Source organism: Chiloscyllium punctatum, chromosome 38 (genome assembly GCF_047496795.1).
Source record: "Chiloscyllium punctatum isolate Juve2018m chromosome 38, sChiPun1.3, whole genome shotgun sequence".
NCBI lineage: Eukaryota > Metazoa > Chordata > Chondrichthyes > Orectolobiformes > Hemiscylliidae > Chiloscyllium > Chiloscyllium punctatum.
This window is the reverse complement of record NC_092776.1, coordinates 54951261-55095439: the sequence shown is the minus strand read 5'-3', so window position 1 is coordinate 55095439 and position 144179 is coordinate 54951261. Positions and strand designations below refer to the sequence as shown.

Here is a 144179-nt window from a genome sequence, read left to right as displayed (position 1 = left end):
AGGTACCTCCCCAAAGAAGGAGAAAGTGAGGACTACCGATGCTGGAGATCAGAGCTTAAAAATGTGTTGCTGGAAAAGCGCAGCAGGTCAGGCAGCATCAAAGGAACAGGAGAATTGACGTTTCGGGCATAAGCCCTTCTTCAGGAATTTAGCAGAAAAATTCCTGAAGAAGGGCTTATGCCCAAAATGTCAATTCTCCTGTTCCTTTGATGCTGCCTGACCTGCTGCGCTTTTCCAGCAACACATTTTTAACCACCTCAAAGAATTCAAGACAAACACTCCAGGATTTGCCTGTTAGATTTCTTCCTTTTTGTATTCGCTATTGGGACATGGGTAACACTGTTTGGGCCAGCATTTTTTGCTAACTTCTGGAACCACTGCAATCCATGTGCTGCAGGTAGATCCACAATGCTCTTAGGGAGGGAATTCCAGGATTTTGATCCAGCGACACTGAAGGAATCATGATATATTTCCAAATCAGAATGGTGAGTGGCTTGGAGGGGAAGTTGCAGGTGGTGGTGTTCCCATGTATCTGCTGCCCTTGTCCTTCCAGTCATGGGTTTGGAAGGTGCTGTCTAAGGATCTTTGGTGAATTTCTGCAGTACATCTTGTAGATAGTACACACTGCTGCTTTTGAGGGAGTGGATATTTGTGGATGTGGTGCCAAGCAAGCTACTTTGTACTGGATGGTGTCAAACTTCTTGAGTGTTGTTGGAACTGCCTTCATCCAGGCAACTAGGAAGTATTTCTTTCACTATAGCCTTGTAGATGGTAGAGAGGCTTTGGGGAATCAGGAGATGAGATACTTGTTCAGGATTCCTGACCTCTGACCTTCCCTTGTAGCCACTGGATTTATATGGCAAGTCCAGTTAAGTTTCTGGTCAATAGTAAGCCCCCAGGATATTGATAGTGGGGGATTCAATGATGGTAACATCATTGAATGTCAAGGGATGGTGGTTAGATTGTCTTATTGGTGATGGTCATTGCCTGGCATTGGTGAGGTGTGAGTGTTACTAACCACTTTTCAGCCTAAGCCTGGATATTGCCCAGGTCTTGTTACATTCAAACATGGACTGCTTCATTTTCTGAGTAGTCACAAATGGTACTAAACTTTGTGCCGTAATTAGCAAACATCCCATCTTTTGACCTAAATGATGGAGGAAAATCATTGATGAAACAGCTGAAGATGGTTGGGCCGAGGATACCTCCATCATCTTGCTCTATGCCAACTATGACTTGAACCAGCAGAGAATTTTTGCCCTGATTTCCATTGATTCCAGTTTTGTTAGGGCTCTGTGATTCAACATCCAGTCAAACGTGGTCTCCATGCAAAGGGTCGTCACTCCCACCTTATGAGGAACCCCTGTCCTCCACCCACAGCTTGGTTAATCCCGATAATGACAGAATTAGACCATTAAATGACTAGTAATTACCCACTGAAGGTTCTGAATTGGTGGCAGGGAAGGAAGGCCAGTCTGTGGGCCTTTCCACCATAACCTAAATGGAGTGAAGATAGGAAGTGACAGCATCCCAAGGCAGAAGGATGTATGGATATGCCCTATTAAAGGTACAAGAGTGCGTAACCTAGGCTCTCCTCCAATTACACGCTGTGCTGGTAGAGGTGCTGCCTTGTGGATGCGATGTTAGACTGATGCTCCAACATCTTTCTCAGGTCACATAAAATATTCTTTGGCACTATTACAACAAAATGTTCTCCGAGTATCCGGAACATCATTTATCCAGCAACTAATGTTACTATAATAGATTACCTGGTCATTTAGCTGATTCTATTACAATTTGTGAGGCCTTGACATATGTACACTAGTGACCCATATTACAACTTCAAAGATCCTTTATTTGCTGCAAACTCTTTGGGAGCTTCTGATATTGTGAAGGATGCTACCAAAGTGCAAGGTCTTTGTTGTTGACAACAATTCTTAGATACTGAGTTGGGACAGGAAGCAATGAGAAGGTGACAATAGGTTTATTTTGATTAGTAGATGTTGACAGTTATGTAGCCTAGGGATCTATTCTGGGACCTCTTTGTTACAAGTGATTCGGACAGAGGGGAAAATAAGTATGATGATGCCAACATAAGGAACATGGTAAATTGAGATCAGAATGGGTAAGATTGATGAAGGGACACAAGCAAATATGTGAGGTAGGAATAAAACCAGAAAGTACTCTAAATCTTCAGCAGGCTTAGCAACGTCTGTGGAGGGAGAACAATTGAACATATCAAGTACAGTATGACTATTCTCCAGAACTTGATGGCACAGTGGTTCCCGCTGCTGCCTCACAGTGCCAGGGATCTGGGTTCAATTCCAGCCTTGGGTGACTGTCTGTGTGGAGTTTCCATGTTCTGTCTGTATCTGTGTGGGTTTCCTCCAGGTGCTCTGGTTTCCTCCAACAGTCCAAAGATGTGCAGGTTAGAGTTGATTGGCCAGGCTAAATTGCCCCGGGGCTGAGCAGGCTAGGTGGATTAGTGATGGGGTGGGATGGTCAGTGCAGGCTGAATGACCAGTGTCTGCACTGTAGGGATTCTATGATGCTGTTTGAACAGCTGAGTTTCTGCAGCAGTTTATGATTTTATTTTGGATTTCCAGCATCCACAGGATCCTGCTTTTATTTGAGGAGGTGTGACCACATGGCCAATGATTGAAGCAACTAGGCCCAACATAAAACTGGTTAGACAGTTTCTGCAAGCAAGGCCTGATGGAATGTAAAAAGATCAAGGTTACCACATGTCAAAAGACAATAGGGATCAGCCCAGGGTCAAAGAGTGTAGTGCTGGAAAAGCGCAGCAGGTCAGCGGCATCCGAGGAGCAGGAGAATCGATGTTTCAAGCATAAACTCTTCATCAGGGATGGTGGAGCAGATAGGTGGGAAGGAAGATGGGCAGGTAGAACAGTTGGGTGGTGCCAAGTTGGAGGGTTGGATCTGGGATAAGGTGGGGGGAGGGGAGATGTGGAAACTGGTTAAGTCCACATTGATGCCGTGTGGTTGGCAGGTCCCAAGGCAAAAGATGAGACTTTCTTCCTCCAGATGTCAGGTGGCTAGAGTTTGGCGATGGAGGAGGCCCAGGACTTGCATGTCCTTGGCAGTGGGAGGGGGAGTTAAAGTGTTCAACCATAGCACGGTGGGATTGTTTAGTGTGTGTCTCCCAGAGATGTTCCCTGAAACGATCCGCAAGTTGGCGTCCTGTACTCCCAATGTAGAGGACATCACATTGAGAGCAACAAAGACAGTAGATGACGTGTGTGGAAGAACAGGTCAGATGTGGAAGGGTCCTTTGGGGCCTTAGACCGAGGTGACGGCTGAGGTGTGGGCGCAGGTTTTGTACTTCCTGCAGTGGCAGGGGAAGGTGCCAGGAGTGGAGGGTGGATAGTGGGGGCTGTCAATCTAACAAGGGAATGGTCTCTCTGGAATGCAGATAGGGGTGGAGAGGGAAATATATCCATGGTGGAGGGGTCCATTTGTAGGTGGCGGAAATGGCAGAGGATGATGCAATGTATCTGGAGGTTGGTGGGGTGGAAGGTGAGGACTGCGGAGGGGGAGCGGTTCTGTCCTTGTTGCGTTGGAATGGGGTGGGGTTCAAGGAAGGAGGTGCAGGAAGTGGAGGAGATGCACTGGAGGCCAGACCAGTATTGTATATTCATAGTCATTATGGCCTGAAACTCATTAAGAGAACAATAGGGAGAGACATTACATTTGTGTATTCCTCAATTTTTGCCATACTCCTTGGTTCCATGGAATAACCATATCTCGAAAGGATACACCTAAGATGACTCGGTCTAACTTCATTGGGTGCTGTGACCCCTGTTCTGCATTCCGATTGGCTGAAGCTAGAGGACATTCCAGAAGGAGAGTGTAAGAAGGGAAACCTGGTGGCCATTCCCTCAGTGTAGACTTGGCCAATGAAGAATCTGTGTGAGACTCACCTTCTGTACCAAGAAGACCCTGAGTGCACTGGTTGACAGAGCTCAGTGAATCAAATCCAGCAGCCCAGTGCAGTTCACCACAGTGGGGTGTCATGTGTTTTTCAGGCAGCCAGCCTAATTTGGAGAAAAGTTCACTTCAACCTGTGAGTGTTTCAATAAAACCGTGAGTGTTTTCATGAACTGCAGTCCCTTGTTTGTCTCATACAGTAAGAGCACCTGGGTAAATGCATTTTATGAGCAGTAAACTGGTGGAAGCGTCTGTCCAGAATATTTCTCAGGCAACAGGGGAAAGACTAATGACAGTATTTTTTCTTCCACGTGCCTCCAGATTGGAAAGCTGATCAGATGATTAACTGTCAGTTAAATCAATCTTTTATCCATCTCCAAGTGTTCTTAAGGTTCTTTTTTGAAACGGTGTTTTTAGTTTTACACCTTTGCTTTTGCTTCTGGCTTGAGTGTAGTAATGCCCAGGAGATTAACCAGACACTCATGGAGATTCTGGGCTTATCCTGAAGGTTGGCAATCTATTTGGGTGAGGTTCAGATGGGCACTTAGCATTGCAAATACCACATCCCAACAAAGCCTTCATTTAGCACACAAAATACCCCAAAATGATACAAAAAGTGGTCCAATTTATCTGTATTGAAGTTTCTTCCACTTGCAGCAGAGTCACTTGGCTGAAATAAATAAACTTCAATATTTAAATTACTTCCAAGTTTTAATGGCACAGTTAGAGCTAATTCACTACAATGCCATCATTAAGTAGTCATAAACATGAACATAGACCCTTTGGACCAACCAGTCCATGTCGATCATAATCCCAAACTAAACTGCACTTGGCCCATTTCCCTCCAAATATTTCCTAATGATGAACTTTTCAAAATATGTTTTAAATGTTACTTTCCCCACATCCATCAATTCCTCAGGAAGTTCATTCCATACATGGAATCTTCCCTTTTTTTTTAATTCATCTTGTGTTTTTTTAAATCTTTCTCCCCACAGTCTTGAAATCTCCCCCACCCTAGAGAAAAGACACCCACCATTCACCTTATCTGTACCCTTCATTATTTTATAAACCTCAGTAAGGTCACCTCTCAACCTCCTATGCTCCAGTGAAAATTCCAGCCTATCCAGCGTCTCCTTACAATTCAAACCCTCCATTTCTGGCAACATCCTGGTAAATCTCTTCTGAACCCTCTCCAACTTAATAATATCCTTCCTAGAACAGTGAGACCAGAACTGGACTCAGTACTCTAGAGAGGCCTCACTTCAACAAATCTGAGGAAAGATACAATTCTACCAGCTTGGCTATTTTTATGACAGGCAGGGTTTCAAGGTGCTTGTGAATTTGCTTATTATTTTTCTTTTGCCAAACTTGTTTTATAGTTTGCTTCTCTTTTCGAATATATTGCAAACAATGTAGGGCACTCAAAAGGTAATCATATCATATGGAATGTTTGCAATGCCATAGTGATCAAATAGTTTTATCCCTGGTTTATTCAACTTTATCCAACCTTATAGAAAGGTTTCACTTCTAAAGGATTTTTCATCACCTCAGGTTGTTCCAAAACACCTTACAACCAATTAAGGGGCAGCACAGTGGCTCAGTGGTTAGCACTGCTGCCTCACAGCACCAGGGACCCGATTCCAGTCTCGGGTGACCATTTGTGAGAAGTTTGCACATTCTCCCTGTGTCTGTCTGGGTTTCCTCTGGGTACTCTGGTTTCCTCCCACAGTCCAGAGAACTGGTCAGGTGAATTGGCAATGCTAAATTGTCCACGGTGTTCAGGGATGTGTAGATTAGGTGCATTAGTCAGGGGTAAAATGTAGAATAATAGGAGAATGGGTGGGATACTCTTCACAGGGTAGGTATGGACTTGCTGGGCTGAAGGGCCTATTTCCACACTGTAGGGATTCTATAAAACAAAGTAGTCAGTCTTCTACCATAGGAAGTACTCTGTACATTGCCAAGGCGTACAAACAGCAACAAGATAACAACTAGGTGGTGATCTTCAGGGAGCTTATTTGAATGGTGCCATGGGATTTTTCCCCGTGCAGGGGACAGATAAGAGTATCAGTTGAATGAATACAGAATACTGGAGAAGCTCAGCAGTTTTGACAGCGTCAGTGGAGGGAAGACCAGAGTTAACGTTTTGAATCCAGTATGATCCTTCTTCTGATTAGTTGAACAGCTCACCTGAAAGCACATTTCCAGGACTGCTCTGCGTGAGTCAGTCTGGACGATGTCCTCAAGCTCAGAGAGTGGGACTTGAATCCATGCCAGAGCTATGAATGCTACCACCAAGGCAGGAAAGCTTTGGGAATAGCAATAATTAGTCACTAAAACCATAATAAGATTAGGGAGTAACAAAAGACCTTGCTCGTCAAACTGCAATCTCTACAGGAAGAATGAATGTGTAAACAACGCCAAATCGCAGTGTCCAAACCAACAGATGGAAAATGGTGACCTTAGAGGACTGAAATTGCTGAAGAATGAGGAACTGTAACCCTGCAGCCAACAAGCATGCCAACTGAGGAAACAAACAAAAGCTAATGAATTGCATCAAATTATAGCCCAAAAAGCGCTGACAGCTGCACACAGCCCTGGACATAAACATATGACTTGTGAAAGCAGATCGTTACAGGGAAATGTAGTGGAACATGAACTGTTCACTCAAACCTGTCGGAACACCCACTATTCTTTTAAAACAGGAAAGGGATACCGTTGTTAAAGGCAGCAGACCTGTTTTCTAAAGAAAGCAGGGTTTCGAGACATATTCAATCCAAAAAGTTGAAGTTTGAACATGTCATGTGATTCCTTTGCCAGTATTTCAGAATTTGCAAAAATGTCATTCCCCAAAATGGCAACTGTTCAAAACCAGCAGCTCTCACATTGAATCATAGAATTCAGGCTGTCACTGTAAGGGATAGAAAGGGATTCACATTTAAAAACACTTTTTAGTCTCTTCAAGACTGCCAATAAATTGTTTATGAAGTAGAATTCTATGATTCTATGTGGGAATTGCTAGTTTTGAACAATTGCCATTTTGGGGAATGAATAACTTTGCTTCATATTTTTAAAATTCCTTTCTTACAATACAACCAACGATTCATCAATGGGAAGAAAGAAATGATCATTTTTCGGGCATTGCCTCATCAAAGACCGGAAATTAACTCTGTTATAATACCATTGGACATCAAGGGGAGATGGTTCAATTCTGTCTTGTTGAAAACGACAAATGCCTGGCACTTGTGCGGTCTGAATGTTACTCACCAATTGTCAGCCCAAATCAGTATGTTGACCAGTTATTGGTGCAGATTGCTTCATTATTTGAGATGTTGGGAATGGAACTGAACATTGATGACAGCACAATGAGCATTCCCATTTATGACCGTATGATGGAAGAAAGGCCTATGAATTAGCTGAAGATGGATGAGCCTAACACAGTGTCCTGATTTATTCCTGCAGTGATGTCTGGGGGTTTGAGATGATCCATCTCTGACAATTACAGCCATTTTCCTTTATGCTACGTATGAATGGTCAGATCATCTACCTTGACGTTAGTTCATATTAACCTGGATGTAGACACTGCTGGCAAGGCCAGAATACATTGCTCAACTCGGCTTACGGCATGAACTGTTGAAGTCCATGGGATATATCTTGTAGCAGTTTGATACAACTGAGTGGCTTACTAGAGCACTTCATGGGCAGTTACAATCAATTCAGCCATGTTGCAGCAGAATTGGCATCACGTATGGGACAGAGCAGGTACAAATTTACTTCCTGAAATGACATGAGTGCACCAGTTGGGATAATCTGATAGATCATCACTGTTGCCAGTTTTTCATTTCCAGACTGTAAAAGAAAATGATTTTGATGTCTCAGAATTGAATTTGACTTCTGCGTTAGTAGTGTGGTAGGATAGAGCACATGACCATTCCCCCACAACAAAAGCTTGTATTTACATAGCGTCTCTAACCTCATGAAAGGTCCCAAGTTTCTTAACAGCAGCATGACGAAACAAAGCATGACACTAAGCCACAGACAGAGATATTAGGTCAGATAACCAGATGTTTGCATTTTATGGACCATTTAAAAGGACAAAAGTGAGGTGGAGAATGGGAGAGGTGTAGCATGGTATCCCAAGGCCTGAGGCCTTGGCATCTGAAGGCATAGTCACCAATGGTGGAGCAGCTATGATTGGAGATGTATAGAGGCCAGAATTACAGGAGGGCTGTGAGGCTGGAGAAGCTCAAAGATGTAGAAGGGGACAAAGCCACAGAAAGGATTTTCCAAACAAGGATGATAATTCTTCCATGTTATGAGTGGCATTGATCTCACATTATTAAGGATCAGGCTGTCACTGTAAAGGATAGAAAGGGATTTACATTTAACAGCACTTTTTAATCTCCTCAGGATTGCTACTAAATTGTTTATCAAGTAGAATCAGTTTTGACATTTGGACAGAGGCAGCAGTCAATGGGCACGTAGCAGGACTCAACAGCCAACAGTTAATATGTTTTGGCAATGTTGGCCAAGGGATAAATGTCGTTTTGTGCAGCAGAGAAATCCTTTTGCACTGCTTCAGTTTAACATTAGAGCCATTCAAACCAATTTAAATGGGCATATGAGGGATCATTATAACATCTCTTCTGAAAGACAACATCTCAGCCAATAGAATGTGCCCTTGTAACAGGACTGTAGTTTAACCCAGAGACAGGAGTTCTCTCACTGAGCCAAGGCCGAAATAATAAAAAGTAAAAACACACTCATTTTGTGCTTATTAACAAGTTGGGCCCGATTTTAATTCAAATAGGTTTCGAGCAAGTTAAAGCCTCACCAATGGTGTCAAATTTTAGCCTAAGTGACAGAATAGAAAACAGATGTCACTGGTGGATAGCTGGATTTATGCCTGCCTGACTTCAGTGGAGGGGAAAATTGGATAGGGTGCAATCATGGCATTGCACTTAATCCTGTCGGATTCCCAAACGATAGATTAGGTTTAAGTTGTTCCCAAGTTAAGACATTATATTCAAAAGTTCTACTCAACAGAGACTATTAGCTGCAGAATGTGCTGAATCACTACGGTAAGAGCAAAGGTAGGCCATTCAACCCATCAAATCTGGTCCATCATTCAATGGGATAATGACTGATCTGATAATCTTCAACTCCAGTCTTCTTCTTTATTCATATAACCCTTGATTACTATATTGATTAAAAATCTGTCTATCTCAACCATGAATATACTTACTGAACTAGGCTCCACAGCTGTCTGCAGTAAAGAGTTCCACAGATTCGCTAATCTATGAGAGAAGAAATTCCTCTTCAGCTCTAACTGGGTGACCCCATCACTTTGTGATCAGACCTTTGGTCCTACAATCTCTCATAAGGGGAAACAACCTCCCATTTATCCTGTCAAGCCCCCAAAGAAAGTTATATGTTTAAACAAATTCACCTCTAATTTCTCTAAACTTCATTGAGTACAGGCCCAATTTACTCTGCCAGAAAATTCCTCCATACTGGGAATCAACCCAGTAAACATTCCCCAGGTTCCCTCCAATGCAAATACATTTTTTCTATGATAAGGGGCCCAAACTGTTCATGGTATTCTTGGAGTGGTCTAACAAGTGCCTTGCATAATTTTAGCAAGACTTCCTTATTTTTATACTTCATTCCCTTTGAAAAAATGGCCAATATTCCATTTGTCTTCTCTATTGCCCATTGATCTTTGACCTAGTTTCCCGAGTATGTAGAACGTGTTGATATGTCGTGGTTCTGTTTGCCGAGCTGGGAATTTGTGTTGCAGACGTTTCGTCCCCTGTCTAGGTGACATCCTCAGTGCTTGAGAGCCTCCTGTGAAGCGCTTCTGTGATGTTTCCTCCGGCATTTATAGTGGTTTGAATCTGCCGCTTCCGGTTGTCAGTTCCAGCTGTCCGTTGCAGTGGTCGGTATATTGGGTCCAGGTCGATGTGCTTATTGATTGAATCTGTGAATGAGTGCCATGCCTCTAGGAATTCCTTGGCTGTTCTCTGTTTGGCTTGTCCTATAATAGTAGTGTTGTCCCAGTCGAATTCATGTTGCTTGTCATCTGCGTGTGTGGCTACTAAGGATAGCTGGTCGTGTCGTTTCGTGGCTAGTTGGTGTTCGTGGATGCGGATCGTTAGCTGTCTTCCTGTTTGTCCTATGTAGCGTTTTGTGCAGTCCTTGCATGGGATTTTGTACACTACATTGGTTTTGCTGATACTGGGTATCAGGTCCTTCGTTCTGGTAAGAACGTTCTCACCAGAACGAAGGACCAGATACCCAGCATGAGCAAAACCAATGTAGTGTACAAAATCCCATGGAAGGACTGCACAAAACACTACATAGGACAAACAGGAAGACAGCTAACGATCCGTATACATGAACACCAACTAGCCACGAAACGACATGACCAGCTATCCTTAGTAGCCACACACGCAGATGACAAGCAACATGAATTCGACTGGGACAACACTACTATTATAGGACAAGCCAAACAGAGAACAGCCAAGGAATTCCAAGAGGCATGGCACTCATCCACAGATTCAATCAATAAGCACATCGACCTGGACCCAATATACCGACCACTGCAACGGACAGCTGGAACTGACAACCGGAAGCGGCAGATTCAAACCACTATAAATGCCGGAGGAAACATCACAGAAGCGCTTCACAGGAGGCTCCCAAGCACTGAGGATGTCACCTAGACAGGGGACGAAACGTCTGCAACACAAATTCCCAGCTCGGCAAACAGAACCACAACAACGAGCACCCGAGCTACAAATCTTCTCACAAACTTTGAACGTGTTGATATTCTAGGGCTTGTCGATATGAGAAGGAGGAGGTATTGGATGTTTTTCAAGGCAAGGTAGACAAGTCCCAAGGCCTTTCTAGGATCCATTCCAGGGAACTGAGGGAGGGAAAGGAGAAGATTGCTGGGGCCTTGTCAGAGATCCTTGCATCCTCTTTAGCCACAGACAAGGTCCTAGAAGACTGGAGAATAGCCAACGTTGTCAGTGTTCAACTGATTTGTGACCATAACAGCACATTGGATCATAGAATTTTGCAGTACAGATGTGACACTGTATCAAATGCTTTCTGAAAGGCCAAATACACAACACCCATGGCAGTACCCTCATCCACTGCCTGTGTCACCTGGTCAAAGAACTCAATCACATTTCTCAGACATGACCTACTCTTGACAAAGCCATGTTGATTGTCTAGTATTCACTTTTTCTCAAAGTGCATATTTACATTATCCAGTATTATGATCTCCATCAGTTTTCCCTCTACTGATGTCAAGATGATAGGCCTCTAGTTTTCTGGGTTATCCTTTGTCCATTTCTTAAACCTCAGCATCATGTTTGCTATCTTCCAGTCCCCACAGACGAATTCTGTGTTCAGAGAGTCTGGGAAAATTTCTGTCAATGGCTGGACAGTTTGCTCCCTTCTCTCTCTCACTAATTCAGAATGCATCCTATCCCAAACTGATGACTTCACACGTTGGTGATGTATTTTAGATATTCAAGGAGATGCCACAACCTTATGTATCAGAGCGCCGAGAGGTACCAGTGTCTTTCCTAGACCCTTGACCTACATCACGATCATTGCTTGTAGATAAATACCACCTCCTCCAGGCTGTGAGCCAAACCTGGCTCATGTCCCATCTAAGAAATCCTCAGTCTGATGCAGAACAAAAGTATGGTGTTGGCCATGATTCAACAAGGGCCATTGTGAAACCAATCATAGGCTACCTAGGAATGAGAGTCCAATGCCTGGATGGGTCAGTTGACGCCATGCAGTACAATTCAGACAGGGTATCCCAGACAATTATTATGTGCTGCCACCCCACGCTCCCCCCCATCCCACCCCCCAACAATCTGAGTCATCAAAAAGTGGTTCTGTTGAATGAGGATGAAATGGAGGAGTGACAGGAACCCTCTAAGGAGGAATATGAGGGTAAGTATTCTGAGGAGAATCAATGAATGGAAGACAGAGCAATGGCCTGGAGAGGCTGCACCACCTAATAGCCAGCTGTTTCCAGGACCTCTGAATAAAAGCAAAATACTGGGTAACTCACCCTGGTTATTGACGGACTATTTGCCATTCACACGTTTGCTGGCATTCTTTAATCTCAGGTTGAAAAGCTTAACCCCTTATGTTTGAGTGATTGAGTTTGTTGCATCTCTGCCCAGCAGGTGGATTTAAAGATTAGGTTTCTCCAGAAAAACAGTATCCCAAAATTAGTCAATCCAGAATATTCATAGTTTGCTTGCTGCTTTTAGATATCCTGAGATCCAATTCACAGATTCATCAAATGTTGTAAGGGAAACAGCCATAGAAATGCTGCATCTACAATTTTCTAACCCAATAATGTTTTAAAAGGTTTTGTGTAGATCGCAGTGATATTGAAAAGAAGAAACTGTAAATTCTGAAAATGGCGTTTAATCTATACAGACAGAAAGCGTTCTGATGTTGGCCGAATTTCCTCAAATTAGATTACAGAAAGAAGCATTCAACTGATTGTGATTTTTAAAGAACCAACTGCACTCTTGCATGCCTTTTACTCTCATGAATGATCTGGCTACAAAACGTACAGCTAGTCTTGCAGATGTCCTTGGAATAATCAAAGGGCTGCACATATCATTGCAGTCAATTACTCAGCCACTGATGACATATGCAGTGACAGATTCAACCTCCTGTCTGGCCTCACTGCCAATGATTTTTGTCCCATCTTCTCACATTTCCAATTCCTTTCTCAAGTACTGTAGTGACATATTGTAATTACTACTGGCAGACAAGATACTACATAAGAACATCAGAGCAAGGGCCTGTTTCCACACTGTGGAGAATCTAAATCTAAATCTAAATCTAAACTCAGTCCCTTGAACCTGCTCCTCCATTTGATACAATCACATCTGATCTCACCTTGGCCTCAATTCCTGCCTGTTCTTCATTACCTTTCAACCTATTATTAGTTACAAATCTGTCTATCTCCTCCTTAAATGTGTTCAATTTCCCACCATCCACCACAGTTTGGGGCATGAACTCCACAGATTCATGACATGCCAATAAGTATTTATTAGATAAGGGTTGGGAGGGAAAGAGGGACTGAGGATGAGGGCATCAGCAGGAGGAACATTTGAATTTTCCAGAGCTGGCAATGTTCACCGAGTTTCCGGTAAGGAGAGAGGCTGGGAATGGTAGCTGTGGGTAAGGACTGACGGCAGGAGCAGATGCCTTTGGTAGACGGGCGTGTGAACAGGCAGACCAGGGAACAGGAAGTTCAATTGCTGCCCGGTAGTGCACAATTTGAGTGAAAAAAAAATGGTGCATTTGTCAGAACTTTTCATCTTGATCTCATCAGGACAAATTGTAAGAATAGCAAATGAAGGGGAAAACCAAAGTGTATAAACTCTGACATTTAATTTGACAGGCCTTCCCTAAGAGGCGATGCAGGGCTCTCACTAGTAAGGGAGACCCCATCCCTGACCAACACCCCTCCCCTGCTACCTCTTTTAAAAACTATGTAAATTAACTATTTCCTTCTTTCCTCTGGTCTGGGAGTTGGGATCTTAAACATTAGATGGAGACAATTCACGATTTAATTACGGAAGGTGATGGAATTCTTGAACTTGTTCCCTCAAAGAACACTGAAGGGTGGGGTTAATTGGAGCTTTTGAGAAGCAAATTGATATTGAACATGCAGTAAAGGTATTGAGGAATACAGATTGAGGAATATGGATCATAAGAGACAGTAAGGTTCAGATCAATTACTCTTCAATGCAATAGCAGACCAGCTTCAATGTTTTCTGTGCTTGTTGATAGAATTTGTGTATACCAGGAGAAAGTGAGGACTGCAGAAACTGGAGAATCAGAGTTGATAAAGTGTGGTGGAAGGGTTATGCCTGAAACATTGCCTCTCTCGCTCCTCAGATGCTGCCTGCCATGCTTTATCAACACCATCTGTGTATTGCCAATGTACTAGGATTACATATAGTTGGGTAACTTTATTTTCTTCTGCTTTGGTAAACTATAGAAAACAGTGTTCACAAAAAACTATGTGCATTTCTTGACCAAAAGGCATCTGAAAGGATAATGTGGGGAATATGTTGTCCAGGAATAAATATATTTATTCTTAATTAGTATCCAATGAAATTGCAGACTATTTCTTGTGAATCTCTTTTAATAATTCCTATAGTGCAAAAGAATTGACAAAAATCTATGTCTCCATTGTGTATACACTAATTGTTTTTAATGTTTTGATTATCAGTTAGCATACACTTATATTAGAACTGATACAACAGTGAGCTTTACTACGTTAATAGCACCAAATGCCATCAATCATCAGTTTCGGTTACGGATATTGACGGAAAAAAGATTACCCACCAAAATAAAATCATGCTACAAAACTCCCATCTGAATTTTATAACCCCTGAGATTGTGATAATCTAATCCCAGAATGGTACTCATTGGTAAATTAAGCCATTGCACCATTTTTCCCCTATTTTCCAATCACTGGTTATAAAGAAAATAACTTAGTAGAATCATGAATCATGTGACATTATTAAAATCTGGAGCACACAGCCTCCAAGGGTGATGGAAGTAAATTCCATAGTCACTTTTCCACTGGGCCATATGATACAGGAGCAAAGTAGGTCATTCAGCCCATTCAGTCTAATCTGCCATTCAATGAGATCATGGTTGATATGAATCCTCAACTCCACTTTCTTGCCTTTTCCCATTGATTCCTTGACTGATTAAAAATTTAGCTCAGCCTTAAACACACTTAACAAACCAACTTTTACAGCCCTCTGCAGTAGAGAATTTCACAGAATCACTACTCCCTGGAGATGAAATTACACCTTACCTCTGTATTAAATAGGTCACCTTTTACTTTGAGGTAATACCCTTTCAGAAAGAAATTGGATAAGTAATCAAAAAGGAGGACTACTGGGGAGTGGTAATAATTCGATAGCATAGGTAAAATGGACACAGCTATGCTTTGCCATGCTATGGTCATTAACATTAATGTTGATCTCTATAACTTATGAGAAATTGTTAGTGCAACATGCATCCTGCAAAGGGGCATTTATCATATCAGGTTGGTAGAAGCTGAAATTATCATACTGACTGGAAGAAAACAGATTGTTTTGACCCATGTGCACAAGAATAATTTATATTGCTGTAGGTTGATGAAAAGATGAACGAACCCCTTCAGAAACAGAACGTGGTAAGTATGTTTTTGTCTGTGTTATTTGTGGCTGGAACTGCACTAAACTATTTTTATACTTGTCATTTAATAAAAATGTAGCAATAAATGGAGATTATCATAATGAATGATGGTGACAGTTTTATTTAAAGCGTTCTTGCCTGCATGAAAAGGTGTTTGATAAGTCCTTTGTTTATTAAACTCTTTGCATTTATTTCGAACCTTTAGAATGGTTAAGCATCCCAAGACCCTTGACAGGCATCTAATCAGATAAATTTAACACATGCCAAAAAATGTGATTTTAGGACAGACAGTCAGGAAATTCACAGACAGAGATTTGTAAGACAGTCTTAAAGGAGGAGGCCGAACCAGAAGGGCAGAGAGATTTAGGCTTGAATTCTCCCCACCTGCTATCGGAAAGATATTATTTAGAGAGAGTTCAGAAAAGATATACCAGGATGTTGCTGGGAGTAGAGGGTTTGAGTTATTAAAATTAGGCTGGATAGGCCGAGACTTTTATCGCTGGAGTGGAGGAGGTTGAAGGTTGACCTAATAGATGTTTATAACATCATGAGGGGCGTGGATAATATGAACAGCAAGGGTCTTTTCCCATGGGTTGGTAAGTTCAAAACTAGAGGGCATATTTTTAAGGTGAGAAGAAAAAGGTTTAAAATAGACAAATGGGACAAGAATTTTACACAGAGAATGGTTCATGTGTGGAATGAACTGTCAGAGGAAGTAGCGGATGCAGGTACAGTCCCAATGTTTAAAAGACGTTTGGATAAGTATATGAATTAGAAAGGTTTGGAGCGATATAGGTTGAACGCAGGCAAGTGGGACTAGTTTGGAAAGTTATTGGCGTGGACGAGTTGGATCAAAGGGTCTGTTTCCATGCTACATGATGCTATGACTGTGTCTCATTCATGCCACACCATGCCTTTTCTCCTGTACTATAAAGAATTGCAATCATTTGAAATTTGGCATTCTTGTGTTTGTACTGAGATGTCCAAGGTCAAAGGCTTTGACAAAACACCTTTTCTTTCAGCAATATTCACACTCTGGTAATACCAAGTGACAATTTCAAAACTGTGATCTTGTGCACTGGGAGACAATGACTTCTACCAATATATTTATACAGAATGTGAATAGGCAAATTGCAACAAAGTACACCATCAGAGTTTTGCTTGACCCTGCTGTGTTGGAAATGCTTTTCTTGTCTTTTCTCTCTGCCATTGAACAAAGCTAAAAAAAAATCTTGCCAAATACCTCCTTAAAATCACACAAAACGTTCTACTGTACGAAAGAAAACAATTCAAGATTTTACGACTGAACAGGTTAATAATAATCTTTCACAGACTCATGGAAAGTATTAAAAAATTGCCAAGTAAGTATTGATTTCATGCCAAATTCTGGAATGCAGAATACAAAGGATATTCTCTGCCAGTCATCAGCTATCTTGGTGTAATCATGCAGAACGTTAAGCACTGTTTTAAGTACTGCATGTGCATATTTGCAGTCAAGGTCCACTGTTGCTTGTTTTATCTTGTAGAGTGTTTAGAAATGATTAGGCTAATCAAACCCAAAGGTCATGAAAGAATAAAAAGACTCCCAAGGCGTATAGAATAAGCTGTAAAGCCTAAAGCTGAGGTACCTATTTTCGGTTTGACATTTTTCTCCCCGCACTTTTATTCCTGACTGATTCAGAGGCTCTTTTTACCCACTCTGATACAGCTGAGTGCTTAAGATGTTATTAAATATGCCCTCTGGGGTGCTGTTGCTCTGCTGCAAATGTATTCACCTACAGGTTAATAGACCTGGGCACCATGGTTGTTGCATCCAGAGAAAACTTTCTCATAGCCAGTGGAAACCTCGAAAGGTGAATCAAAATGTTTTTCTTCATGGGATAAAGATGGTCAGCAATGCTCTAAAGGATAGTTGGGGGAGACGGTGAAAATGATAATGCAGTCATTCAGAGGCCCAGGTTTATGCTTTGGGGATATGGGTTCAAATCCTGCTGAGGGGAGTCCTGAGATTTACTAAGCCATGCCCAGAGCTCAAGGAATGAGAGGAAAGTCGATCACATTGCAGTTTTGAATACAGGGTCTGTTGTATCATGAAATATATTCCAAACCAGACAGGTTTTTACTCTTAAGAAGCTCATGTCTGGGATCAAGTTCTGCCTGCTCTAGCAGTGTGTTACATGGTATCACGATAGCTGATGTTCAGGTATAAAAGTACCTGTTATTTTCCCTGTGTCATAGAGTCAATGTAACGCCTTCAATCAGTCAGCTACGGGTGTGCAATATGCAGTAATATCTGTAAGTACAGCACCTAGATTATATGAGCAAGTCCGTCAAATTATAGCTGCGTAAATAATTAATGTTTACAAACTTGAAGATATCTCACTCAACAAGAACCCAACTTTATGTGATTTATGTTCTTGGAAATCACAAATCAGGATGTGTTTAAATTTTTTTTCCAGACTCCCCATATCCATTATACCACCTGAATGGTAGAGAAACAGTGGAGGTGGTAGGATTATTGGTGGCGGTGGTGGGAGGAAGGGCAAAAACATGGAGCGGGGAAGGGTTGAGTTGGGCATGGCTTTGGGATTAGTGATCATGATGAGATGTTGGGGTGGGGGATTATGATTTGATGGTTCAATGATTGTCAGGGGTGATGTGATAGCTGATGTAGAGTGTCATGGGACAATTTGTAAGTGGTGGGTTTCCACCAAGAAAGAGCACAGTGACATTGGGATATGAGGAGCACATTCACTGCTCTGATCCCACAATCCACATTGTGTAAGTACCTACTTCTCACCTCCTTTTAGCTATTAGATTTCCTGAGGCTTGTGAGACCCAAGTGATATGTGTGAAAAATAACACACGCACTTGAAAGTATTCAGAAAAGATTTACAAGGATGTTGCCAGGATTGGAGGGTTTGAGCTACAGGGAGAGGCTGAATAGACTGGGGCTGCTTTTCCCTGGAGCATCAGAGGTTGAGGAGTGATTTATAAAATCATGGAGATTTATAAAATCATGAAGGGCATGGATAGGGTGAATAGCCAAGGGTAATGGAGTCCAAAACTGGAGGGCATGGGTTTAGGGTGAGAGGGGAAAGATTTAAAAGGGACCTGAGGGGCAACCTTTTCACATAGAGAGTGTTGCGTGTTTGGAATGAGTTGCCAGAGGAAGTGGTGGAAGTTGATACAATCATAATATTTAAAATGCATCTGCATAGCTAAAAGATTTGGAATGGTTTAGAGAGATTTTGGCCAAATGCTAGCAAATGGGACTAGATTAATTTAGGATATCTGATTGGCATTGACAAGTTGGACCAAAGGGTCTGTTCCCGTGCTGTACATATCAATGATTCTAAATAGAAGATATGGTGTTACACACAGAAATATTAAGTGTCTTGATTGAGTGTGGTGTGAGCATTTAGCACCCGACCCCTTCCCATTTCTGCTAAGGTCAGAAATGGACTGGTTCACTGTGGATTGGTTGAGGTTCAGAAATTAATTTTCCAATCAACCCAAAACTACTCTCTTTTGGGCATTAAAATGATCCCCTTAAAGGCACAGAAACCTATGTTAAATGCATATTAATCATTGATTTGGTCTCAACTGCAGTGTTGCATCCAATATTGGATACTTTAGGAAGGTTTTAGAAAGATTACAGCAGGGATTTCCTGGAGAAAGTTTTCAGCTTTGTGGAGAGGAGAGACAAACAGGAATGTTTTTCTATGAGCAAAAACGATTATGATGTCGAGAAGATTTGATGGAGGTCTTATAAAGTATTTAGAGAAATGTTGTTCATACTGACAGAAAATAGGTAAGTGAACCAGGAAGGAGATAATGTTATTTTTTCCCGTTATGATCATAATACATTGCCCAATAGAAGTGGATTCAAAAGTAACATTACAGGAATTGGATAAATATTTGAAATGGAAAGTAGGAGAAATTGAAGAGCTTATACAATGCATTGGAACAGGCACAAAGGGCAAAATGGCCTCCCCCTGTCCTGTATCATGTGACAATCCCATTTACCATGCTTCCATTTTTTAAGTGCCAGCCTTCAGAGTCCAAGTCATCAGAAGATCACACACAGTTGAGATACCAGATCTTGTCAGGACTCCAGAAATAACCATGTGATATTCCCAAGGTGTCACATGCTTTGCCTTCATTTTTCTGCCATCGCAGAGTATTATGGGTAAGTGAAAAAATGGAGTTAAGGCCGCAAACAGGTCATGCACAATCTTATTGAATGGCTCCTAATTTGTATGTTTTTTTCCAGTTCTGCTCTCCTGTTTCCTCCCTACTCTACTATTCTAAGGTTTTGCCAAAGAGATTGTAAATCAGAGAATTGGCATGACAATGTGGTGGTACCATTCTGGTCGGAATGACCCTTCTTAGCAAGCTATAGCACAAAGGTCATTGAAGTCAAGCAATGTCTTTGGCATAAAATGTTTCGTTGCTCTTTATGAAACAAGTGGGTGGGACACCTGACAGGAATTGGGAACAATGTTTAAAAAATGGAATGTAAGATTGAAGAGGTCCACTTTGAAGTGACTCTTGATGCTGGGATGGGACGTAGTTTGGAGCAAAATTCCAGACTACAGAAATTGAAGGGACAACACAGAGGAGACTGATGAATTAGATAATGAATAATGCAAAGACCTGTGACTATACTTATGGAGGCTATAGCAGGATTTGCAATTGAGCAGCAGAATTTTGCAACTGACAAGCTGGGGGAAGAGGAATAAGTGAACATCTGCAGGGATACGGGTTAAGTGAGTACAGGGGAGGGTGTAGAAAATGAAGCTCTGTATGAGATGGGCACTGATGAAAGATAAGAGAGATGTGTGCAGCTATTGAAGTAGGGAACAGATGATGCTCAAATATGAGGATTGGGTGTTTGTTGGGGAAAAGTTAACCAGTAAAGTCAAACTTAAGTCGAACCTCTTGGGATTGAGGATTTGGTAAGTACTGGAGCTGTAATGCAATTGGTCACCAGGATTTCACTGAAATTTAGGCAATTTCCCACCCATTTTCCTTCCTTGTGTCTCGGGGGCAGCTGAGCAATAAGACAAGGAATTCACATCTATGGAAACTTGCTGTTTAAAATCTGTCTTATCTTTCAATGACAATGTGGTGGTATCATTCTGGTCTGAATGACCCGTATTGCATGTTGGCAATATACCATCTGTCTTTCTGTTGTGTTTTTGTCCTAGGGCAAGTCCTCACTCAAATCTAGAGCCCGGTGGCCAATAGTGGAACCCAAACAACATCAATCGGCAGATTATTGCAAAGTAAGTGCTGCTTTATCGCCCTGACAACACCTTTTATCACATTGCTAATGATTAAGAGCAGGCAGGCTAATGGGGCTATAATTGACTGGGTTGGATTTACTCTGCTTTTTTGTGGTCAGAACATACCTGGTCAATTGCTGGGTTGATATGAACATACATGTGAATCCATGAATTAGGAGCAGAAGTAGCCCATTTGGCCTCTCAACTCTGGTCTGCTATTCAATAGCATTGTGGCTGATTTGATTACTATACATTACTGCCTAACTCTGGTAACCTTTCACTACCTGACTAATCATAATGTGGTGAAAGTGAGGACTGCAGCTGCTGGAGATTACAGTCGAGAGTATGGTGCTGGAAAAGCACAGCAGGTAAGGCAGCATCCGAGGAGCAGGAAAATTGATGTTTCGGGCAAAAGCTCTTTAAAAAATTCTACCTTCGTTTGAGAGAGTTCTTAAGACCCATAACTCTTTGTGAGAAAATAATTTCTCCTCCCCCGCCTTAAATCCCTTATTTTCAAACAATGATCCCTAGATCAATGATCTCTCAGAAGAAGAAACATGGATTTCACTTCCACCCTGTCAAGACCCTTTCAGAATCTTATAGGTTTCAAACAAGTCACCTCTTCCTCTCCTAAACTATTGAGGAAAAAAGCTGACCCTTGTCCAACCTTTCCTCAAGTGACAATCCACTCATTCCTTGAGTCACTTTTCTAGCTGGACTTGAGTAGAGATATGGCTAGTTCTGGAGCACATGTCTTCATTACAGCCAGAGCCTTTGTCGTTATCCAGTGTGTTGTTCAATGATTTCTTCATATCATGTGTAAAAAAATTGAAATAGTGGGAGATTGGCATTTGATGATGCTAGTAGCCCTCAGACAGAGGCTGAGATGAATTATCCACTCAGCACTTTTGGCTTGTACATACTTCAGCCTTGACATTTGTATGAATGTACTGAGCATCCTACTGACAGAGGTCCTTCTGTTGATGTTAGGTGAGGGTGCGTTCATTATCAGACCCTCCTAGTGCCTCAAATACATGTCAATATAGTTTTGTACAAGTAAGAGATGGCTTTGTTTGTTTTGTAGGATAGACTCAAATGCCAATGTTTGTTTATTTTGTCATATGCTACTGAAAAGAACTGAACTGCATTTGTGACTATGTGTATATATAAACAGTGTTTTTAATAAAATAAAAAATATCAATGATGATGACCTACTCCTTGTAGCTCAGTAGGACATTGGTTAGGCCACTTTTGGAATATTGTGTGTAATTCTGGTTTCATGGCTATAGGAAGGATGTTGTGAAATTTAAAAGGGTTTAGAAAAGATTTACAAGGATGTTGCCGGGGTTGGACAGTTTGAACTATAGGAAGAGGCTGAATACACTGGGCTGTTCTCCCTGGAGTGTCAGAGGCTGAGCGGTGACCTTGAAGAGGTTTAAGAAATCATGACGGGCATGTACAGGCTAAAGAGACTTGGTCTTTTCCGTGGGGTGGAGGAGCCCAGAAGTGGAGGGCATAGGTTTAATGCGAGAGGGGAAAGATTGAAAAGTGACCTATTGGGTAACGTTTTCATGCAGAGGGTAGTGAGGGGAATGAGCTGCCAGAGGAAGTGGTGGAAGCTGGTACAATTACAACATTTAAAAGGCATCTGGATGGGTATATAAATAGGAAGGGTGAGGAGGGATAAAGGCCAAGTGCTGACAAATGGGACTAGATTAATTTAGGGTATCTAGTGGCACAGACAAGTTGGACCAAAGGCTCTGTGTCCGTGCTGTATATCTCTATGATTCTATATTGGAGATCCTTGTCCTATGTTAATTGTTTAACAATTCAAAACTGGCTGTGGCAGGACACCACATCTATGATTGGGATCACTCAGTTCAATCCATAGTACGCTGTTCCTAGTTAGTATGCATGCCATTAGCACAGTGGTAGTGCTACTAAATATGATGGAGAGTGTCCTCAGTGTGAAGATAGGACTTTGCCTCCATTCCATGTAGTTGTCTCTCCTACCAATACGTTCATGGACAGATGCATTTGCAAAGGTCAATTGGTGAGGATGAGATCAAGTACGTTTTTGCTCTTCTTGACTTCCTCACCATTCGCCTTAGGCAATGCTACTCAGATATGTTCTTCAGCACTCAGCCAAATTGGTCAGACATGATGCAACTGAGCCACGCTTGGTGAAGGATGGTGAAGGTCCCTCACCTAGACTACATTCCATGCACTTTCAAGTGGTATCAGACATAGAGGAGCATTAATCAAGTGATTGAGGGAGGAAGGTCGACAGAAATCAGCACAAGGTTTCCTTGTACATTTAGACATGTTGCCGGGAGTCTTCATAGGGTCAAGAGTCAATGTTAAAGACTTCCAGAGCCACTCCATCCTGACTGTATACCACTCAGCTCCAAGCTCCAATCAGTTTGTCCTGATGGTGGGATGGGACAATCCAGGGATGCTGATGACAGAATCTGTCATCAAAGAGTCCCTACAGTGTGGAAGTAGGCTATTTGGCCCATCCAGTCCATATTGGCCCTCTGAAGAATGAGCCACTCAGACCCACCGAACCCCACCCTCTCTCTATAACCCTGCATTTACCACAGCCAATTCATCCAACCTGCACATCTTTGCACTGTGGGAGGAAACTGGAGTACCCAAAGGAAACTCAGGAGTGTAATGTGCCAAACACCCGAGGATGGAATCTTACCTGGGTCCTCGGCCCTGTGAGGCAGCAGTGCAAAACCACTGAGCTACTAGGCTGCCCATGATGTTGATTTTAAGGTACGATTTGGTAAGTATGACTGTTACAGGCTGTTGCTTGGCTAGTCTGTCGGACAGCTCTTGCAAAGCTGTAAGGAGAGGATTTCAAAGCAGGCAGTAATTTTGCCATTCCTGTGCTAATAGCCTTTGCCACCTGGTCTCTTAAGCTAGTTGGGAATGGTTTGACACAGTGGGAGGCTGGCTAGGCCATTTCACAGGTAGCTAAGTGTTAACCACATTGATGTGAGTCTGGTGTCACATGTAGGTCAGACCAGGTAAGGATGGCAGACTCAAACTCAAAAGCCAAATACTGCAGATGGAAATATGAAATCGAACAGACAATGCAGGAAATACACAACATGATTGGCAGCATCTGTGAAGAGTTAGTGTATCAGGTTAGTGACCTTTCATCACGATAGATTTCCTTCCTTGAAGGAAAAGAGCAAACAGGACAGGTTTTCACAAGAATTCAGCAGTTTCATGACCATCAATACTGAATCTAGATTTTTATTCCACACTTATTAATTGGCTGTGCTGGTGGAATTTCAACTTGTGCCTTTGGAGTACTATCCCAGGCCTCTGCATTGCTGGTCCAGTAACAATCCCATTGTCCTACCATTCCTACCTGGAAAGGGACTATGGTAAGGTGAGGTGGTGTAGCTCACCTACTAGTGGATCTAGATTTGTTGCTATGCCATTACTGTGCTTAGTTCAGAGGATAACAGAACACTGCAAACAGTGCAAAGCTCACAGAAGATCTTTGAAATACCCACTAATGGATCTAAGATGGCAGCGATCCGAGAAGATTGCACTGCAGAGCTTTGCATCGCAGCAGGAACGGGACGGTCCTTTAACCCACCCAACCCAGGTCATCGTGGAGTCCCAAGAAATGTTTTAAAATTAACTTACCTTTATTTTCAGCCGTCCAGAGATGACACAAAAAGGAGGAGGAGCATCTGAGGCCGGGTCTGCAGCTCAGCCTGCAGCAGCCTCGGAGCCAATTACTCTCCAGGACCTGGTGAACCAGCTCTCGAAGACTCGTGAGATGCTGGGGAAACGGATTGAAGAAAAGTTGGCTCCAATCTCTCTTATGCTGCAGAAGCATGAACAGCAGCTGGGAGACCTGGAAAAGAGGACGGATGAGGAGGAGCACAGGGTCACAGTGGTGGAAGCTGATGCCAGTTCATCCAAGGGTGAGATCCAAGCCCTGAAGACGCAGGTTTGTAATTTGCATGACCAAGTGGATGATCTTGAAAACAGGGGCAGGAGAAAAAACATTTGGATTATCAGTCTGCCTGAGGGTAAGGAAGGTGAGCGGCCTGCGGAATTTGTTGAGGATTGACTTCCGAAATTCCTTGACTTGGAGACTGGCATGAGAGGATTGAAGATAGAGAGGGCTCACCGGGTCATGGCATGGAGATCAGCTCTGGGTTAACATCCTCGTCCTCTGCTGGTGTGGTTCCATCATTACCGGGATAAGGAGAGAGTCATGGAGCCTTCCAGAGTCCAGGGGAAGGATCTGAAGGCCCTAATTTACAAGGGCTCGAAGATCATGTTTTTTCAGGACTTTTCAGCGGCGGTGATCCAGAAACGAAAATCTTACGACGGTGTCAAGAGGAGACTGAGGCAGCTTGGGATTCAGTACTCCGTAAGATATCCAGCAGTGCTTCGGATCACCTTAGATGGGTCTATACATCTCTTTGACACATTGGAGAAGACAAGAGACTTTGTGGACAAACTAACCTAATTTGAACAATTGTAGTATGTATAAATAGTGTTGTTTGGGTATGTGTTTATCATTCTGTCAAAGAAATGGAGGAAATCTGGTTGGAGCTTTATTTTCTCTTTTTTTTCCCCTCTATTGATAATAATTTGGTTTAAACTATGTCTGGCGATGGTTAAGATATACATTTTCAATTTCTAAGTTAGGGTATACCAAGGGATGGGTGGGGTATTTATTTCCCCCTTCTTTTTATATATAAAAGAATGTTTATTTATTCATATCAATATTCTATGGGGTGTTTATTCTTTTCAGCTAGTGTTTGTGGTGCGGCTCTCGCTGGGAGAAGTAAAGATGGTTGGGATGGTTAGATGCCTATTTATGGGCAGTTCGAGATAGATAGTTGCCCCCTCCGGGCAGGGGGTGAGTTCCCCTACTCAGCACTGTTGGCACTTCATATGTTAGTCTATTTATTGTTTTTTGTTGTTTTTTATTTTGAATAATTTTGTAGGTTTGTTAAATGTAGTAGTTTTAGTTTATGTAGTTGTTATACTTGGTGGATCATGTGACATTAAGGCTCAGCAGTTTGTGGTTCGGGTTTCTCCTCTCTGGAATTTAAATGTAATTGCAGAAGATTATGGCCAATGATTTAATTAAATGGTGTACCTGGAATATCAAGGGAAGTCACTCACCAATTAAGAGGAAGAAAGTACTCTTGAGTCTTAGAAAGGAGAAGGTGGATATTGCTTTGTTATCAGAGACACATTTGGATGACAAGGAGCATCTGAAATTACAGCAGAATGGCTTTGACCAAGTTTATTTTTCATCAATTAATACCAGAAGTAGAGGAGTGGCTATATTGGTTAGGAAATATTTCCCATTTAAATTGTTGGAATGTTGTTGTGGTTCTGTTCGCCAAGCTGGGAATTTGTCTTGCAAACGTTTCGTCCCCTGTCTAGGTGACATCCTCAGTGCTTGGGAGCCTCCTGTGAAGCGCTTCACAGGAGGCTCCCAAGCACTGAGGATATCACCTAGACAGGGGACGAAATGTTTGCAAGACAAATTCCCAGCTCGGCGAACAGAACCACAACAATGAGTACCCGAGCTACAAATCTTCTCCCAAACTTTGTTGGAATGTGTTAAAGACATATCTGGGAGGTTTGTAATTCTTAAAGCCTTGATAAATGGGGAAGAATACTGTGTTTTAAATGTTTATTATCCCCCAGCTCATCCCCTTAAATTCTTGATAGATGCTTTCTCTAAATTGATAAGTCTTGAGTCCCAGCACATCATTATAGGAAGAGATTTTAACTGTCTCATGGGTCCCACAATAAACAGATTGCCCAAAGGTCCCTCGATACCCTCTGTGCAACTAATCAGTTAGTGGGTCTGTGTGGGGAATTAGGGTTGGTGGACGTCTGGAGGCGTCTCCACCCTATAGGTAGGGATTTCATGTTTTTCTCCAATCCACACAGATATCACACGAAGATTGATTTTTTTTCTGACCCCTGCAGTAACCCTGGATCTGGTGGCATCTTGTATGATTGGTAATATTACCATCTCTGATCATGTTCCAGTGTACCTTATGGTTAAGACAAAGGACATTACAGTGGATTCAAGGTACTGTCAAACGGATCCCTTTATCCTCATGGATAGTTAGTTTGTGGAATATTTCTCTAGGAAATTTCGGGCGTTCCTAGATATTAACATAGGCTCAGTTGATAGCTCATCCCTTCTCTGGGAAACTGCCAAAGCCTATGCTAGCAGGTTAGTTATTTCATATTCGACCAGTAGGAAGTGGCAGAAGGGTGAGCAGCAAGGTCTCCTTGAAGCACGGTTGAAGGAAGCCATGAAGGCTTACTTTGACAGACCCTCTTTGGTCAAACTACAGAGGATTACGCCACTGTGGTCTACACTAAATTCCGTGCTCACGCAGACAGGAAAGAAGGAGCTGGCCTTTGCAAAGCAAAGGTTATACGAGCATGGTGACAAGTCAGGCAAATACTTAGCACACCTTGCCAGGAAGAGGAGTGCCCTACAAACCATTACGGCAATTAGGGAGGGGGTCTGGGAACCTAACATGTGATTCTAAAAAGATTAATGTGGCATTCCAGAGATTTTACTCTAAGTTATACCAATCTGAGGATTGTGAGGAGGAACAGGCTAAAATGAAATCCATTTTTAGAGATCTGAAGCTCCCAGGTGTGACTCCTGATAATGCCCCATTATCAGAGTAAGAAGTGCAGGAAGCTGTGAGGTAGCTTCAGAATGGAAAGGCGCCCTGTCCTGATGGACTTCCCTGTGAATTCTATAAGGAATTTATAAATATACTGTCGGGCCCGATGCTGAATATCTTTAATGACTGTCATGACTGTCACTCACCATCTCCGAGAGAGGCCAATATTTCACTTATCCTTAAAAAAGGGAAGGACACGGAAGTCTGTGTTTCATACAGGCCCATCTTGTTCTTAAATGTGGACTTTAAAATCGTCTCTTAGGCTCTTGCATTAAGGCTGGAGACTGTGTTGCCTTCTATTATTAAAGAGGATCAGACAGGCTTTATAACGGGTCGTAGATCCTCCAGAAACATTAGGAGGCTGCTTAACGTAATTCAAGCATGCCAACAGCAGTCAATACATTGATTGCTGATTTCTTTAGATGTGGAGAAGGCATTTGACCGAGTTGAGTGGCCGTATTTTTTCTATACTCTAGAGTGGTTTGGTTTGGGTGAAGTCTTCATAAGATGGGTAAAGGTCCTCTACGGTGTGCCCCTCGTGGCGGTGCTTACCAACGGGGTACGATCAAGCAATTTTAACATTTTTAGGGGCAGCCGGCAGGGCTGTTCCCTTTCACCACTGCTTTTTACATTGGTGATTGAACCGTTGGCAGAGGCAATTCGTGGGGATTCCAATATATCAGCTCCAGAAGTGGGGTCAAAATGACATAAGATCTAGTTGTACGCAGACGATGTCCTAATTTTTTTGACAAATCCAGCAGTTTCAGTACCTCGCCTGATACAATGCATTCACAGGTTTGGTACTTTTTCAGGGTATAAAATTAATTATCCTAAATCAGAGGCTATGCCAATGGGTGGTCTTATGAAGGAGCTGGCTCTTGAGATGCCCATTTATGTGGTCACAGGGGGGTTTTGTGTATTTGGGCATATTCATCACTCCAGTTCTGGATTGGCTGTTTAAAGCCAATTTTATTCAATTATTTGGAAAAATTAAATAAGATCTTCAAAGATGGGAGATACTTCCAGTCTCGTGATTGGGTCAGATAGCGCTTATTAAGATGAATATTCTCCCTCGTTTGCTGTACCCTATACGATGCTTCCCCTGATTTTCAATAAACAAACACTCAGGAGACTGAACTGTTGGTTCAGCTCCTTTGTTTGACATCGTAAGCAGCCCCTCATTAAATTAATCAAACTGCAGTTGCCTCACAGACTGAGGGAGTGGACCTTCCAGACATTAAAAATGACCAATTAAGCTTGCTTTTGACCTGCATGAGTGATTGGGTTTGTGGGGATCCCCTTTCAATATGGCTAGATATTGAAGCCTCCCAGACACGATGCCCCCTTACCAGTTTGCTGTTTTTAGACAAGGTGAGGACAGTTAGGGAATATTGCCATAACCCAATAGTCGTCAATACTCTTAAAGCTTGGAGGGCAATTTGGCAGAGGTAAGGCAATATTGGCAAAACATCTTTGTTTACACCTTTAGTGGATATGCCAGGTTTTCAACTGGGTATGACAGACTCAGGATTTAAACGTTGAGCAGTTAGGGGTGTGTCTTGCATGGGCAATTTATTTGTGGGAGATGTAATGATGTCCTTCCTTCAGTTAGTACAGAAGTACGAGCTATCTAATGGACACCTCTTTTGTTTTTTTCAAGTTCGGGATTTTATTTAAAAAAACACACTTTTGACTGATCCCTGCAAATCTGACATAGAGAGGGGGGTGCTAAGGGCTAAGAGTACACTCTCTGTCAGTACTCTGTTATCATCAATTGGGGGGGGGGTGCCACCTCAGATGAGTCTGATCGACTCTGCAAGATGTGGGAAAGAGAGCTGGATGTTGAAGTTTCTTCAGAGACATGGGAGGATATTTGGGAGAATGCAAGGAAGATATCAATTTGCAATAGGACCCATGCTTTGCAGCTGAAGATTCTCCACAGGGAGTATCAGTGGTATCTTCAGCATGTCCGAGGTGCACTCTTACCCATTGTCTTTGGTCTTGCGATAGGCTTCAAACATATTGGAGTGCTGTGGTGGGTGCAATGGAGAGGACTTTGGGTGTAAGGGTGGAGAAGGACCCTATCTCTCTCCTTTTAGGCCTGCCCACTGAAGGTCCTGCAGACGCGCATAAGAAAAACATTTTCAATATTCTAACGTTCTGTGCAAGAAAGAATATCTTGCTAGGTTGGATACCTGAAAAACCCCCAGGCCTGTCAGGTTGGTGGAAAATTGTTATGGAGCATATTCCCCTGGATTTTCTCACAAATATGGTACACCACAAAACTGAGAATTTTTACAAGACATGGCAGCCCTTCTTGGAATACTTGGACACAGATTTATCTGCCACACACTAACAAGGGCTTTTACACAGCTGAAACGATTGTGTTTCATGAGTCCAATATCCAGGGAGGAGGAATTGTGAATGTATGAGTGTTTTGTTTGGCTGGGCTGAGTTATTACTATTTATTTGTTTGTTGTTGGTTATTATTTTAATTAGTTAAATAGTTTAAGTTTTTAAATTTTTTTTATATTTTTCTATATATGTTTATACATTTGTACAGGAGGGTGGGTTGGGTTTTTTTATTATTTGGGTTTATTTTTGTACTGTTTTGAATTGCATTGTTTTGCACTTGTTGTAATAATTTAAAAATCTATTTTTTCTCAATAAAAATATATTATATAAACAAAGAAATACACCATTAACAACAATGCCTGGAGCTCATCAAAGGGTTGTGTCAGGTATCATTTTATCTTCATGGAATTAGGCATGATTGGATGTGAAACACTTTAGTATAGAGTGGCATGGTAGCTCAGTGGTTAGCAAGGCTGAGTCACAGTGCCAGGGACCTGGGTTTGATTCCACCCTTGGGTGACTGTCTGTGTGGAGTTTCCACTCCCTGTGACTGCATGGGTTTCCTCTGGGTGCTCTGGTTTCCTCCCACAGTCCGAAGATGTGCAAGTCAGGTGGATTGGCTGTGCCAACTTGCCCACAGTGTCCAGGGATGTATGGATTAACCATGGGAAATGCAGGATCTGGGTTGGATGCTCTTTAGAGGCTTGGTGTGGACTCAATGGGCTGAATGGCCTGCTTCGACATGGTAGTGATTCTATAATAATAATTAAGACTTGATAAATAGTGTAATTAATGTCCTTCTTTCTTTAAATGGAAACAACCTTAACATTTGCCTGTGCTGGGCAGAGCTACCAATACTGGAATGCTTTTTGTTTAGTGTGTACTCTGCAAGGTGAAAATGTCACCGAATCATACAGCACAGAAAGGAGACATTCAGCCCATTGAGTCTGTTTGAACTCTTTGAAAGAGCTCTTCAATTTGTTCCCTACTCTTTTGCCATGTTTCTGCAAAGCTTTCTTTTTCAACTACTTACCCAGTTGCTGTTTGAGAGTTATTATTGCTTTCAACACTCTCTTTGGCCTCTCAGTATAAAAAGAAAATTTCATCTTCCTCTTCACCATTGAAGATAAATCAATAGCAATGTCAAATCAATGAATGATCACATATTACAGTAGAGGAACAGATTCAGCAAGACAGTGTTGATGTGTCATCCTGTAATCCACTGAGTCTAATTCCAACCCCTTGATTGCTCTGCGCATGTTTTGATGTTTTTCTTGTCAACCACTTCCCATTTTCTAAAAGAAATGAATGCACACTCTTGAATGAATTTGTGGTGGAGAATCCCATATAACTGCTCTTTTTTATAAATAACTACTTTTGGTAACCTCCATTCAGACACAGAATAAATTGGGTGCACAGTTCAGCTTTCTTTGTTACAACAGTTATAGGTTTTCTGATTCAGTTTACTAAATGGTACCAGGTAAACCTAATCAGAAAAGTGGGCGGATGTCCATGATTCTGAAAGTCCAGCTGCTTTAGATCATGTACTAATTGCAGACAAACACAATACAGGGGGCAAGAAGCAATCTCATTGAAAAAGCAGGCACTTCAACTCATTACTAAAAATGTGGTTGGGCATCTTACCTGCGAGCCTGATATGCAGAATATGAGGAATAGGCAGAAGAGTATTAAGAAAACGCAGACTGTAAAAGCAATGCTTTGCTTCCGTTTAAATGCTTCAACATCATCAATGGCCAAATTGTGTTTTACAAAACAGAGAAAAGAATGCAGGGCTGTGGGGAAAAGGCAGAGAACAGAACTAAGTGGAATTACTGGACTTGAGTGTGATGGGCTGCATGACTTCCTTTGTGATCGCTTACCTGTCAACCGTGGATCAGTTGGTTGCACTGCTGCCTCTGAGTCAGAAGGTTGTAGATTCTAGTCCTCTTAGAGTCACAGAGGTGTACAGTATGGAAACAGACTCTTCGGGCCAACTCGTCCATGCTGTCCGGATATCCTAAATTAATCTAGTTCCATTTGCCAGCATTTGGCCCATATTCCTTTAACCCTTCCTATTCATGTACCCATCCAGATGCCTTTTGAATGTTGCAATTGTATCAGCCTCCATCACTTCTTCTGGCAGCTCACTCCATACATACACCACCTTCTGGGTGAAAAGGTTGCCCCTCAGGTCCCTTTTAAATCTTTCCACTCTTACCTTAAACCCTGGCTTTCTAGTTTTGGACTCACCTATTCTGGGGAAATGACCTTGGTTATTCACCCTATCCATGCCCTTACAAACCTGTGTAAGGTCACCTCTCAGCCTCAAATTGATATCCTAGCCCCAGGTCATCAGTACCCCCTAGTCCATCTCGATAAGATGCAAAGCATAGGAGGAGCTGCTGCCCTGGGTTTGAAAGAAGATTTTCCTTTGCCCTTTATTGGCCACTCAATGAACTGGGTTTATACAAGTGGGCAAAGCTCTTCTAAGCCAAGCACAAGAACAAGGTTAATATTCCAGCACAGTGTTGAGGGATTGTTGTATTGTCAGAGGTGCTATCTTTTGGATGAAACTGAGGGATTTCACTCAGTACAAATTGACTATTGCATATTCTATATTACAACACTGACCACATTTCAAAAATATTCCAGTGGCTTAAAAACAGTTTGAGACTTCCTGAGTTCATTAAAGGCCCTCAGAAGTTCAAGTGTTTCCCTCTGTATACTTCTGTAGTAGTGTTATCAAATAGAAAGAACTTCTATTCCTATGGAAACATGCTATAAATTGCTTAACAACATCTGATGCTGATTGTATGCAGGTCATTCTGCTATAAAGCGACAGTTGCGTTCCTCTGCAACCTGGCTCAACAGAAAATCGCACTATGGAAAACCACTACAGAAAATCACTCTGCCTGTTCCCCACAAAGTTTGCGTTATCCAAGCAGTGTCCACAATTCATCAATCATGTTATAGCCAACTTGCATTGATGAAAAATGCGTTATATTAGAACAACCCGTATTGTAGCTTCCACATCTATCTCCAAAGTTTTTGAATAGCATCATATGTGCTTGTAACCGTCAGGGTATCAATCTTCAAAGTCAGGTAGTATATTGACCACATCAGATATTTGCTCACTCTCTTTCAACACAACAAAAATCATGTATAATAGCCATAGTTACTTGTGCCTGCAAGCTACGTTTATCATGAAATGGTTATCAGACTTCAATTTAATAAGAAGTTGATGAAATTATAAAACACTTAATCTTCTGCAATTTCTAAGTTTGTTTACAAGAGATTTGTAACAATTTTTCCTTGATATAAAAAGGTCCTTGTCCCAAAGTACTGACTTTCTTTGCCTCACACCAGATGTTGTCTAACCTCCTGAGCATCCCCAGCATCTCCCATTTTAATTCATCCACCTCAGACATATTTAAAGTTATTTTTATATGCAATGAGTGACTCCTAAATAGTCAAGGCGCATTTTTTTCCACGAGAGGAACAATTGATAAATAATCCATTTTAATGGCCTGATCTTTATGCATGTGTGATCTCCATCACACGGGCAGACTGGCTATTCTGATTTGCAGTCTTTGCTGCAGTTATCAGATATAGCTATTGGGCCACCAAATGTAGGTCAGCACAACACTGTTATATCCCCTTGACTTAAGCAGTTATGCTTGCTAGCTGTACTAAATATACACTTGAACTACTTTTAGTTTCTTCTTTTATATGAACCATGACTTCCTCAAATATTTTACTTTGATCATTCAATATAGCCAACCATTTGTATTGCTTATTAGAAGTTTGTATTAAAAACTATTATTCCTTATTATAACTATGTTTTAAGCACAGTGCATGTTCTAATATTAGCATTCTAAGTGGTAGCACTTACTGCACTGAGTCTGTTTGTCATTTCCTATCCATTTTTGGGGAAAAAGTTGTTCTAAAGTGACAGAGTATACATGTACAATGTATTAAAATTTCCCACACTCCTAGCTATGCTGTGGGCATTCTATCTTTGTAAACATAGGTTCAGATGGTGGCACTTTCAGTCAGGAAGACGTGGGCTCAAGTCCCGCTTCAGTGGTTTGAGTGGAATACTCAAGGTTAATAATCTAGCACAGCTCTCAAGGAATGCTGCACTGCTGAGGTCCCATCTTTCTGCTACAATGTTAAACCAAGGCCTCATTTCCTTTTAGGAGAAAGTGAGGACTGCAGATGCTGGAGATCAGAGCTGAAAATGTGTTGCTGGAAAAGCACAGCAGGCCAGACAGCATTCAAGGAGCAGGAGAATCGACGTTTCGGGCATGAGCCCTTCTTCAGGATTCCTGAAGAAGGGCTCATGTCCGAAACATCAATTCTCCTGCTCCTTGGATGCTGCCTGACCTGCTGCGCTTTTCCAGCAACACATTTTCAGCCCATTTGCTTTTAGGTAAAGTCAAAGATCCAATGACACTATTTGAAGAGCAGGGGCGTTCTTCCACAGACCTGGCCAATATTTGTCTTGCAATCAACATTGCTAGAATATATTCCCTGTTCATTATCCCATTGTGGGAGCTTGCTATTTGCAAAGTCGCTGTTCCATTCCAACATTATTTCAGTGACTTTACTTCAAAAGTTCTTTGATGTTTGTGTAAATTATGCGAATGTAGTTCCCCAACTTTAAAAAAAGGAGAAAAGATGGACATGGGTCCACTGTTGATAAGGAACATCCTTGAGGGAATTATTAGAGGTGCAACATATGATTAACTTGATTAAGAAAACAAGAAATACATTCATGACAGTCATCATGGGCTGGAAGTTTTCAGCTCCACAAGCCAGGTTGGCAAGCAAGGATGGACCATAATGTTGGATGCTATGCCAGTGGGTGTTGTCCGGGCTACCTACCTGTCCATGCCAATAGCAACTTGTTACCAGCAGGGAAGGTGTCAAGCAGTCTGTCTAACTGTGAGCCAAGTGAGGGTCTTAAATGGTCAATAAATAAACATTGGCAGCCTTTTCACAACTTCACTAGGATTTTACCCATACCAGGGGGGGTCAGTCACCAGGTGGAAATTGGCACATTGGAGGTTGGTCAAAAAGAGAATGTCCCCTTGGCAGGACTCCTGTGCCCATTGGAGGCCCTCCCATCATTGGTGAGCCTTATGTCAGTGGTGAGTAAACTGTTGGAAGGGATTCTGAGGGACAAGATTTACATGCATTTGGAAAGGCAGGTACTGATTAGGGACAGGCAACATGGCTTTGTGCAGAGGAAATCATATCTCACTCACTTGGTTGAGTTTTTTGAAGACATGACAAAGAAGATTAATGAAGGCAGTTTGGTCTCTATGGACTTCAGCAAAATGTTCAACAAGGTTCCCCATGGTAAATTGATTTTTAAGGTTAAATCACATGAGATCCAGGGGGAGCTAGGCAATTGGATACACAGTTAGCTTGATGGTGGGTGATAGAGGGTGGTGGTAAAGGGTTGTTTTTTGGACTGGAGGCCAGTGACCTAGTGTATGCCATGAGAATCAGTGCAGGGTCCACTGCCTTTAGTATAAATGATTTGGACGTAAACGTAGGAGGTATGGTTAGAAGGTTGCAGATGGCACTAAAATAGGTAATGTAGTGAAGAGGATTATCTCAGAGCACAATGGAACCCTGATGAGATGGGCCAATGAGCCAAAGAGTGGCAAATTAATTTAATTAAGATAAATGTGAGGTGTTGCATTTTGATAAGGCAAACCGGGGCAGGTCTCACACAGTTAATGGTAGGGCCCTGGGGAGTGTTACCAAACAAAGAGACCTAGGAGTGTGGGTGCATAGTTCCATGAAAGTGGAGTCATGGGTAGGCAGGGTGGTGAAGAAGGCAGTTGGCACACTTGCCTTCATTGGTCAGAACATTGAATAGAGGAGTTGGGATGCCATGCTGTATATACTGGACATTGGTGAGACCATTTTTGGAATGCTTCTTACACTTCTGGTTGCCCTTCTATAGAAAGGACCTTGTTAAACTTGAGAGGGTGCAGAAAGGATTGACAAGGATGTTGTTGGGACTAGAGAGTTTGAGCTATAGGGAGAGGCTGAATAGGCTGGGGCTTTTTTTCCTGGAACATCAGAGTCTGAGGGCTGACCTTCTTGAGGTTTATAGACTCATGAGGGGCATGGATAGGGTAAATAGACAAGGTCTTTTCCTAGGATGGGGAGTCTAAACTAGGGGGTATAGGTTTAAGGTGAGAGGGGTAAAATTTGAAAAGGACCTGAGGACTAACACATTCATGCAGAGAGTGGTGCATGTATGGATTGAGCTGCCGGAGGAAGTAGTGGAGGTAGGTAAAATTACAAGACTTAAAAGGCATCTGGATAGGTGAATGAATAGGAAAGATTTAGAGGGATATGGTGCAAATGTGGCAAATGGGACTAGGTCAGATTAGGATATCTGACCGGCAAGGGTGATTTGGATCAAAGGGTTTGTTTCCATGAAGTATGATACTATACCACATGACCTTTGCTTCCATCCACCTCTGCTATTCCACGCCTTTAAACCCCTCAGCATAACCAGTTAGCTGTCTCAGCAACACCGCTAACTTCCCTGAAAATCCAAGTTTCCATTGCCATATGATTCCCTCTGGGGAGAACCTCAGTCCTAGCAAAGAACACTACCCTCAGTGATGCTACTGGAACCAGAGAGCAATTAGATATTAGATAGACTGGGAGCTCTTGGAGGTGACATTTTCTCCCCAGCAGGTGGGGATGCAGAAACCTGTCTCAAAAATGAAGCCCCGACTTTTATGCTAGAGCGTTCCTAAAGAGGAAATAATGTCTAACAAAACCACTTACAAAATAGAGATCTTGTAATCTCCTAAAAAGGTTTTGATTACCTAGGGAGTTTAGGAACTTCCCAGATTTTATTTTCACGAATTGGCTGGGGTTTTTATGCCTCTCTTGGAAAGACACATGATTTTTGGTGGGATGGTCAAGAAATCATAATTATGTTGGATGAGCAAGGATCATAAATACCCAGTGAGAGAAACAGATTTACGTGTATCATTATATGTATTCACCTTTTGCAATCTTGGGATGTCTAAAATATGATCAATAGAATAAGAACATACTAACAATGATAAACAAGAGAATATCCTTCCATCCAATCAATTTGCCCCAGAAGACTGTGATACCTTTGTACATTACTGCCAGTGTGTCGGTTGCCCATGCAACATGGAGCCATAAAACACAATGGGCATCAACACAGTCATGAAACCGTGACTCTATATGTCCACTCAAGTACCAACAACAAACTACACCAGCAAGGCATGGAAGAGAATGGCAAAGGTATCACATTGGATGTCTTCTATTAGCAATATCTATATTACATCCTGGGCATGAAAGGTCATTTAGGATTTGGGAGGGAGACAGCAACTATAAGCAGCAAGATGTTATGATTTCCCAAACAGAAATCTGAATGAGAGTTTACACTCAGATTAAGTAAACCAGATTTATATGAAGTTGAAAACGAGGCTGGAAATTAACTTAACTTGTGCTAGCAAAAAATCTTGGGGTGCGGGGGGGGGGGAGTGGGGGGGGTGGGGGGGGCAGGGAGGTGGTGGGGGGGAGAAGTCCTCACTATGAAAGATAGCTCTGAGATAAAATATTCCAATGACCAAAAAGAAAAATTGTAGAAGTAAACCCTTAGGAGCTAAGAATCCTGGAAAGTTCCAGAAGAATTGAATGCCTACTTAAAGGATCATGTAAAGTCTATTGGGCCAAACAAAAAAAGGGAAATGTTCTGTTTAATGGCTTTAAAGCGCAAGTTGCTTAAAACTAAGCTCTTTAGTTGGATACTTTTAGTCTTTTGTTACAGTAAAAATTTCAAAACATGAAAACTTGTTGCATCATTCTTACAGCTACTTACTTGGAGGTTCAAATCCATATTTTAAAGTTACCAGATTCTACAGAGATCCTAACACCCATTTGGCTCAAAACCAGATGATGTAGGTGAGGCAGCCTTTCCTCATTCTCACCTGTTGAGCTGCTATAAATCACTCTTAGAGACTCTTGAATGAATTAGTGCAAGGTAGGAGGGTAATGTAGGCTCACATCCAGTCTGTTAGAATTTTATTTGCCCATCACTATGTCTTCAAATGCATCGGCCTTGTAGCATCCTACACTTTTCTGTCTCTCTAATTAATTTGCTTCCTTTAAGTCAATCATTAGATCCGATCTTGTTGGCCAAACCTTTGTTCATCGGCCTTAATATTTTATTATGTATCTTGCTGTCATATTTAATAATCCCTCAGTGAAGTCCCTTGGTACATCTGATTAGATTAAAGGTGCTGTATAAAAACAAGTTGGTGTTGTTTTTATTCCAAATAACAGGGTTAATCCCTGAGGTAACAGCATTATCAAAGCAGATCCACAGCCCCACGTTGTAAACAGATTAGAATAATGTAGTAAGTTGCTTAGCAATATTGTTTCTATACTGCCTCATTGAGACATCCGGTGGAGGAAGTTGTCGCTGTGTTTTAGACTGAGAACAACTGATGGCTCTGCATTAAGATGACAGGTCACTTCCTAAGCAATTGGTTGTCTTTGTTTTGGTGCTTTCATAGTGGAAATTACCCAAAAATGGGTGGGGAGTCCAGAACTAGAAGGCATAGTTCTAAGGTGAGAGGGGAAAGACTTAAAACCTAAAGGCAACCTTTTCACACAGAGGATGATGCGTATGTGGAATGAGCTGCCAGAGAAAGTGGTGGAGGCTGGTACAACTACAACATTTAAAACATAGAATATAGAACAGTATAGCACAGTATAGGCCCTTTGACACTCAATGTTGTGCTGACCTTTTATCCCACTCTAAGATCAAGCTAGCCTACATTTTACTATCCTGAAGAAGGGCTGATGTTTGAAACGTCGATTCTCCTGTTCCTTGGATGCTGCCTGACCTGCTGCGCTTTTCCAGCAACACATTTTCAGCTCTGATCTCCAGCATCTGCAGTCCTCACTTTCTCCTCGTACATTTTACTATCATCCATTTAAGTGTCCCTAATGTATCAGACCCTATTCCCACTGCTGGCAGTGCATTCCATGCAGTCACTACTCTCTGTGTAAAGAGCATAACTCTGACATCCCCCCGAAACCTTCTTCCAATCACCTTAAAGTTATGCCCCCTCGTGACAGCCATTTCTGCCCTGGCAAAAGTCTCTGGCTATCCACTCTATCTGTATCTCTCATCATCTTGTACACCTCTATCAAGTCACGTCTCATCCTCTCCATTCCAATGAGAAAACCCTAGCTCCCTCAACTTTTCTTCATAAGACAAACTCTCCAGTCCAGGCAGCATCCTGTTGAATTTCCTCTGCAGCCTCTCTAAAGCTTCCACATCCTTCCTATAGTGAGGCAAACAGAACTGAACACAAGCCCAGGTGTGGTCGAACGGAGCTTTTTAGAGCTACAGCATAACCTCGCAGCTCTTAGACTCAATCCCCCTGCTAATGAAAGCCAACACACCCTATACCTTCTTCACAACCCTATCAACTTTGAGGGACCTATGGACGTGAACTACAAGATCCCTCTGTTCCTCCACACTGCCAAGATTCCTGCCTTTAACCCTGTAGTCTGCATTTAAATTCAACCTTCCAAAATGAATCACTTCACACTTTTCCATGTTGAACTCCATCTGCCACTCCTCAGCCCAGCTCGACATCCTATCAATGTCCTATTGCAACCTACACACTATCCACCACTCCACAAATCTTCCTGTCATCGGCAAACTTACTAACCTACCTGTCCAGTTCCTCATCCAAGTCATTTATAAAAATCACAAAGAGCAGAGATCCCAGAACACAAAGAGCAAAGGTCCCTGCAGAACACCACTACTCACTGAGCTCCAGGCTGAATACTTTCTATCCACTACCACCCTGTCTTCTATGGGCTAGCTAATTCTGTATCCAGACACCAAATTTCCCTGTATCCCATGCCTCCTTACTTTCTGAATGAGCCTCCCCTGGGGAAGCTTATCAAATGTCTTGCTAAAATCTGTGGACACCACATCTACTGCTCTACCTTCATCAATGTGTTTTGTCACATCCTCAAAGAATTCAATAAGGCACAAACCAAAGCTGACTATCTCTAATTGAAATATGCTTTTCCAAATAATCATAAATCCTGTCTCTCAGAATCCTCTCTAATAATTTGCCCACCACCGACATAAGACTGACTGGTCTGTGATTCCCAGGGTTATCCCTATTCCCTTTCTCAAATAAGAGGTTAACATTTGCCACCCTCCAATCATCTGGTACTACTCCAGTGGACAGTGAGGACATAAACATCATCGCCAGAGACACAGCAATCTCTTCCCTTGCTTTCCGTAATAGCCTTGGGTATATCCCGTCAGGCCAAGGCAGACTTAATATCCTCATGTTTTTCAAAATTTCCAGTACATCCTCCTTCTTAACAAGCATCTGGATGGGTATATGAATAGGAAAGATATGGGTCAAGTACTAGTAAATGGGACTACATTAATTTAGGATATCTGGTCAGCATGGACGAGTAGGACTGAAGGGTCTGCTTTCATGCTGTACATCTCTATGACTCTAAGAGATCAATGATCTGGAGTGTGGCTAGTTTGGTTAGGCATGCATACAGATCACTTGCCTGACAGGTCTTATCTCCCTCCTCTCCCCAGCTGCATACCTTTCTCCAAAGGCATTTATCACAAGGGAAAGTTAAAAGAAAAGAAACAAAACCCAACATTAAGGTGGAAAAACCTTTAGATGATTCCTCTGCATGGACTAGATATTCTCTTTTAGGATGCGTATCTCAATTTCAATCCCAGTCAACAATCAGTCCCATTCCCTCTGGAAGGCATATGTTGTCAGTGAAGCATAACCTCACAGTGCTCTTTCAGTGAGATGGCTGGAGCACTCCGAACCTACTGCCTTTTGTCCTGTTGTTGTGTTAATTGGGGGAGAGTCCAGACAGAAGTGCATCAAAAAAGCTGGAAGTGGGCTTGGTGAGATTTCTTGCTGGGGCTCTTGTCTGAGGAAGGAGTGGAATACTGCACCAAGACAAAAGAGGCAGAGGAATTCAATCCCAGTCTACTTTAATTGACAACAGAAAATGTTGGAGCCTTTCAGACACTGTTTTTGAAAGTAGCTAGGGCATCCTGAGAAAGAAACTGCAAGCTGGAGTAGTCCATATGGCCCCTTCATCCTGCTTTGCCTTTCAATATGATCATTATCTATATTATGCCTCAAGTCCAGTTTACAGCACATTTCTCATATCCATTGGTTTCCTGAAAGTCTAAAAGTCTGTCTATCCCAGCGTGAATACATTAATTTGTAGCCCACAATCCTTTGGGATAAAGAATTATAAAGATCTAAGTGATGAAATTTCTCCTAATCTCAGCCCTCAATGATTATGTCATTATCCTCATACTATACTTCTCTGTTGTATATTCTCCAATGTTTATCCATGCTGACAAACGTTTTCTAAAGTAGAGAACAGGACAAGTGCAGCAGCGCTCTATACTTTTCATTACCTAGGCTGTGGACCTGCACTAAATATATAACCATGGTCTAGATACCAAAGGCTTTCTTTAAATTGTTCATGGGAAGTGACCATTGCTGCAGTGTTTATCATTCATACTTATTGCCCAGAGGTCAATTAAGAATCAAACACATTGCTGATTTAACTTTGATATCTATTTTATCCTGAGCTGAACTTCTAACTCCATATCTTATTTCTAAGAAAGACTGTCTTCCTCCACTTTCATGACACCACCCATCTTCATCCCTGTCTCATGTGCTTGTGCCTCATTCATGTTTTTGACACTTCCAGGCTTGATTATTTTAATGACTTTCCAGCTCACCTTCTATCCTCTGTAAAATTCAGCTCATCCTAAACTCTCCTGCACATATCTGAATGTGTGTTAAGTATCACTCACTCTCACCCCTGTGCTCACTGACCTATATGAGATCCTAGTGGTGTGATGTTTTTGGAATTCACCCTCTATACCCTCACCGACTCTCTCCTCCTTTGACAGTCCTTGCTTCTTTGTTTGACAGTATATCAATTTTTGCTTGGTTGTACTGTGCAAAGCGACTTGGACATGTTTTGTTTTGTAGATTAGCCAATGGGCTGAGGAGTGGCAGATAAAGGCAAATCAGGCAGGACTTATATACTTAATGCTAAGGTCCTAGAGGGTGTTGCTGAACAAAGGAACCTTGGAGCACAGGTTCATAGCTCCTTGAAAGTGGAGTCGTAGGTAGAGAGGGTAGTGAAAAAGGCATTTGGTACATTCACCTTTATTGTTCAGTGCATTGAGTATAGGAGTTGGAAGGTCATGTTGCAACTGTACAGGACATTGATTATGCCACTTTTGGAATACTGGACTCATTTCTGGTCTCCCTGCTATAGGAAAGTTGTTGTTAAACTTGACAGGATGTTGCCAGAGTTGGAAGGTTTGAGTTGAATAGGCTGGGGCTATTTTCCCCGGAACATCCGAGCTGAGTGGTGACCTTATAGAGATTTATAAAATCATGAGGGGCATGGATAGGGTGAATAGCTAAGATGAAAGTGAGTACTGCAGATGCTGGAGATTAGAGCCAAGAGTGTGGTGCTGGCAGCATCTGAGGAACAGGAAAATTGAGTTTCGGGCAGAAGCCATTAATCAGGAATGAGGCTGGGAGCCTTGGGGGTGGAGAGATAAATGGGAGAGGGGTGGGGCTGGGGGCAAGGTAGCTAAGAGTGCAATAGGTGGATGGAGGTGGGGGTAAAGTTGATAGGTCAGAGCGGAGAGTGGTGCAGATAGGTGGGAAGGAAGATGGACAGATGGGACAGGCCACGAGGATGGTGCTGAGCTGGAATGTTGGAACTGGGGTGAGGTGGGGGAAGGGGAAATGAAGAAACTGGTGAAATCCACATTGATGCCATGGGGTGGGGGGATCCTGAGGCAGTGTACTGGTTGTCCTGTTCAGATCCAAATTGTGTCAGTCTGAATATGGTTCGGAATCCATGTGGGATATACTGGTACAAATCCAAATTATTACTAGTTGTACAGGACCCTCCAATCTTACCCCCTAGCTCCACCCCTATCTCTTCACTCCCGAGGCTCCCAGCCCTATTCCTGGTTAGTGGCTTTTGCCCGTAACATTAATTTTCCTGTTCCTTGGATGTTGCCTGACTGGCTTTGCTTTTCCAACACACACCTCTGAATTGCTAAGGTGTTTTCTCCAGAGTAGGGGTATCCACAACTAGAGGGCATAGGTTTAAGGTGAGAGGGGAAAGATTTAAAAGGAACCTAAGGGGCAACGTTTTCATGCAAAGGGTAGTGCGTGTATGGAATGTGCAAACAGAGGAAATAGCAGAGGCTGGTGCAATTACAACATTTCAAAGGCACTTCCTATTTGAATAGGAAGTGTTCTGGGGGAAATGGGCCAAATGCTGCCAAATGGGACTAGATTAATTTAGGATATCTAGTTGGCATGGACGAGTTGGATTGAAAGGTCTGTTTCTGTTCTGTACATGTCTGTGACTTTATTAAGGACATTTTATAATGCCAGTTGTTGTTGCGAATCAGCTTTCCCAGATCAATGAGTAAATAAGACTGTCCATTAATAGAACTGGACCATTGTCCTAACATGAGATTAGAAGGGCAATGTGTTTCATGAAGAAGAGGTTTCAGCTGGTTGAAAGTTGCACAACAGAATTCATGATGTTAATTATAAACAGATATTGTGTTGAACTTATTACTGAACCAAGATATTCAGTCTCTTGCTGCTAACTACTTTGCAAGAGTGAAACAAAACAGTGTTTGAATGTTGTATTTTTAAACTGTGTTTGCTCTGATCTCTGGCTAATGCTATGACCCTGTTATATTCTTATCTTCATTAATATTCCACTTCAAAGTGCATCACACAACCAGACAAATATTGTACAGCCACAATTATAATCGTCATTAAATTGACACAACGACTTTTCGACAGTTTAGTCCAACCTTTTATGAAACGCTTTTTTATTTGTAATTAATTATTTTTCCATCTCTAATGTCATTATTGTAAGGTGATGGTCATTTGAAATATCTTCCTTGTGACCCTAAAGTCGAGCAAGCGATTCAAACAAAAAAAAATAGGCAGGTTACATCTTTTATTGCTGACAGTCAGAAATTCGGCTGTATCAATTGTAACCATATCCAGCTCAAGGACAGTAAAGGTAAGGCAGGCGAAATATGACTGTTCTGCAGCAACACTGATACAAAACAGCCGCTCACTTGATCTTCACTTTTATGAGAACGTCATGCAGGAGTGCAGTAATCGCTGAAGTCTAAAATCTGAGGTGGAGATTTTGTTTTGTTTTTGCAAGAAACTGACTGGAGTCACGCGCAGAATCACCAACTTTTCAGAAGGGCGTTGCAAATAACGTAACCCAAACTGACAGCATCAAAACTGTTCCAAAAAAAAGGCAGAAAGCTTTAATCGGGGCCCGTTCGTTTACAGTCAGCAGAGACGAGCTATTGACGTCACCAGAGGAACTGATGTTGACCAAGACCACATGTGGAGCTTATGTCCTCAGCTTCAGAGGAGAAATTACAGCATGGAACAGGCTGCACTTAACACAAGATGTTTATCGGGGAGCAAAAAAGGCCTTCTGACATATTTCAGGTCTGTTTGGGATGGATTACTTCCTTTGGAAATGGGATGAAATTGACAGAAATGGCCCGAACGTGCAGAGAGCACTTGCATATCGATCCCGCAGTATATTTATAGCTCAGCCTGTTTATGTTGCCAGTATATTTATCTCTTGGTGTGTGTTACTGTATTGTTCATAAAGTGTACAATACCAAAGGTAATTGAAAACTGCACTTAGAATTATATGGAAAAGTAAACATACTGTTTGCTAGCGGTATCAATTGTAAGTGCACTGAAGCAGTTGTACGAAGGTTTATCTACATGGGACCATGGTTAGACACTGAAAAATCGCTGGGGCAATTTGGAGGGACGCTAATTTGTTCTTTTCCGTCTGAGTTTAATTCACAGGACTATTTCCAGAGCCCTTCACGTTTAAATACTTAAGGCTGGGTCGCGTGGAACTTGTAAAAGTTCAGAGAACGATATAATTCTTCCAGAATCACAAAACAGGCATGCTCAAGTGAGAGAAATGTATTTTTTAACAAAATAAAAGAGGTCGATTCGTATACTCTGGGAGCCGCCCCAGTCCCATCGGGTTTCCTTCCTCAAGTGTGAGATGAGACTGGAAGCTGTTCAGATCTCGTCGGGAAAAGGGGTTGAACGAGCCTTTGGCAAATAGGGAGGGCTGGGGGCATGGGGAGGGAAGACCAGGCTGATTCTCGCTTTTCTGAAAACCGAACCTGTTTGAAGGTACTCTACAGTGCGCTGATCTACAATAGTAGCATCACTCTCAAACTCTTGACTATTTCTGATCGATTAATATCTTGGTAGTAGATTGTCGCGAACAGAAAAATAGCTCCACTCATCTGAGGTGACGATATTAGTAGGACAATAAACACAATGTCTAAATAACCCCAAACACACTTAATTCTAAATGATCCATGTCAATTATTTATGCTGTGGTGCTCACAGGTCTCTGGTTGCCTCTATCTTGTCCGCACTTGCACTCACTACATGTTCACCTCAGCAGGGTCAATTGGACATGGATAAGAATGAGGCAGCAAGAATGACCGTGCCTTTATTCTGTGAATGAGCTGAAAACGTGTTGCTGGAAAAGCGCAGCAGGTCAGGCAGCATCCAAGGAGCAGGAGAATCGACGTTTCGGGCATAAGCCCTTCTTCAGGAATGAGGAAAGTGTGTCCAGCAGGCTAAGATAAAAGGTAGGGAGGAGGGACTTGGGGGAGGGGCGTTGGAAATGGATAGGTGGAGGGAGGTCAGGGTGAAGGTGATAGGCTGGAGTGGGGTGGGGGTGGAGAGGTCAGGAAGAAGATTGCAGGTTAGGAAGGCGGTGCTGAGTTCAAGGGATTTGACTTAGACAAGGTGGGGGGAGGGGAAATGAAGAAACTGGAGAAATCTGAGTTCTTCCCTTGTGGTTGGAGGGTTCCTAGGCGGAAGATGAGGTGCTCTTCCTCCAACCGTCGTGTTGCTATGGTCTGGCGATGGAGGAGTCCAAGGACCTGCATGTCCTTGGTGGAGTTGAAGTGTTGAGCTATGGGGTGGTTGGGTTGGTTGGTCCGGGTGTCCCAGAGGTGTTCTCTGAAACGTTCCACAAGTAGGCGGCCTGTGAATGACTATGTTAGCCAGCCTGGAACTATGTCCACGCAAAGATCATCGAGTTGCCCTTGCCCACTCCATTCTGTATGGTTAAGGTCTGTGATGCTGAAATTCATCCAAAAGTTGATTTCTTATTAAAAGCATAATCCCACCCTATTCATGAAAGTGGAGCAGAATTCTTCAATGCACTAAGAATGTAAATAGACCAGTATTTCATGCGAGAACATACTTTGTGCAATATATGTTAGTACCTCTCATTTCCAACAAATTGGATTTGTGCAATGTTAATTCTTTATGTCACTTCACAAATGCTGCCAGACCTTCCAATTTTTTTCCAGCTGTTCTTTTTTTAATTTCAGACCTCCAGCATCTGCAATATTTTGCTTTTATTATAATATTGCACTGTTGTAACTTTTATTAATGCTTTTGGCACCCTTTGGTGTGGTTTACACTTGCATTGATAGAGGAAGCAATTTGGAGCTATGCCGTTATATGCACATTTTTTTCTGTTCGGAAAAAATGGAGCTTTATGCATTCAGACTGAAAAACATGCATAGAACTTCCTCTTCTATGTTTGACATGTCTTATAATTGGAAGAAAGCGGGGGGGAGGTGGTAGGGGGTGCAATCAACTTTTCCTCAGCCTCATCAATGGAGCTTTTAAAAAGATCAGATTCTGGTTGCAGTTGGAATTAGTTGATTTGATTTTAATTTGCATTGTGTATAAATACTGGATACAATGGAAACTTACACTGAAATATAAAATGTGTAGAATAACTGACCTATAATTAAGGTGCAAATAGGAGAGAGTTGGCATTGTGATAATATCATGAATTAATAATCCAGAGGGGGCTGTGGGTTCAACTCCCGCCATGGCAGCAAGTGGATTTAAATTCAATTAAATAAACATGAAATTGAGAGCTTTGCCTAAGAATGGTGACCATGACAACTATTATCAGCTGTTTAAAATCCCGTTGGGTTCACTAATGTCCTATCAGGAAGGAAATCTGCTATCCTTTCAGAGACTGGCTTACATGTGATTCCAGATTCAATTAATATGGCTGTTTCTTAACTGCCCTCTAAAATAGCCCAGTAAACCACTTAGTTCAAGAGTCACAACAGATAGGCAACAAATGTGGGCCTAGGCAGTGATGCTCACATTCCTTGAAAGAATAAATGAGGTAAAGGTACAGCTATTCCATTATAATTACCACCTAATATTTACTTTCATTTTCTTCAATTATCAAAAATACTTACGACTTTCATAGAACAAATATCCAAAGATACTTTAAAGGAGATCAGGAAATTTGGAGAGAAATGACAAGAAGTAACTGAAGATGCTTTTGAAGATACTGAGGATGAGGAATATTTTTAGGATTGGGAAATGTGTCAAGATGGAGGTCTTGAAGAAGAGTTATCCAGTGTATTAGGGCATGCTGACAGCTTGATGCATAGATTAGAAGTTGGGATAGAGAGGGTGTTAAGTGGACCAGAGAGATGGAACAGTAGGTGTATACTGAGTTTAATACTGGAAAAGTTAACCAGTGTAAGGTAGATCAGGGCTAAAAAGGCAACTAAAACTTGAATAGGCTTTCAAACCTGATGCAATGGAGAGTGGGAACTGGACTTCAGTGAGTACTGAGTTGATAGATGTGTTGGCATTGCATATCGGGAGCAGAGTTCTGGAGAATTTAATTGTTTGGTTTGGATTTAACTGTCTGTCATCTGAACCTGTCCATTTTTCTGTACAACCACACCTTTGATCATTCACCTTTAATGTCTATTTTCACATCTCAGCATTATATAAATAGAACTTGTTGCCAGTGTAAGATAGAAATTGGGAGAATAATATGTCAGAAATCAAGAGAAACTACTTCTCATACCTTCTCTGATACTGTATTGCCTGGTGTTTTCCAATGTCCTTCAAAATGATTTGGTGGATTTGCTTTGCAGCAGATGCAATGATGTGTCAATGAGACTTTCAGTAGTACTGAGGTTAAACTGAAATACAGAGGTGATATGAATAGGTGGAATTAGATTATCTTGATGATGTATTCAAGAGTTAGAGTTGAAGCTCAGTTCAGAGTTGAACTATATTTTAAAGTTGCATATGGTCTCTGTGTAGCCATCAATTCCTTTACTCCAATACAGGGAGTCATGATTTTGGTTACCTGGGCCCTAAATCTGAAATTCCCTTCCTAAACTTCTCCATCTCTTTACATCTCTCTCCTTCTTTAAGACTTCTCTCATACTTCTTTAAGAATTCTCTCATACTTCTTTGACCAAGCTTTTGATTGTCTGATCAGCTGTCTTCATGTAGTTCAGTGTCAATTTTTGTCTGATAACGTTCATATATAGTGCTTTGAGATGTTAAATATTACAAAGGCACCATATAAATACAAGTTGTTACTGAATACATTGTCAGGTTAAGTTGAATGAGCAGTCAAGAATCAGCATTGGAAACACATTTGTCTCATAAGGGCTGAATAGAGTACTTCCATATTTTCAAAAATGCTAAAGAGTTATTTATACTGTATGTATAGTATGGGTTTTATTGTTAATATTCTTCAGAAAGATTCCATCAATGATCTTTATGAGGAGATCTGCCTTGGGCTTAGTTCCATAAAATTTTTCAGATTAGTGTTGGCCATCAATCATCATATTTTCAAACAATTATGACAGGGCAATATATTGGTTTTATTAGGTCTGGAAGTGTTTAGTTCCAAATACTGTAACCTCAGTACATTATTTTAACTGTCATTTAAATGTAAATTATTTCCATCTGTTCATTTACATTTGATATTTTCAGTTCAGTCCATAAGGACTATACTCAGAGCTGGGTCTTCTTACAAGCAGACTTTGGAAAGCTTTGATGGAGTTATTTAAAATAAAAGGACCATCTTACGATTGCCTTTCACAACCTCAGGATGTTTCAAACTTTTTACAAAAAACAAAGTACAATGTTTTCTTAAAGTGTGGCTATTGTAATGTAGAAAATATGGCAATAATTTTTTACACAACAGAGTTCTACAACGGACTGAGATATGTGACCAAATAGTTAGAAATACTGGCTGATGGATAAGTACTGTATTGACTGAAGCACCAGGAATGGAAAAAAATTAAGAAATAGAAGAAGCCAGCATTTTGGCTGCTTGAGCCTGCTCTGCCATTCAATAGGATAATGGCTGATCTGATTGTGGCCTTAACTCCAACTTCCTGCCTGTTTTTTAACCTTTGACTCCCTTGCAGGAGTACTCCTTACTCCTCCTTGAAGTAGTACAGTGGGTTATTTATTTCCACCTGAGAAGAAAAAGAAGACTTTAATTTAATATCTTGTTTAAATTCAGCACCTTGACAGTGCAAAACACTGTATTATAAAGTGGACTGTCAGCCCTGGAATATAAGCTTAAATCTCTGGAGTGGGACTTAAACTGACAATGTTCCAGACTATTCACGCCTGAACGATTAACATGAAATGACTTGACCTGAAAATATTTCTCTTTTTTTAGAATGAACCAACAAGGGAGATGAGATACTAAGCAAACTAGTCATTACAATAAATCAGAATCATTCTACAAACCAAACATTAAAGCTATTTATCAGGTATAATTATTTGCAGAAAACTATTAGCAGGCTGTGTGGAAACAGTATCAGTCCTGCATCTTTTTTGTTAACACAACAGAATTAAGGGGAGAGGAGGAATCAGGCCACTGCTCAAATATTTAAGCAGTTTATAAATAAAAAATACATTTAGTTTGACGAATGGTTGATTAGACTGTGTCACATAATCTTTGTGAACCTCTACAGTTCGATGAAATATGTTTGCATTCTGTGACCCCTTTTGATGACTGTCATTTGATAATTACATTAAGATTTAATGTTTTGCCCTGGGATGCTGATAGCTTTTTTTTGGTTTGCAATTATTTTTCTATAACTAGAGGCAGCTGGTACACATACCAGTCTTTTGCAAGGTAATTTTAAAACTGGATGAAATCCCATTCACAAAAAGTCTAATCTTCAAAGGTGGTGACAATACAATGAAAGAGATAACAATTAGTGGTACCTGAAACCTTTTCTCGTCTTTCAGTGTAGTCCAGACTGTAAGACTTAACTGAGGAAGCAATAATCCTTTAATGCCTGTGGGTGACAGACGTACTTCTGTGAGTCTAGTCCATGGCTGCAGACAGAATTTTGCCTCTTAATGAAATTTGACAGCTACAGCCTTTGGTGATAAGGGTGTCTTGTAAGTGACTGAAAAAGTGGGTCAGCGATTGCACAGGCATAGTTTAGCCATTGTTAATGGAATGTAGCGGTGTGTATCTTGCAATCGCATTGTCCTCTTCCACAAATAAAACATTCGCAATTTGTTTCCTTTTGGACACTGGATTTCGCGTAATTGCCCTTGGGAGCGGTGATCATCCGAAGAAATATCGATTTTCAAATTGGTTAAATTCTCCTCCAAATTGGCAAATGACACAAATGATAAACATCGAGTAAAATGACAATCCTACGCAGCGTCCCTTCTGGACACACAAAGTCACTTCGTTTACTCAAAACTAACAGTCCTGCCAAGTTCATGATTGTTGGGCTAATGGTGGACTTAAACAGAATGCGTTTGCAACATGTGCAGAAAGTAGGTAAGGAATTTGACTTTTAAAAGTTTTAAGTATACCTTTGTTAAGCAAAGAAAACCCCAATAACGATATATTTGCACCAGATATGTATGGATGTTAATGTTACTTTGCTTTTCAGGATAAGCAAAGCCGGACAAGATAAACACGAATTTTCCCTGATGTGTACACTTGCTCTCGTGAATTACTCAGTGCACGATGCTATTGCTTATGTTGGACGCGATAACTGGACGAACATGCGACACAACGACGTCCGATACTACTCAGAGGAAACAGAATATTCTGTGAGGCTCAGGGAGGCATGGAGCTGTCTCACAAACCTTGCCGGTTAAAAGTGAGCTGCATGTTAAAGGCAAGCAGTGCACAAATGTATCAGCAGGGGTGTTGTGGGCTTGTATTGTCCAGCACCGGCTAAATAAAAAGCAAGAAGGATAGGTTTCGCCTGGGTCTGGCGCGAACAAGACTTGTGACATTCTTGCCCGCTCACAAAGCCATTCAGCAAGAGCTACACAAGCGCGCACGCTTTTCATGAATGGGGCCGGGTGGCAGGCGCTGACGTCACAAAGAGTCGCGCGCTGGCTCGCGCCCGGCTCTGAGTGGACGGTGGAGGCCGCGTGCGCCCGGTCGCGCCCCCCCCCCGTCATTCAGCCGGTGGTGGCTGAAACTCATGCCATCACTGTCCCTTGTCCACTTTGACAACGGCTGTGAGGGGAGTGAAGGGGTGGGGCGAAGGAGAACAAGTCCGAGCCCAAGCAGCAAACGGAGGCAGAATGAACCGCGAACTCTGACTGGATGCCCCCCCATTATCTTGCTGGTGGTCAGAAGGTCGTGGGGGGTGGGGGGGTGTGTGTGGGTGGCCGGCGAAGAGAAAGGGGCATCGCGGGCTCTTCTTGAGGAGACGACGGTAAGAATGGGAGCCAGATTAAATCCTCGGGGAGTAGTCACTCAGCTTCGTGGAGGTGTGTTTTTAAAGCTGCTGAAAGTTTGTGCCATCGTTGTCGGAGCGGTGACCGGGGCGCTCAGGTTTGTCAGGGGTAAACTTGTTGTTGTATGGGGTTGAAGGGGAACTGCTGTTCAGAGGCCCGCGCCCCTCCCTTCCCCCTTCCCCATTGGTCCCTGGGGGCAACGGGCAGCGGCGCGCGCTCTGTTATGCGTTACTGTGGTAACCGCTGCTGGGCAGCGGCCAACATCTGTCCTGGCAACGCTGCAGCCTTGGACCACAACTCCAGAGTGATGAAAGGATGGATGGGGGTGCATCGGAAACACTGCCCCTCCCAGCTTGACCGTGCCTGAGGCGGGCTGTCAACCTCCGTAAAAAGATCGCGATCGTCCAGTCTACCCTTGATGGGCAAGCCCGGGGTAAATTCCCCCCACCCCATCCCCACCTCTAGGAGTCAGGTGCAAATAGCTTTTGTTTTAAAAAGTATTGTGCCCTAGTTTGCAGGTTAAACTACTTGCTAAATCTTTCAACTTTGGCGCGCTGTTTTTTTTTAGATAAATATTTATTGTAGTTATAAAGTTTGTCATCGGAAATAATTTGTTATTTCAGTAATTTCGCATACGTGCTAATTATGTTAAACCCTCATGTGTTTTCCTTTATCGAACACTCCTATCTTCGTTACATAATCTGCGCAAAATATCTGGCATACATTGTTCTGATCCTAACGCTTTCTGGATGTGGGAGCATCTTTCGAGAAGCGAATAGAACGAGTTAATTACATTCGTCAACTCGTGGTGGGATCGTCCATGAAATTATCAAGAATTAAATTAAACTGTAGTGAATCTTAAAGTTGCGTTCCCTCGTGGCCTCAATGTGGTGATCCACAATAAAGCGGCGAGAGATAGAAGTCATCCTGCAAGGCAGTGTGTTTACAAAAAGTTATTTCAAATCAAATGCTGAACTGTTACGAAATGTATTGCTCTGAGGACTAAGTAAACACTTTAAGTGCACTTGGCAAATACCTGTAGTAAAGTTGAATATGTGAAGAATCTCACTGTCTATTTGTAGGAATTAAAGTTCAGTTTGACTTGTCTGTGATAGATACACGTGATATTAGTCAAACCATAGTTTACTTTAGAAATTAAATTTAATATCTTGGCCTTGACAGTACTGTGGGATGATCCAGTATGTTTGAAAGTCCTTGTTCTATTTCAAGTGGCACTGATCCATTTGTTTTCATTGAGTTAATGTGTCTCCGCGGTGTGGTGGGGGAGATTCGGAGGAATATTTTGAGTGTCTGTACCAGTTGCCCAACAATATAATTTAGAAGTTTTGTATAGCATCAAAGAAATGGTTTGCTATAGGAGGAGGCCATTCTGTCCATCAATTACATGTTTTTTGCAGTTGCAACTCTCCTAATTCCAGTCCGAAAGAATATGGAGCTGGAAAAACACAGCTGGTCAGGCAGTATCCAAGGTGCAGGAGAATTGATGTTTTGAGTGTAAGCCCTTCAACTTGTGCTCAAAATGTTGATTCTCCTGCACCCCGGATGCTGCCTGGCCGGCTGTGCTTTTCCAGCTCCACACTCTTTGATCTCCAGCATCTGCAGTCCTCACTCTCTCCTAATTCTCGTCCCAGCCCCTCTTCCCTTAGCATTGCAAGTCTTTCTTATCAACAGCTGTTTTTTTTTATCTGCTATAGAATAGAGAGTGAATGTCAGATGTTGAAATGCAAGATCCATGCTTCCATAATATTTTGCATCTTATATCATTTATCTTTTATCACTTTCAAAAACAAGAGGTTGATGGAAAATCAGCAGAGCCAAGAATAATTAATGTTCGTGAGGAACAAAACAAGGAATTACCGTTGGCATTAAGTGTGACACCTGTGCAACTGTTAAGTTATTGAGCAATAAACTTGGGACTCTTGTTTACCACATACTTCAACCTGTTTTATTTCTGCCAGCTTGCTCTTCAGGGAAAACACTTCATGTACAAGAGTTCCATTAGGGTAATTAATTGTTAACACCAGTGATAATGTTTAAAATGGAAAGCAAGTCTTGCTCAACTACTGATGCATTGTTGACCACCATTCTTGATGTTGCAGATAATGTAGTCAGTAGTTTATTTGACCGATTATGGAAAAGTGAGTTCAATCTATCTATCTATCTATTGAATGCAATACGATTTTGTTTAATTGCTCCACTAGCACTGCAACTATTGAAATAAGAATAGATAATGACTGTGTCTGATGTCAGGGCTAACCAAGGTACAGAGACCAGGCTCAGGGCAGCTGGGTGAAATGCAATGTCAAATGAGGCTGCTAATTATTGTTATAGTCACAATAACTACAACAATGTTTGTGTCGGCTGCACTAAGGATATCTGCATTGTATCTAGTTTGTTGTCCACAGAGCATCTGGGATGTAATATATGCACTATTCAGTTTGGCCACCAACCCCTCCACTATCATCATTTGAGAATAACAAATACACTTCTTCAAGTCTGTCTCATGTTTGATCAGGGGTGGCACAGTGGCTCAGTGGTTAGCAGTGCTGCCTCACAGCACCAGGTCCCAGGTTCAATTCCAGCCTTGGATTAGTGTATGTGTGGAGTTTTCATATTGTCCCCGTGTCAGCGTGGATTTCCTCTGGGTGCTCCAGTTTCCTCCCACAATCCAAAGATGTGCAGGTCAGGTGAATTGGCCATGCTTGATTGCCCATAGTGTTAGGTGCATTGGTCAGAGGGAAATGGGTCTGGGTGCGTTACTCTTCGGAGGATTGGTGTGGACTTGTTGGGTTGAAGGGCCTGTTTCCACACTGTAGAGAATCTAATCTAATCATAAATTGTGCTCATGTTTCCTTTGTTGTGTATTAACTAAAGAACTGTCTATGGATTTACAAAACCGATAGCATGTCATGTAGCAGCTCTTCAAAATCTTTTAGTTAAAGGAGTTTGAAGAGTGGAAGTTTGGCTTGACTACTTTCTTCAGCTGTAGCTTAAAATGTTTACATCTACTGTACAACAACAATGGTGTATATACATGTATAAAGAAGTTGATTATTGAGCATGTGATAGGGTCTTAAAGTAGAAACTAGGTTATCTAGACTGAGGAGGACTGTTGGTTAGCTAGTTGACTAGGTTGTGATGCAGGGTTAAAGCAACAGCATGGGTAAAGTTCCTGCAATGGCAGAGGTTACTTTCTGAACCTGTCCCCTTGTCTGAGATATGGTGACCCTCGGGTTAAACCACCACAACAGTCTCTCAAATGGAAGAGTTGCCCTATGGTCCTATGGCAACTTTACTTTTACCCCACAATACAAACTTCCAGGGTCATAACAGATTGCCATCTGTTATTTACTCCATTAAATGCAAATCCTCATCTTGCATGTCAATGAACAAGAAGTAAAACTAAGATAGAGGAAGAGTATTGATGAGCAGGAATTAGCCACTGAACCAGCAATATTGCAAGAAAGTCAGAATTGCTTTTCAATTTGTGCCAGAACTACTGTATTTGTTTAAATTTTCAAATAATAATTGCAAGATACCCAAAACATCACTTGCAGTACTTATTTGTTAGTCCTCATATTATCCTTTTTCTACTGTTTTTTAGGCTCCTATTTTCTTTTCAAGAGTGTTGCTGGAAAAGCACAACAGGACAGGCAGCATTCGAGGAGCAGGAGAATCGATGTTTTGGGCCGGAGCCCTTCATCAGGGAGGGCATAAAATGTTGATTTAAAAAAATTTTTTTTTGTTTTGTTTTTCCTGCTCCTCGGATGCTCCTGACCTGCTGTGCTTTTCCAGCAACACACTCTCGACTCTGATCTCCAGTGCCTGCAGACCTCACTTTCTCCTATTTTATTTTAACCAGTGACACACATGCACACATTCAGCATGGTGTTATAATTGCTTATTGCTCTCATCCATTGGGTGGTGTGCTAATAGAGTTAACAAGATTTTCAATCACATGTCCCCTTTGCTGCTTGTGCTTGCTTTATATGTATAATCTGAGCACTGTCTTGTAAAACATCCTTTTTTTTTGCAGATGATATTGTGATGGGGATCTGGTGTGCTCTACACACTACCTTCAGTGAGGGACTGTTCAGTGGCATATGGTCTCTGGACCCTGGAGTGCTTTTTGTTTCCAGTATACTCCCAATTGACTGAAGGGAATCTTCAACTTAATTAATTGTAAAATTCAAAGGGTACTAATTCTAATTGAATTCTAGTGGATGCCAGTGCCAGCCTGGACATGGTCTACTGGGATTTAGGCAGCACTGGAGTGAAAGCCACTCTTACATTTCCTTCAGTAATGGGAAAGTTTGGTTGCATATTGTGTTCAGACTTTTCTCCTTAAGGTTCACGACTTGTAAGGATTCACCAAACGAGCCTGTGAATGAGATCCAGGATCAAAGGTTTTGGAGGGTTGGGGAAGGAAGTCTGTTTGAGGATGGAGGTTACTTGGCATGAACTAACCTTTTACCAAATATTCTTGACATGGAGAGTAACCAAAGTTTCTCCTAAAGCCCTGTGCTAAGCAATTAGGCTGGTATGAAACATTACAGTGGCACTCCAAGACCATGTATGTGACAAAAAGCAGATTGTCTGGAGATAGCTGTCTTATCATTAAATCAAAGAAGAAATTCTGAAACTTGGGGCAAAAGCTGTGTGAAGTTGCCAATTAGGAGGGCAATTGAACTGTGGTTCAGGCTTCTGATCAAATGGTGATGCAATTTTACAAACCAATTACTTTATAAGTGTACGCAGATTTTGAAAATGAATAAGTACCAAGCAACTGAAATGGTTAAGGAATCAGTAAGACCCTATTTTACAGGCTGTCTGAATTTTTTAATTAAGCGTACCTTTAGAGGTGGAGGATCAGAATGTTAGTAACTTTTAAAGTGCAGCAAAACAGCAGCAACTATTATTGTGTTTGGCATTCATGCAGTAACTCTTTTCTCTTTACCAAAGTGATAGGAAGATTATGATATAGGGTCATGGCCCATGTAATGAATGGTCTTCTGGCTGAATAGGGGTTGAAAAGCAGTTGGAGAGGACAGTGTTGCAGAAACTGAAGAGTGCTCCTATCAGATGGGCCATGCTCAGGTATATTCTTCATTCTGGAAGAAGGTCCTCCAATTTGAGGGAGGGGGGAACCTGAGAAGAACGGAGGTGTGTGCATTTTGGTCAGCTCAGCAGCAATTTGCGAGGGCATCCTTCTGGGGAATGGATCATGAACAGAGACTTGTGTGGAGATGACTCCACTAGTTGCCAGGATCTACTGATCTACTCATTACTTTTGAGATGTGAGAGTAGCAATATTACTGAAGATTGAACTGGCTCTGAGAGATCATTGTTGATTTGTGAAACATGATGGAGGAGAATTTGAGCTTTGCTTCAATTGGTTGTTATTGGATTTTGGTAACTGTCATGTTTAATGAAATTCTGTGTCTTGGTTCAGCGCAGACATGTACAGCATCTCCCAATCAATTGCACATCATCACATCATTATAGTGATACGTGGGCCAATGTGGATCCATTTCTGAATGAATGTGGATGGTCAGGCTGAGAGGGTCAGAGGTTAAAGTACCATTTCTCACTTCTCCATTTGCAAGGTCTCATAGACTATGTATATGACTATCAATACTCCCCAGGCTAGCCAGCAGCCTTTGTTAATCAGAAGGATTTTGTTCCTCCATTGTCTGTGTATCAGATTTCCTCAAAATCCAACTTGTTTGTGAAGGATCAAAATAAATCTTTAACTGGAGGTTTTTTTTTGATATTTTCTCGAGGGTTACTTATTTTTAAGCAGCTCAAATTTTATTCTCACTAACTCCCTTTATTAAGTGATGTATTAACATAGTAACATTATCTTAAGTATATATGTGAAGTTTTTCCAGGTTTTTTTGATAGACAAGACGTGAAAAGGCTTACAGTATGTAACAGCTTGACCAATTTCAAGTGAAGGGTTTGTCAAATCAAAATAATATGCTAACAATATATCATTGCTAGATTTAAAACACTTTTTCAAAGTAACAATTTTATTTGGCATCACATAGTTTTGAACCACTTGCATAAACCAAAGGGAGTATCTGTGCATTGTCTAAATAGAAAATCAGAATTTACCAAATCAAAATAATAATAGATTAACCTCAACTTCCAACCATTCGATTCAATAGATCAATCAGACAGGCTCAAGTACTTTAGGGAAGTTAGTGCAAAACCAAAAGAAGGGTTGCTTATTTCTCATCTTGCTACTTCTCCAGTCCAAAAACAACACCACGATCTAAAATTAAAACATAATGTTCTCTGCAGACTGCTGCTGTTGTTCTGTGTACCTTCCCCTTGCTCCTCTGGGCCTGCTTTTATGGTTTCTGTGTTTCTAGCCAATCCTGCTTGGTGTTTTCCGGTTTTTCTTCTCTTCAACCTCATCCTGGTCATGGAGGATCCTGAATGTTCTGGTCAAAGTGGGTTATTGCCTAGAATCATTACTTCAGCTCCTCTATTGACAGGTTATCTACCCCAGTTCTTCTTACCTTATTTTCTGTCTGTCTGGATGAGCAGCAAAAATACAGGACTATGGACACCTGTTACGGAAGCAGCAGGGAGGAAGAGACACAATCTGCATCTGGAGGAGCAAGTACTCACTGATACCAAGCTTGATAACATTCAGGACTCAGCAACATTCTTCATTAACACTCCATCAGCATTCACTTCCTTCACCACCAAGGCACTAGTGGCAGCACTATTTACTATGTGCAACATGCACTACAGTAACTCACCAAGGCTTTTCTGATGATACAGATAGGAGCAAATTACTGCAGATGCTGGAATCTGTACTGAAACACAAAAAAAAGATAGAGACCACATATGGGTGTCAAGCAGCATCCATGGAGACAAAGCAAGCTAAAGTTTTGAGTCCAGATGACCCTTCATCAGAATTGAAGTAAAATGTGGAGGGGTTAGAATTTATGCAGGAGTTCGGGGAGGGGGGAGTTGGGTGAGATTTGGAGTCCTGGGGAAGAAAGGATGTTGATGGCTCAGATTAAGTGCTGAGAAAGGAAACAAGACTGTGAAAGAGTGTTTTGGCAAACATCTTGTCGATACCAGCAGTGAAATGGAAAGCAACGAAGATGTGCATGGTAAAAGAGACAGCCCATTTGAAACTCCCAAGGTAGCCTCTCAACTATACAAACAAAGGCACCAGGTGTTTGGGTATGCCCCTACATCTCAAGTTCTCCTTCAGAGATTTCACTCAATAATAAAGTCCGAAAACTATATATAGACATTTCTATCGTAAGGCTTCTGCTAGTAACTTCTCTATTGCCATGATTTCTTCGAATTATCGGAACAAGGTCAACATCAAAGATGAAATAATTACCATAAGCAGAATGTATTGCTGTATTAAAATTCCTGGCACTTCTTCCCCACAAGCATTGTGGGTGTACCTTCAGAAGGTGGACTGTAATGATTCAAAAGTGCAGCTTGCCATCACTTTTTCAAAAGCATTTGGAGATGGGTAATAAACACTGGTTTAACCAGCAATGCTAATATCAATGTGGAATGTAAAGCATCTTTAGGCAAGGAGGAAATGGAAGAGGATCACTCTCCGTATCTTCCAGGCACAAGAAACTGCTTGAAGGGCACCAAACTTTAGGCACGTGGGAAGCTCAGAAGGTATTTTAAAATCATGTGTTTCTCCTTACCCTTACCACTTCAGCCATATACAATAGAGAGCCACAATCCAAGTATGCACACAAACCACTCATTTCTGCTGGAATCCCAGACCCCAGCCACCCATTAACACCTGATACATTTGCAATTTACAAATAATGAGTACACAAGCCTTTGTCACCCAGCCAGCCCTTGAGTCATGCATAAACATCCCTTACAGTGCCAGAGAATAACTAAGATTGAATAGAAATTTTCATAAACAAAATCAAACATTTTATTACATTGCATTACATGCAAGCCCCAAACCATTAATTGTCTAATCACATGTCAAGCCCAAGTGAACCTAGTATATTTTCTAAATTCTCTTATGTGGACTTCTACATGGTGCTCCCTCTTTGCTGCTGGCTGCGGTGGGGGTGGGCTGCTGACCTCATTTTCCTATGGCCTGGGATGAGCTAGAGCAGCTGTCCTGTGCAGCCTGAGGTTTGTTGGGCCCTATCATGCTGAGGGACTCCTCTATCTTGATATTGCAAATAGCTGAGGCTATGATATCAATGAGAAGCCCCTATCCATGCTGAGTCCTGAGGAGGAGCGTGCTATAGCAGAAGGCAGTTGTTTCTTCTCTTGAAAGGCAGATCTTCCTTGCTGACCTGAGAGGCTTGAGGACCTAGTGGAGACTTTGGGTGCCTCATTCACTTTTTGCCTTCCTAATACTCCCTGCTGTTTGGGGACAAGGTTCTGGCATGCAGGTCTTTGTGCATCTCTGATAGCCAGTGACTAGTCTGTTTCATCTAGGACCATCTGGAGAATTTGGCTGCAATGAGTTATGGAATTATACAGCATAGAAATTGGTCTTTCAGTCCAACTTGCACATGCTGAACCAAATTTCCCAAACTAAATTAGTCCCGTTTGCCTCATGTCTCTGTAAACCTTTCCTATTCGTGTACCAGTCCAAATATCTTTTAAATGTTGTAATTGTACCTGCATCTGCCACTTCCTCTGGCAGTGCATTCCATATATAAACCTCTGAGTGAAAAGGTTGCCCTCAGTTCTGTTTTCTATCTTGCCCCCTTCCTAAAAAATATAATGTCTAGTTTTGAACTCACCTACCCTAGGGAAAAAATCTTTTGCGATTCGTCTTATCTACATCCCTCATGACTTTATAAATCTCTGTAACCCCCTTAAGCTCTTATGCTTCAGTTTGAAGAGGTGACAAAAAAAGATTGAAGGCAGAGAAGTAGATATTATCTGTATGGACTTCAACAAGGTGTTCAACAAGATTCCACATGGTTGATCAAGGTTGGATCACATGGGATTCAAGGGTGCCAGTCAATTGAAAACAAAAAGAGGAGACATTGGCGGTAGAGGAGGTGGGTAGAATGGTTAGAAGAAAATTAGGCAGCTAGGAATGTGGAAACAGTTTGTAAGAGCTTTTCTAAATACTGTATATAAAAGGAGAGTAGCTAAACTAAACACTGCTTCCTTGGTCAAATCAGGCAAAATAGTCATCGTTGATGAAGAAGTGATCAGAGACTAGAAACTAATGGATTGCCAGGTCTAATGGCCTATGTCCTGGTGTTCTTTTTTAAAAAAAAGGTAGCTTCAGACAGTGGATGCATTGATTAGATTATGGAAAATTTCCTAGGTTCCAACCAGTACCAGAAAAGTGGATGTCAGCAAATGTAATACAGCTACTCAAGAAAGGAGAGAGAGAATCAAACTACAAGAAAGTTACATTGACATTCGTCATTGCAAAATTGCTGGAATCTATTATTAAAGAAGTCTTAATGCATTTTTCTATTCACTCATGGGATGTGGGTGTTGCTGGCTGGACATGCATTTATTATCTACCCTTATTTGCACTTGGAAGGTGGGGTGAGCTGTCGTCTTGAACTGCTGCAGTCCATTTGCAACTCCTAGTGAGATCAGACAGTGTCAGCAAAATCTGAGTGTTTGACAGTTAGAAGATGATAATAGTACATAGCTACAAGGATCAGCCATTCATAATTACTCAGTCTCTTCATCTAAATAATTAATATATCTTTAAATTTGCTGATGATAAAATCATGTGGACATACAGGCTATGAGGAAGGGCACAAATAGGTTGCAGAAAGATACAAGTAGATTGAGTGGGCAGTGAGGTGGAGTATGTTATGGGGAAATCACTCACGCTGGTAGCAAGATTAAGAAGCAGCATAGTTTAAGAAGCATGAAATGTTAAATGTACTCTTAGAGGGAACATAAAATTGGTATGCAGATTCAGCAAGCAATGAGATAGGCAGATGAAGTTGCTGATCTTTAATGCAATACCATAATGAGGAAGTTGTGCAACAATTGTATAGGATGTTAGTAAAATCCCACTATGTGATCAAAGAAAGGTTATACTTGCATCAAAATTGGTAATGATCATGGCTGTTAGTTTGGTTCCTGGATACCAGACTGAGTAAACTGACCCTATCCTCTCTGGAATTTGAAAGATTGAGAGGTGATCTAATTGAAACATACATGATCTGAGAGAGCTTGACAGGGTAGACTCGGTTGTTTCCCCTGACCGGGGTATCTTAAATAGGGAGCTGCAGTCTTAGGGTAAAGGTTCAATCATTTAAAACTAAGATGGGATGAAATTCTTCACTAATGCTGATGTGAATCTTTGGAATTCTTTGCTGATGAGCAGGATGTAGTTATTTCATCACTGAATATAGTTACGGCTGCGAAGAGGCACTTTTCATCTTTCTTGAATTCAAAATATATAGGGAGCAGATAAGAAACTGGAATTGAGGCAGACGCTAAGCCCTGATTGTATTCAATGGCTGAACAACCTTGATGGAGCCACATAATCAATTTATGCTTTTTCTTATTTTCTAATGCTATTTGTTATGTTTGTCACGACATGTTAACTTGGCCTTCCATGTATAAGTATCCAAGCACCGTTAACATAATTGCTCATTGATTTTAAAAATCTGCTTTCCTTTCTTTCTTCCAAAGTGCATAGCATCACATTGCTCCACATTATTCTATTTGCATGTTCTTGTTCAGCTATTAACCTGTCTGTGTCCCATGCTATGTATCCCATTTCAGATGCTATATCCTCCCCACAACTTAATTCTCCACCTAGTTGTGTATTGTCAGAAAACTTGGGTGTGCTTAAATTCAGTTCCTTTATCTAAATCATTAATATAGATTGACCTTCCTGTCATCTCCTTTCATGTAGAATGTGTCAGACATTTGGTGCTTTATTAGAAGAGTAGGGTGAGGAATGGCAGAAAATTGATATTAATTCCATAAAGCACATCTCATCAATTCCTTCCAGTAATGTTCACAGCACATTTTTTTTCGTACACGTGACACTCCTTACTCTAAGCTGTTCCATTCTGTACTATTATTGCATTTTAAAGCACCAGCCTGGGCATTATTGCAACCATTAATGGCACATAATTGTGCCTCACAGCTGATTTGTCACGTAGTCAGTTTAAGCACTTCATTGGATGGCTACAGTCAGCTGTTAAAATGCTGCTTTAATTTTGTTTTAGAATTATTTTAGAATAGAACTGTAATCTTTGTTCAAAATGATAATGCGCTATAGTTATTTTGCAAGTGCAACATGAATCTGGAGTCAAGCCCCAACCTGACAAATGTGTGAAGCACAATATGACTTGCAAGGCTGGGGCTCACTCCATTATATTCAATTTCCAGCTCAGGTTTTAATAACAGATTTTTGTTGCATATGTTTAGTGTCTGTGTGAAGCCATTACTTGTAGTGTCAATGAATTCAAAAATACCATTCACATAACAGGTCATTTCTATTCTTAGGAAACCTGGAAATTAGTAAGTGATATTGCACTTACGAGATTCTTTTCACTGGAGCTTTAATGGAGGTTGTAACTGATTTACTTTAAATCCATCAATACCTCTTAAAATAGAGGAAGTTCATTGAACAGCATCTTTCCTAACTTGCACTTTTTATGTTATTTAAATTGAAAATAAGCCTCTTATAATGCTAATAGAATGTTCGTGCTTTGGTAACTACTGAGTCTAAATCGTGCAATTTACATCAAAGTATTTCTAATTTGTGTACTGTAAATCTGTAACAATATCTCCAACCTTAGTTTATTCTTCATGTAACATGATCATATTAAACTTGGAATTGTTTTCAAAGATGACCTGTCAATTATTAACAATGCAGATTATGCTGATGTAGATGTGCTGCATGACCTAGTCAGAAATAGCTTTCATCAGAGAGAATTTTCCAGAAACCATTTGGTGAGTACAAATGCACAGATGAACATTATATGATGTGAAATGTTTAAATTGTCAAAGAACTTTGCTCAAGGCAATATGCTGCCCTATGCTAACTGAATCTAACAGCAATGCATTTGAGCACAGCACTAAGCTGATGTCTTTATTTAGGGCATATAATCTACTTTATGTAGTAATACTCAGAGAAAGATTTTGGGGCAGTGGGAATTAAATGAGACTTCAGATGTGTGAAACAAATTCTACCTGAATAGGTCATGATTAAGACTGTGAATCAGTTTGTTGTTTGTAGGAAAAAGGTCTTTGCAAGTTATAAAATATATTGGCAGCCATTCTTGTTAAAGTATAATAACATTATTGTGCCAAACTCATTGTTTGGGAGGAGCCATAATGGTGGAGCAGCCACACGCTTGTATTCCTTTGAACCAAGGTTGAGTAAATTAATAGAACCCAGCGAGTTCTTATTTACTTAAGACACTGAGTAGTTTCATTCATTTTATGTGAGTTCTGCCCACAGACAGGTCTTTGACTCTGTCTGCTGACGCTTCATCCTGAGCTAGTTTCTTGATAGTTTGTGATTGCCTCCAACTTTCAGGGACAAGATGTGGAGGCAGGTTCCAGACAGAACAGGATTCAGACTTGCAATGCAAGTTATTCTGAACAACACAGTAGCCATCTAGCTAATTGGTTCTAGATTGATTAATCATAGAATCATACCATTGGAGAAGACTCCCTTTGGCCTGTTGAGTCTGCATAGAGAAAAACTACTCTAAATTTATACTAGTCCCACTTTTCAGCATTTGGCCTATAGCCTTGCTATTTCAAGTCCAAATCCAAAGGGAAGGGGGTTGAGAGAAAAATAGGAATGGAATGCAGCTGTGTGTGGGGGGGGGGGTGGTAACTTGGAAGGCAATAGTTGTATGCAGATGGTGGGGTGATGGTGATATGTCAGAGCAGACGATGCAACGGACATGTGAGAAAGAAAACTGGTGAAATCAATGTTGATGCTGTGCGTTGGAGGGTCCCAAGGTGGAAGATGAGGCGTTCTTCCTCCAGATGTTGGGTGGTTGGATGTGGTGGTGGAGGAGGCCCAGGACTTCCTGCATGTCCTTGATGGGGGAGGGGGAGTTGAAGTGGTCGGCCACAGGGCAATGGGGTTATTTAGTGTGTGTGTGTGTGTGTGTGTCACAAAGATGTTCTCTGAAACTTTCCGCGAGTTGGTGTCCTGCCTCCCCAATGCAGAGGAGACCACCTCGGGAGCAATAGTCACGGTAGAGGAGGTGTTTGGATGTGCAGGAAAATGTCTGCCAGATGTGGAAGGATCCTTTCGGGCCTTGGATGGAGGTAAGGAGAGAGGTGTGGGCGCAGGTTTTACACCACCTGCGGCAAAGGAAGGTGCTGAGAGTGGAGGGTGGTTGCTGGGGGACATGGTCCTAATGAGGGAGCTGCAAAATGAATGGTCTCTGTGAAATGCTGATAGAGGTGGGGAGGGAAGTATATCTCTGGTGAGGTGTGACTGTTGGTAGTGAAAATGATGGAGGATGATGTTTTGTACCTAGAGATTGGTGGGGTGGAAGGTGAGGACCTGGGGTTCTATTCTTGTTGCGATTGGAGGGGTGGGGTTCAAAGGTGGAGGTCCTGAAAATGGAGGAGATGTGCTGGTAGGGCATTGTTGACCATGTGGAAAGGGAAATTGTGGTCCTTGAAGTAGAAGGCCATCTGAGATGTTCTGGAGTGGAATTGCTTCCTCAGGGAGCAGATTCAGCAGGGATGGAGGAATTGGGAGTAAGGGATAGCGTTTTTACAGAGAGGGGCTGGAAGGAGATGTCATCCGGTAGCGGTGGGTTTGACTTAGATGTCTGTGTTGAAGCAGTTGCAGGAAATGGAGACTGAGTGGTGCAGGAACCGCAGGGAGGATTGAAAGGAGAAATTGTTTAGGGTGAGGACCAGTTCAGCCGATCAAATTAGTGTGTTGGTGGACGGCTAATAGTTGGGTCAGTGGGAGAAGAAGAAATTGAGGACTTGGAGGCCTTAGCCACGGCGGATGGACATGTACAGGCACAGGATGTCCATGGTGAAGATGAGGTGTTGGGGGCCGGGGAAACCAAAATCATGGAGGAGGTGGTGGGTGTGGGCGGTGTCCCGAATGTATGTGAGGAGATCCTGGACCAAGGAGGACAACAAGGTTTCAAGGTATGAGGAGATAAGTTTGGGGCAGGAGCAGGCCTGCTTCTCAGATGCTGCCTGACCTGCTGTGCTTTTCCAGTGCCACACGTTTTGACTCTGATCTCCAGCATCTGCAGTCTTCACTTTCTCCTACAGTGTAGTATCCACTAATAACCCTAATAAAATTAGTTTTAGCAGAATAATGTGATTTTTAATCAGGTACTATTCTTATAGTGTTGTAAATTGAATCAAATATTATTTGTAGTTTTTATTTTGCAAAGTTTTTCATTCTTTTTGTGATTGGTGATGGATCCAGGGATTAAAGCTTTATGTTGCCCTTGAGACAGAAAATGTATTCCATGAAAATCCTTGGAATTGAGACCCATAATGACAGTTCCTAGTAAAACACATCATGATCCTACTTTCAATTACCTTATAAATGCTAATTCTGTTGACAAAAAAGAGGGAATTATTTTCTGTTGGCATTGGCTATGGCACTGTCAGGTTTCATATTCACACAGACTTAAAAATAGCATTTTTAGTGACCTGTGCCACACGCAAATAAGTCATATTTTGTCCTGGGATGTCTTACCAGTGTTCTCTTCCCTCTTCTGCTAAAGTTCAGGAATTCTGTAGCAGTTGTTTTCTGGCTACTACAACCCCAGTGGTACCAAATTGAAGGAATGTAACTGTGTCTGCATGTTGGTTAATTATAGCTGCAAAACAGCCAAGCTTGATCCTGTCCTTTGAAAAGTCTGTGTTTTTACCCCTAGCCAAATGATCTGCACCAATCAGTAATGCTTGAGCTGAATTTACCTGAATCAGCAGCGATCTTATCTATCAAAGTGCCATGCTGTGGAATATGTTCATCCACTGAACTTTTGGCTTTTATTTGCACTACCCCTGCCAACTTCTTTCTGCTGGAGCTATAACTAGACTGCTTGTCCACACTTAAAGGCACTTCTGAAAATGGGTAAAAACAAGGAGTGCAGGTGCTGGAAACCAGATTCTAGATTAGAGTGGTGCTGGAAAAGCACAGCAGTTCAGGCAGCATCTGAGGAGCAGTAAAATCAACGTTTCGGGCAAATGAGAGAGCCTGAAGGGTGGAGAAATAAATGAGAAAATGGAAGAGGTCAATCATGGACATTTTGGATATTTTGTTAAACAATTTAAGGAAAAACTTTGGGATAGCCAAACAGGACAATAATAGTGCCCCTTTCTTTCTCCTATTGTTGGCATTAAGATATTAGTCTCTTCACTGCTGCAGTTGGAGCACAATTTCTGTTCAGTTTTCTTCTACATTGCACATCTTTCAAAATAATTGTATCACCAATGACCAGGAGGTGGGGGAAAGTTGGTAGTAAGCTTGCCAGTTCCTAGAAATTGTATCAGTCTTAGCTTAGTGGTTGTAATCTTGCACCTGATTCAGAAGATTTTGGATTTAAGTTCCATTCCAAAGTTTTGAGCACGCACCTAGACAGACTGTCCAGCACTGCAATCAGAGGAACTGTCTCTTTGTGAATTAAAAAGAGGCCTGTCCTTCAGGTAGCTGTCACCATTTGAAGGGTGCAGGAGTCCTTCTGATATCCGAATATCATTGTTGTGTGCAAATTGGATGTTGCCTGCATTATTGCAGTAACTCTGCTTCAAAAGCACTTCAGTAGTTGTGGAACACTTTGAGACATTCCAGGAATGTGATTGTAGATCTTCCTCTTTAGACTGGATCTAACATACTATTTTAACCAATTATATGCCTGCAAAAGGCTACCTCACTTCTTATTGGCAAATTATTGAAATCTATAATTAAGAGCAGAGTAACTGAACACTTCAAGAAATTTAAGTTGGCTAAAGAGAACCAACGTGAATTTGGGAAGTGTATATGTTTAACAAATCTGATTGAATGTTTTGAGGAAGTAATTCAAGTAGTAAATGGGAATGTCTATCAATGAAGTTTAATAAGTTTAATAAACTTCCTGAAAGCTTTTAGAAGGTTCTACATCAAGAGACTAAGATAACATGGAAGGCATGGAATTGAAGGCAAGCTATTGACTTGGATAAGGCAGTAGACTATTTTGAATGATGGATCCACCCAGGAATTTGAAGTAATGACTAGAGGTCTTCTGCAAGGATCTTTTTTCATCCTCAAACTATGCACTGTATTAATGATTGTAAAGCACATTACCCAAGCCATATATCCATATATGAAAGAAGACCAGGTTTGGTGGCAAGATAACTAGTATAGATAAGAGCATAAAAGTATAATGAGACATTGACGGATTAATTAGCTAGGCAAAACTGGCAGATGTATTTCTCTGCAGGTATGGATAAGTTCATCAACTTTTCATCAAACCAAGATAGACATAATTATGATTTAAATCTGAAAAGTTAGGCAAATTGGATACACAGTTGGCCTAATGGTAGGAACCAGAGGGTAATAGTGGAAGGATGCTTGTTGGACTGGAGGCCTTTGACTAATGGAGTGTCTCAGGTCAGTGTCGGGCCCATTGCTGCTTGTTATCTATATGAATGATTTGAATGAGAGTGTACAAGACATAATTAGTAAGTTTGCAGATAACACTAAAATAGAAGGTATCATGGACAGTGAGGAAGATTATCAGAAATTGCAGTGGGACCTTGATAGCTGGGGAAATGGGTCAAGAAATGGCAAATGGAGTTTATTATAGGTAAGTGTGAGGTCTTGCATTTTGGAAAGTCAAAACAAAGTAGGAGTTTCATGGTGAATAATAGAGTCTTAAGGTGTGTAGTGGAACAGAGGGACCACGGTGTTCAGTTGCACGGTTCATTGAAAGTGGAGTCCTGGGTAGGCAGGCAGTGAAGAAGGCTTTTGGCACATTAGCCTTCAACAGACAGGGCATTGAGTATAAAAATTGGGAAGTTGTGTTGCAGTTGTAAAGGACGTGATGAGGCCGCACTTGGAATGTTATGTTCAATTTTGGTCATTTTGCTATGGGAAAGATGTTATTAAACTGGAAAGAGTACAGGAGAAATTTACAAAGATGTTGTCAAGGTCTGGGTTATAGGGAGAGTTTGGACAAACTAGGACTTTTTTTTTGGAACGTAGTAGACTGAGGGGGGGTTCTCTAATAGAACTGTCTAAGGTCATGAGAGGCATGGATAGGGAGAATGCACTCAGTCTTTTTTCCCAGGGTTGGGGAATCAAAGGCTAGAGGGCATCAGTTTAAGGTTAGAGGGGAAAGAATAGAAGGGGACCCAAGGGTCAGCTTTTTCTAGTACAGAGGTTGGTACGCATGTGGAATGAACTGCCAGTGGCAGTGGTTAAAATGGGTACATTAGCACCATTTATGAGGCATTTGGACAAACACGTGGATAGGAAAGGTTTAGAAGGATATGGACCAAGTGCAGGGAAATGGGGTTAGCATAGATGGACATTTTGGTCAGCGTGGGCCAGTTCGGGCCGACAGGAGTGTCTCCATGCTGTAGGACTCTGACTGTATGATCACATTTTGTGTATGTGCTATTCTAGGAAGGCATCTTCAGAAACAGTGTATTGTTTGAGTACAATGCAGATTATTTGGAATGTTACCAAGGTGCCAATGGCTACACTATGTGGATAAATTGTATTAAATGTGTTCATATTTCCTCAGATATTGCAAGATAAAGACTGCTTTGATTATGGTGTTTATGATTTTGAATGGAATTGAAATGGTAGACAGAGACCATTTCCATTTTGGGGATGGCTCAGTCAAGAGGACCCAACCTTAAAATCAGACAAGCCATCCAAGAAAGTCCATCTGTGTGCATGGATTGTAGAGAGATTCTCCACAGCACCCTCCCTACCCCCAAGAAAGCCAAAAATCTGCAAAAGCTAGAGCAAGGAATAATTTTAAATCTGAGGAGGATGATTTTCACTGTCTTCGGGTATAAAAGAAAATTGCAGAAAAATTATATTGAGACAAATCTGGCATGGTGCTTTGAATTAATCATTGTGTAACTGCTATGAGTAATTACTGACCAATTAATTACTTACCTGTTTTTACTACAAGAACAAAGTTATCACTTAATCTCCTCCAAATCACCCTTGCTTGCAATTGAAAGTACTGAATCATAGAATCTATACAGTGTAGAAGCAGGCCATTTGGCCCATCGAGTCCACACTGACCCTCCGAAGAGCATCCTACTCAAACCCACTGCCTTACCCTATCCCTGTAACCCTGTGTTTCTCGTGGCTAATCCACTTTGTTCAGTGTCTAAGGATATGCAAGCTATTTGGCATAGCCAGTCCAGCTAAGCTGCACATCTGTGAATTGTGGGAGGAAGCCAGAGCACCTGGAAGAAACCCACGCAGATGCAGGCAGAATGCGCAAACTCAACACACAGTCACCCGAGGATGGAATTGAACCTGGGTCCCTGCTGCTATGAAGCAACAATGCCACTTATACCATCTAACTTTGCACCCAATCTTTAATTCATAATTCCTTCCAATGACCATTTGGTACTGGGAGTCGAGCTGAGTAAAGTCTACCCCTATCAAGAGGTATTGGCATTGAAGCTCTTTTTTTAATAGCAAGGGTTTTGCAATTGTCTTTGTCTATAGTGAAACCAGTAACTGCTTGCCAGTTTACAATTAAGTCTTTGTGGTCTATTTAAAATGTAGTGCTGTGTGTATCATGAGCCAATGGCTTTCATTAAACCACTCAAAGGATTATATAATAAAACTCTGTTGTTGCCCAGATTAATTATTTGATGAACTGTGCATAGTTTCTATTCTGCTTCCAGTCAAGTTCCTTATTTATACCACACACACAACTGTTGTTTGTTTTTTTTGTACTTTTCAAGGTGAGGTTGTTCGGCACTTTTTCCATTGACTCTGAGTTCATACGACTTTCATACTTGTGATTGCCTCTCCCATCAGTGTGGGGAGGTAAATGGGCAAAGATGGTATTTTTATTCTATGCTTACCAGTATAACTCAGCTACTCGTGATGACCTGTTTGCCCTCGAACTGTTGGAATAGGTAGTTTTGTTTAGGTTTTCTCCTACTTTAGCATCTTAAAACTCACACTCTGGTGATGTGATGAATCTGGTTGTTGCCACTGGAATGGAACGAAGCGTTGTTATAGTTGAAGAAATTGTGCATGAAGTGCACACTCCACATGCTGCCTCAAACTAGCTGTTGGCTCCCATTACATAAATTATTTGAAATTACAATAACATCAAGCTTAATTGATCAATTCATATAATACTTAATGACTTTCATAATGGAGGAAATAGTTTTAATGGGTCATTTTTGGAAGTTATTTGAATTTCAGCACTTCTGACTGCCTCTCCTTGACTTGTCAGTTGCCTCTTGTACATATGCATTAAGGAAGTACTTTGCCACCTTTTTAAGTGTTGCATTTACCATGTTTAAATTTAGCATTGCACATGCATCTGAACTATACTCAAAAGTAGCAACAAATACCAACTGTGGTAGACAGCAGACCAATTGGATGTGAGAAAATAGATGAATTTCCAACAAAAACATTACAGAAGTATCAGTAACAGACTGACAAAACTTCCCTGTTCTTTAAAAAAGAGAATCTAGGAAATATCTACTTTTCTTGAAATCTTTGGCTGTCTTGTTTCTCAATTAAAGATTTACTATTTTAATATAATGAGGATGTAAAAATGAGAAGTTAGAAGAAAATGATTTGAAATGCCCTTTCTGTTCTTTTAAATGCTTCTTTTCATTTTATTTCAGGGGCCTATTCACATTTTCAATTTATAGTTATTTTAGTTTGCCAAAACAATTCCCCTCAGCTGAAAAGAAGCAAGCTACTGCTCTCAACATGCAGTTGTGTTTAAGACATCTTGTTTTATTTTTAAGCAGGATTCTATCAGTAAGACTACCATTTCCAAGCATGATAAATTTCTAGTTTTTAATCCACCTCTCATCACTTCCCACATCTGTTTCAAAGGAATGCAATATTACTGCTAATACAAAGAAAAATACAAATCATAATTTTGGAACTTTTGAAAGAAAAAGTAAATTTGGTTTCTTTAGTACAAAAGTATCAGCATGTTGAGAAACATGAGCATTATGAAAGTAAGTTTTTGATAGAAAAGAATGAACGTTCATTCATGCAATTCTCACTTCCTTGGTTACAGTGAATTATCAACAGTAAAGGAAGTGGTTACTTTCAGGCTCTTCCTCCTCTTCGTCTGTATACTTCTCCCTTTAAACATCATCTGCAAGTATCAAGTTAGCTTCAACGTGTATCTTAGTACTTGTAAGCTACACCACTGCACTGCTTCTGTGGTGTCACACTGCTTCTGATGCCGAGTCATTTGATGTGGCTTAACCTCCTTCTGCTAAACCTTGGGAAGACTGAAACCATTGTCTTTGCTATTACAGGCTCAATTATCATATTTGCCCATCAATGAAGGTTTAATTAGAACTGAGCTAAGTTCGACTCCCAATGCAATCACTGAGACAGCCTTCTTTCATTTCCATCATACCCACCTCTGTCCCTATCTCAGGAATTCTGCTGTTGAAACACTTGGATTGAAGAAAATATGGCAGATGTTGCTGCCTAAATCAAAATTTATTGCCTATCCCTAAATAACCTATAGAAAGTAGCGGTGAGTTGTCTTATCGAACTTCTGCAGTCCATGTGATGTTGGGTACATAGAATATTGTAATTGAAGGAGTTTTAGCATTTTGACTCCGTGACACTGAAGGAATGACAGTATAGTTTCAAGTCAGGACTTATGTGTGGCTTAGAGGGGAACATCCCTGAAGTGGTGATCTCGTTCATCTGCTTTCCTTGGCCTTTTAAGTCGTATAGATCAATAATTTGGAAGGTGCTGTTGCAGGAGCCTTGGTAAGTCACAGTAGGACACTTTCTGCATAGCGGCATAGGAAGTGGAGGAGTGAATATTGAATGTATTAAATGGGATCCAATCAAGCTGATTTAGAGTCATAGAGATGTACAGCATGGAAACAGACCCTTCGGTCCAACTTGTCCATGCCGACCAGATATCCCAACCCAATCTAGTCCCATCTGCCAGCACCTGGCCCATATCCTTCCAAACCCTTCCTATTCGTATACCCATCCAAATGCCTCTTCAATGTTGCAATTGTACCAGCCTCCACCACTTCCTCTGGCAGCTCATTCCATACCTGTACCACCCTCTGTGTGAAAAGGTTGCCCCTGAGGTCTCTTCTATATCTTTCCCCTCTCACCCTAAACCTATGCCCTCTAGCTCTGGACTCCCCCGACCCAAGGAAAAATACTTTGTCAATTTAACCTATCCATGCCCCTCATAATTTTGTAAACCTTTATAAGGTCACCCCTCAGCCTCCGACGCTCCAGGGAAAACAGCCCCAGCCTGCTCAGCTTCTCCCTGTAGCTCAAATCCTCCAATCCTGGCAACATCCTCAAATCTTTTCTGAACCCTTTCAAGTTTCACAATGTTTTTCAGATAGGAAGGAGACCAGAATTGCACACAATATTCCAAAAGTGGCCAAACCAGTGTCCTGTGCAGCTGCAATATGACCTCCCAACTCCTATACTCAATACTCTGACCAATAAAAGAAAGCGTACCAAACACTGCCTTCACTATCCTATCTCCCTGCGACTCCACATTCAAGGAGCTATGAACCTGCACTCCGCGGTCTCTTTGTTAAGCAACAGTCCTTAGGACCTTACCATTAAGTGTACAAGTCCTGCTAAGATTTGCTTTCCCAAAATGCAGCACCTTGCATTTATCTGAATTAAACTCCATCTGCCACTTCTCAGCTCATTGGCCCATCTGGTCAAGATCCTGTTGTAATCTGAGGTAACCCTCTTCGCTGTCCACTACATCTCCAATGTTGGTTTCATGTGCAAACTTACTAACTGTACCTCTTATGCTCACATCCAAATAATTTATGTAAATGACAAAAAGTCGAGGACCCAGCACCGATCCTTGTGGCACTCCACTGGTCACAGGCCTCCAGTCTGAAAAACAACACTCCACCACCACCCTCTGTCTTCTACCTTTGAGCCAATTCTGTATCCAATTCTGTATCCAAATCCAAATCCCTGTATTCCATGAGATCTAACCTTGTTAACCAGTCTCCCATTGGGAACCTTGTTGAACACCTTACTGAAGTCCATATAGATCACATCTACTGCTCTGCCCTCATCAATCCTCTTTGTTACTTCTTCAAAAAACTCAATCAAGTTTGTGAGACATGACTTCCCATGCACAAAGCCATGTTGACTATCCTTAATCAGTCTTTTCCTTTCCAAATACATGTAAATCCTGTCCCTCAGAATTCCCTCTCGCAACTTGCCCACCACTAACATCAGGCTCACCGATCTATAGTTTGCTGGCTTATCCTTACCACCCTTCTTAAACTGTGACATCACATTAGCCAATCTCCAGTCTTCTGGCACCTCACCTGCGACTATTGATGATACAAATATCTCAGCAAGAGGCTCAGCAATCACATTTCTGGTTTCCCATAAGGTTCTAGGGTACACCTGATCAGGTCGTGGGGATTTATCCATCTTTATGCGTTTCAAGACATCCAGCACTTCCTCTGCTGTAATATGGACATGTTGCAAGGTGTCACCATCTATTTCCTTACAGTCTATATCTTTCATATCCTTTTCCATAGTAAATACTGATGCCAAACACTGGTTTAGTATCTGTCCAATTTTCTGCAGCTCCACACAAAGGCTGCCTTGCTGGTCTTTGAGGGGTAAAAACAATGACTGCAGATGCTGAAAACCAAATACTGGATTAGTGGTGCTGGAAGAGCACAGCAGTTCAGGCAGCATCCAACGAGCAGCAAAATCGACGTTTCAGGCAAAAGCCCTTAGGGGCCCTATTCTCTCTCTAGTTACCCTTTTGTCCTTAATGTATTTGTAAAACCCTTTGGATTCTCCTTAATTCTATTTGCCAAAGCTATCTCATGTTCCCTTTTTTCCCTCCTGATTTCCCTCTTCAGTATACTCCTACTGCCTTTATACTCTTCTAAGGATTCACTCGATCTATCCTGTCTATACCTGACATATGCTTCCTTCTTTTTCTTAACCAAACACTCAATTTCTTTAGTCATCCAGCATTTCATATATCTACCAGCCTTTCCTTTCACCCTAACAGGAATATACTTTCTCTGGATTCTCGTTTTCCCGCTGTCCCTTTTACCTGCTCCCAATCAGCTTTCGAAAGTTCTTGCCTCACACCGTCAAAATTGGCCTTTCTCCAATTTAGAACTTCAACTTTTAGATCTGGTCTATCCTTTTCCATCACTATTTTAAAGTTAATAGAATTATGGTCACTGGCCCCAAAGTGCTCCCTGACTGACACCTCAGTCACCTGCCCTGCCTTATTTTCCTAGAGTAGGTCAAGTTTTGCACCTTCTTTAGTAGGTACATCCACATACTGAATCAGAAAATTTTCTTATACACACTTAACAAATTCCTCTCCATCTAAACCCTTAACTGATTTCTTTGTCTTGGATGGAACCAAGCTTCTTGAGTGACATTAGAGCTGCACTCATCCAGGCAAATGGAGGGTGTTCAATCACACTTGTAACTTGTGCCTACTTCTTCCCTTCTGATGAAGGGAAGCTCATCAAAGAAGCAGCTGAAGATGGTTGGGCCTTCAACCCTACCCTTCAGAGTCCAGTGATGCCCTGTATCTGAAGTGCTTGACCTGCCACAACCAAAAATCTTCAATTAGACTTGGTATGGTTCCAACCGTCATTTTTTTTTCCCTTATTCCCAGTGACTCCAGTTTTGTTTAGTGCTCTTTTTGCCACATTTGGCGAAATGCTACTTTGATATTTAGCGCAGTCAACATCATTTGCTCGTATCTGCAGATGAAACCAATGCATTGCTCTCATTGCTCTAATGATCTAACAAGATCTTCCCACTCTATTCTTTCACAAGCATCAGCTCATCAAAAACAAATTCCAGTCATATCCTAAATCACACTTATCCATTGCCTCCAATTGTCCATACATCCTGACTAACATTGACTTCAATTCCACTAATGTCTTGAGTTTAATGATCTAACCTTTGTCTTTAAATCACTTAAACATAGTGCCGTCCCTACATCTGTAACCTCTTCTCCCTCAAACTCCGTTCTCATGCATTTTGCCTCTTGTGGATTCTTTCTTTTCTTAGACTCTCAATTGTGGTGTGCCTTCAGCTGCGCAAGTCACTTTCTCTAGCATTCCCATTTCATACTCCCATTGCCTTTTTCTAGGTCATCTAAATGTTGGTCATTTTGATAAGATCTCTTTATTTTACTTAGCATCTGTTTTTCAACAAAGCCTCTTTTGAGATGTTTTCTATCTTAAGGTGTCAAATTATTGATGAGAATTAAACAGGTGATACAACGGCCTTTTTACAAGAGACACCAATGGTTAGAGGTTTTTTTGTCTTGTATAATGTTGCAAAAAATAACATTTAATATAGTAGCAACATGGTTACTGGTAGCCACTAACCGGGTGCTACCAACAAGTCACAGACATTCTGTTCATCGTGCCATTGATTCATGTGATATGTCAATGTCCGTGCTTTGTGATGTTAGATATATAGTGTCTGTCGAGGTAAAAACAATGACTGCAGATGCTGGAAACCAGATTCTGGATTAGTGTTGCTGGAAGAGCACAGCAGTTCAGGCAGCATCCAAGGAGCAGCGAAATTGACGTTTCGGGCAAAAGCCCTTTTGAAGGTCCTGATGAAGGGCTTTTGCCCGAAACGTCGATTTCGCTGCTCCTTGGATGCTCCCTGAACTGCTGTGCTCTTCCAGCACCACTAATCCAGAATACAGTGTCTGTCGCCAATACTGACAGATCATAGCAAACATCATGTCCTTTCAGTTGTTTCAAACCAACCCATGCTTGCAAAACTCAAAACACAAGGTCTAACACGAAAATCTGATTCTTATTATATCAACTCTTTTTATTGGCCAACATTTTCTAAATAATCCTGAATGTGTTCAGTTGGCTCGCAGTTTGATCCATTTGTGTGTATTGGAAGCTTAATGTATTAATTCATGTGAAAGAAGGTTGCAGCTGTTTTAACCGATTGGAACAAGTGAAAGCCATTACCTAATTCATTCCTTGGGACAGTGTCTTTACCAATTACAGCCAACATGTCTGATTTAAATTTGAACAAAGTTAACTGTTAGTCATCAGGTAACTGGTACATCTAATTGACTGGTACCTCTGTCAATTAGAATCTACTTGCAATCTAGTCAACATTTTTCTCAAACAGTATAAAAGGAACAAAAAATAAAAAATTGTTTTCTCTTTACTTTTGTGTTTCTTGTAAATGAAGTCTTCACCTGACAAAGGAGCAGTGCTGTGAAAGCTTGTGATTTTAGATAAACCTGTTGAACTATAACCTAGTTTCATGTGACTTCTGACCAAGATAATATTGTGTGTGTTGTGTGATGAAACCTATCTATCATTATAAGCTGTACTACCTATGGTTAGCTATCTAATTTTCCTGGATGATCTGTTACAACAAAAAAAAATTAGGGTGTCTTTGTTTTCTGCCCAAGACAGATGGAATTATTGCTAGTGCCAGGCTTGAGTTATTTTGAATCCTGGCTTCCCATTAAGCTGCCTGTATGCAGCTGCAGATGGATGGTAGTGAGAAGGTGGGGATTGGGGCAGCTCTTGTGCTGATCTGGCTAGGATGCTCGGGCTGAGCATGGAGATGGAGAAAATCCTGGTCTAAACTGAACCAGCATTGAGCTGGATATTTTTGGAGTGTCTCTAGATGCACTGGAGTCCATCGGAAAAACAAACTAAACTTGATGACTTTTTTTTAAGAACCTAAATTAGATCACATTTGCTGAGTTCTGGTTGTTTTCCTGAACGAAGTAGCATTTGTTCGAGCAAGTGATTCACTGGATCATTGTTTTAGCTGCTTAGCTCTTGGTTCAACTATGTGGAAAATGCACTTTTGTATGTTAATGTTTCTAAAGGCTTCCTTTTAATAAGTATAGTACCCCAAATTACATGCTTAAGTAGTAGTTTTCTTCACAGTTGGATTTTGGGCTTTGAGCCCTGAAGAAGGATTATACCTGAAACATTGACTTCTCCACTTCCTGATGTTGCTTGGCTTGCTGTGTTCTTCCAGCTTCCTGTTTGTTTACATTGGGCATCATAGCTGAGTTGTTTCTCAACTCCAATACATTAGGTGCCCAGACATTTTCCAGGTAAACAAAATGATGACTGATTAGTTGTAATTGTCCCCATTCACCGTATAGTCATGATTTAAAGTTATAACTACTTGCCGTTGACTTGGTAGCAGATTTGGACTTTTGTGAGCCTTTTACGTGAGTGTTTTTGAAGTTTAGACCAGCTTGACGAAGTTTCCAATTTTCAACTGTTTCTATTTCCAACACACAATCAGACTGAATAATAGACTGATATAAACACAGGCTACAGGTTTTGGTCAGCAGAATCTAGCCAATTCCACTTCCAGAATGACAAGTAATCCAGTCTAGTTAAATAATAGTGGTGTGTTTGTGTATGATAGGCTTGTTTTTATAAAGACTAAAGATATGGCAGGATTTGGCTTGAATGCACTGAAAAATACCAGTGTTGCAAATTTGCCTACGGTTTAGTACAAACCACAGTATAAATGGAGCAAACTTAGAACCTAAATTAGATCACATTTGCTGAGTTCTGGTTGTTTTGCTGAACGAAGTAGCATTTGTTCGAGCAAGTATGTAAGAGCTGTGTATTCTTTTGTTTGTTCCAATGTAGTTTACTGTAAATGGACACTGCTATGGATTATGAAAGGCCAAATGTTGAAACTATCAAGTGTGTTGTTGTTGGAGACAATGCTGTGGGAAAGACACGACTCATCTGTGCAAGAGCATGCAATACCACCTTAACACAGTACCAGTTGCTGTCCACTCATGTTCCTACTGTCTGGGCAATCGACCAGTATCGTGTTTGTCAAGAGGTAAGAACTTCTTTTACAAAAGTGTGACTTAACTCTGTACAAATATTACATGTACATGATACACAAAGTCAAAGATTATGCTTTGAATATACTCTAACATTATTTGGTCTTTTTCTTTGTCCCAAGATTTCTCTCAAGATTGCCATTCAAAAAACAAGTATTTTATTGAACGGTGTATTTATTTCTTTTTAAACATGGTTCTTACGTAGTTTTAGATTCGATGGTAGAAGCTGTAGGCTTGCAAATCTAATAAAACAGTTGTAAAATTGTATTGTGTATAGGTCACTTTGAATTGAACAAGTTCAGGTTTGGAAACAAATGGAGAAACTAGGAATAAACTATTGCTCTTCAACTTAATAAAGATTTGAATATTTTAAATTTAATAAGATGCTAGAGGCCAGCAAGCATGTTTGTTATTGTAACTGAATGAACAATTTGAAAAAAAATTACACAGCAATCTGACTAATGCCTTTAGAGCTATCTTGAGGTTCTCAATATAAGCACCCTTTTGATCCAATATTTGGAACTGTTATTAAGAGATATGCAAACTGGAGTAAACAAACTTCATTTTAACTCAAGGGAAAGAATTCTGCTCTCTTTGTATTAGGTGTTACTGAACATTGTAATTGTGTTCCTTGTTTTTTTTAGTGTCATGTTGGGAATATACTTGAGTTACTCTCTCTCAGATTAACATTAATGTAATACTCTGAAGTTTGTTGACTTTGCTGTCATTGAATTTAAAATATTTTCAATTTATTGCATTAAATGTTGATTTTGTTTAGGTGCTTGAACGTTCCCGAGATGTTGTAGATGAAGTAAGCATATCTCTCAGGCTGTGGGATACATTTGGTGACCACCATAAGGACAGGCGTTTTGCATATGGCAGGTAAAATAAAAGTGGAAGAAATATGCCACATACAAATTGTGTGTGTGTGTGTTTAAGTTTAATAAACTTCTCAAGGGGATACAGACATTTTACAAAATGATACTGGGGTTCTGTTTTGAGCAACAACTTTTAAATAAAGTATTTCAGTAATAAAATATAAGGTTGGCAATGAGGTTTGTAGAATGAAAAGATCTAACGATCAAACTTCTTAAAATTTGAGTAACGTGTGAATTACCTTTTTAATGTAGTTTCTTCCTGTCGAAAAATGTTTTTGACTGCTTTTAGAGTATATTACCCATCATGTGATTGCTTACTAGCTGTTATTTCCATTCCATTCTTGCTTACCATTGCTGTCTAACATTTTAACTTTTTAAAGTTTCAATTTTTTTGTAGGATTATGGTGCATGGATAGAAGGCAGAAGAATAATTCTATAATATATCCTCTGTTCCCCCCAATTCCCCACCTTAAAAATTACACAGCTACACTGGAAAAATTAGAGTGGGATGCCAGAGGAGGTGGTGGAGTCTGGTACAATTATAACATTTAAAAGGCATTCAGATGGGTACTTGAAGGGTTTAGAGGGATCTGGGCCAAATGCTGGCAAATCAGACTAGGTCAGATTGGGATATCTGGTCGGCATGGACAAATTGGACTGAAGGGTTTGTTTCTGTACTATAAGGAGCAGACACAGATAGGATAGTACAGAAGTAAAAGTTGTTCTCTTCCAAAATCAAAGTATCATTTCCTTGAATGTGTCTAAATTTCTGCCAGTTCTCGAAACATCGTGATGCATCTGACATTAAAACAAAACAAATGCATGGTAAGTTAGTCAGCCTCTGAACATAGAAAAGAGCTTATTATTTAGAGAAGAAACTTTATCAGTTAAGTAAGGTACATAAGCCCTTTACTAAGAATTGAATGGATTGAGTAATAGATACATATGGTTACAAAATTTGCCTATCAGAAGATTTTTTCTTCTTTTCAAAAAAAAAGAAGCTTGAGATAGATGTAAAACTGCTTAATATGGAAATATTACCCAGTGGAGCTGTGAAAAGGAGCAGCTGCAGCAAAGATCAAAGTGGAATGCAAGCTGTCAGGAAATTGAGTGTATTTGGGTCTGAGGTTGCAATGGCCAATTTGTCAAACCAGAAGGCTGCCGAGAAGCAAAAAGGAAGATAATTTATTTTATGTTGAAGAGACTCATCCATTGGCTGCACTGATTAGAATTTTCAGCCAATGATATTGCTCATGACTTTTGACCAAATTACTTTTTTTTGGAGGAGAACAATGAGCTTTACCTCTGTACTTCTGACCAAATGATGGGCCATGTACACCCAAAGTTTCAGTTTGCTGCGTGCCTGTGAAGTTTCCTGTCACCAATCAGATTTGTAAAATTTCTCTTGTAGTTTGGGAAGGTGTCAAATTGGTCCAATCTGTGTGATTTTGATTGAATGTTGAAGTAAAAATGAGGAATGGCGGATTTGGAAGAAGAAAACTCAGTGCGTGAATGCGATTTATTTATAGAACCAAATAGAGGCTGAAATACTCAGGAGGTCAGATGGCACCTGTGTGAGACAACAAAGTCAAGGTTTCAAGGCAAATTGTCTAAAAGTTATTTGTTTGTCCTTTACAAGCTGAAATAATCGTGACCCTCAGAGTTTGTTAATAATAAATGTTAAATTGAATATAATAAATTGGATCATTTGGCCGGATCCAACTTTCAATATGAGCATGGCTGATTTAGTTTGTGTTTTGAATTCTACATATCGACCTACCCCTGTAATTTCTTGATTTCCCCCTGCTTAACAAACATTGTCAATGATCCCTCCCACCTCCACGGCCTTCTGAGACAGATGTCCAAAGTGTCTCCACTATCTGAAAGAAATGAAAATCCCATTGTCTCTGACTTTTAATTTTTAATTCTAAAACAGTAATTCTGGTTCTGGACTTAGCCACAAGCCAAAACATCATTTACACATACATCTTGTCAATCTTGAGGATGTTATACACTTTGATCAAATCATCAATCCCTCTCCATCTTCTAAACTCTCGTGGCAATAAGTCAGCCTATCCAACCTATCCTTATAAGACAAACCATTCATTTTATGTATCATAATAAACATTCCTCCAATGCATTTATATCCTTCTGTAAATAAGTATTTGAGATGTGTCTGTCCAATGTCCAGTATAACTGAAGCACAACATAGTCATAGAGTTGTACAGCACAGAAATGGACACTTTGATCCAACTTGTCCATGCCGTCCAGGTATCCTAACCTAATCTAGTCCCATTTACCAGCACTTGGCCCATATCCCTCTAAACCCTTCCTCTTCATGAACCCATCCAAATGCCTTTTAAATGTTGCAGTTGTACCACCCTCCACCACTTCCTCTGGCAGCTCTTTCCATAGATGCATCACCCTCTGTGTAGAAAAAGTTGCCCCAGGTCCCTTTTTTAAATGTTTCTGTCTCACTCTAAACCCATGTCCTCTAGTTCTGGATTCCCTCACCCAAGGGAAAAGATCTTGTCTATTTACCCTATCCATGATTTTATAAACCTCGATATGGTCACCCCTCGGTTTCCAACGTTCCAGGGAAAACAGCCCCAGCCTATTCAGCCTCCCCCTATAGCTCAAATCCTCCAACCCTGGCAACATCCTTGTAAATATTTTGTGAATCCTTTCAAGTTTCATAACATCCTTCCGATAGGAGAGAGACCAGAATCGCACACAATATTTCAAAAGTGGTCTAGTCAATGTCCTGTGCAGCCACAACATGATCTCCCAACTCCTATACTCAATAAAGGAAAGCATACCAAACCCCTTCTTCACTATCCTATCTGTCTGCGATTCCACTTTCAAGGATCTATGAACCTGCACTCTGAGGTCTCTTTGTCCGGCAACAGTCCCCAGGACCTTACCCTTAGGTGTATAAATCCTGGTCTGATTTGCTTTTCCAAAATGCAGCACCTTATATTTATCTAAGTTAAGCTCCATCTGCCACTCCTCAGCTCATCGGTCCACCTGATCAAGATCTTGTTGTACTCTGAGGTAACCTTCTTTCGTACATCTTTAACTTTATGTTCAGCTCTCCTCATAATAGAGGATAACATCCCATTCGCTGCCTTGATTACATTCTATGCCTGCACTTTATGTTTAGTAAGTATGTGCACCAGAAAACCTATTTCCCCTACACCTTGAAATTCCGCAGTCATTCTCCATTTGGAGTAATTTTCTTTCATATTTTTCCTGCCAATGTAAACAATTTAACATTTTCTCACATTATACTCTATCTGCCAAATTTTTGACGACTCATTTAACCTATCTATTCATCTGTAATTAATTTTCTTATCTATCTTGGTGTCATCTGTGAGTTTAGATCCTCCTCCACCTCCTCCTCCACCTCCTCCTCTACCACCTCCTCTACCTCCATGTCCTGCCAACCAGGCAAAGACCCGTGTGTGCATGCTGTCTGTTTTCTGCCAGTGAACCAATCTATCCCCATGCCAATACATCACCCCTACACATGAGCATGTAATTTCTTCAATAACGTTTGAGGTTGCACCTTACCACAATAATTCTGGAGTAGCACCTGCGGTACGTCTTACACTTTCAAAGAATTCCAAAAATTAAACATGATTTCCTGTGCTGACTGTTCCCAGTTGACCTTATGTTTTTGAGTGTGCTAAATTTATATTTGCTAAATCCTAGTCTGATTAGAACCTTCCCTGAATGTAGGGAATGTTGGAAAGTTAACACAAATATTTTTGAATATACTTAAGCTAAGAACGTGGGTTACACCAAATGGTGGGAAGGCGGTGATGAGAGAGACAAACCGATATTGACAAGTTGAGTGAGTAGGCAAAAATTTGGCAGATGGAATATAATATGGGAAAATCTGTGGCTATGTGCTTTGGCAAGAAGAATAGAGGTGATGATTACTGTTTTGAGTGGGGAAAGACTGTCGAAACTGACAGAACAAAGGGATTTGGGAGTCCTCATCCATGAATCTCAAAAAAAACTAGCACCCAATTCAGCAGGAGAAGGCAAATAGAATGTTAACCTTTGTTTTAAAGGGAATAGATTATAAAACTAGGAGGTTTTGCTAAAACTATACAATGCACTAGTCAGACCATAGTCACAATACAGCAAGCTAATTTGGGCCCCTGTATCTACAGAAAGATCTGACATTGGAGGCAGTCCAGTGAAGGTTCATTAGGCAGGTACCAGGTATAGAAAGACTGTCTAATGTAGAGAGGTTGAGCTGGTTGGGCCTTTTCTCATTGGAACTTAGAATGAGAGGTGATCTTATTGAAACAAGTAAAAGTCTAAAGGGGCTTGATAGGCTATAGGACCTAAGGGTGTAATCTCTGAAGAAGAATTCAAATGTTTAAGCCTGAAATAAGAGATTTCTGAGGGCAGTGAATCAGTGGAATTATTTACTGCAGAGGTCTGTTGAGGCAGGGTTGTTAAGTAAATTCAAAGCTGACATAGCCAGAGTTTTAATCAGAAAGGGAAGCATGGCTATGGTTGGTTGGAGGGGTGGGGGAGGTGGTGAAAGTAGAGTTGAGGATTATCAGTTCAGCCTTGATCACATTGAATGGTGGAGCAGGCATGATAGATTGAATGTTCAACCTCTGCTCCTATGTCTAATGGTCTTGAAGCCTACCTGAATCTGGAGACATGTCAACCTGCAGCTCTATCAGTTTGCTTAATACTACTCCCCTGGTGATTGTAATTTTACTGAGTTTTTCTCCCCCTTCCTCCTCCTGATTTACAGCTATTGGAATGTTATTGTATCCTCCATAGTGAAGATAGAAGCAAATTACTTGTTTATTTTAATTTGCAATTTCCATTTTATCTTCTGGTCCTATTCTCTAACTCTTGAGAACTAGTGTTCACTTGAATTACTCCCTTTTTAAATACCTAAATACTTACTTCCCATTTTAACATTACTATGGAGTTTATTCCTCCTGTTAAATCTTTGTCATTCTCTGCTGTTTTTTTGACCAATATTCTGACCAATCATCTGATCTGTCAATTGAAGCAAGATGTACTGTATTGAGTTTTTAATTTCAGTCCAGATTTTTGAGTAAAATAGCTTGTCTCTCTTTATTGTCTCAGGTTTTCGTTGGAAGAACTATGCATTTTGTGTGTATTTAATTGTTTGTTTATATCCATCCCTATTGTTAGCCTGCTTCCATGCATTTGAAAAATTAGGTGGGCCCATTTGGGTTGTGACTTCTCCTGGATAGCTGACAGGAGCTGTGCTTTGCAGGACTGGTATTATATGATCGCAAAAATAAAAAAAAATCGTGGATGCTGGAAACCTGAAATCGGAACACACATCTTATAAAGGTTCAGGTCAGACAGCATCTATGCAGATTGAAACAGAGCTAATGTTTCAGGTTGATGTCTTTTCAGTCAGGAGTTCTGATGAAAAGATGTTGGTCTGCGATGTTAATGCTGATTCTGTTTTTCTTTCTACCAAGGCTGCCTGACAAGCCAGCGGAGTTCTTCCAGCAATGCTTGCTCTTGCATTAATTACAGGATGGACTCTTTGTTGATATTTCTTTTAGTTTTTTCCATATAACATCTTAATAAAATGTTTACTTATACTGAGCTAGAATTATTTGATTTGTAGCTTTTTAGTGAGTCTGCTTTCTGGCTGTATCTAAAATGATTCAGAATTTGTGTATATCTTGTGTAAAGAATGTTGAATTGATTACTACAGATCGCCACTTCTTAAAATCCCATGAATGCAGAGGACGGGGAGGATGAGATCACTGAGTTAAGAACATAAGTAGGAGCAGGAGTAGGCTGTTCGGCCCTTCGAGCCAGCTCCGCCATGCGATAAGATCATAGCTAATCTTTTCATGGACTCAGCTCCACTTACCCGAGTTTTCACCATATCCCTTAATTCCTTTTTCAAAAAGGTATCTGCCTTAACTTTGAAAGCAATTACGGAAGTAACGTTGACTACTTCCATGAGCAAGGAATTCCATTGATTAACGACCCTCTGGATGAAGAAGTTCCTTCTCAGTTCAATTCTAAACCCGCTTCCTCTAATCTTGAGGTCATGCCCTCTTGTCCTAGTCTCACCCACCAGTGGAAACATCCTATCTATTTCTATTTTACTGAATCCCTTCATAATTTTATGTTTCTATAAGATCCCCCCTCATTCTTCTGAATTCCAATGAATATATTCCCAATCTATTCAGCCTCTCCTCATAAGCCAACCCTCTCAACTCTGGAACCAACCCAGTAAACCTCCTCTGTACTCCCTCCAGTGCCATTACATCCATCCTTAAGTAAAGAGACCAAATCTGCGTACAATACTCCAGGTGTGGCCTTACCAGCACCTTGTACAGCTATAACAACCTCCCTGCTTTTAAGCTCAACCCCTTTAGCAATGAAGGACAAAATTCCATTTGCCTTCCTAATTACTTGTTGTACCTGCAAATCAACCTTTTGTGATTCATACACAAGGGCACTTCGGTCCCTCTGCAAATCAGCATGCTTCAACTTTTTGCCATTCCATTAATAATCTATTTTGCTGTCAATCCTACCAAAATGTATGACTTCACATTTACCAACATTGTATTCCATCTGCCAGACCTTTGCCCACTCACTCAATGTATCTATGTTCCTCTGCAAAGTTTCACAGTCTCTACACACTTAGCTCTGCCACTCACCTTAGTGTCATCAGCAAATTTTGACACCGTACACGTGGTCTCCAACTCCAAATATTAGATATAAATTGTAAATAATTTTGGTTCCAACACTGACCCCTGAGGCATACCTCTAGTCACTGATAGTCAGCTAGAACAGCACTCATTCATCCCTACTCTTTGCTTCCTGTTAGTCTATCAATCCTCTATCCATGCTAATACTCTACCCCAACACCATGCATCCTTACCTTATGCAGCACCCTCATGCGTGGCACCTTATCAAAGGCCCTTTGGAAATCTAGATACACCACATCCACTGGGTCCCTGTTGTCCACCTTGCTTGAAATGTCTTCATAGAATTCCAAAAGATTTATGAAGCATGACCTGCCCTTCGTGAACCCATGTTGCATCTGTACAATGGGACAACTTATTTCGAGATGTGCTGCTATTTCTTCCTTTATAATAGACTCAACCATCTTCCCCACTACAGAGGTTAAGCTCACTGGTCTATAATTCCCCATCTTTTGTCTACATCCTTTTTTAAACAGTGGTGTCACACATGCTATTTTCCCATGCTGGGACTGTCCCAGAGTCCAGCGAATTTTGGAAAATTACCACTTTTTGACAGGTTCCACCTCTGCCCTGTACAGGAAAATGTTGGAGAGATTATTGGGGAAGGGTGGTGGTTCAGGGTACACGCCTGTGTAGAACTCCAGGGTAAGTGTTAGGGAAGAGCGAGCGGGCAGGCAGTCGGTCATTTGGAGATGGTGCCTGGTCACCAATTGATGTCCAGGACCGTTCTTGGCAGCATTTCAGTAAGCTGAATTCACTTTTAATCATCGTAAACAAAAGATATAATGGAAACACCTCTTTGATGTAATGTTTCTATCAGGACCTTGAGATCTTCAGATAATCCAATATTCGGATAATCGAGGTTCCTCTGTAGTCTGGTACCCCTGGATATTTAATTCTCAGTCATGACCATTCTGCAACCATGTCTTCTTGATGGCTATCAAAACATAATTGTTCACGATGATTTGTGCCGTTAGCATTCATAACAAGGTTGATGAGTTATGAGGATTCAGGTAAAGTGCCTATATGCTAGCTTTCTTATCGTCATGATTCACAACATCTCTAATATCTTCTGAGCTATCCTTCGTTTTTGCTTCTTTCATAGTCTGCCTTGAACTTAAACCTTCCTGAGTACGTACTAATCTGCTGCTTACCTTTTCATTTATCACCATACTCCCTGTTGCTTTCCCTTTCCCTGACCCCCTCCCCAGACTCACAAGTTTAAAGTCCTAGTGACCACCCTATCTATCCTTTTCGCTAGAACACTGGTTCCAGTTTGGTTCATGTGGAGACTGTTTTCCCCCCCACCCCTGTTCCAAAACTGATGCTAATGCCCCATGATAGGAACCCCCTCTTTCCCACATCATTCCCTTAGCCACGTGCTTACTTCCCTAATTCTTTAGTCCCTAAACCACTTTGCACGTGGCTTGGTCAGTAAACTGGCGATTATGACCCTTGAAGACCAGTTCTTTATTTAGTTCTTAGTGCTCAATAATCCCCAAACAGGTCTTCCATCCTACCTTTACCTATGTTGTTAGTCCCAACATGGACCACAACAACTGGATCCTCCCCCTCCCGCTCCGGTGTCCTTTCAAGCCTGTCAGAGATGTCCTGCACCCTGGCACTGGGCAGGCAACACACTATGCAGGACTCCAATCCGGCTTGCAAATGATATTATCTGTCACTCTAATTATAGAATTCCCTATAATTTACCACTTAACATATGAACCATAGAGTACTTGTGACAATCTATGCCTTAAAGCTGCTACAAGTTATTGTAACTAGAACTGTGCCATGTGTTGGTTTGGGTAAGTGGCAGTCAACCTTTGGGGAAGCACAAGGTCAAATTCTGCTATTCGCTTCCCAACATGGTAAAAGAAGTAAATTTCGTAATTCCATCTAATATGCCTTATACAACCCCTTCGCACTCCCACCCCCACCACCAACACTTCATTTTAGCTTGTCGGTGACTAGATTATTTTTTCCCCAAAATGTATGCTTGTTATAGTCATACAGGATGGAAACAGACCTTTGGGTCCAACTAGTCCATGCCAACCATGTTCCCAAACTAAATTAGTCCCACTTTGGCCCATATCCCTTCAAACCTTTGCAATTCATGTATTTATCCAAATGTCTATTAAATGTTCTCCTTGTACCTGCATCCACTATCTCCTCTGGCAGTTCATTCAACACTTGCATGACTGTGGAAAAATAAAACGTTGCCCCTCATGTCTTTTTTGAAAATTTCCTCCTCTCACTTGTAAAATAAAAAAAAATGCACCCAAGCTTTGAATTCCTTCACCCTAGGGAAAAGATTCCCAGCAACAGTCAAGCCAATCTTTTCTGAACCCTGTCTAACATAATAATATCCTTCCAATAGTAGGGTGACCAGAACCACATATAGTACTCCAGAAGAGGCCTTACTGATTTCCCTCACAAAACCATGCTGTCTACCCCTAATCAATCCTCACCTCTCCAAATGCGTGTAGATCCTATCTTTCAGGATTGCCTCCAACAACCTACCCACCACCGCTGCCTTGCTTATAAGTTCATAGTTCCCAGGTTTCTCCTTGCAGCCTTTCTTAAATAAAGGTAACATTGCAGGAGCAGAACGAGTAGCCATTGCAAGTGATCTGTCTGTGGTTGTGTACATAAGAATAGAACTAGCTGAGTAGTCCCACCCAGCTTGGAAGACCGTGAAAAAGGTTTAGAAGAAAATTCTGTGGTTAAGTTACAGAGATATTGCAAAGGTAGACTAGAGAAAATACCCTTTGTGACTTTTATGCGAACTGTTTCAATTCTATGTAAGCAACAGAAACATGATTAAAAAATTCAACATGAAGTTTTGGTAGTGATCATTCAGATTTTGGGGAAGCAACACATTCAAGGACTTTTGAGAGGAATGGCCAATTGGAAATGTGTTGGTAACTGGAAGGAAGGTAAGGTCAAGGTTTTTTTTTCGCAGGGGGTTGATGACATATTTAAAGGAGAGAGAGAAACACACACACATGCCTTCACAAAGAAAGCTGTTTCCAGTATCAGCTAAAATGAGGGCCAGGAGGGGAAAGTTCAGTGATTTGCAGTTTCGCAGAGTTTAGATTGAGGAAATAGAAAGTTGGTTTCATGGGCAAGGTGAGCTCAGAGAGGTAGAAGACATCTTGACAAAAGATGTGAGTTAGAGGTGAGGCACGTAGGTAACTTTTTTTAAAATTCACTTCTGAGATGAGTATTGTTGAGTGGCCAGTATTTATTGCCTTTGAGAATGTGGTGATGAGTTGCATTGTTGAACTGCTGTAGTCAGCGTACTGTAGGTAGATCCACAATGCTGTTAGGGAGTCCTACATTATTTTTCAAATTCCCTCGCCTCTTGAAAGCATTGGCCTCGTTTTATATGTAGCTCCATAAGTGCCTATTATTTGTGTATAGGTCAGGATGAAAGTTGGTGACTTCTGCAGCCTTTTGGAGGGGAATAGGAACACCACAGCCAAGTCTGCTTAAAGTCTTCAACAGCAATTCGCAAGGTCCCTAGATAGGTATTCAGGGCTGAACCTGTACTCAAGAGCATTTTTTACTGCTGCTCAGCTGAAGTTTGCTAAAGCAAGACAGAACAGGATTCAACCTGGAATTTCCTTGATCAAAATGGCTTGCTGAGTGTTTATATAATTTGTTTGAAATACTTTTTAAACTGTGTACAAGTCATTCTGAGATCATTCAGGATAAACAAAGCAGATCTACTTTGCCACAGATTGAACAGATTTAAGCACAAACCCATTTTAAAGCTGATAACCCTGCTAGCTACTGCCAATATGCCAACATGCATGCTTCAGGATAAGAATATTGTGCATCAAATCTTATTGCTAAGACTTGAATACATTAATTGAAGCTGATGCTTGAATGCAGTACTAAGAAAGCTCTACATTAGTAGACGTGCTTTTTTGTTTTGAATGTAGTATTAAACCAAAGGTTCTCTTAGTGTGTACAGCATCGCAATCAAAGTAAGAAGAGAAAACACTCTCATTTCAACACTGCTTTTCATGATCTTAATACATGCCAAAGCACTTTAGAGCTGATAAAGTGCTTCTGAACTGAAGTCACTAATGTAATGAATCATGGCATATAGCAAAGTCTCCGAAATGGTACTGAGGTAAATTAGTAGGTAATCTGCTTTTGTGGTTTGGCTGGCAAGTTAAAATTGTCTAGGCCTTTCAGAGAATACCTCGCTCATCCTGGAAGAGTGCTGTGATTTTTAACACCTCCCTGTAAAGAGAGGCAGGACCTTGATTGATTTACCTGAAAAACATAAGTAAGATGACATTTTATTGACCTGAAGCATTTATATTCAAGTTTTAATTCTGTGCAAGTGGTTGGTTTTTGAGCGAGTTAAAATCATGTCCCTTGACTCTGTTTCTCTCTGTACGGTTCCTGCTTTCCTGCTGAGTGTTTCCAGAATTTACTTATAGTTCAGATTTTCAGCATTTCCAGTAGTTTGCTTTTGTATTATAAAATGTATATGGTCCTTGTAAAAACTAATGTGATTCAAAATCCCAGCTAATTTATCCGATAGCATATTATAGGCAAAATTGCATAAAGTCGTCTTCATAAGTTACTTGCTTCATTTGCAGGAAGTTGTTGCACAGCCTTTAGTCAACTTCCTTGACTATCATTTGACTTCTCATGACCTGCAAGGTTTTAATTGAATTGCTTACTATAAATAAGCTGAGGCCCAATCTGTATTCTGTAAAGGAGAATAGAAAATAAGAGGATTCAGTCATATGCCTCTGGTGTAAGGAGTTTGGATGCTTGCCCAAAATGACAGATAAAAATATCATTCTTGCATTTGTGCCCAGGCTGTAGCTAACCAAATATGTGACAGAAATCTGCAGGAAATGAGAAGTCCTAAAGCAGAAAACTGGTGGTAACTGTAGATGTTGATTTACTTACTAAAACGGCTGACACTGGTGGTTACTCTTGACTTTGAGTGTGATCACCATTAGTCCTGAAATTCTCCCTCAACCACTGAATGAAGACAGGTACCTGAAGCATATTTTGGTGGAATGTACTAGGTTCAATAATCTATAATGCTTTCTGCACTTTTTATGTTTATAGATGTACAGTTTGATATTTCAAGGAAATGGCTCTGAATATTGTAATGTTAACAATAATGACAATATAGCATACAATTTGCACAGCAGCATCTATATAATGTGCCATCATTGTAATGTCTGATTTGTTGCATTCCACTTTCTTAAATCCCATTTCCACTTGATGTAAACACCTTTTGTTTAAAGAAAAGTTAAAGTTTAGCTCAATTTTACTATCTGTCCTACTAAAATGTCATGTGATGCATGGTGTTTGATGATAGTTACGTTTTTTGAAATATATATTTCAAATTATCAGCGTGTCTGAAGTAAATAAACCAAAAGAATTGTGGGTGCTGGAAATCGGAGGCAAAATCAAAAATTGCTGGATAATCTCAGCAGGTCTGGCACCATCTGTGGAGAGAAATCAGAGTTAAGGTTTCTGGTCCAATGACTCCTCTTCAGAACTGTGTGTTTGAAGTAATTGCTTGCAAATGAAAATGCCTTCATTCCAATCCACTCCACCCTCTCCTCCTTGACCTATCACCTTCATCTCCTCCCCCACTCACCCATTGTACTCTATGCTACTTTCTCCCCACCCCCACCCTCCTCTAGCTTATCTCTCCACGCTTCAGGCTCACTGCCTTTATTCCTGATTAAGGGCTTTTGCCCGAAACGTCGATTTCGCTACTCGTTGGATGCTGCCTGAACTGCTGTGCTCTTCCAGCACCACTAATCCAGTATTCATTCCAATACTATCAGGTCTGCAGACAGGTCACTGGTTTGAAATGGTAACCCTACTTGCTGTCCACAGTTGGTGCTAGACTTACTGAATTTCTTTAGCAATTTCCATCTTTGTCTTGGATTTCCAGCATCTGCATTTCTTTTATTTTTAAGCTTTAATTCCTATTTGTTGTAGTGATATGGGACTGTAACCAAGGTAAACAGATTTCACAATGAAATTGGAGGGATTGGGGAATGGAGAGAGAAGAGGGGCAATCTACCATGCAGAAATAAAGTCATTTACAACAAGTTCCAATTCCTAAAATCTTTTCATAGTTAATAGATTAGATTATCTACAGTGTGGAAACAGGCCATTTGGCCCAAAAGTCCACACCAACACTCTGAAGAGTAACCCACCCAGACCCATTCCTCTACCCTATATTTACCCCGACTAATGTACCTAACATTATGGGCAATTTAGTATAGCCAATTCATCTGACCTGCGCATCAGACGGAAATGGGTCTGGGTGGGTTACTCTTCGGAGGTCGGCGTGGACTGGTTGGTCCGAAGGGCCTGTTTCCACACTGTAGGGAATCTAATCTAATCAAATTATTTTTGGATTGTGGGAGGAAACCGGAGCACTTGGAGGAAACCCACTCAGACTTGGGGAGAATGTGCAAACTCCACACAGACAGTTGCCTGAGGCTGGAATTAAACCCAGGTCCCTGGCACTGTGAGGCAGCAGTGCTAACCACTGAGCCATCTTGCCTCCCACATTATGGCATTGTATGCTGTGCAGGCCAAAGGTTTTGGCTCTCTGGATGTACTTGTAATATCTTGTGATCCCTGATTTGGAAGAGTAATTTCACATTTTTTCATTGAGGGTGGGCAGTGGTCTTCACAGGGTGCATGCCACAGTTTGCTTCTGTACCTGAGGTCTTCCAAAAATTGCTGCCCATGTTTAACTTCCAGCAAGCCCTGTTCCCTATCACTCTGGTCACTGACTGACATCGGCACTTAGTCAAGGAAAAGTCTTCATTTTAAAGTTCTCATCTTTTGTTTTCAATTCCATCCTTGGTCTTGTTCTTTCCTATCTCAACCTCCAACCTACAACCCTCAGATGTGTTTAAATGTGATCCTCTAATTTGTGCCACTTGCATATTGCCAATCCCAATTACTTCTTCATTGGTGGTTGTGCCTTCAGTTGTCTAGATCCCAAGCTGTGAAATTTTCTCCCTATATCTCCTGTTTGTTTATCTTGTTTGACTCCTCTTAAGGTACTTTTTAAAACCTACCTCTTTTTGGCGAAACATTTAAGTATTTGATCTAATACCTCCTTATGAGTTTGTCATACTTTGTGATGCTCCTTTGAAATGCCTTATAATATTTAATTACATAAAAGGTGCTGTGTAACATTTTTGTCCTTTTTTAATGTATATTGTGTTAGGATTCCACCTATCTTTATAATGAGGCCACAAAGAAATCTATTCTTCTAACTTAGGCTAAAATAGGGGATACGCAGGCAGTTTTTACTTGCTGACAATTTGGGCAGGAGTAAGATGGTCTATCTGAAACCCAGAATTGCAGGTCTTTTTAAACTAGCTGCCATATTTACATCTGATATCCAATTTCCTGACCAATTAGTTTGAGCAGATATGATGATCATGTGCCTGAGTTAAAGGGGTACTGCAAAAAGTGGCATTTGATGGGTTCTGACAGTGAAAGAATAAAGTAATTGTTGATGTCTTATCGTTCCAACTCTGTGACTTGATTTAGTACTACCTCCATGGGTGTGATATTAGGATCTGGCTCTGATGCACTCACTTGGCAGGAATCAGAAGGAAATTGGTTGGATTTCATGTTGTGACTCGTACACCACAATTGAACAAGAGCAGATGGTGGAGACAGAAATGTAAAGTCTGCATTAAAGGAGGCAATATTCCATGGTCTGCTCAGCAGCACACAGATGCTGAATTTTGGGGCTTTTGATAAAGATGTTACTATTAGAACAGCAGCAAAACATGCAATGTAGTAATAGGTTTTTGAATTGCACTGTGCACAGTCTGAGTCAGTGGAGGTGTTCATCTCAAGCATGAGTGATGTGATATTGCCGGAATTTGTGAAGATGTCATTTTCATCCATGGAAAGAATGATTAACTTGGAGCCTCAAATGCATCAGTTTTGGTGAATGCTTGCAGGACTTCAATGGATTGCCCACTATGAATGTAACAGTAACGGGATTGATCAAAAGTATAACTACAGTCCTTCAATAGTGATCGTGGTGCAATGATCTGCAAACAAATGTTCTTCAGCTCATTGCTACCAAGGAAATGTGGGTGAAGCAGCATCAGTGGGATTTGAAATCAGAGCATTAGCCTGGACTTCTAAGTTACTAGTCCACTGACGTTACAACTACACCACCATCACCCCATGGTGCTTTAAATTACCCGTGAATATGATCCTTTTCCTGTAAACTGTGTTGTGGGAATTGATTCTTATGCACTGCATGTCTCTACTGCTCCTTCTTCTCGTCTAGATTGACATGTCTCTAACATGTAGGCTATTTCTGATCCCACTACTGATGAGGCTCTGCTGATCATTTCCGTCCCTCTTAGGTGTCCAAGGTGTCAGTAAGACTTTTACCAAGCTGATGACTGTGTTTGCAATTGAAGACATAACAAACCTCCAAAGTAGTGGAAGTAACTTGGAAAATAAACGTAAAAGCATCCTTGCGTTTCAAAATAGAATCATGAATGCAGTGTACTAAATTACCTCTCTATGAACCACCATCACCACTGCCACCAACATAATCAGCAATCATTCCTGCTTAGGAATGACTTTTTCAACACACTATGCTTTCAAGTCTTGTGACTTTTATTGCCAATCATATCATCTTCATATATTTGAGTGACAAGTCTAAGTCTCTGAAGGTTTACTCTTGCTATTGCACAATTTCAGAGGAGTCTCAATGCAATTACTGCTTTCTAAATTTAAATTTCTTTTTATATATAATTGAATCTCTCTGGATTCAACGTAATGGAAATGCCTGTATGTGACTTCACCAATTTGGTTAGGATATTCCCTGATGTTAACGGAATATTCCATACTTGGAAGCAAGTGGCCAGATGCAAAATGCTAAGTGCATCAGTACACAGTATTCACCTCCCCCTGTTGCATTCAGCTGGAGGCCTCTGGTTAAAGGCCAGAAATGTTCTGCAACCTGCAATTTCTTTTTAAAAATGGTTGGCTTCTAACTAGAGAAGACACCAGTAGAGTAAAGGAGACTTAAATTTACACTTTCTACTCTATATGGTTCATTTGATGACAGTTGTAGCTTATCTGCAATATACAGACTTAATATTTACTGTATATTTCCCTCCTACTTTTTCAGTTGATTCTGAAAATAAGTTCTGACAAAAAAGTTAGTTTGTTAACATGTCAAATCTTTCTGAATAAATGTTTTGAATAAATTCATTGATGCCTAAAATAAATTGGTTTCCTTCGACCCATGATCAGACCCACAAGGCATTGAACACTTCTGTCAAATCTCCTGTCAATCTCAAACTCTGGCAGTTTGCAACTTCAAATTGCTATAGTTGTGGATGTGGCTTAGGGTTTATAGATCTTTCGTTGTTATCCAACAATTTGTCCTGCAATGACCAGGAGTGCTGAGTCACCAAGCTGGAGGGTGGCTGTGACTTAGTGGAGCAAAACCTGTTTTTTATCCCTCAGAAAATCTTCATTTCTTCTCCCACTTCTGCTATTCTGCCTTTGACTTTGTGGTTGTCTGTCAACTAGCCCAGACTTCTGCCACTCATGACAAGATGGGTAAATCATAATCTGTCTTTATTGGCCCAGAGCTACCCAAGATATTTCTTCAAAGATATCTGTAGTTGCCTCCATCGTAAATCAGCAGGTCTCCACCAGCCACACTGGGGAGCATTAGGCACCAAGAGGATGTGCAACATTGATTAGGGTGAGACTGCATTTGTAAATTTGACTTGGAATGGTTATTTGGTGATTAAGCAAGCACTGTGATGGTCAGTACTAATGGAAAGGTGAGGTAAGGGACTGTTATTGAATGGAGAATTAATTCAGTACGAGAAACCATGACTCTATTGGACTTGTAAGATCTGGTCTGTAAAGGGCTATCCATGTTGCTACCTCCCTTCATCATCCTTCAGCATCATCTCCATTGCTGCACTTCAGCTGCTTACTGCATAGTAGAGAGCAATCTTATTTCACTGTGATGGTGAGATTAGACAGATTGCAGCAGACCAACCGAAATGTTGACAAATTCTGTCTGCTAATCACTGCAAGGCTCCTCCAGATTGATTGAGGTAGTGGAAATCTCATCCCAGCACCCCCAACAGTTTGCTCTATCACAAGTCCATAGATGGCCAACATGCAAAAATATTGAAAAGTTGCATGTCTGAGTTATCAGCTATGTGTTCAACAGATTGTCTTTATCACCTTTCAAGAATTTGAGTTCCTGATGAATATGATACAGCAAGTGTGTTGGTTGTGAATCCTATCAGATTGCATGGGTTGTTTGGAGCAGCAGTTGGTGGCAATGAGGAATTTATAGGAGCCGGGGTGTATTAGATGGCAGTTTCAGGAAGGCAGAAGAGTTGTGGATACAGTCAGGTCGATGGGTTACCTCCAGGAAAGATAGAAGGAGTAGGCAGGTAGTGCAAGAGCCACCTTTGGGTAATCTCAAACAAGGAAAATATAGGTGGTGATGGAATCTCTGGGGAATGTAGCACCAACAGCTAAGTTTCTGGTACCAAGCCCATCTCTTATGTAATGAGGGGTGTTTCAGGTTTCAAGCAATCAATTGTGATAGGAGATTCTCTAGTCAGAGGCACAGGCGGACATTTCTGCGACTAACAAGAAGACCTCAAAATGGTGTGTTGCCCTGCTGGTGCCAGAATCAAGGATGTCTCTGAGAGGATGCAGAATATTCTCAAATGGGAGAGGGACCAGCAGGAAGTTGTTGTACACATTGGAACTAATGACACAGGGCTAGGTTCTGAGAAGAGAATATAGGAAATTAGGCAGGAATGGAAGTAGGTCCTTGAGGGTATTAATATTGTGATTATTTCTGGTGCCACGAATTGAGAGTAGAAATAGGAGGATAGAGCAGATGAATGTGTGGCTGAGAAGCTGGTGGAAGGATCATTGGAATCTCTTTTGGGTTAGAAGTGACCTGTATACGAAGGACAGATTGCACCTGAATTGGAAGAGAGCTAATATACTGGCAGGGAAAGTTTGCTAGAGCTGCTTAGGATCATTTAAACTAAGGGGGTGCAGGGAAATGATGAGAAAAGAGATTAAGGCTGGTGCAGTTGAGAAAAGGAGCAAGTCAAACAGGGCAGCCAAGAACAAAGCAGAGAACGTATAACTGATAAATTAAACTGCATTTAGTTCAATGTGAGAGGCCTCACCTCATGGTTAAGAGCATAGGACTGGGGTATCATAGCGATTACAGTGGCTTAGGTATTATAGACAGGACTGACAGCTTAATGTTCCAGGATACAAATGCTATAGGAAGGACAGAGAAGAGGGAGAGTGGCATTTTTGATGAGGGATAACATTACATCTGTACTTTGGGAGGATATTCCTGGGAGTATGTCCAGGCAAGTTATTTGGGTGGATCTGAGAAATAAGAAAGGAATGATCACCTTATTGGGATTGTACTGTAGACTGGCAGTGCCATAGTGTTAAGGGCTTGGGTGGAGAGGAACATAGGTGTGCAAGAAATGTTTTGATTCAGAATATGAACGTACCTTCGAGAGAAGGAGCAAAACTTGACCTCTTGGGAAATGAGGCAGGACAAGTGACTGAGGTGTCAGTGGGTGAGTACTTTGGGGCCAGTGATCATAATTCTATGAGATTCACAAGAATGATGGAACAAGATGGACCAAATCTAAAAGCTAAAGCTCTAAACTGGAGGAAGGCCAATTTTGATGGTTTTAGGCAAGGGCTTTCAAAAATTGATTGTGGGTGGATATTTGCAGCTAAAGGGCCAGCTGGTGAGTAGGACACCTTCAAAAATGAGATAACGGAAGTCCAGAAACAGTATGTTCTGGTTAGGGTAAAGGGTATGGCTGGTAGGTGTAAGAAATGCTGGATGACGAGAGAAATTGAGGTTTTGGTCAAGAGAAGGAAGAAAGCATATGTCAGCTGTAGACAGCAGAAATCGAATGAATCACTAGAAGAGCATAAAAACAGTAGAAGTATGCTTGAGGGAAATCCAAAAGGCAAAATGGGAACATGAGATAACTTTGGCAAATAGGGTTAAGGAGAATCCAAAGGGATTCTACAAATACACTAGGACAAAAGTGTAACTCGGAGAATATAGGCTCCTGATCTTTAAGTGGCCCTATGTGAGGAAGTGCAGGAGATGGAGGAGATACTAAATGAGTATTTTGCATCCGTATTTTATGTGGATATGGATATGGAGATATAGTACATGGGAAAATAAATCTCAACATATTGAAAAGTAACCATATTAAAGAGGAGATGGTAGTAGACATCTTAATGCATAAAGGTGAAAAAATCTCTGGATCTGAGCAAGTGAAACCTAGAACTTTGTGGGAAGTTGGGAAGTGATTGCTGAGCCCCTTACTGAGATATTTGCATTATTGCTAGCCACAGGGGCGATGCTGGAAGACTGGAGGTTGGCAAACATGGTGCCACTATTTCAGAAAAGTGTTAAGGAAAATCCAGGGAACTATAGACCGGTGAGCCTGACATCACTGGTGGGCAAGTTGTTGGAGAGGAATCCTGAGGGGCAGGATTTACATGTATTTGGAAAGGCAGAGACTGATTGGAGATAGTCAGTTTGGTTCTGTGCGTGGAAAATTATGTCTCACTAGATTGAGATTTTTTTTCTGAAGAAGCAATGAAGAAAGTTGATGAAGGCAGAGTGGCGGACATGATCTATGTGGACTTCAGCAAGGCATTTAACAAGGTTCTGCATGATAGACTACTTAGCAAGATTAAATCACTTGAAATACAGGGAGAACTAGCAATTTGGATACAGAACTGGCTTGAAGGTATGAGACAGAAGGTTGTGGTGGTGCTGGAGCTTGCTTTTCAGACTGGAAACCTGTGACGAATGGTCTGCTAGAAGGGTCAGTGCTGGGTCCATTGCTTTTTTTGTCATTTACATAAAATGATTTCAAATGAACAAAGGAGAAGTGGTTAATAAGTTTGCAAATGACACAAAAATTGGTGGTGGAATGGACAGCCAGAAAGGTTACCTCGGAGTACAATGGGACCTTGATCAGATGGGCTGGTGAACCGAGGAGTGGCAGATGGAGTTTAATTTATTTAATTGTGAAGTACTGCATTTTAGAAAGGCATATTAGGGCAGGACTTGTATGCTCAATGGTAAGGTCCTGGGGAGTGTTGCTGAGCAAAGAGACCTTGGAGTGCATGTTCATATTTCCTTGAAAGTGAAGTCGCAAGTAGACAGGGTAGTGAAGAAGGCTTTTGGTTGCTTGCCTTTATTGGTCAGTGCTTTGAGTATAGGGGTTGGGAGGTCATGTTGCAGCTGTACAAGATGTTAGGCCATTTTTGAAATATTGTTTGCAATTCTGGACTCTCAGCTATAAGAAGGATGTTGTAAAAGTTGAAAGGGTTTAGAAATAATTTAAAAGGATGTTGCCAGGGCTGGAGGGTTTGAGCTTTGGGGAGAAGCTGAATAGGCTAGGGCTATTTTTCCCTAGAGCATTAGAGGCTGAGGGATGACGTTATAGAAGTTTATAAAATCATCAGGGGCATTGATAGGGTGGATACCCAAGGTTTTTTCCCCAGGATAGGGGCAAGTCCAAAACCAGAGGGCATAATTTTAAGGTTTAAGGAGCAAGATTTAAAAAGGACCTAAGGGACAACTTTTTCACGCAGAGGGTGTTGTATGTATGGAATGAGCTGCCAGAGGTGATGTTGGAAGCTGGTAAAATTACAACATTTAAAAGGCATCTGGATGGGTATATGAATAGGAAGGGTTTAGAGGGTTATGGGCATGGACAAGTTGGACTGAAGGGTCTGTATCCAATCTGTATAGCTCCATGACACTCGCACCTTTACTTTACCCTGGTACTTCGGATGCTTCTGTCTTAGAATGAAAGGAACATGACTCTGCTAGAGCACTGTGTGTTATCCTTTGTCATTCTCTGAACATGCTAAGTTGTTCATTGATTTTATTTTAGCTGTTCCTTCAATCAGAGAATTGTCTGGCATTTTTTGAAACAGCAGTAGAAACATTCTTGTGAGGTTTGTAATTGGTTGAAGACAGTCTTGTATGCACCTGGGATGTTGTGAAGCAAGTTCTGCTCCTCCTTCCAGAACAGATTTGGAGGCCAAATCATCTCCACTCCAGGACATCACAGCAGAAGTAGTGAGCTGGGCTCAACCGTCTTCAGCTACTTCATCAATGACCTACCCTCCGCCATCAATCAGAAGCAGAGATGTTCATTGCTGGTTACGCAATATTCATAATTCCCGTTCACAATTCCTGGACACTGAAAGGAGCTGTACCTGCATGTAACAGGGCCTGGACCACATCAGGCTTGAGTTGATAAGTGGCAAGTAACATCAGTGACCAGCGCTAACAATAGAATCTAAATGTTACAATCACTGAATTTCACCACTAACATCCTGTGATTGCCATTGCTCAGGGATCTAATTGGACCAACCGTACACTCTGTCAGAGCCTGGTTTCAAGTCCCATCTGCTCCGGAGGTGCATCATAGCATCTTTGAACAGGCCCATTAAAAATACCTCTAAATATTTTGCTGGAAGGACTAGTGGTATTAACCTATCTCTTGACTGTCCAAAGCCTCCACAGTCTGAGGAGTATGATATTGACAAATGACTTGAATAGGGAATAAGACAGAAGATGGAGTATAATGTAGAGAAGTATGATGTTAGTCACTTTGTTTGCAAGAATAGAAAAGCAGATTTTTAAAAATGCTGTATCTTTTGGGTTATGTTCAAACAACTTTTTGTAATGGAGAGGTTCAGAATGCAAGTGGTGCAAGCAATTAGGAAGGTAAATGGCATGTTAGCCTTTATTGCAAAGGAATTGCAGTTCAGGAATAGAGATCTAGCTGAAATTGTCCAGTGTTTTGGTGAGAGCACATCTGGAAATCTGTGTACAGATTTGGTCTCAAGTTACAAATTTATATATTTGTATTGGAGGTGGAATGGCAGCGGTTCATTAAAGTTGTTCCTGGGATGAGTGGGTTTACTGGTGATGAAGCTGAATTAACTCGAGAAGAGGCCAATCATTTAGGACTGAGATGAGAAGAAATTACTTCACTCAAATGAGTGTGATACAGTGGAGTTTTCTACCTCCCAGAAGGATGTGTGCGCTTCATTGTTGAGCCTGCCTAAGGCTGAGATTGACAAGTTTTTGGTCCCTCACAAATCTGAGGAATAGGCAGGAAGGTGGAGTTGAAGCCCAAGTTCAGCTATGATTGTATTAAATAGTGGAGTGTGAGTGAGGAGGCGATGGTTTAGTGGTATTACTGCTAGAGTGTTAATCCAGCGACCCAGGTAATGTTCTGGAGATATGAGTTCAAATCCCAGCATAGCAAATGGTGGAATTTGAATTTAATAAAAGTGTAAGTAAGAGCCAAGTGATGACCATGAAACTGTTGTTGATTGTAGAAAAACCCATCAAATTCATATCGTCCTTTAAGCCACAGCAACATGATTGACTCTGACTCTGACTCTTAACTGCCCTCTGAAGGTGGAGGGTGAGCAGCTGGAAGTTATGGTACACCTTGGTATCAATTATATAGCTAGGAAAAGGGATGAGGACCTGAAAAGTGAATATAGGGAGTTAGCTTGGAAGCTAAAAGGCAGGATGAGCTGGGTAGTAATCTTAGGATTGCTACTGGTGCCACATGCTAGTGAGGTTAGGAACAGAGAGTGAGTGTAGCTGATCTTGTGGCTGCATAAATGGTGTAGAAGGGGGAGGGGTTTCAGTTATGTGGATCATTGGGATACTTTTCTGGGGAAGTTGAGACCTGTACAAGGGGGATGGATTGCAGCTGAACTGAGGAGTAACAATACCCTGGGTTTGCTAGAGCTCTTTGGGAGGTTGAAACTAGTTTGGCAGGGGGATGGGAATAAGAGCTTTGGGTCAGAGGATGGGGTTGCTGGTGAGCAGGCAAATGCAGCATGCAGAGAGTCTGTGAGGAAGGATAGACAGTTGATCGGGTAAAGTTGCAATCAGTGTGATGGGTCAATTTAAAGCAAGAAGTCAGGAATAAGGGTGTTGAACTTAGATCCTGGATCAGTACTTGGAGCTACAATATTGTGGCCATTATGGAGACTTGGATATCACAGGGGCAGGAATGGTTGTTGGATGTTCTGGGGTTTAGATATTTCAAATGGAATAGGGAGGGAGATAAGAGGTGGGGGAGTGGCATTGCTATTCAGGGATGGTATCTTAGCTGCAGAAAGGGAAGTTGTCGAAGAGGGTTCGGCAACTGAGTCAGAAACAGGAAAGGAGCAGTCGTTTTATTAGTTGTTGTCTATACACCCCCACCCCACCCCAATAGCTACAGAGAGATGGAGGAACAGATTGGGAGGCAGATTTTGGAAAGGTGCAGAAGTAACAGTTATGTGTGATTTCAACTTCCCTGATATTGATTGGAACCTCCTTAATGCATATAGTTTGGATGGAACAGACTTTGCCAGGTGTGTCCAGGAAAGATTCCTGACACAATATATAGATAGGCCTACTAGAGAGGAGGCCATATTGGATTGGTGCTTGGCAATGAACCTGTTCAGGTGTCAAATCTCTCAGTGGGATAGTGATCGCAACTCCCTGACCTTTACTATACACACAGAGGGAGATGGGAGCAGATGGTAGAGGAAAGTATTTAATTGGGGAAGGGAGAATTAGGCAGAAGCTGGGTGCCTAAATTGGGAATAGATATTCTCAGGAAAATGCATGACAGGAATATGGAGGCTGTTTAGGGAGCACTTGCTGCGAGAGGTGGATAGGTTTGTCCCTCTCAGGCAAGGAAGGGATGGTAGGATGAAGGAATTTTGGTTGACAAGTGATGTGGAACATCTAGTCAAGAGAAAGAAGGAAGCTTGCATAAGGCTGAGGAAGCAAGAATGAGACAGGGGTCTAGAGGGTTACAAGGTGGCCAGGAAGGAATTGAAGAATGGACTTGGAGCTAGAAGGTGGCATGACAAAGCCATGGCAGATAGAATTAAGGAAAACCCCAAGGCGTTCTACACTTATGTGAGGAGCAAGCATATGGCCAGAGTGAGGGGAGGGTGGATCAGGAATAGTGGAGGGAACTTGTGCCTGGATTTGGAGGAGGTATGAGAGGTCCTTAATTAATGCTTTGCTTCAATATTCACTTTTGAAAGAGACCTTCTCGTTTTGTGAGGACAGTGTGAAACAGGCTGAAACACTTGAATAGGTTGATATTAAGAAGGAGGATGTGCTGGAAATTTTGAAAAATATGAGGATAGATAAATTCCCTAGGCTGGACGGGATATACCCAAGGTTATTATGGGACACGAGGGAAGAAATTGCTGCGCCTTTGGCAATGATCTTTGCGTCCTCGCTGTCCACTGGAGTAGTACTAGATGATTGGAGGATAGCAAATGTTATTCCCTTGTTCAAGAAAGGGAATAGGGATAACCCTGGGAATCACAGATCAATCAGTCTTATGTCAGTGGTGGACACAATATAGGAGAGAATTTTGAGAGACATGATTTATGATTATTTGGAAAAGCATAGCTTAATTAAAGATAGTCAGCATGGCTTTATGAGAGGCAAGTCATGCCTCACAAGTCTTGTTGAATTCTTTGAGGATGTGACAAAATACATTGAAGCTAGAGCAGTGGATGTAGTTTACATGATTTTTAGCAAGGCATTTGATGAAGTTGCCCGTGGTAGGCTCATTCAGAAAGTAAAGAGACGTGGGATACAGGGAAATTTGGTTTTTGAATACAGAATTGACCGGCCCTTAGAAGACATGGTCGTGGATGGAAAGTATTTAGCCTGGAGCTCGGTGACTAGTGCTTTGCAGAGATCTGTTCTGGGATCTTTACTTTTTTTTTACTTAGGCCATCAATAATGAGACTGATCATTTCAAAATGAAAGCTTGTAATGTAGCTTTGTCATGATTATATTTATTTTGACAATTTATTCCAGTTATGTAATATTTTAATAAGTTTGACTTAAGGTGTTATTGTTATGCCTATTATTTTACAGAAAAGTACTTAATCAAATTAATGGGTGGCACAGTGGTTAGCACTGCTGCCTCACAGTGCCAGAGACGTGGGTTCAATTCCTGACTCAGGCAACTGTCTGTGTGGAGTTTGCACATTTCTCCCCGTGTCTGTGTGGGTTTCCTCTGTGTGCTCCGGTTTCCTTCCACAGTCCAAAAATGTGCATGTTAGGTGAATTGGCCATGCTAAATTGCCCGTAGTGTTAGGTGAAGGGGTAATATGGAGGAATGGGTCTGGGTGGGTTGCTCTTCGGAGGATCGGTGTGGACTTGTTGGGCTGAAGGGCCTGTTTCCACACTGTAAGTAATCTAATCGAATCTAATCTTAAAAAAAAAGATTTATTCACCAAAATAATAGAAGCCTGAGGCAGTTATGGCAGCTGGATGATCAATTAAAGTAACATTAACATGGAAAAATATTTTATTCAATCTAAAAATAATGCGACATGTAAGTGTTCATTTTCAAACCCAAAATATAATTCAAACATTTGTTTTTATTAACATTTTGTACAGAGAATGAGATCCAAAGTAAATACTGCCTCCAGGAAACTAACTCATACAAGCATTGTGGACATATCACATGAGGTAATGTAGCAAAGTTAGCTCTGGTACTACCAGGAGGAAGTGCATGACTAGATTTGTGTTTCAGTATCATTCTCTACTCATTTGCAGTATGTCATCAGTTTTGCGTGGAAGGAGATGTTACACACTGCTGAAAGCAACATGTAAATAGTCTTAATAAGGTGAAAAACTGCTTATCAGCATTCAAATTAACCAGTTACAATCTTTATGTTTTGTTTTCAGGTCTGATGTGGTGGTCCTGTGCTTCTCAATTGCTAACCCCAATTCACTTAACCATGTAAGAACAATGTGGTTTCCTGAAATCAAGCATTTTTGTCCACGAACACCTGTTGTCTTAGTTGGCTGTCAGTTGGACTTGCGTTATGCTGATCTTGAGGCTGTAAATCGTGCACGCCGCCCCTTAGCAAGGTACTATATGATACTTGAGCTGTAAATATCTTGATAACAGGCGCATGTATTTCAGTAAAAATCCACATAGCATAATTCTAATACTTACGTAAAGTTTTGACTCAGGTTGTTGCACATCAAGTGAGTTGCCTTTCTAATGGCAGAAAATTAATATGCAGATTCAGTATATAGCAACAAACGTAATGAGCCACTGGACCATGCAGATGGTATGTAAGTTGGGAAAGAACAGAGATTGGTGCTGAATACAGAAATACACAGGAAGCCAGTTTGGCAGTGTTTCAATCTAACTGCCAAAATATATTCTAGCTACTAAATCCCCAGCAGTTAGCTAATGAAACAAATAAAAAGGTAGGCGCATTGCAAAGAAAACTGGTGGAAAAACTGAAGATTATAGGAAGCAAATCAACTGATAACAAATCGCCAAGCCAAAAAAACATTAAGTTTAATAACAAGACTCATTTTGAAAGACTCGACTTAAGAAAAAAGGAGCCTGTGCAGAATTGAAGGTGCCCCGCAATTGAATCCTTTAGAACAAGGAGCTGTTTGCCTACTGTTCCTGGCTGTGGTAATTTTTCATTTTATAAATGATCATTTCTGCCTCTATTACTTCACATTGCCAATTACCAGTATAATTTGCATAATATGTAATAAACCCTAATATTGTAGTGCAGTTAGCAAATGTCTGTTAATTATTTAACTAATTTGAGTGTTCTTCCTTTCACTTTTCTTTGTCTTTACCTCAACTATAAAAAATGCAATTTTTTATATTTCTGCATATGAATCATCCATGACTTTATCTTTGAGCTGAAGAAGCACCAATCCTTTGTGATGCTGCTCTCTGTCCAATAAAAATATTGGTGTAGCTAAGAGAAACTTCAAGCAGAATGTATGCAGTACAATCCTTGGAAAAAGACTCACTCTGAAGTGGCTTCCTCCATAGGGCTGTGCCAGATGAATGGGCTTTGTCTGTCACAAGCCACAGATGAAGTCTCTGTGGTTTACTTTCTGTTCAACCTTGCAAGACTCATTTTATAGGAGAGTTATGAGCCTCATATGTCACAGGAGTGGTGCTTGGATAATTTTGCACCATGTCTTCAAACAAGTCCATTGTGATTCAAGAATATCCAATACTGGAAGAAAACATTGTGATCTAGTCCCATATGATATTTTCTTAAGCCAGCATCTCCATTCAAATACATACATCTTAAAACTTTCCAACATCTTCATAGGTTTATTGATACTGCTTCTTCCAATGTTTACTTTTCAGGCTGTTACACAAAGGGAAATATAAACTATGGAGGGCCTTGTAACTCATCCTTTTCTGATCAAAAGTGCTCAACTGCTGATCTAATGATTGCAGATTTTGTCTCCACTACCTCCATGAGTAATTATCATTCCAGCAATTGATCATTTTTGCAAGAAATATTTCTGACTTCAATCCTGTGCTTGTTTTCCACCTGTTAGTGCTGAGGTCCCTTTGCTCTGCATTAAGGTTTAACTGTATTGGCACTCCATAGTTTTCTTATTCTATTCCATTTAATATTTCATAGCTCCCTAGATTTCTTTCTCATATGACTTCTCTCAATATTGGAAGGTCCAAACTTTTCTAGGGCTTACAAAGTTAAAAATCACACAACACCAGGTTATAGTCCAACAGGTTTAATTGGAAGCACACTAGCTTTCGGAGCTTCCAATTAAACCTGTTGGACTATAACCTGGTGTTGTGTGATTTTTAACTTTGTACACCCCAGTCCAACACCGGCATCTCCAAATCATTTCTAGGGCTTAGTCTTGTTGCCAATGATTTCAACACCTCCAGAGTTTCCTTTTAAGCTCCTCTTATGCCTCGCCTATAAGTGAATGTGAGACTTGTTTTCTATATCGTGGGATATGTGTGCCACTTATGAGGCCAGGATTTGTATCTGTGCCTAATTGCTCTTGAACTGATTGGCTTGCTAGGGCCATTTATGAGTCCAGTGTCAAGTACACTGATGTGGTCTGGAGTCACATGTAGGTCAGACTGGGTGATTGTACAAACTGGAAAATTTAGCTTGTATACCAGAAATGAAGCTATGTATGAAGTAAAATGTTCTCGTTTATGCCTAAGTTTCCAATGTGCACTCTTGGTAGGTAAGAGTGTGAAATTGGACATTTCCCTGTTAAGTGTAGAGTCTATAGACATGAGATCTTTTCAAGCTGTTGCTATTTAGGTCATCTTGTTAACTGAATAGCATGCTTTCTAGTCTTGCAATGTGTAATTTGTTTAAAAAAGACAGGCAAATTTGCTACCTATATACAGATCTGAATAAAAGACTGATTGATTGATTGATTAATATTTCAGGTGTGGATGACTCCGAATTGAAAACTAGAAAACAAATAAGAGCTTTCATCATTTGAGTGAATTGGAGGTAGAAGAGAACAATTGGGAAGGAGTTAATGGATATAATGACTTTCAAAGACCGTTCATAATGAGCTTAAAAAAATTAAAGCTATTGGATGATTGACAAAGATTATCTCAGTCATTCAGAGAGAAATCAACCATGGCTAACCAAGGAAGTTATGGAGAGTATTAAGTTGAAAGAAAAAGGCAAAAGTCAATGAAAACTGAGATAAATTCAGAATCTAGCAAAGGAGGACTAACTGACAACCAGAGCTTTTTATTTTAGAAAGGGAGAGATCAAAGTGAACATTGGCCTCACAGAAAATGAATCTGGAGCATAATTATGGGGAACAAGAAAATGGGAGAGGAGTTAAACATATTTAAAATCAATCTTTACAATGGAAGATCCTTTGAACATCTCATTAATAATAAAGAATGTGGGGGAGGAATTGATGGTATTAGGCAAGAACATTTAAAAGTTGATTGGGGGCAGATGTTCACAGGTAAAGGGACGGCTGGAAACTGGGAAGCTTTCAAAAATGAGATAACTAGAGTTCAGAAACGGTATGTTCCTGTTAAGATAAAGGGCAAGGCTGGTAGGTATAGGAATATGGAAAGCTTTCAAAAATGAGATAACGAGAGTTCAGAAACAGTATGTTCCTGTTAAGGTAAAGGGCAAGGCTGGTAGGTATAGGTAAAGGCTGGATGACTAGAGAACTTGAGATTTTAGTCAAGAAAAAGAAGGGAGCATGTATAGACTGCAGAGATCGAGGGAATCCTTAGAGTATAAAGGCAGTAGGAGTAAACTTAAGAGGCAAGACAGGAGGGTAAAAAGGGGACATGGGATAGCTTTGGAAAATAGGGTTAAGGAAAATTCAAAGGTATTTTACAAATACATTAAGGACAGAAGGGTAACTAGGAGAGAATAAAGCCCCTCAAAGATCAGCAAGGCAGCCAATGTGTGGAACCACAGGAGATACTAAACGAGTATTTTGCATCAGTGTTTACTGTGGAGAAGGACATGAAAGATATAGAATCTGGGGAGTAGATGGTGATATCTTGAAAAATGTCCATATTACAAAGGAGGTGGTGCTGGCTGTCTTAAAATGCGTATAGGTGGATAAATCCCCAGGTGTGCCCTAGAACTCTGTGGGAAGCTAGTGAAGTGATTGCTGGAGCCCTTGCTGAGATATTTGTATCATCGATGGTCACAGGTGAGGTGCTGTGAGATTGGAGTTTGGCAAATGTGGTGCCACTATCTAAGAAAGGCTTTAAAGAAAAGCCAGGGAACTATAGACTGGTGAGCCTGACACATGTGGCACAGTGGTTAGCACTGCTGCCTCATAGCGCCAGCGACCCGGATTCAATTCCCGCTTCAGGCGACTGACTTCTCCTCATGTCTGTGTGGGTTTCCTCTGGGTGTTCAGGTTTCCTCCCACAGTCCAAAAATGTGCAGGTTAGGTGAATTGACCATGCTAAATTGCCCGTAGTGTTGGGTGAAGGGGTAAACGTACGGGAATGGGTCTGGGTGGGTGCGCTTCGGCAGGTCGGTGTGGACTTGTTGGGCCAAAGAAAGTAATCTCGTCTAATCTAATAAGAATATGAAAAAGACATGGCGCCATTTTGAAACAGACCTCCCGTCTGCTCCATTTTTTTTTGTCCCTCTAGCTTATCTAATTGGTTCTACTGCTTTGATAAAACATATTGATCTTTCCAGGAACCCAGCTTTGATATATAGGATGGTATGAGCAGTAGGAAGTCAGTGACAGGGAAGCTTCTAGAAACAATTATTGGGGATAGAATTAATAGTTACACAGAAAAAGTGGCTTGATCAGGAAAAGTCAGCATGAATTTCTAAAAGGGAAATCATGTTTAACTAACTTGGAGTTTTTTTGAAGAGGTTATAGAAAGTTTCAATGAGAGTAAAACTGTTGATGTGGTATACATGGACTTTCAGCCGGTTCTTGATACAGTGCCACACTACAATGGAAAAAAAAGTTATAGGTCATCGAATAAAAGGGTCACTAGCAACATGGCTGATGTTTAGACTGGAGGAAGGTTTGTAGTAGCATTTACCTGGGATCAGTATTGGGACCCTTTCTTTTCTTGACATATGCTAATGACCTAGATCTTGGTGTGCAGGGGGATACTTCAAAGCTTGCAGATAACAAAAATGAAGTTCTTTATGCAGGAAAACTAATTTGCAGTAAAACTAATGGGACTCGTTCACCTCAAAAGTTAATCCAAGTTTCTCCAGAACACCAAAATATATGCTAGGCAAGCATTTGAGTAGGTGCTCAATGCCTTCAGTACATTCCAAAACAACTAGCTTTGGAATGGAACACTCAGCATTCTCAACACCATATGTGCCATGGTTGCCTTTAATTCTCCTAAGAACTACTAGATGACTATGGTGCTTTACTTTCATGTGTCAGTAGGCTGTTTGGACATTACCTCAAGGAGCATCATGAACAAGAAAGCACAGAAACTGCTGATTAGTATTTGATGCAAAAATGGTAAATCTTCATTATCACGAAGATATTTTTCAGTAAGGGTCATTCCATGAGCCAAATGCTAACATTGTCATTTATAGGCTTCTTCACCATTGTGCAATGACAATAACGACTTTATATTACAGGTCTAAATTTAATGTTCCAATACAGTTCACAAGACTGTTGTCAAAGTACAGTAGAAGAGTTGACTGAAAATCATCAGGGTAGATTTTAAGAACATCTGAGAAAAGCAAAATGATTTAGAGTCCAGGCAGCTGAATTTACTATTATTATTAGTACAACAATTAAAATCTGCTGCACAACTGAACAGAGTTGTGGACACTCAGAACTTCCAGGAGATTGTGGAGATAGCGGCGACGTGAGGCTGTGCGTGGGGTAGCCATTCAGAGGGTGATTACCATTTGCAGTATTGATTTTTGCTTCTTGTTTTCACTGTGGTGCACTGTGCAGAAGCAAAAAGAATTAGTAAAGATGCTGGTTGAATGATTATGCAGAGATGAGGAGGGGTTAAGGCCGTGCAGTAATCTGGGGGAAAAAAACCCCACAAATTTTAAAATTGGGGCATGCATCTCTGAGAACCAATGTAAGTCATAATGATGTTAATGGGTTAATGAAATTTGGTGCAGCTTACGATGCAGACTGCCAAATTTTGAATCTGATCAGGTTTACTGATGGTTCAAGTTATGACAACATTAGAATACTTGAATTTGACATAACAGATACAAGGATGAGGGTTTCAGTAGCTGATGAAGTAAGGCAGGATGGAAGTATGAATAATGGAACTGGAGCTCGATAGCTTTAACTGTTGGAAAGGGTGTAAGGCCAGAGGCTGAGCTCCGCTCACGATCAAATAGGAGACAACAGCTTAAGACAATAAGAAGGACGAAGGATGGAGTCTGTGGCTAGGGAAGAGTGTTTGTGATAGGGACTAATGAAAAAATAGCTTTGGTCATTCTAATCTTTTTAATTAGCAAAACATTTTGCTCATCCAGTATTGATGTTGGATAAACAGCATGACAAATGATTTTGAGTGACATTAGAGGTTGTATGTATAATAGAAATTAAGTTACTTGTTCATAGGTTTTTTTGGCAGTCTTCTAGCACTGCCTGCATCTCTGGATCCAATGTTCCTTGCTGTTCCTAAAGTTTTCATTTTCCTGAGTCCAGTCTCTTTCCACTTTCCTTCCTTACCCCATTATTGGCAGCAAAACCTTCAGCCTCACTTGTCTTACCCCCTCAGATTCCTTCCCTAAACTGTTTTGTCTCCCTCCATTTTTAAAAGATCTTCTCAAAAGCAGTAATTAAGGTTCTTTTTCAATCCGTGCTCCTAATTTCTCTCTGGTATAATGCCCATATTTTCACTTGTCCTGCAGCCATCTATGAAGTACCTTGGACATTCCTTATATTAAGTGTCAGATTTCACTGTCATGTTGGTCTCTTGTGTCTGGGTCAGAAGCTTGCTGGATTAGGTCACGAGAGAAAACTGGAAGAATGGAGGAGGTGATTTGATGAGACTGGGTTTAAAGGACAAGGGTTAGATGCATAGGATGGTTAGAAGGGTTAAAAGGCCTATCACCAAGGTACTGTGGAAACAGTCAAGGGTAGCTAAATCTGGTCTTCAGTGGTGTTAGCTGTAGTAATTTTGTGTGCGAGGTAGAGTTTGTTGATTTAGATCCCACTCCAGAGACTGGAGCACATGGTCTTGAACTGTCAGACTGCTATTCTTTAGATAAAATATTAGACTGACAATTCCACTGTCCTGTTTGATAAATATGTTTAAATATGAGTGGACTTATTTCTGGCAGTGGTGAAAATTGCTGACTGTAGAATTAAGTAGTGCAGTGAGGAGTTTGGAAGATCCTCTTTAGTGTATATCAACTTTTTCTTTAAAATTTAAAGAAGCTGGTTTTGAAGATGAATTTGAATCTTCTAATTGTCATGCAATAAAGACTTTCAACCAATTCTATTAATAAAAATAGGTAGGAGCAAATTCACTTGACCTTTTGATGACTTGATTGCCTTTGTCAGCTGACCATAATAGAAGTTATTTTTGGCATTTATTCAGTCTCTGAATTAAATATCCCTGCATTCTTTGAGAGACGCCTAAGCCAGTTATCGATTTATAAACCAAATTACTTAATCCTGGCTGCCTCACAACCTGCCTGCTCTCACGTAACAACTGGTCTGTGTAAATCTGGCTTTTATCTAGGTTGTTACATGCACTAGTGACTCTTCAGTCACAATGTCAAAACAATTTGCTTAAACTTACAGATGACAACCAATTTTTCATTTGAATTTCTCTATACATTTGAAGCCACATAATATAGTTTTAAGTGTTAATTTAACTTGATCAAGTCTTGTTTCGGATCGAACAGGATGTTAGGAAGATGGAACTTACCAAGTTTGAAGTTTCTGGCTAAAGTCTGATTAGTTTTGCTTCTGATACAATTTTGGAAGGGGTCTTGAATTAGGCATCTGGTGCTCCAGGCAGAAATAGGCATGAGCCTCACCAATATACATAAATTGGGAGTCCTTTGATGTACTTTAGACACAAAACAATTTTGATGAATTTTGACAATACATGGCAGTTACATTACAAGCTCACCGACTTACACTAAACAGAATAGAGCCAAAGCAATCCCCTTTTAATGGGATTGTTGCAATTTGCTCAACAAGGGCCAAAAATGTATTTATGGTGAATTTTTATTTGGAAACAGGGAAGTTAAGTGTGTTACTCAGGTTTTCAGTGTGGCTTGAACATAAGCCTCAACTAAACTGAGTAAGCTTTTATAGTCAGTAGTTAGGAGAAATCTGCTGATGGAATCACCTAGAGCTTAATGGCTAACTTGTTTGAGACCAGCTAGAAAGTGGAGTGAAAGATGCATGAATCTTACAAGCCATTTGAAAGAAGCGCTTGGAAGATGATACATTTTTATACTGTAGTTAATCATGTTGCTAATCTGAAATTTATTGACACTCCACTTGTCCTTTCTCTTTGTTGCATCAGGATGGCACATTTAGATCCCCATAGGTCAGATGGTAACATGCCTGTTCTGTACTAAGTACATCTCTATTGACAACTTAAAAAGAAGTTGTTCCTATATTACTGTAATACTTCATTTGTCATACTAACTTCCACTGAATAATGTAATTTCAGTTTTTTGCAATACTAACTACTTTATACATAGTTCAAGGTGTATTTTTCAGCATTCATTAGTGAAATATTCAATAATAGAAATCAGGTTTACTGTTTACCACGGTAAGCATGTGCAGTGTATGATATTCCAAAAACAAGTGTTGTGTTTCAGGAAGCATAAATACATTCTTTCCAGTTGGGAGTGGGAATTCATTAAACACCAGGGTTATGAGGCTGAGATTTTCACAATATGCTTTTAATCTAAAACTTCAAAATGTATTTGTGGATTTTTTTTGTTTTAAAGAGTTTTGGTTATATGGTACAAACAGCTTCATTTGATTTTCACAGTTTCTAATCTAAATATGTTGCTACCTATCATGATGCCCTTCTCTACTTGGACTGAGCCTTTGTCCCTTTTCTTTGTGTAAGGTGGCTTATTCTTATTTACTCTCAAACTATGTTTAGTCTCCAATGTTTGAGAAGCAATCTAAAATGCCTTCTGAAAAGATTTTGGATCATTTGTTTCGCACGCACTTTTATAATGTTGCAATTTGCCTTTCACCTGAATATTAATATAGCTTGCACTTTGGCTATTTAATCAATAAATACACATTACTTATCATTAGTTTAAATTTACACAACTCTAGTTTGTGAAATGTGCTCTTTCTCTTGTATAACAGTACTGCATTGTTTGGTGTAGCAATATATTGTTCACCAATAGAGAGCAGACTGAGAAACTGCTCAACATTTTGCATTGCAAAAGTAGTGCTGTACTTAAGAGAATATAAATACCTTTCCATTCTATCCAGGGAAGAGGATTTTGTTTTATTGTTTATGGTTGAGGAAATGATATGTGGAGGATAAATATCAATACTGATATTTTGGGTTGAATAGCAGAAGCTTCCTAACAAAGCTATATATCTTTTAGAAGTTCATTAACTCACATGACATCTTGTAACTGTCAAATGTGACGAGGATTTTCATTTAAATGAATATATTTAGCTTCCATTGATGAAATAGATATCACTACTAACAGTAAGCAAGAGCTTTTGTAAAAGAAAAAGAATCTTGCAGTTTATGTACCATGAGAAATTTCTTCAATGTTTTAAAAACAGGTAGCTGTTGTGTCAGCAAATTTGCAATTGAAATAATTACCTTATGTTGTGTTTTATACCCTAGACCAATAAGACCCAATGACATTTTACCTCCTGAAAAGGGCCGAGAAGTAGCCAAAGAACTTGGAATTCCCTATTATGAAACAAGTGTGTTTGATCAGTTTGGCATCAAGGATGTATTTGATAATGCCGTCAGAGGTGCACTGATTTCTAGGCGCCATCTTCAATTCTGGAAATCTCATTTAAAGAAGGTGCAGAAGCCTTTACTGCAGGCTCCATTCCTACCACCTAAACCACCACCTCCAGTCATGAAAATTCCAGATAATCCAGTGAGTGCTTTTAAACCCAGCCATCTGCTCGACAATCCACTGTGTGCTGATGTTATGTTTATACTCCAGAACCAGGTTAAAATCTATGCTCACAAGGTATACCTGGCTACCTCTTCATCAAAATTTTATGACCTGTTTTTGTTGGATCTAACTGCTGAATCTCAGATACACAATGAGAATGAGAAACAAGTAAAACTAGGCCAAGACCATTTGATGAGGACTTCAAGCCTTGACACAGATGGTGACAATAGTGAGTTCAGTGTTGGTTCTACACCATCCATTCTGAGAACATCTAAGAGTGATAGCACTTTGAAAATGAATATACAAGAGGATGAATCTTCAGAAATGAAGGGAACACCATCAGGAAGATCACTAACTTCCTGGAGCAAAGCCTTTAACCATATCCATGAAGAAGACCTGGAAATCCCTGTAATGAAGAGGAGGGGTCTCATGACAGTTGTTAAGATGGACCATTCAATCCAGCCAGGGCCTTTCGAAGCTGTTTTACGATTTCTCTACACAGGACAGCTGGATGAAAATGAGAAAGATCTGATGAGAATTGCACAAATAGCAGAACTTTTGGAAGTTTTTGATTTGCGTATGATGGTTGAAAATATTCAAAATAAAGAAGCCTTTATGAATCAGGAGATCACAAAAGCATTTCATGTCAGGAAAGCAAACCGAATAAAGGAATGCTTAGCAAAAGGAACATTTTCTGGTAAGGTTTTGCAACTTCTAACCATCTGTGTATTCCCTTGCAGCCCTACAAAAAAACATTAGTCTATCTCTGTTAAATTAATTCAAATCAGTATTCTACAAGTATAGGTCATGTTTGAAAGTAACTACATTTACTATCAATAAGTAATTCTAATATTAGACTAACAGGCAGCAAGAAGAAGTTTAATTTCGGAGAAAATCAACTTGGAAAAATCTAAAGTTTAGCCAGCTATGTTCATATTTTAAGTAACATAATTCTTCATTGTCTATTGATTCAGTCTGAGCTGGTAACAGAATTTGTAAAACTTTTTGTTTTGATGTTTTGTCTTTCATTCTGGTCTTTCATGCATCCCCACTTTTAATCAAATATATTGGTGTCTGTGCCTTTGCCTTGCCTAGATCCTATGCTCTGGAATTTCCTCCATATATTTCTTCTCTACCATGCTAATTTACTTTCCTCCTTTAAAATGGTTCTTGCATCTACTTCAGTGACCTATGTTTTGGTCATCAGGCCTAATATTTCCTTATGTGGTTTAATGTCAAGTTTTTTCCATATGTTTGTGTAAAATGTCATGGGTGGTTTAATTATATTAAAAAGCATTTTTTTTTAAATGTAAGTTTTTATGTTTCTGCTTGTACTACTTTTGTTTCCCCTTATTCCTGCCTCCCCTTCTTGATTCCCTTGTTGATCATGGGGGTTAGGCCGCAAGCAGATCAGTCATGATCTTATTGAGCATGCTTGTAAAGCTGAAAGGAGCAAGTGTACTTTAATGTTTTATGATCTTACCCAACATAAAGCAGACTAGGTTTCCATCTGGTTTTTCATGAGAACTGTGTGAACAGGCAATGTGGTATTAATTGTATGTTTGTTTCTAATTGAATCTGAAGTGACCTGATGTGAGACTTCCTCCGCTGGTTTATTCTGCTTTTGTTCTTTGTATAAGATCAATGAGGGAGGAGAGGAATCCATTCACATAGCACCACTAGATGCTGACTGGCATTGATTCCCCAGGTGCGGGCATCATTTATAGATGTTTTAAGCAATCTGTTTGGAGATGTTACATCATCTGCAGTAGGTAGGACTTGAACCTGGGCCATCTTGCCACTGTGCCTCAAGAACCCCTTATACTTCATTTATATAAATGAAGAATACCATGTAGACCATACAGGTATCAGCCCATGAGACCGTTGTCCCCAGTAAGTTGTGCAAAAGAACTGCTTGGTTCAACATTGTAGCTATAGTGTCAGTGCTTAGATTTCTAGTGATCGGCTTGCCTTAGTTGTGTACAGTCTCCTCCTCTCTTTCTTTTGATATGACTCTTTGGAAATATTTGGTTCCAAAGAAAAGTCTTTGAACTTGAAATGTTAATTTTGTTTCTCTCTCCACCTGCTGAATTTCTCCAGCGTTTTCTTGTTGTTTTACTTCAGATTTCCAGCATCTGCCGCATTTTGGTTTCATTTAAACATTGCAAGGAACTAAACAAAACAATTTAAAACCCATACCAACACAGTTGACCTTTCATAAAGTAAATAGTGCAGTTTCCAGAGAATACCTGTGTACATGCAAAATTCTATTTCTTCAATAGTGAACATGATATTAAATATCAGTCATGGTAATGGATGGAATGTTGAGAAATTAATTTGCTTTAATAATTTTATTCTTGGTGCCATGGTGTCTGAGGACTAACGATCTCAAGTATTTATAGCATGTACCAGATGCAAAATTCAATTATCTCTTGTCATTACTGCTTGGAAGAAAGTAATTAGACTGTGCTGTTTTACATTTAGATTTTTTTACAGTTACAATGTTAGCAACAATTGTGTTTTCTACCTTTTCAATGGCAGATGTAATGCTTAAATTAGAAGATGGGAGTATTAATGGCCACAAGTCTTTGTTGATTTCTAGCTGTGAATGGATGGCAGCTATGTTTGGAGGGTCTTTTCTGGAGAGCTCAAATAAAGAGGTTAGTGCAATGAACTTTACATTCTTAGAGAATATGTGCTAGTTATAATCTTGTATTGTAAGTTAGAATAAAAGATTAACATCGTAATGTCTGTGACTTGTTTCAAGGCTTCCCAACTATTAGAATGAGCACTTGAGCAATGCAAATCAGGGAAGGTTTTATAGCCTCCTGGGTTTGCTGAATTTTGTTTGTGCAGTGAGGGGTGGGAATGCCTGCACTTAGTTTTTGTGCCTCTGTGGTGGGGAGCTCCAAGAATTCCTTTTCTGATTATGGCCTCTTCTGTAAGTTTAATTACATAGACATGAAGGAACCAAGCTCCACTCTGATGCTAAGTATCTTCCTGATGTCCAGGGTTGGATTTTCTTTTCTGACTCTGATTTCGTATTTTTTTTTAATGCTGCACTGAGGTATTAAAAGCAGTAAAAATATGCCACTATGATCTTGCTGCCTCAGTAGTGTCCCCAAAAACCTTGCACTACAAATCTCATTAAAAGCTGATAAAGTGAGGACCATCCTTTCGGATTCCATTATTTCCCTGCTGTGTCCCATAAGAGACACAAATAGAGATAGTCATGGACCCTCTGTCTTGGTGCGATTTTCTCGAAATTCAACCTGGCTTCTTAGGACCCCGTCCAGAATGAATAGCACAACATTATCCCAATGGTGCATATCACAGGCAGAGGCCATTTTGGATTTTCTGATTGGAGAGTGCAAAAACTGTCTAGTCAGTGATTACTTTTGGTTGATTCTTGCTCTAGAATTCCTATGAAGACTTCTCCTGACCTCTTATAAGAAAGTAACTTGCTGAGCTGGGGAATGGATTTCCAGATGGTAATCCCTCCATTCCTGTGTTTGAAGAGGAGGATATGGAAGTTGCTGCATTGGAGGCTCTTACAATGTGGCATCAAGAAAAGTTTTGGTTCTTACATGTCAGTACCCTCTCCTCAGGGTTTATGGACCCAGAATGTCATTTTGATTTTTGATTCCGAAGGCGTCACTTCCCCCAGAGCTCTGGTCAGCTGTTGGCTGAATACCTGGAGCCCATTTCTACCTGGAGAACAACATTGCCTACAGTGAGAAAAGTGACCCAAGTAGTTTTTTTTTCAGTTGCTATTGAATCCTTTCAAGCTGCTTGAGGGGATTTTTGTATAATCACAAGCATACTCTTATATAAAAATTGGGTCATTGTGCTATTTAAGTGGACCTGTCAGTTTATCACCGTGTATTTAATACTTGGGGAACAATATATTGAAAGTCTACTTCATTAGAATGTCAGGGTTCCCACAGGTAGAAGGAGCAAATAAGAGAACATGTGTCCTGTTGAAATCTTCATTCAACAACACCTTCAGTTTATGATCAGGGAAGGTTTTCATTCAGGAGATGTCCAATTAGTGTGTGTGATTCCAATCATATGTAACACATATTAACACCCACTCCACTGGAAGCTATCAGGAAGCTTCTATCATAATCCAATCTGCCATTATCATCCTTTTTAATTTGGAACTCAATTAAGGGAATTCATTGGTGAACAGGGCTTATTGTGAAGACCTGTGCTAATAAGACTCCTGATAAATACATTGAGACATTAGTCTATATGAATTTCAATAAAGCTGCCTGTGGGCATTCTGAAATTTTCATAAATCTAGAGTAGACTGCACTGCAGCCCAGCTAATGTCAATGTAGATTACTACATCCTGCAAAACATACAGCAAAAAGGCTATTACATCCTGAAGCTGTAGAAGATTACTATGATAAAGATGATTTTAGAGAGCCCTTCAATCAGGAGTACTGGAGAGCTGTCCACTTGCAACTAATCAAAGAAGTCAATGATTTGCAACCAAAGGCTTTAATTTGAGTAGAAACAAAATCCCTTATTTTGCCCTTCTCCTCGCCTCATTCATAGTTGCTTTGTGAAGAAATACATTCCTAAAGGTTCCTGTACTATATAATACATTATCTTGTGTACCACCAACCAGACCCACTAAGATGTAAATATCAATGCATATAAGAACTGGCTGTGCACACTGACAACATCCCAGCTGTTGACTCTACCATTCTCTTGGTAAAAACATTTCCTCAATCTCCCCTCTAATCCTTCTACCACTTACTTTAAATCTGTGCCCTCCATTCTTTGGCTTGTCTATTAAGATAAATTGGTCATCCCTATTTAATGTGACTAAGCCCTTCATGTTTTGCTACGCCTCAAGTAAGTTACTGTTCAGCCTCCTCTGTTTCAAGAAAACAAAACCTATCCTATTCAATCTTGTCTCATAACTATTTTTTTTCCATCCTTCATAGGACTTCTTTGCACCATTTGGTGTGCAGTTGCATATTTTCTGTAATGTAGTGACCAAAACTACAAGTAGTACTTGAGCTATGGTCTAACTAGTGTTGGGTATAGTTCTAGCATAATTTTATTGTTCTTGTATTCTCTGCCTACATTAATAAAGGAAAGCATGCCATATGCTGCCTTAACCGCCTGATTGACCAATCCTGCTACTTTTAAAGTTCTCTGAATATATGCTTCAACTCTTCTGCACTCCTTCCTTGTACTACTAAGTATCTTCCGGTTGTCAAGCATTCTCGTTTTGTTGCACCGCTCAAAATATTTCTCCTTTCTCCAGATCGAATTTCATTTTTCACTTAGCAGACTATCTGTTTTCCTGCAGTTTAAAGCTTTCCTCCTCACTGTCAATCATGTACCCATCTGCTAACTTCTTTCGTGTTTAGGTTTGTTTCTAAATCATTAATAAAAACGACAAAAAACAAGGAACTAAGTACTGAGCCCTGCAGAACCCCACTGGGGTCTGAGCTGTATTCTAGTTGGAAAAAGTCCACTATTGACTTCCTGCCGCTAAGTCACTTTGGATCCAATTTGCCAATCTCCCATGGAGCCCAAAGCTTTTTGTTTTTTAACCTGCCTCTTGTATGGAACCTTGACAAATGCCTTGCTAATAACCATGTAGACCACACTCATTGTGCCATCCTCTCAAATTTTGCCTTTTACCTGCTCAGAAATTTCAAATAGTTATCAAATAATTTGGAATGTAAGGTTAATCTCAGTACTGATGAGTACTCAGTACAGCTGTTATCGATTGTTGTAAAAACCAACATGGTTTACTAATGTCCTTTTATGGAAAGAAATCTGTCAATCTTGCCTGGTCTGACCTACCTGTGATTCCAGATCCATAATATTGTTGACTCTTAACTACCCTCTAAAATAGCTTCGCAAGGCAATGAGTTGAAATAATTAGGGATGAACAACAAATGCTGACCTTGCCAATGATAGCCGTGTCTTTTAAAAATAAAAATTGGAGAGTCAAATGTGACCTAAGTATTTGTGACTGGAAGGATGTATCCAATAGAGCTTTGCAAGGCTCAATACGAGATTCCTTGGTTTTTGTATACATGAATGATTTAAAATCAAATGTAGGGGACATGATTATTAAGTTTGCAGATGATGCAAAAAAAAGGCAATATTGTTTATAGTGAAGAAAACTAGTAAAAATATGAATAATGGGGAAAAAAGTGGCAATGGAATTCAATCTATAGATCAGTGTTTATGCATTGGCAGAGGACAGTAAGTGCCTATGTTCTGAGATGAAAGAGTGGGATCTTGGATTGCATGTTCTCAGATCCCTACAGTTAGTATGACAAGTATATAAGATGGTCAAGAACACATGCAAGAAGCTTTCCTTTACTGGTGAAGGCTGAGTGTCTGAGAGCAGGGAGGTTATGCTAGAACTGTGTAGAACACTGTAGCACAGACAGACTGTATACAATAGTCATCACATTATAGGAAGGATGTGATCGCATTTGAGGGGATACAGAAGAGAATTACAAGGATATAGCCAGTAATAGGGTGTTTCAGCAATAAAAGAAGACTGGATGAAGGTTGGTTATTTCTTATAGAACATAGAGGAGTTTTCATTGAAGTTTCCAAAATTTATGAGTGATATTTTTCCTTGCAGAGAGGTGAATAACCAGGAGCCATGGATTTTAAAGTGCTTGATTAGAGGAGAGTTGTGTTGTTTCATCTAGAGGGTGATATGGGATCTGCCTGAATAGATGGTCACAGCAAAATTGGATATCACTTAGGGTTATTACTGTAGACGTCGAACAATTAATGTTCAGGCTGTACTCTGTGACATGAAAAACTCACTATAAAGTGTTGCAGATATGTTCAGGTCGTCATTGTCACAATCATGTGCCTAGGAATTGTCCCATGTGCTAGCATACCAGCTTTATGCTCCCAAGTGATGAATAGACAGGCAGGAGGCTAGAAGAACACAGCAAGCCAGGCAGCATCAGGAGGTAGAGAAGTTGATGTTTCGGGTGGAACCCTTCTTCAGGACTTTGTGATGAATGGCAGTTTCCAACTTCCGTTCTCATACAACTGTTTGCAAACATTGGTAATTCTATTTCTACTGTATCAGATTAAACCAGTTTGATTAATGTAATAAAGCAGGAGTCTTACATTTTTCATGGTGCAGAATAGATTTATGACCATTTCGTAAATTGATCTTAATTCACATTTTAGGTTCAGAATTTCATTTATACAATAATATATAAATACTTTTTATTAACCATGAATATATAATACAGCATTTGAAAACAAGGTTTGATCTTATAAAAGTATGTTGCCTTTACTTACAGGTTTATTTTCCCACCACAAGCAAGGCTTGCATGCAAGCAGTTCTCGAGTACCTGTACACCAGCCAATTCTCGTTCAGTTCAAAGCTTGACCCGATTGAGCTTATTGTCTTGGCAAACAGACTGTGCCTTCCACGTTTTGTGGCTCTGACAGGTCAGTGTTAACGAAAGGACAAGAAACCATGTACACATCAGACAAGAGATAATTCAGATTGCAGTAATACTGATTTTACCATTAGTCTTCCAAAAATGGTGTTGCACTGGCTATAAGACCAATTGTAAATAACAGGAGGCTGGGATCTGTTTAATCCGTCTGTAAAACAAAGCAGGAGAATAGTTCTGTTAAATTCCGCCCAAGGTGATTTGGAGAGCTGAATGCTCTGGAGGTATACAAATTAGACCAACTTCTATTTGGTCCTGCCTCCTCAATGTTTGCCTTGGAGAATTTGGAAACATTTGCACATGGATAGCAGTGAGTTGAGGGGTGCGTAGGTTAAGTTACTATATTTTACATTAGGATTAAATCTCGGCACAACATCGTGGGCCAAAGGGCCTGTTCTGTGCTGTACTTATCTATGTTCTATTTTATAACTGAACGAATTGGACTTGTGGGAATCTTTCCTCGGTGGTGGGCAAGCTGTTGGAGGGATTCCTGAGGGACAGGATTTAGCGTAACTTGGAAAGGCAATGACTTATTAGGGATAGTCAGCATGGCGTTGTGCGTGGGAAATCATGTTTCAGTAGCTTGATTGAGTTTTTTGAAGAGGTAATGAAGAGGATTGATGAGGGCAGAATGGTGGACATGATCTATATGGACTCCAGTAAGGTTCCTTTGACAAGGTTCCTCAAAGTGGACTGGTTAATGAGGTTAGATCACATGGAATATAGGAAGGACTAGCCATTTGGATATAGGACTGGCTTGAAGGCAGAAGACAGGTTGGTAATAGAGGGTTGCCTTTCAAACTGGAGGCCTGTGACCAGTGGTGTGCCACAATGATCAATGCTAGGTCTACTGCTTTTCGTCATTTATGTAAATAATTTAGATGTGAACATAGCTATATTAAGTTTTCAGATGATGCCAAAATTGTAGGTGTAGTAGACAGCATGCAACGGGATGTTGATCAGATGGGCCAATGGGCCGAGGAGTGGCAGATGGAGTTTAATTTAGACAAATGTGAGGTGCTGCATTTTTGGAAAGGCAAATCAAGGCAGGACTTATACACTTAATGGTAATATTCTGGGGAGTGTTGCTGAACAAAGAGACCTTGGAGTGCAGGTTCATAGTTCCTTGAAAGTGGAGTCACAGGTGGATAGCTTAGTGAAAGAGGTGTTTGGTATGCCGACCTTTATTGGTCAGAGCATTGAGTCTCGGAATTGGGAAGTCATGTTGCAAGCTGTGCAGGAGATTGGTTAGGCCACTTTTGGAATATTGCGTGCAGTTCTGGTCTCCCTCCTATTGGAAGGATGTTGTAAAATTTTGAAAGGGTTCAGAAAAGATTTACAAGGATGTTGCCACGGTGGAGGGCTTGAGCTACAGGTAGAGGCTGAATAGGCTGGGGCTGTTTTCCCTGAAGTGTGAGGGGTGACCTTCTTGAGGTTTATACAATCATAATAGGCATGGTTAAAGTAAATAGATGAGATCTTTTACATGGGTTGGGGGAGTCCAGAACTAGAGGGCATAGGTTTAGGGTGAGAGGGGAAAAATTTAAGAGACCTAAGAGGCAACTCTTTCATGCAGAGGGTGTTGCACATGGGGAAGTGGTAGAGGCATCTATATGGGGATATAAATAGGAAGGGTTTGAAGGGATATGGGCCAAGTGCTAGTAAATGGGACTAGATTAAGTTAGAATGTCTGGTTGGCACGGACAAGTTAGACCAGAGAGTCTGCTTCCGTGTTGTTCATCTGTGACTTCCTTCATATCATGTACCAGATAAAAGCATTGTAGATTATTTTGATAGAATTTGACTATACAGTCAGTTCTGCTAATATGTGTGTTTGTTCAATGCAAATTGGCTTTAACAATTTGAAGAATGTAGACCATTATTTATGGAATGCAAACATTCCTTACCTGTATTGGCTATAATGTGATTCAGGCCCCATTAGTTTAAATGGCCTGGCTATTACATGATTTTCTTATAATGCAAGATGGTGCAAAAATGGAACTATTGTGTTATATCAGAACGTAATGTATTTAATAATCATCTGAGTAATTTTGTGTTTGTTTCCCATTTCTCTGTAATGTAATTGTTTATGTTGCTCCTTTACAGAACAATATGCTGTGCAGGAGTTGTTGAAATCTGTAAAAGAAGGTGATGATATTGACGGGGAAGTGTTGACGTACTTGGAACTAGCACAAGTAGGTCATTTCCTTAGTGATATACATTGTTGAACTTTACTGACAGTTGGTATAGAGCCTCATGAATGGTAGATAAACCACTAAGAAAGCAATTATAATGCAAGTCTAATTTTAATCATTTTTTTTCTTGGTCTATTTCTCAATACTATTAGATGGTAAAATGAGGAACATTACATGGGATTTATGGGGCATATTACTATGTAGAATCAATACACATTGCAATACTGAGGACTTGCTGCACTGTTGGAGTTGCTATGTTTTAAATAAGATGCTAAATCAAGGCTTCTCAGCTAGATATAAAAAGATACAACAGCACTATTTCAAAGAACAGTTATCCAAATTGACTGCCACATTTCCTACATTGCAATAATGATTGCATCTCGAGTACTTCATTGGATGTAAGTTGTTTTGCAATGTTGTAAAGTCCTGAAAGAACAGTTGATAATTGCAAGTAGTTTTCTTTTAATAATTACCTATTTCTCCAGTGAAAACTGCCTTGATATTCTTGAGGTATTCTGCAAATTTCATGCATTGCAGATCTTCAGGGCTTGAAATGTTGCAACCATTACATTTAGATATTGGATGTCTTAAAATGCATAAAGGTGGATCAATCCCCAGGACCTGATCAGGTGCCCCCAAGAACCCTGTGTGAAGCAAGGAAAGTGATTGCTGGGCCACTTGCTGAGATGTTTGTATCATTAATAGTCACTGGTGAAGTGTCAGAAGATTGGAGTTTGGCTAACGTGGTGCCACTATTTAACAAAGTGGGAAGGAAAAGCCAGGGAACTGTAGATTGGTGTGTGCCTGACGTCGGTGGTGGGCATTGGGGAGAGAATCCGGAGGGACAGGATTTACATGTATTTGAAAAGGCAAGGACTGATTAGGAATAGTCAACATAACATGGTTTTGTGCGTGGGAAATCATATCTCACGAACGATTGAGTTTTTTGAAGAAGTAGCAAAGAGGTTTGATGAGAGTAGAGCAGTAGACATGATCTAAATGGACTTCAGTAAGGCATTTGACAAGGTTCCTCATGGTGGACTGGTAGCAAGATTAGGTCACTTGGAGGACTAGCCAATTGGATACAGAACTGGCTCAAAGGTAGAAGGTGTTGGCTGCTTTTCGGACTGGAGGCCTGTGACCAGAGGAGTGCGACAAGGATCTGTGCTGGGTCCACTGCTTTTCATTTATATAAATGATTTGGATGTGAACATAAGAGTATACTTTGTAAGTTTGCAGATGACACCAAAATTGGAGGTGTAGTGGAAAGTGAAGAAGGTTACCTCCGTACAACAGGTTGTTGATCAGATGGACCAGTGGGCTGAGGAGTGGCAGATGGAGTTTAATTCTGATAAATGTGAGGTATTGCACTGTGGAAAGGCAAATCGGAGCAGGACTTAAGGGTAAAGTCCTGAGGAGAGTTGCTGAACAAAGAGACCTTGGAGTGCAGGTTCATGGTTCCTTGAAAGTGGAGTCGCAGGTAAATAGGATAGTGAAGAAGGTGTTTGGTATTCTTTCCTTTATTGGTCAGAGTATTGGTTTTGGGAAGTCATGCTGCAGCTGTACAGAACATTGGTTGGGCCACTTTTGGAATATTGTGTGCAATACTGGTCTCCCTCCTATCGGAAGGGTGTTGTGAAACTTGAATAGGTTTAGAAAAGATTTACAAGGCTGTTGCCAGGGTTGGAGGATTTGAGCTATAGGGAGAGACTGAATAGGCTAGGACTGTTTTCCCTGGAATGTCGGAGGATGAGGGGTGACCTTAGAGAGGTTTATAAAATCATGAGGGGCATGGTTAGGATAAATAGACAAGGTTTAGATTTAGGGTGAGAGGGGAAAGATTTAAAAGGGACCAAAGGGGCAACTTTTTCATGCAGAGGATGGTACGTATATGGAATGAGCTGCCAGATGAAGTGGTGGAGGCTGGTACAATTGCACCGTTTAGATGGCATCTGGATGGGTATATGAATAGGAAGGGTTTGGAGGGATATGGGCCAAGTGCTGGCAACTGGGACTAGATTACGTTAGGATATCAGGTCAGCATGGACGAGTTGGACCAAAGGGTTTGTATCTGTGCTGTGACTCTGCGTAAAATAAAAAAAAATTCCCATAAGCGCCAATAGCCTAAACTTGTCTTGATTTCTAATAACAAAATCTGGATGGGGTTATGAGGAGGAGTCTGAGGTATTTGTCTATTCCATTCAGTTTGATGGAAAGTCTCACTGGTTGGTTGGTGTAGAAGACCTATTGCTCTACTCAGTCCAGTGTCCTGCCTCCCTCGTTCTGAGAGACTGATGGGAGTTGTATCATCCAGTAGAAATCTTGTCAGTTCCTCTAATTCTGCATGATGTTAAATATGTCTGAATTGTATGAAGTATGAGGTACAACTAAGGCTTGCAAATTTGATTTTTCCAATGGTAACGGTTTGAGAGTACCTGATTCCTCTGAAGTAAGTACAGAATGTCTGAGTTTTTAAAGGCTTAGAAGAAAGCTGAAACCTGTGCACATTTGATCAGTGGCAAGGTGCTCCCCATTCTTTAACTAACAACCCCACCCCAATGCTACACCCCTCATGAGGGAGATATCCAGAAATACAATAAATTGTATGGATGCCTACCCCTTGTATGTTAATGTTTCTATCTTTGAGATTAAGACTATTAAAAAAAGGAAAAAGAGTAGGTCTTTTAGCCCTCAAGGTAAAAACAATGACTGCAGATGCTGAAAATCAAATACTGGATTAGTGGTGCTGGAAGAGCACAGCAGTTCAGGCAGCATCCAACGAGCAGCGAAATCAACGTTTCGGGCAAAAGCCCTTCATCAGGAATAAAGGCAGTGAGCCTGAAGCATAGAGAGATAAGCGAGAGGAGGGTGGGGGTGGGGAGAAAGTAGCATAGAGTACAATGGGTGAGTGGGGGAGGGGATGAAGGTGATAGGTCAAGGAGGAGAGGGTGGAGTGGATAGGTAGAAAAGAAGATAGGCAGATCGGACAAGTCAAGGAGACAGTAACTGAGCTGGAAGTTTGAAACTAGGGTGAGGTGGGGGAAGGGGAAATGAGGAAGCTGTTGAAGTCCACATTGATGCCCTGGGGTTGAAGTGTTCCGAGGCGGAAGATGAGGCGTTCTTCCTCCAGGTGTCTGGTGGTGAGGGAGCGGCGGTGAAGGAGGCCCAGGACCTCCATGTCCTCGGCAGAGTGGGAGGGGGAGTTGAAATGTTGGGCCACGGGGCGGTTTGGTTGATTGCCGAGGACATGGAGGTCCTGGGCCTCCTTCACCGCCGCTCCCTCACCACCAGACACCTGGAGGAAGAACGCCTCATCTTCCGCCTCAGAACACTTCAACCCCAGGGCATCAATGTGGACTTCAACAGCTTCCTCATTTCCCCTTCCCCCACCTCACCCTAGTTTCAAACTTCCAGCTCAGTTATTGTCTCCTTGACTTGTCCGACCTGCCTATCTTCTTTTCTACCTATCCACTCCACCCTCTCCTCCTTGACCTATCACCTTCATCCCCTCCCCCACTCACCCATTGTACTCTATACTACTCTCTCTCCACCCCCACCCTCCTCTAGCTTATCTCTCCATGCTTCAGGCTCACTGCCTTTATTCCTGATGAAGGGCTTTTGCCCGAAACGTTGATTTCGTTGGATGCTGCCTGAACTGCTGTGCTCTTTTATCCCTCAAGTGTGATCCACCGTTAAACAGGATCGTGACTGGATCTTATATTCCTCATGTCCACTTTCCTGCCCTTTCCCATAACCCTCGGTTCCCCTACTGATGAAGAATTTGTATCTATCTCAGCCTTAAAAACACGCAAGGACTCCTCACCACTGCTCTCTGTGCAGGGTGTTCCAAAATCTCAATCATCATAGAGAAATAATTCCTCCTTATTTCAGTCTTAAATTGGCACCCCATTATCCTGAGACTATGTCCTCTGGTCCTAGACTCTCCCATGGGGGAATCATTCTCTCAGCATTTACTCAGTCAAGTCCCTTAAAAAATTATGTATGTTTCGATGAGATCACCCCTTATTCTTCTAAACTCCAGTGAGCACCAACCTGTTTAGCCTTTGCTCATAAGCCAATCCCTCCATACCTAGTGAACCTTCTCTAAACTGCCTCCAATGAAATAGTATTTTTCCTTGAATAGATGGACTGAAACTGTTCTAGATGTGGCCAACATTCCATCACCCTTCCTGATTACCTGTTGCACCTGTGTGCTAGCTTTGTGTTTTGCATACAGTCATGCTAAGTCCCTTTGTGTTGCAGCTTCTTGTTTGCAAAGCACAAAGCTAGTACACAGGTGCTCTATTTAAATAATAACCTGCTCTTTTGTTCTCCCTTCCGAAATGAACAATTTATGGGACTGCTACCATTGGAACTCCTGCTTTGCCACACTTCAAACAACAAGGTGGCTGACCAGATTTGGTGGGGTATGACTTGTAACAGCAGGCAGAGCAATTGGAAGATCAGTAGTTGTCCACCACTGAAACTGCCAATACTCTGTGTTCTGTTTAGAGAGCAATTGTACTTTTGAATCATGGACGATACCAGATGAGATTGCCAATTTATGATCTCAGTTATGAGAATATTGGACAATTTGTAACTTTATGGTTTCTCAAGCCAGTTTAATCTTTCAAATAATTGAATGTAGAAAAACTGACTCAAAAAGTACACAGCAGGATTCCAGGATTGAATTAAATTGCCAAGAAAATCCTTTATTATGCAAACTTGAACAAAACAAATATAAGCAATAATAAATACATCAGTAAACAAGATAATGACCCTAAATCAACTTATACTCTTAATAACCAGAATGAACATGAGTTAAGTATAAGTTAACAAACTGGTCTAACATTCCCACAGACTAGATTTCAAATGATGAACATGTTCAAGATAGATCCCAGCCAAACGTTAATGCTGAGTCACTAAATGTCTTTAAAACTTGGTCTCCTTTGAGGATAACGAATTGGAATCCTTGCAAAGGTGTAGCATCCCAAAGCCTCTCCAACTTGGACTGCTTCCCCAACTGCTCCCATACATCCAATTACTGCCACAATTTCAGTTTTCAGCAAACAGCTAGCTTAAGAGTTTCCACTTAATTTCTCTAAGCTCCAATCTTTCTCAGCTGTGTCAAGTAAGTAAAGGTACGCAATCCTTTATCCGAAACACTTGGGACCAGCCAGTTTTTGGAATTCAGCATTTTTCAAATTTTGGAATAAGTGACAGTTTGACAGTGAAATTTTTAAAAATCTTACTGAACAGTAGACTCACCGGCGAGTTGAGGCCTGCCAGTGCTGGGCCATGCCCACCCAGGTTGCATCTGAGTGACATGCATCGAGTGGGTGTGGAGTTGGGTTAGCTGTTTGCATGCCAAACAACCTTATAAATGAGAAAAAAGACTTCACAGCAAAACCTTCTGATTTGAGAGCTTTTTGGATTTCAGATAAAGGATTGTCTGCCTGTACTTGTGGGGCATAAGAACTGGAATCCTTGCAAAGGTGTAGCATCCCAAAGCCCCTCCAACTTGGACTGCTTCCCCAACTGCTCCCATACATCCAATTACCGCCACAATTTCAGTTTTCTTATGCCCCACTCTCAGCTGCAATGAACTATCTATAACTAAGGGTTTATATTTGCTTTAGTCTTTTTCTGTGATATTGAGCCATCACTTCCTGGAACTTTGCCTAAATTCTAACTGTTATTTCATCTAGTAAGGACAGTGTGTCTTCTGCTTCAGCACTGTCCCAGCTCCAAGCTACGTCTGAGTTTTCCCAACAAAAGCTCGGATATATTGAAACCAGAGAACCTTCTTAAATGCTACCCATATTAATGACCACAAAGTCTGCTCTGAGCTAACCTCAACCTGACTATTATCTTTCATTTACAGTTTATTCATTGACCTGATGAAGCAAATGGTGTTTAGAGGCCTTCAGATTTAATTTAAAGCTTTTAACTCATTTAGCTTTAATCCCCAAAACAAGAATTTCTCTGCACTGTCATTACTTAAGCAGTTATACGCCATGTCTTCAACTTGGCAAGCCCACTTGATCTTTCGGATTCTATCTTTCTAGCTGTTAGCCTCTTAAAGCAACATGACCCCAACCTTTTCAATGCAATTGAAACAGCAAAGTCTATTACATTTATATTTATTCTTATTTCTGGAATTGAAACTTTAATTCCTAAAGCTCTAAGTTACATTCTAATGAAAATGCATGGACCAAGAACGGACATGGACCATGTAAATCCTAAGATTTGTTTGTAGAATAATACATTACAAATATTTCTGAGAAATAGGTTAATGATTTTACACTCAGTAAATTGGCATGTGATCCATGAATAGCAGTGCAAATTAACTACACTGTATTGTGTATATGTTCTAATGTATTTATACATGTTATTTGCAGACTAAATGTTTTGTAGTAATAAGTATGACTTGGAAATTGCTGCTCTATCTCTCCCCATGATGACACTAGTTGAGTGACAAAGGACTTCCATTTTGACTTGTAACTTCAATCGTCTCAGTGTTAAATTTTACATTTCTAGCTGATTTATTGACATAGATTGTGGTCTGACTATTATTTGTTACTCCAGTTTCAAATATGCAGGGATTGAGGAATGACTCTCACATTTAGGAAAGCTTATGTAGTTCCTCTAGGACAAGCACAGGCCATTTCTCATCTAAGCATAAGATATCTATGTAAATGTTCTTATGTAATACATGTTATAGCAGATCTTAAAACTTTCTCTCCATTTTCTATATGCTTGTAGTTTCATAATGCACATCAACTGGCAGCTTGGTGTTTGCATCACATTTGTACAAGCTACAACAGTGTTTGCTGCAAGTTCAGGAAAGAGATAAAGGCAATATCACCTGGTAAGAAACTAAATATTTACTCTGGTTTGCTCATATGACTAATTAAATTTTCAGAGACGTGCTAATACAGTGGTTTAGTAATCCCTCCTTCTATCTCTGGGCACTGTATTTGAATCTAAGCCAGACTGATTAGAATAAAACAGCTCTGTTGGTTTTATTTAAAACTGTTTAGATACTATGAAGCACATAACGCAGTAGCCTTTGCTGTTTAATTATTCTTATTGAGAACTAGATGATATCTGATATCATGTTGTTACAACCTAGAAAATAATGTTTCAACACATCGAAGGTTATTTGGTATAATGTTGGCTGAGGCTAACATGGATCCACAGCTAGTATGTGCTATACTTTACCCAGGTGTGTTTGGCACTAATATGGTGTGACTGAAATTGAAATTCCCAGTATCTTGGTGCGCATAAACATTCACAGGATATGTGGGCACTGGATCTTCTAGAAAAACACAACCTGTTAGATCACTTTCACTAGAATAGTTATAGAGTAACAGGGAACGGGCTATTTACGTCAGTGTACCTCCATCAGATTCTTCCCAAAGATGTCCAGTCAACTGCCTCCTTAACACTCACTGTCACAAGCTCTCTCAACTATGGCTACAGACATGAATGCTACAGTAAGCTAGTTATTTTAGGCCTCCTACATTGAGCTTGAGAACATCTGTGGCAGATTGTGCAATGCTGCTTTCTGTCTCCATTAGACAATGGTTTACAGAAAAGAGAGAGGAGATGTTCTGCTAAATAGGGGAATATTATATTTTATGTCATGTTCAGCATGATTAAACAATTAACTCACAATAGTTCAAATTTCTTACACAAAGCCATAACCTCACTGTAAAATCCAGTGGGCAAGTGACTTCATGTAGAATTTGTTTTAATGACCTTCAAAGCTGACAGCATAATAACACAAGTGACCTTTACTTTACCTTTTACCTATGCTCTTACTGTTAAACAGTAAATAGATTACATTCTTCTGGTTACGCTGACAGGTGTATCTTTCTGAACTGAGTTCATGTTTATTTGACTGAAAGTTTTAATTACGTGGAAGCTGAATGTGCCCAAGGCACCTGCAAAAGATCATTCCCTACATCTTTGAATGGTTACCTTGGAGATGATATCCATTTTGTTGATCAATGTGCGTGATATCAACAATCTAATGTACACTATAGACTAGTTGCATTGTTTAACTGGATTTAATTGTTTTCTGTAAATTCAACTGCTCAAGTCAACTGCTTCCTCCACTAAGTGACCAGCAGTAAATATGGTTTAATTGTCAACATTTAAAATCACTTCATTTATATTTATTAACTTGTTTAATTTGTACCATTGGCTATTTCATTTATTTTAAGAATTGGTAGTCTGTAGTCAATCAAAATTAAATAACCTGTGTTTGATCTTCAAAAAGTTTTTTTTAAATTGGATAGTTCAGATCCAGAACGCGCTGCTCAAAAATGTGATGATGTCAGACTTTTGTGTGCTTTCAAGGTGAATTGGATAAACATCTGAAGAGGAAACATTAGGCTACAGGGAATTATGGAGAACGGGCAGGGGTGTAGAACTGAGCTTATCTTGCAGAGGGCACAATAGATTGGTTTCCTTTTAACTTTATTACTTTGCCGTATTTTTACAAATGCTGTTCAACCTAGACAGACAGCAATGCTCTCACTCCCAATAGTTATTGTGCGCAAAAATTGTAAAGGTTTACACTCAGGTTTTCATTCTTATTGTCCTGATTAAAACATGTTTTTATCATCCTTTTAAAGTTGATTTCTATATGAGAATCTTAACTTTAAGATAAACTGTTCAGACTTGTAACTTTAATTTTTATTTACTAGAAAACCAAGAATATTTTGAAAAGCACCGTTGGCCACCTGTGTGGTACCTTAAAGAGGAGGACCATTACCAGCGAGTAAAAAAGGAGCGCGAGAAGGATGAGGTTGCTTTCCACAAGCATCACTCAAAACGCAGGTGGTGCTTCTGGCACCATTCTGCAGTTGCCTAAAATCTCCAGGAGAAAGCAACTCTAGCAATTAACCAGGCATCCTGTGCATTAATAGGTAGATTAAAAACCCACAAGTGTGTTCTTAACTCTTGTTTACTGTAAAAACAAACGGCTGGCTGTCTTGGGATAATCTGCCATGTGTATTTAAACAATCATTGTTGCATTTGAAGCACAACCCTTTGTCCAAAAAAAACACACATGCTTGCTGTTACAAACTGGTCCCGTGTGGTGCCTATAGATTGGTTTAAAATACTTTTAATATAGATTACCTGTCAACAGTGACACTTCATTTGTTGGCAAAAAGAATTGCCACTGTTGCATTTTAATTCAAAATAAAATATTTAATTATTTTTGTACTGGTGTTGGCTATGTATCTTTGTTGTAACCAAAATAGAATCAAAGATGTCATTTAGTTTTTAGTAAATCTATTTAACTAGAAGGGCTTAGTAACTAATCCATGAAAGGAAGTGACTTACTTCTGAATGGACCTAAATACACAAGAGTAACTCAACAGTTTACTGCTCTCTTTGTATGTACCTTTCCATGCTGATTTATCTCACTGTAATTATCACTACACAGTTACTATATACCCCAAATGTTAGCTTACAAAATGAAATCCAAAGCTATGCATTATTTAACAGTAAAGTTTTGATGTGTTCGAGATTTGAGTGAGTCAAATTATTTTAGGCAGTGGAAAAATAATGTACTAACACAAGAGCAAAATATTGTGGATGCTGGAAATCTTAAATTTTTAAAAATTATTCTGAAATATTCAGATCATGCAGCATCTGTGGGGCGGAAAGCAATCTTCATACTTTAGGACAGTAACCTTTCAAACCAACTGTTCTGACGAAAGGTCACCTGTTTCTGTCCACTATCTACTGAATATTTCCAGCATTTTCTGTTTATATTTAATGTACTAAAATTGTTTTCAATCTTATTTTTGCCAAAAATGTTTTCTGTAGTAATTATATTTCAATACCTAATGTAACATCAACTTACTGTGACCCTCAGCTCCAGGCACCAAGTGGCTGGTTCACTTGGTTTGCAGCTTACTTTGCCTTCCAACTTTATGCTCATTACTTTTAACTTTTACGACAATAAAATTAAATGCGTGTGACTGCATTGTGGTGGTAATGTGAAACGGTACACCTTTTTTCAAAAGATTTTCTTTTGCATTTGTTATAATTTCCTTACTAATATACATATTCCACAAAAGTAATGTTTGTGCTGTTGGTTATCACAGTTGTATGAAGGAAATTTTCACTTGGCTACATCTGTAAAGTGACTTTTAAAATAAAATACTGTAATTGGTTAGCACATTCTGATCGAAATGACTGTAAAATAAATCTTTGTCTCTGGTGACCTGGAGGACATTCCAAAGCACTTTAGTCAATGAAATACTTTTGAAGTGTAGTCACTGTTGTAATGAAGAGAAACCATAGCAGTCAGTACAGTATATGCACGTCAAGGTCATGCAAATAATCAGATCAGTGGTGTAATTTAGTTTTGGCAGTATTGATTGAAGGAAATGTGTTGGCAAGTTAACACTACTCCTCAAATACTGCCTAGACATGCTTTTACTTCTGCCTAAAAGAACAAAAAAAGGGCCTCTTGTATTCGGTCTACTTTTAATCACTTTTCTCATGGGCAAAAACAAATATATATATATATGAAATAAATATATATAAATATATACACACACACACCCAGTGTTTAAAACCGTCCATCCTCGGGCATTTTTTTTTGAAAAGGACACAAACCCTCTAGATTCCTAGCAACATACCCTCATTTGTTCTAGCCTGTGGATTTCAAAAGCTCTAGTCTTCCGCAACAACTGGAAATGATAAAAATCATAAAATAGGAAACAAAAAGCAATGGAAGTTGTCCCAGAAACATTGGAACTGGCTTGAGCAGTCTTGGATTTGGTCTTTACCAAGTTAGGCGTTTGTAGGCAGATGGTGTGCTATGTTTGACCAAAGGGAAGTAAAAGTTAGTTACCCCAACACTCAATAAACCTAATTACACACCCACTGTCTAGCTTCTACAAACAATTTTTTTTTGTATTGGTGGGAGAAGACTTTGAATGCTATAGGACTAATGTCCCAGCAGAAAGGCAGCATTGAGAGGATGGGTAAAAATCAGGAGCTGCCAATAAAAGAAACAAAAACTACATATTAAAAGAAAATTCACATGGGTCACAAAGCAAAGGCTGAATTATTCAATCTTTAAAGACCAACATCAAGAATGATTGCTTGATAAATAGCAAATTCTCAATAAGACAATGCCAGGATGTAAATTTTCCAGAATATTGTTGATACAAGTCAAAAACAGCTTTTGCAATGTTGTCATCATTCTAAAACAGCAACTTGCATTCCTGTAGCATCTTTTAAAGTCATAAAACAATAGTAGGTGCCTCATAGGAGCATCAAGCAAATTTGACATGGGGTCATGTGGAAACAGTGAGTTAATCAATGACTTGGTCAAAGAGGTAAGTATTAATGTGTATCATAGCGGAGTGGAGAGGTGGAGTTGAAGAGATTTACCTGGCCTGACAATAATAAAAAGATTACATTTGAGCATGTGGAAAAAGCCAGAATTGGAAGGTGACAAAGATCTGAGAGTTGCAGGGCTCGTGTTAGAACTAAGGTGGGATGAGGCTATGGAGAAAATTGAAAACCAGGATGTGAATTTTAAATTGTAGCGTTGCCACAGACTGGAATGCAGTATAGGTCAGTTAATATAAGGATGAAAACAAAATACTGTGGATGCTGGAAATCTGAAACAGATTGCTGGAAAAACTCAGGTCTGGTAGACTCTGGAAAGAGGGAGTGTTAATGATTTGAATGCAATTTGACTTCGAGTCATAGATGTACAGCACTGAAACAGACCGTTTGGTCCAACTCATCCTTGCAGAACAGATATCCTAAATTAATCTAGTCCCATAAATTAATCTAGTCTCTTGGTCAATATTCCTCTCAATCCTTCCTATTCATCTACCCACCCAGATGTGTTTTAAATGTTGTAATTGTACCAGCCACCACTCTTCCCTCTGGCTGCTCATTCCATTCACTCACCACCCTCTGCGTGAAAAAGTTGTCCCTTAGGTCCCTTTTAAATCTTTCCCCTCTCACCTGAAACCTATGCCCTCTAGTTCTGGACTGACCCCAACCCCAGGGAAAAGACCTTATCTATTTACTCGATCCATGCCCCTCATGATCTTATAAACCTCCAAGATCAACCCTGAGCCTCTGACGATCCAGGGAAAACAGCCCCAGCCTATTCAGCCTTTCCCTATATTTCAAATTATCCAACCCTGGCAACATCCTTGTAAATTTTTTTCCGAACCCTTTCAAATTTCACAACATCCTTCCTATAGGAGGGAGACCAGAATTGCACACAATATTCCAAAAGTGGCTAACCAATGTCCTGTACAGCCGCAATTCAGAGCTTTAATAAGCTATAGCGATGATAGATGAATGGGGTGGTATTTTCGAGTTACATATAGGCACCAGATTGGCTAAAGTACTGAAGCAACTTCGACTGCTGATGCACTAAGAAAGGATGCAGGTGAGGGTTGTCATGAGCAGTAAGTGGATTTTAATGACAAGGTCAAATAGTGCTGGTTGCAGTCTGGTTCAACCTTAGCATCCAGGCAAAGCAATAAAATGGATAAATTATGACTTCAATATTTTCATTACAGGAAATTTCTGCTATTTCCTATTATAAGTAAGCAGCATGACAAGTATCACGCTGATTTTAAATTTGTTTTCATTACTTGGTCTCAACCCCTTCCATTCCATAATTACACCAGACACCTGATCCAGAGACAGGATCATAGAATTGTTACAGTACAGAACACTATTTAATTCATTATAGTAGATACCAGATTCATGCGCTCCTCCAATTTAGACAATTTGCACTTTCCAATTTTAGTTGCTCGGCTATTCATGCCTTTTACATAACCTAACACATATCTTTGACTGTCAAAGTCCCAATTGTTGGAATTTCCTAACTAAAGCTCTCTGCCTGTCTAAACCATCGAAGCTTTAGGCCAAAACAGTAGAGAAGAGGTTAGGAGTTGACTATAAAAGTACATATATATAAACAACATCTGGTGTGTTTTTTTTCCCTGCAGCTGGAAATTGGATATGAGAAAGGGGCTTTTGCAGCTATGTTAGATCTATGTTAATTTTTAAACTTAGTTTCTAGGAAATAATCCACAAGCATCTCTTTTGTCTTTAATCTCTGCAACCCTCATTGATGCCTGAAGCTTTGCGTTCTGCTTACTGCTTGCAATTTGCTCTTTTCAGTTGAGCTCAACTAAATTGAAGTATCCAGCTGTGATTAACAAGTCACATACAGCCCTGAATTCTGACAACTCCGTCCTATTTTAGCATGACATTTCAGTTTGAATTCATGAGTTTAGAGGCTTGAAAAGGAGTGCCCTACCAGTTAAAGCTTGAGTCAAAATCTCAAGAACAGCATCAACAGCTTGAAATGAATGTAAAGTCGTAGAAATGTTAGTTCAGTCATCCTGACACATATCTAGCAGGACTATGAAAGCCCTGAACATCTCCACAATATGTTGTGTAAAAGTATGTTCTCTGTATTGGATCAATGTTCCCAAGACCAAGCATGCTAGATGGTCAACATTACGATGTGGGGGGATCCAAGATGGCGGCGACCTAGCAAGTCTGAGTCTATAGTGCTCCACCCAAGACTTGGGCAAAGTGGGCCATTCCCCCCCCCCCCCCCCACCGCACTCACCAAATCATTCAAAATAGTTTTTACTTAATGTAATTAGTTACTTAGTACTGATTTTAAACAATTTAATCCCCAGTAAAAATGACTAAAGAGAAGGGAGCCCGCAGTTCTCAGCAGGCAGGAACCCCTCCCCGACCCTCTCCAGCTGCAGCAGAAGCGTCCGCAGCCACTCCGGGGGAACTTATCTACGGTGGCAGGTCTCGTGGAAATAATCTCGAAACTCAACGCAAAGATCGATGCCTTCATTGAAGAGTCCTGGAGCCGATGGGACTCACTCTCAGCCGCGCCGCAAAAGGAAATTGAGTGCTGAGTCAGAGGGGCGAAGCTAAAGGCCGCGACCTCCGAGACTACAGCAGAATCGTCTGTGCATCGGGTCTGGACTCTCAAACAGCGAGTCCGGACCTTAGAGAATCACACTGACAACCTCGAAAATTGAGGTCATGGAAAAAATATTCGTTTGCTGTGCCATCCCGAACGGGAAGAGGAAGGCCAGCTTACAGTGTTTCTCAAACAGTGGCTTCTACAGCTTTTAAATCTGGAGGCTGGATCAGGCCAGGTAAGGGTGGAATGGGCCTACCGGGTTGCAATATGTGGGCCCGGCTTGAACCAGCACCCCTGCCCAGTCCTGTTCCGGCTGCAGAGCCATAAGGAGAGGCAGATAATCTTAGAAGCTTCCAGAAATCTTGGGAAAGATCCCCAAACCATGATTTATAAAGGATCCAAGATTATGTTATTCCAAGACTTTTCCCCAGCTCTGGTCCGAAAGAGGAAGGCGTTTGATAAAGCGAAGAAGTGTTTAAGGGACTTAAATATTCAGTACTCCTTGCGCTACCCAGCGACGCTACACTTTAACCATGAAGGTCTGTGTAAAACTTCGGATCGCCGGAAAAGGCCAAAGAATTTTTGGACTCTCTTAGATAAATTATAAGAGTTATTTGATGTTGTTTTGCTCTCTCCCCACCCCCCCCCCCCCCCCCAACTCCGGTTTACATCCCCCTTTTTTTCATATTAATCCCTTTTTTTACCTGACTGTTTGATATTATCTTCGGGGGGTGGGGAGAGGGATTTATTTATTTGTTCTCTACTTAGTGATTTTCTCCCCCTTTTTTATATATATATATAGGCCAGGGGGTCTAGTTAATGTTGGTGGGGGGAGGTGGTTACCTTATCCTGTTTTATTTCTGTCTTTAGGGGCAGGGTTGTTTTCCCCTGTTATTTTGTATTATTATATTTAATTATTAATTATTGAGGCTGTAATTTTATAGTTATATATGTTTATACATGGTATTAACATTACCAAATATATCCAGGTGTTGTTGTGGGTTGGGGGGTGTGGTGGTAGGGTGCTCACTGTTAACTCTAGCTCTGTAGTATATTTGAATTTTCTTTATCCTATTGAGGAGCGCCTGGGTCAAGGGTGGGGCACTGGTTGGGAGAGGATACGATGGACTGTTGGAAAGGAAGTGATACCCCCTAGGAACAAGGGGGGAAATATCCATTTAAATACGTTTTATACTTTTTTTATTTAGAAATAGTATTTTATTATACTGTTGTGAGCGTATTAGAGAGCCTTTATTTTTGTGAATTTTATATGCTCTATGCTCGGGATGTTCTGGATAGGGTTTCCCCTCCCGAGGGGTCTCTGACTTGCCCGGATGATTATGGTTGATCAGTCGGTAAGTGGTGCATATGGATTGTCAAGGGGAGTAATTCACCAGTTAAAAGGAAGAAAATATTATCAAACCTCAAGAAAGAAAGGGTCGATATACCTCTCCTATAGGAGACACACTTATTGGATAAAGAACACTTGAAATTGCGACAGGGTGGATTTGATCAGGCCTTTTTTTCTTCTTTCAGCTCAAAAAGCAGGGGAGTTGTTATTCTTATTCGGAAGAATTTCCCTTTCAAAATCCTAAATCAGATAAAAGACGAATCTGGATGATATATTCTGATTATCTGAATATATCTCCTTATAAATGGAGCGGAATATGGGATCTTAAATTTGTATTGCCCCCCCCCCCTCCAGCACATCCTTTTAAATTTATAACGGAAGCCTTCTTAAAATTGATGGCTCTCGGTGCTCGTCATACAATTATAGGGGGAGATTTTAATTGTATTATGGATCCGGAAATAGATAGAATTCCCAAGAGTACTGCAGGAGTATCTCCTAGATCTAGACAATTGGTGGATCTGAACAAAGAATTAGGACTAGTAGATGTATGGCGATGTCTTCATCCACAGGGATGAAGGTTTTTTCTTTTTACTCCAATCCACATAAATGTCATACCAGAATTGATATGTTTTTTGCCCCCTCGATTTTTAAAAATTCCATATCATCCTGTAAAATAGGCAGAATAGCAATTTCCGATCACGCTGCTGTATATATGGAAATCAAGGCGAGGAACAATGAGACATCCCCCCGGCATTGGCGTATGGACCCCTTTCTGATGAAAGATAGTAAATTTGTAAAGTACTTCTCTCAAGAATTTAAAACTTTTTTAGAAATTAATTCAGGTACAGCTAGCAACCCATCAATGATGTGGGAGACCATCAAAGCTTAGGTGCGAGGTTTGATCATCTCATAATTAGCGACCCAGAAAAAATTAAAGGGAGAACAACAGCGTCTGCTTGAAGCTCACTTAAAAGCAGCTGAAACAGTATACGCTGACAGACCTTCTATTATCAAATTACAAAGGATTACGGCCCGTAGGACAGCTCTAAACACCATGCTTACCCAAATGGCTAAGAGGGAAATATTATTTACAAAACAAAGGTTATATGAATTTAGCGATAATTCTGGTAGATACTTAGCATTTCTTGCAAAGAAAAAGAAGGGACCTCAAACTATCACGTCTATCACGGAGAGTACGGGTATTCTGACTCATGATCATAAAAGGATTAACGCAATCTTTAAAAAAATTTATTCTGATTTATATAAATCGCAGGATTGCGAAGACAGGACTAGGAGGATGCAGTCATTTTTAAAAACCTGACCTTTCCTGACCTAACTCCGGAACATGTATCGGTCTTGAATGTTCCCCTAACAATCCAAGAAGTACTTGACGCAATCAGGCAACTTCAGAGCGGTAAGGTGCCTGGCCCAGATGGCTTTCAAGCTGAATTCTATAAAGAATTTACAGGAATATTGGCTGGTCCACTTATGGACATGTATAACTATGCATATAGTCAGGGCTGTCTCCCACCTTCGCTGAAAGAGGCAAATATCTCTCATCCTCAAAAAAGGAAAGGATCCAGAAGATTGCGCGTCATACAGACCAATATCCTCGCTAAATGTAGATTTTAAAATCCTCTCTAAAATGTTAGCATTGAGGCTAGAAAGGGTATTGCCACACATCATAAAGGAGGATCAGACGGGGTTTATGAAGGGCCGTAGATCATCCAATAATGTTAGAAGGGTTTTGAATGTGATTCAAGCCTGCCATCAGGGAAAGATACCAGGTGTAGTAGTCTCATTAGACGCGGAAAAGGCATTCGACAAGGTTGAATGGTCATATTTGTTTTACATATTGGAAAGGTCTGGCATTGGAAAGGTGTTTACTAAATGAGTCTCAACACTGTATAGTGATCCCAAAGCAGTTGCGATTACCAATGGATTAGGCTCGGATAGCTTCAGTGTGGATAGGGGCTGCCGTCAGGGATGTCCTCTCTCACCATTGCTATTCACGCTAATAATCGAGCAACTAGCAGAAGCTATATGGGCTGACCCTAATTTAACAGCCCCGAGGATTGGTACAGGTAAACATAAAATTACCCTTTATGCAGATGATGTTCGTCTATTTCTCAGTAATCCTTTGATGTCGCTTAATCCAAGTTATTAATAGATTTAGTATATTTTCAGGCGATAAAATTAATTTCTCAAAATCAGAGGCTATGCCAATGGGTGGCCTTGCTTGTATATCCCACTTATTGGACAGATCCCACTTTCCCTTTCGGTGGTCCCTGGAGGGTTTCTTATATTTAGGCGTTTTTATTACCCCAGTATTTGGTCAGTTATACAAGGCTAACTTTGTGCATTTACTGGAAAGGATAAGGCAGGACCTCCAGCGATGGGGAGACCTTCCAATTTCCTGGCTGGGTAGAATAGCACTAATTAAAATGAATGTCCTGCCCTGGCTCCTGTACCCTATGAGAATGCTTCCAGTGATTAGATTAGATTACTTACAGTGTGGAAACAGGTCCTTCGGCCCAACAAGTCCACACCGCCCCGCCGAAGCTCAACCCACCCATACCCCTACATCTACATTTACCCCTTACCTAACACTATGGGCAATTTAGCATGGCCAATTCACCTGGCCTGCACATCTTTGGACTGTGGGAGGAAACCGGAGCACCCGGAGGAAACCCACGCAGACACGGGGAGAACGTGCAAACTCCACACAGTCAGTCGCCTGATGTTGCCGAGGCTGGCACTACGTAAATTATATGGCTGGTTGGGTTCCTTTATCTGGACTCATAGACGGCCCCTCATTAAGCTGAAGAAGCTACAGCTTCCACAGGCAAGGGGAGGATTGGACTTCCCAGATTTTAGGAAATATCAGTTAAGTTCCTTATTAAGTTACATAGCTGATTGGGTCTTGTCTGACCTGCAATCAATCTGGCTGGACATCGAGGCTTCTCAAGTAAAATGCCCACTAATTAACCTTTTATTTTCAGAGAAGAGGAAAATCATTACAGATCAATGTAAAAACTCTATAATACTAAACACAATTAAAGCTTGGAATATAATGCGGCAAAATGAGGGCAACTCACATAAAACATCCCCCTATGCTCCGATAGTGGGAGCAGGGGGATATCAACCGGGGTTTACAGATGCCACTTTCAAACTCTGGAGATCCAGGGGTATCTCATGTTTAGGGGATCTGTTTAAAGAAGGGGTCCTGATGTCTTTTCAACAGATGCGTCAGAAATTTGGATTACCTAATGGAGACCTCTTTCGATACTTCCAAATTCTAGACTACATATAGAAGAAGACTATGTTATTAGATAGTCTTTATAAATTAGATAGAGAACGTAGAGTGCTATGGCCAATGGGGGTATCTTCCATCAGCACTATTTATCATTTACTACATGATGAGGTATCGGGAGTGTTGGACTTTGGCTCAATCTACCAGCTTACTTTCTTCTATGTGTGAGCTCAGTCCTGCGTGTTCTTTTAAATGAAGCACGAGGAGAAGATATTCAATCTCACACTCTTAATTTATTTTAAACAGTAAGTGGACAAAGCATTCAGAGCTCTGGGTCTAAACCCTTTTTGTCCCTGACAAACTACCAAGTGTGCCAGTTCAAAAAGTAAGACCTCATTCTGTCCCTGCCCCAGTCTTTCATACAATAAAAAACATCATATAAACTCTGAGGTAGAATTATCTTCTAATTTGCTGTTGATCTGATTCCATTCCCCGCCTCCTCGCATTCCCGGATGTCCGACCCCACGTGACCTTCTTTTGCCCGTGAAACAGAGCATCACGTGACCTCCTTGCCCGCTTCCAGGCGTGAAACGGAATGTCACGTGACCGCCCCCTGTGTGGGTTACACAGGCTTCTGAATGCTGAATACATTCACAGTTGCAGACAGCCTTCTGTTTTTCAAGTAAACCATATATTTACAAGAGATATGGACAATCTGCTTAAAACATGGAATCAGGATTTGGGACTGGAAATCTCTATAGAAACATGGAATGACATTTGGGAAAACGCCAGAAGAATCACCATCTGCAACAGAACTCAGGCTATTCAGCTGAAGATACTTCATAGGGCCCATATAGCACCGGACCGATTGGCAAAATTTAAGGCAGGAGCATCTCCAATGTGTCCCAAATGTAAAATAGAGGTGGGCACTCTTGTACAATACTTATGGACCTGTCATAAGATCCGTAGATATTGGACTAAAGTAGCAAGTGCTCTGACAGAAATCTTAGGATCGGAAATTAGAGTGGACCCTGTATTTCTCCTTTTGGGATTTTCGAACTTTCCCTCCCTGGACATGTACGGGAAGAGATTATTCTCTCTTCTCTCTTTCTGGGCAAGGAAAAATATTTTGGTAAACTGGGTGGCTGAGGGCCCCCCTGGACTTTCGAATTGGCACAGATTAATTATGGAATGTATTCCCCTAGACTTCCTTACAAATATGGTGCACCAAAAGACCGCATTATTCCATAAAATATGGCAGCCCTTCTTGAATTACATAAATACAGATATTTCAGCCATCCGTTTTTTTACCGCAAAAAAAAGGGTTAAATTTAATTCTGTCGAATGGTTG

At 40.6% G+C, this 144179-nt stretch overlaps 1 protein-coding gene across 6 annotated transcripts; it reads left to right on the top strand.

The window, feature by feature from the left end:
• The first annotated feature begins 43840 nt into the window (after positions 1-43840).
• On the top strand, positions 43841-134460 carry rhobtb1 (Rho related BTB domain containing 1). Of its 6 annotated transcripts, none has more exons than XM_072557917.1 (10): positions 43841-44202; positions 78193-78394; positions 79177-79280; positions 104903-105088; positions 114297-115279; positions 117124-117242; positions 121899-122049; positions 124164-124252; positions 131018-131123; positions 132970-134459. In XM_072557917.1, exons 2-10 carry the CDS (start codon positions 78203-78205, stop codon positions 133134-133136), a joined length of 2097 nt encoding a protein of 698 aa, XP_072414018.1. In that variant the 5' UTR covers positions 43841-44202; positions 78193-78202; the 3' UTR covers positions 133137-134459. The 6 variants fall into 6 exon arrangements, with proteins under 6 accessions (XP_072414018.1, XP_072414020.1, XP_072414019.1 ...); XM_072557919.1 differs by lacking the exon at positions 43841-44202 and adding an exon at positions 45369-45389; XM_072557918.1 differs by lacking the exon at positions 43841-44202 and adding an exon at positions 50043-50419.
• The last annotated feature ends 9719 nt before the right edge of the window (positions 134461-144179 follow it).

Coding starts and splice junctions, on each gene's coding strand:
- rhobtb1 (XM_072557917.1), top strand. CDS start 78,203: ATGGACACTGCTATGGATTATGAAAGGCCAAATGTTGAAACTATCAAG. Junction 122,050..124,163: donor ACGTTTTGTGGCTCTGACAG/GTCAGTGTTAAC, acceptor GCTCCTTTACAG/AACAATATGCTGTGCAGGAG. Junction 124,253..131,017: donor CGTACTTGGAACTAGCACAA/GTAGGTCATTTC, acceptor ATATGCTTGTAG/TTTCATAATGCACATCAACT.